The sequence below is a fragment of the Lagenorhynchus albirostris genome, chromosome 1 (genome assembly GCF_949774975.1).
Source record: "Lagenorhynchus albirostris chromosome 1, mLagAlb1.1, whole genome shotgun sequence".
Taxonomy (NCBI): domain Eukaryota; kingdom Metazoa; phylum Chordata; class Mammalia; order Artiodactyla; family Delphinidae; genus Lagenorhynchus; species Lagenorhynchus albirostris.
This window is the reverse complement of record NC_083095.1, coordinates 54,886,007-55,030,185: the sequence shown is the minus strand read 5'-3', so window position 1 is coordinate 55,030,185 and position 144,179 is coordinate 54,886,007. Positions and strand designations below refer to the sequence as shown.

At 38.0% G+C, this 144,179-nt stretch overlaps 1 long non-coding RNA gene and 1 other non-coding gene across 2 annotated transcripts; one reads left to right on the top strand and one right to left on the bottom strand.

Moving 5' to 3' along the window:
- Positions 1 to 16,776: 16,776 nt before the first annotated feature.
- On the top strand, positions 16,777 to 16,848 carry TRNAD-GUC (transfer RNA aspartic acid (anticodon GUC)). Its single transcript has one exon. It is a non-coding gene; the product is annotated as a tRNA-Asp (tRNA).
- Positions 16,849 to 43,803: 26,955 nt separating this feature from the next.
- On the bottom strand, positions 43,804 to 139,248 carry LOC132516854 (uncharacterized). The gene is made up of 3 exons (XR_009539488.1): positions 138,603 to 139,248; positions 135,769 to 135,819; positions 43,804 to 44,299 (listed from the first exon to the last, which is right to left on the bottom strand). It is a non-coding gene; the product is annotated as an uncharacterized LOC132516854 (long non-coding RNA).
- Positions 139,249 to 144,179: the final 4,931 nt, after the last annotated feature.

Genomic DNA, 144,179 nt, shown 5'->3' with positions numbered 1-144,179 from the left:
CTAACATACCATTGTAAAGCAATTATACTCCAATAAAGATGTAAAAAAAATGTAAAAAAAAATTCTCTAGAAGGAATCAATAGCAGAATAACTGAGGCAGAAGAACTGATAAGTGACTGGGAAACTAAAATAGTGGAAATAACTATCGCAGAGCACATTAAAGGGAAAAGAATGAAAAGAATTGAGGACAGTCTCAGAGACCTCTGGGACAAAATTAAACCCACCAACATTCAAATTATACAGATTCCAGAAGAAGGAGAGAAAAAGAATGGGACTGAGAAAAATATTTGAAGAGATTACATTTGAAAACTTCCCTAATATGGGAAAGGAAATTGTCAACCAAGTCCAGAAAGCCCAGAGAGTCCCATACAAGATTAATCCAAGGGGAAATATGCCAAGACACATATTAGTCAAACTATCAAAAATTAAATACAAAGAAAAAATATTAAAAGCAACAAGGGAAAAGCAACAAATAACATACTAGGGAACCCCCTTAAGGTTAACAGCTGATCTTTCAGCAGAAGCTCTGTAAGCCAGAAGGGACTGGCAGGACATATTTAAAGTGATGAAAGGGAAAAACCTACAACCAAGATTACTCTACCCAGCAAGGATCTCATTCAGATTTCACAGAGAATCAAAAGCTTTGCAGACAAGCAAAAGTTAAGAGAATTCAGCACCACCGAACCAGCTTTACAACAAATGCTAAAGGAACGTCTCTAGGCAAGACACAAGCGAAGGAAAAGACCTACAATAACAAACCCAAAACAATTAGGAAAATGGTAATAGGAAAATACATATTGATAATTACCTTAAATGTAAATGGGTTAAATGCTCCAACCAAAAGAGCTAGACTGGCTGAATGGATACAAAACAAGACCCATATATATGCTGTCTACAAGAGACCCACTTCAGACCTAGAGACACATACAGACTGAAAGTGTGGGGATGGAAAAAGATATTCCATGCAAATGGAAATCAAAAGAAAGCTGGAGTATCAATCCTTATATCAGACAAAATAGACTTTAAATTAAAGACTATTACAAGAGACAAAAAGGACACTACATAATGACCAAGGGATCAATCTAAGAAGATATAACAACTGTAAATATTCATGCACCCAACATAGGAGCACCTCAATACGTAAGGCAAATGCTAACAACCATAAAAGGTGAAATCAACAGTAACAAAATAATAGTAGGGGACTTTAACACCCCAATCTCACCAATGGACAGATCATCCAAAAGGAAATAAATAAGGAAACACAAGCTTTAAAGTATACATTAAACAAGATGGACTTAATTGATATTTATAGGATGTTCCATCCAAAAACAACAGAATACACTGTCTTCTCAAGTGCTTATGGAAAATTCTCCAAGATAGATCATATCTTGGGTCACAAAGCTTGGTAAATTTAAGAATATTGAAATCGTTTCAAGTATCTTTTCCAACCACAATGCTATGAGACTGGATATAAATTACAGAAAAAAAACTGTTAAAAAATACAAACACATGGAGGTTAAACAATATACTACTAAATTACCAAGAGATCACTGAAGAAATCAAAGAGGAAATCAAAAAGTACCTAGAAAAAAAATGATAATGAAAACACAACAGCCAAAAACTTATGGGATGCAGCAAAAGCAGTTCTAAGAGGGAAGTTTATAGCAATAAAATCCTAACTCAAGAAACAAGAAACATCTCATAAAAACAACCTAACCTTACACCTAAAGCAGTTAGAGAAACAAGCACAAAAAAAACCCCAAAATTAGCAGGAATGAAATCATAAAGATCAGATCAGAAATAAAGGAAATGAAGGAAATGATAGCAAAAATCAGTAAAACTAAAAGCTGGTTCTTTGAGAAGACAAAATTGATAAACCATTAGCCAGACTCATCAAGAAAAAAAGGGAGAAAACTCAAATCAATAGAATTAGAAATGAAAAAGGAGAAGCAACAACTGACACTGTAGAAATACAAAGGATCATAAGACATTACTACAAGCAACTCTATGCCAACAAAATCGGCAACCTAGAAGAAATGTACAAATTCTTAGAAAAGCACAACCCTCCGAGGCTGAACCAGGAAGAAATAGAAAATATAAACAGACCAATCACAAGCACAGATATTGAAACTGTGATTAAAAATCTTCCAACAGGGCTTCCCTGGTGGTGCAGTGGTTGAGAGTCCGCCTGCCGATGCAGGGGACACGGGTTTGTGCCCCGGTTCGGGAGGATCCCACATGCCGCGAAGCGGCTGGGCCCGTGAGCCATGGCCGCTGCGCCTGCGCGTCCGGAGCCTGTGCTCCGCAACGGGAGAGGCCACAGCAGTGAGAGGCCCGCGTACCACAAAAAAAAAAAAAAAAAAAAAAAATCTTCCAACAAACACAAACTGAGGAGCAGATGGTTTCACAGGCGAATTCTATCAAACATTTAGAGAAGACCGAATACCTATCTTTCTAAAACTCTTCCAAAATACAGCAGAGGAAGGAACACTCCCAAACTCATTCTACAAGGCCACCATCACCCTGATACAAAAACCAGACAAAGATGTCACAAAAAAAGAAATCTACAGTCCAATATCACAGATGAACATAGATGCAAAAAATCTCAACAAAATAGTAGCAAACAGAATCCAATAGCACATTAAAAGGATCATACACCATATTCAAGTAGGGTTTATCCCAGGAATGCAAGGATTCTTCAATATATGAAAATTAATCAACGTGATACACCATATTAACAAACTGAAGGAGAAAAACCACATGATCATTTCAATAGATGCAGAAAAAGCTTTTGAAAAAATTCAACACCCACTTAAGATAAAAATCATCCAGAAAGTAGGCATAGAGGGAACTTACCTCAACATAATAAAGGCCATATATGACAAACCCACAGCCAACATCATTCTCAATGGTGAAAAACTGAAACCATCTCCTCTAAGATCAGGAACAAGACAAGGTTGCCCACTTTCACCATTATTATTCAACATAGTTTTGGAAGTTTTAACCACGGCAATCAGAGAAGAAAAAGAAATAAAAGGAATCCAAATCAGGGTTTCCCTGGTGGCGCAGTGGTTGAGAGTCCGCCTGCCGATGCAGGGGATATAGGTTCGTACCCTGGTCTGGGAGGATCCCACATGCCATGGAGCGGCTGGGCCCATGAGCCATGGCCACCGGGCCTGTGTGTCTGGAGCAACAGGAGAGGCTGCAACAGTGATACTATACATAGAGAATCCTAAAGACTCTACCAGAAAACTACTAGAACTAATTAATGAATTTGTTAAAGTAGCAGGATACAAAATTAATGTACAGAAATCTCTTGCTTCATATACACTAATGATGAAATATATGAAAGAGAAATTAAGGAAACACTCCCATTTACCATTACAACAAAAAGAATAAAATACCTAGGAACAAAGCTACCTAAGGAGACAAAAGACCTGTATACAGAAAACTATAAGACATTGATGAAAGAAATTAAAGATGATACAAACAGATGGAGAGATTACCATGTTCTTGGATTGGAAGAATCAACATTGTGAAAATGACTCTACTACCCAAAGCAATCTACAAATTCAATGCAATCCCTATCAAACTGCCAATGGCATTTTTCACAGAACTAGAACAAAAAATTTCACAATTTGTATGGAAACACCTTGTCTTTGATAAAGGAGGCAAGAATATACAATGGAGAAAAGACAGCCTCTTCAATAAGTGTTGCTGGGAAAACTAGACAGCAAAATGCAAAAGCATGAAATTGGAACACTCCCTAACACCATACACAAAAATAACTCCAAATGGATTAAAGACCTAAATATAAGGCCAGACACTATAAAACTCTTACAGGAAAACATAGGCAGAACACTCTATGACGTAAATCACAGCAAGATCCTTTTTGACCCACCTCCTAGAGAAATGGAAATAAAAACAAAAATAAACAAATGGGACCTAATGAAACTTAAAAGCTTTTTCACAACACAGGAAACCATAAACAAGATAAAGAGACAACCCTCAGAATGGGAGAAAATATTTGCAAATGAAGCAACTGACAAAGGATTAATCTCCAAAATATACAAGCAGCACATGCAGCTCAGTATCAAAAAAACAAACAACCCAATCCAAAACTGGGCAGAAGATCTAAGTAGATATTTCTCCAAAAAAGATACACAGGTTACCAACAAACACATTAAAGGGTGCTCAACATCATTAATCATTAGAGAAATGCAAATCAAAACTATAATGAGTTATCACCTCACACCAGTCAAAATGGCCATCATCAAAAAATCTACGAACAATAAATTCTGGAAAAGGTGTGGAGAAAACGGAACCCTCTTGCACTGTTAGTGGGAATGTAAATTGATACAGCCACTATGGAGAACAGTATGGAGGTTCCTTAAAAAACTACAAATAGAACTACCATATGACTCAGCAATCCCACTCCTGGGCATATACCCTGAGAAAACCATAATTCAAGAAGAGTCACGTACCACAATGTTCACTGCAGCACTATTTATAATAGCCAGGGCATGGAAGCGACCTAAGTATCTATCAATAGATGAATGGATAAAGAAGATGTGGCACATACATACAATGGAATATTACTCAGCCATGAAAAGAAACGAAATTGAGTTATTTGTAGTAAGGTGGATGGACATAGAGACTGTCATACAGAGTGAAGTAAGTGAGAAGGAGAAAAACAAATACCATATGGTAACACATATATATACAGTCTATTTTTAAAAAGTGCTTCTGAACAACTTAGGGGCAGGACAGGAATAAAGACGCAGACGTAAAGAATGGACCTGAGGACACGGGAATGGGGAAGGGTAAGCTGGGACAAAGTGAGAGAGTAACATTGACATATATACACTACCAAACATAAAATAGATAGCTAGTGGGATGTGGCCGCATAACACAGGGAGATCAGCTCGGTGCTTTGTGACCACCAGAGGGGTGGGGTAGGGAGGGTTGGAGGGAGACACAAGAGGGAGGGAATATGGGGATATATGTATATGTATAGCTGATTCACTTTGTTATACAGCAGAAACTAACACAACATTGTAAAGCAATTATACTCCAATAAAGATGTTAAAAAAAAGATATAATTTGTAAAACCTTACATTATCTACACAATTGTCCCTTTTCAGCATCTGAACTCTAACTGATACATATAAAAAATGAAAATGGAAATCAGCCCAACTGTCTACCCTGCTTTGAGAACAAAAATGATGTACTGATATAACATGGATGTTATATGGAGTGTATGATATAAGATCGATGAACCTCAAAAACACTGTTCTAAGGAAAGAAGCCAGACTCAAAAGATTATATTTTATATGGCTTAATTTAAACCTAATGTCCAGGATAAGCAAATCTATAGTGACAGGAAGTAGATTCATGGTTGCCTTGGGCCGGGGGTGGAAATAGAGGGTCACTGAAAATGGACAGAAGGTTTCTTCTGGCGATGATGGAAATGTTCTAAAATTAGATTGTGATGATGGTTTCACAACTGTAAATTTACTATATTTCATTGAATAGTACACTTAAAAGAAGGGATTTTTGTGGTAGGTAAATTATACCTCAATAAAGCTATTACCAAAATTGTTTTTAACTATTGTCGTACCAAATATCAATTTAAGTTCTGAAAGAGTCCCTTTACCCTTTGCTAATGTAAAATAAAAATAGTTCTCCAAAAGAAGAATTCTCTCCTATCATTTCTCATGAGTATGGAGGGTCCAATAGAGCAGTATTTTTCTCATTTTCCTTGAAATTTTCCCTATTCAAATGAAGACAAAAATCTCAGCTGAAACCATGAGACTCTGAAACCATCAGCTCTTAGTCTCTTCTATACTACTCATAAAAGCTTACAAAAGGGTTACATTTAGGGATGTGTCAGATTCTGGACTATAGCTTAGTACTATACATGTCTGAGCACACCCATAATAAATTTATTTAAACATAACTTAATTGTTCTCTCTTAAAGTACATTATATTTTGGAATATAGATACTCTAGAAAATAAGCTTTTTGAGGCTGTGACTCATAAACTTAACTTCCTTAGGTTTTCAAAATTAGTGCTAATGCTTTCTTGAACCTGAAAAGGGCTTTTTTTGTCTCACTTTTATATTATGGGCCACATCAGGTTGAGTTAGTCATGCTCGTTAATGAGAGATCTCCTGATTTAATGGAGCAGTCACAAAACCAATTTGAGCAGAAATAAGTATGATAGCAAGAGAAATGACTTTTCTTACCTCTATTGTTTTAAAGGAGATGTAAAGACATGACTCCTAACAGCCAAACTAGTTAGGTTACATTTTACTTTTTACAACAAACAATCCCCAAAAGAAGTAAATATCTTCATGTCTTAAGGGAAGAATAAATTTCTTTGAATTAATACAATTGCTCTGTAACTATAAGCACACACTACTAAATAATAGATGTAACAGTGGTGGTTAAACTCACCATTTAGTTCACAGGCAGAAGCAAAGCAGGAAATGACACAAAAATAGGAGTAAGCCAGAACTAGAGGTGAGGTAGACAACCAAGAGATAATGACCTCTGGGCCGGAGAAGAGGTTTTGAATATCACCAGGAACTTGCTTCAGGTGAAGCAGCTGAATACTACTCAGGTTTTACCATCATACCCTTTATTTTAAAATATTTACCTATTTTTTAAATACAAACAGCTTCCTAACCTCCAGCTCCAATTGGAGCAATTGCTTTCCAAGACTACCAGACAACTGACTCCCTAAGATTTCTTTCCATTGACCTCCTGGAATAGGTACAGTGTTTCTTAGACATCATAATGTTCTCTTCCTTGTACTCTTGTTTCTCTTTAGATAAAACTCATTCTCACATAATTTTTTGAATAACAAGTACATAAAAGTTAAACTTTCTAAGCCCATCTTTTCCTAGAAATATCTCTAGAATGCCTCATACTTGATAATTTGGCATTAAAGCTTCCAATCATTTCCTCTCAGAACCATATATGACTGCTTTGTTGTCATCCATTATCCAGAAGCTGGAGGAGCAGTCTGATTGCCATTCCTTTGTAAGTAACTTGTTCTCTCTTAGAGCCTTCTTATTTTCTTTGATGTCTTACAATTTTACCAAGATACAGCTCATCAGATCTCAGTGAACCCTACTTCTTCAATCTGAAAGTTTGTGTCGTCTTTCAGAAGCCCCAAGACCTTTTATTTTCACTTAATTTCTCCTGTTCTCTTTCTCTGAAAATCCTATTAGATGGATATAATGGACCATTCATGTGATCCTCCATGTCTTATAATTTTTTTGGTCTCCTATTTTACTTCTGTTTGGCTTTTAGCTCATATTTTAGAATGTTCATTAGATTCTTTTCCTCCAGCCTTTCTGTTGAACAATTGTTTTTACTTCAACAATCATGTTTTAAAATTTTTATTTCCTCTTTGTTTTCTAATTACTCCTTTTTCATAGCAACATCCTCAGTATTTAGAATGTCATATCAATTCAGATCCCTCTGAAAAGTGAATTACAACTTTTTAAATTATCCTGTTTCCTGAATTATTATCCTGTTAGTTACATTTTTTGATCCCTCTTCATTGTGTCATTGGCTTGCTGAACATGTTGGAAAGATTCTTGATCACATATTAATATTTATGAATGATGACTAGATTAATTACTACCAGTTACTGAAAGGAAATTCCTCTGCCATTATATAGGTCAATTTCCTGCCACAAGTCTTTCCCTGCATGGAAGAGCTGACTGCAAGTTCTGTAATTGTAGTCAGGGTTATATCCACCGGTGAGCTCACTATAGAATGAATAAATGGGAATCCAGCACACTAACTGGATACACTCTATAAGGAGAACTCTATCCTGCAGCACAAATACTCAAAGTAGGAAATGTAGGCCTCCCTGGACAGATAGTTTAATTGTTGTAGTAGAAAGCAGACCCATGCTATGGTTGTCAGTTTGGGTGGGGCAAGGGGGATTATATGCTCCAGCAGGAAGTACTCTGTGGGAGAAAGAGGGACCAGGGTGGTAAAAAAGGGATCTGGCCCACCTTTCCGCATATAGCCCTTTTAATTAACTGCCTTGCCAAGTGCCCCACAGCAGTCTTTCTCTTGTATTTACTGACTTGAAGCCCATCCAGGACTCCTGAGAAGAAAAATCTACCATCTTAGCTTTAGCTTTTTCCTGGGCATGTAAAGGTAGTTCTGGACAGCTCTTTTCCCCCTTGTGTTTTATCCATCCCTTCTAGTTCCAATCCACCAGAAATTCAAGTCTGTAGTCCACTGGTCCCAGCCCCACTCCATTCTCATACTACACATCATTCTCTGCATTTATTTTTCAAGTTACCCCTTTTCTTTCTTTGTTTTCCTTCCTTCCTTCTTCCTTTCTTTTTTTTGAGGAAGTATATCATACCTCAGAAAAGATTTTCAAGAGGGAATAAATTTAAGAAGTGCTTACATCAGGAACTTAATCCTTTATACTTTTGTTATTTGCTATATTCCAAAGATGTTTGTTATTCACTACAAGATAAAATAAAATTTTAAAGAGAAGAAAGTAAGAAAATTGGTATAGGGTGGGGACCACTGATAAGTAGATAGAAGAAAAACAGAAAAGTCAAAATGAAGTCAGAAATCTATTTATAACACAAAATGCACTCCGTAAGGTAGAAACTAAATTTAACAAAAAAATTTCTGGTAACCAATACAAAGAAAACAAAAACTATTACATATATCACTATTTTCACAAGATAACAATAGACCAGCTAAGAAAAGAAATATATATAATAAATTTTTATTATAAGCAATATAGTGAATACCTTCAACAATAAATATAACAATTTGCATAGAGAAAAGACTCAGAGGGTTAGAATAACCATGAAAAGAAGCAGTTAACCATGTGCTTGGGAGAGTAATAAAGGTTGCCTTATTGGAAGTGAAATGGTAGTTCTAAAGAAACTCTAATACTGTCTTCTACTTATCACCGTCCTGTGTTTTCACTATAAAGAATTATATAATACTGGAATCTGTGTATTTTAGAGGTCCTCTAATCCTATTCTCTATTTGTTGCATATTTGAACAAGTGATTAATCAGCTTTTAATCAACCCTTCTAGTATTGAGAAATGTATTATTTTCCAAGGCAATTTGTTCTACTTTTTGACAATTTTATTTATTAAACACTTATCCCTAATATTGAATCAATATATGCTCCTACCCACTGGTCCTATACCTGGTTTCTGGAGTTGCATAAGTAAGCCTCACTGCTTGCCATGTGATAGATAGCGTGCTGAATGTTTGTAAACAGCCAGCATGGTACCCTGCCTCTCTGAGCTATATAGTCTCAGATCTCCTGTTTATAAAGAAACTAAAAAAATTTATTATGTGCAGATGCTCATCTTCTCTAAGTCGGCTAATACAATGAAAGAAAATTGTTTTCGAAAGAAGAAAGATGATATTGGCAAATAAGAGAGAGAGAGCCAACGCACATTTTATAAAATAGCTTTTAAATATCAGATTCCTGAAAAATTAAATTCTTGGGTCTTCATTTATAAGAGGATATTTTTAGTAAATAAAACATAAAATGCCCAAATATCCTTATTTATATAAGCAAGAGTCAATTTGAATTATTTTTAAAGTGAATTATTAAAAGATCTATTTTTTTCTATATTTTCTAAAAAGGTTAGTAGGAGTAATTTAGTACTAAATGTTTTTAAAAGAAAAGAGCAAAGCATTTATTTAAAGGCTTTTCTAAATTAGGATCAACTTTTGATTGGATGAGGAATAACTAAACTAGTGTTGAACTCTATTTTTTAAGATGTATCTGTTCCTATATAGGAAGAGTATTCTTTGAATCCAAAATGAGTTTTTCTCATTTGAAGAGGAAAAACATTAATTCAACCACTCTTACATTTTACTTACCAAAAAACATGATTTTTAGCTATACATACCACCACCACAACAAATCCAAGCAATTAAATTTACTTCTATTTTTTCAATCATATTTCCTAATAACATATTGTGTACAAGAAAAAATAAAAAGAATGGACCATCAAAATATTTCAAAATGTACATGGGGAGCCTCATTCACCCTCCAGTCTCCGGCTTTTGTGCTGCACAAAGCAGGACAGTGGGACTCTCAAATAGCTCTGGGTATCCTCCCTTCAGGCTTTGAGCACATAACCTAGGGATCACAGGATAAAAGGGCATCCTTTGGTGCTCACACTCTCCCTCCATTTACCTTGTCTCTTGGTGAGTCAGTGAGGTGTATATCCTTATTTAGTTCACTCTGGAATATGAAATAAGAGTATTATAAGAGAATCCAAAAGAGAAATTAATTTGAATGCTACCATGGAGAAAATTGGAAACTATTTAAAGTGTCAAGGTGCAGAGCCAAATCTAAGTGTCTATGATCCTTGACATTTAGAAAAGCAATCAGAGATCCATGTCTCTCTTTTCAAATATAAAACTCTTTTCCTTAATAGTAATACTCAACTAGACACTGATAAACAGAAGCACTTAGGGAAAATAAATTAAATTATCCCTTTCTTTAATAGTGAATAGATAATAGCGTCTGTCCAATTTGGAGTCACCCAGTTTCACAATTCCTTAAGACTAAAGGTACTTTATTCTTGTACTTTCCACAAAAAGCATGCCTTGTTATTTCTAATGAAGAGATGTGAAGAGACTAAACCAGCTAAGAGTATTTATTCTAAAATGAAACTTAGTGTGTCACTAACACATTTTTGAAAAAAAGAAAAATAGAGTGAGTTTTGCTTCTTACCCATTTTATTTAAGTAGTAACTTTCCTTTTGACAATTCCCTATAATATTTATCCTATTGAAATCTAACTTGTCCCCTCACTAATGACTTAGAAGATACAAAAAATACTTAAATTGGTCATATAATGCTTTAAAAGGCAAAAATGTTGAAGTCAGGAAAGAAGAAAGATTTCAACATACTACTCTTAAGTGTACTGTCAATTTTTATTCTCCATTTCTCATCTCCTGCTCTAGCTGTTCACTTACAGTTCCCAAATCAATGAAATTATAATGAAATTGATTTCCATTTGCAATTCTGTGGTTGGTCTGTAAAAAAAATCCTCCTATTTTTTTAAAAAATTAAGTATTCTTAAGGGTATAACTAAAGAAAACAGACTATTTCACAAACAGTATTTATACATAAAATACTCAATAGCTCATAAAGCCTGGGGAAAGAATAATTTTTAATCTCATAGCATTAAACTTTTCTGGGGGACCCCATTCATCTTCTGCTTTCTTCCTTGTTTTCGTTATCATGTACCATCTAATTATTTAAATACTCTTTTCCTCCACAAGCCCTGAAGGCATTGGTTGTCACCCCGACCTATTTACTGTGCCTACTGAACATTGTAGAGAAAAGGTACAGGAAAAGAGAAAATAAATTTACACCATCTCTTTGGATCACAACAAAAGAACTCTGAAGAAGGGAAGGAGAGAGGGGCAGCATTATGATCATGCCCATTTCACATGGAGAAGAAAATCCAGAGATCAAGAGACGAGTCCAGAGCTAGAAAGTTGCAGTCAGAGCCAGGGCTAGAGTCCCTATGCTCTGAGTTCTAGTTAGCAGTCTTCCCACTTCACCATGAGTCTTCTCTATACATTTCCAAGATGGCTAATACCCATTACTAAGTTTCACATCCTTCTCATCACAAAGGAAAGGGAAAATCTGATTTGAATCAAAGTATGCATAATCTGAAATATTTCACATAATTTGAGGGCACATTCTTTCCTTAAGTTTCAAAACTCAGCTATGTTAGGATGCAAGAGAAATAAATCTACTTTCATTGTTTTTACTTAAATTTTTGCCAAATCCTTTTTTCTTCTGTTCAGATATCATTTAAAATACTGGATTCCATGATATTTTAGCAGTTATGTTTCTGTTCTCCACCCAAAACTGGTTGTTTCTAACACACCACCACTGAAGTATTGTTTATCTTATGATTTATCTCATGATTGCGAATATGAACCATGAACTAAACCTGGATATAAAGTTGTCTTCCATGTTCCTCCTAAAGCAACAGCCACATTTGTAAAGCATGCTTCACCTAAGCCACGTCATTCAACAATACCAAAGAGAAACATGGTTTATGTGTACATACATACGTATCTTCATTTTGGTGTATATCAAGTGTTTGAGGTACGCTTGACATTCCCTGTGTTTAAAAAAAACAAAACAAAACACCATTGATCAACATGAATGACCTTAAACTATGAAATACTTGAAAATGTTAATCTGCAGCATCCACGTGCTGCCAGAGCTGGCACTACCAACAAGCAGAGTCTCAAACCCACGACATCAAATCTTTCTCCTTTTTATTGTAATTCACAGTTTGATCAACCAGAGAAATGTCGCTTGCGCATTATTATTCAGCACAATCTCATCAACTTTATCCTTTAGCAATGACCTTACAATAAGAAATTAAGCCCTTTGAAATAGCATTTGTAATTAATCCACTTCCATAAGATTAACATGTTGACTATCACAAGAATACATGTAACAGCCCTCTGAAGCTTCAAACCCCCGGTCATATTTCACTTAAAACCATACTAAGTATTATCACAGTGTAATCAGCAGAATACAAATTGCTAGGTAACCCCTGTGTTTTATGTTCATTGATTTATTCATTCATTGAACAAATATTTATTAATATGTCAACGTTCTAAGCATCACACTGCTGGAGCCTAGAGAAACAGAGAAATAAGGCTAAGCCCTGATTCTGAAAGCATTCACAATTTAGAGAGTAATACAGGCTTGTTTAAAAAAAAATGTTACTCCAATGAGCTGTAAGAGATATGAATAGAGTCAGAGGTCTTGGAAGCATAGAGTCAGGTATACCTCTACACACATAACAGGAAATACTCCAAGTAGAAGAAACAAAGTGCTACACACAGAGGCATGAAAATTATGGTATATTCTGAGAATAGCAAGCAATTCAGGTGAAACATATGACACACTATCAAAACTTTATCCCTCTTTCTTCTAAAGTAATGGCAAAGGTAAGACTGTACAAGAGAGTGGAAGAGAGTGGCAGAAAACAAAGTTAGAAATATAGATCTGACACAGATTTTGTATGGACTTGTACACTCTGCTAAGAAGTTTGGAGAGGATTTAGGCTTTATCCAGGTGATGGAAAGCCACTTGAAGTTTCTAGCAGAGAAGCCACATGATAAGAGACATGCTTTAGAAAAATATGTAGTGTTACTGATGTAGAGAATGGATTGTATGAGAAGAAAACGGAGATAGAGAGACTGATTAGAAGACCACTGAATTAACCCCAGCAAAGACTTGAATAAAAATAGCAGCTGTTGCTAAGGCAGAGAGAAGGAGAGGTAGGGACAAATTCAAAATATTCCAATTAAAAATAATTAAGTAACATTGAGTTAGTGAGTAACTGGGATAGATGGTGAAGGGGAGAATGATACCAAGTTTTCTGATTTAATTTTTTTTTTTTTTGCAGGCTGAAAGCTTTATTTATTTATTTAATTTTTAAGCCTATTTATTTATTTTAACATCTTTATTGGAGTATAATTGCTTTACAATGGTGTGTTAGTTTCTGCTTTATAACAAAGTGAATCAGTTACACATATACATATGTCCCCATATCTCTTCCCTCTTGCATCTCCCTCCCTCCCACCCTCCCTATCCCACCCCTCTAGGTGGTCACAAAGCACTGAGCTGATCTCCCTGTGCTATGCGGCTGCTTCCTACTAGCTAGCTATTTTATGTTTGGTAGTGTATATATGTCCATGCCACTCTCTCACTTTGTCACAGCTTACCCTTCCCCCTCCCCGTATCCTCCAGTCCATTCTCTAGTAGGTCTGTGTCTTTATTCCCATCTTGCCCCTGATTTAAGAAGCTAAGTGAATTAATTACCTCTGAGGTAAGGATGCCATAACCAAGATTGGAAAAGAAGTACATTTTGAGCGAAGAAGGAATGTAGTGGCATTAGTTGAGGAAATGTCAGGGTATTCATGAGGGAATAGGCTGAGGAGAAAGAAGTGGATGGCTGGTATAGGTTAGGAATGAAAATTGTAGAGCCCTTGGAAAATAGGTGGCACTTAAAATCATGTTGCTAAATCAAATTGCCTAGCAAGAGCATGTAATGTATAAATAAAATATTAAACAGTCTTCTTTAGCTCCTCTTAAACTAAAATCTCTGCAATACGAAAGGTTCAAACAGGAAAATGTTTAATATTTAATGTCCTCCTTCTAAAGCAAGAGCAAAATTACATAGAAATATATACAATGCTGCCAGCACCAACCACTTTACTATTTAATTCATTTGTTGCTTCAACAGGGAGTGGGGAATAGGTGATCAAAAAAAGAAGAATATAGGGCTTCCCTGGTGGCGCAGTGGTTGAGAGTCCGCCTGCCGATGCAGGGGACGCGGGTTCGTGCCCCGGTCCAGGAAGATCCCACATGCCGCAGAGCGGCTGGGCCAGTGAGCCATGGCCGCTGAGCCTGCGCGCCATGGCCGCTGAGCCTGCGCGTCTGGAGCCTGTGCTCCGCAACGGGAGAGGCCACAACAGTGAGAGGCCCGCATACTGCAAAAAAAAAAAAAAAAAAAGAAGAAGAATATTAATAATGATCTAGATAAGTAACCAGAAGTCCCCAGGATAGGGGTAAAAAAAAGATAATCAAGGAAAATATAGAAAGATATATTCTTAATAATATCCTGATTGTTTTAAGGAGTTATATTGTTATATAATAATGATCATAATGGCTTACATTTGTCTAATGTTGCTAGAGTAACATTAAGCATTTTGCTAAACTCTTCATATGCATAGTTTACTTAACCCTCATAACAAAAATATGAGTTAGATATTATTATAATTCCCATATTATAATATGACAACTGAAGTTTATAGAGATTAAGTATCTTACACAAAGTCACAAAGAATATAAGTGAAAGAATTGAGATTTGAATACAGGACTCTAACTCCAAGGTACTTTCTCTTAACCACTGCCCTATGCTTCCTGGTGCTGTCCATACTAAATACTTCCAGATTGTTAGGTTCAGTTTTCCTCACTGAGCAAAAGAAGCTAAGTCTACTATCATTACTTCTATTCAACATCATACTGGAACTTCAAGTCAGAGCAATTAGGTAAGTAAAAGAACAAAAGGCATCTATTTTGGAAAGAAAGACATAAAACTCTCTTCATTCAAAGACAACATGATCTTGCATAGAGAAAATCCTAATAAATCCACTAAAAAAAATACTATTAGAACTAATAAATGAGTTCAGCAAGGTCACAGGATACAAGAGAAACATACAAAAATCAATTGTATGTATTTCTATGCATTGTCAATGAATAATCTGAAAATGAAATTAAGAGAACAAGTCTATTCTAAATAGCATCAGAAAGAACAAAATGCTTAATAGTAAATGTAACCAAAGAAGTACAAGACTTGTACACTGAAAACCATAAAATATCATTGAAATAAATAAAAGAAAGTCTAGACAAATTGAAAGACAGCCCATGTCCAGGGCTCAAGAGAAGCATATTTTTAAAATTGCAATACTCCTCAAATTGATCTACAGATTCAATACAATCCCTATTGAAACCCACGCAGGCTTATATGCACAAATTGACAAGCTGATCCAAAAATTTATGTGGAAATACAAAGGACCCAATGTAAACAATCTTGAAAAAGAAGAACAAAGTTTGAGCACTCACGCTTTCTGATTTCAAAAGTTACTACAAAGCTAGAGTAGCCAAGAAAGTATAGTACTGGCATAAGGACAGACATATAGGTCAATGAAGTAGAATTGAGAGTTCAGAAATAAACCCATACTTTTATGGTCAATTGATTCTTAACAAAAGTGCCAAGAAAATTCCATGGGAAAAGGATGGTCTTTACAATACATTTTGTTGGAACAATCAGATGAATGCACATGCGAACGAATGAATAAATAAATAAACAAAAAAAAAAACCCTAACTCAAAATGGATTACAGACCTAAATGTCAGAAATAAAACTATAAAACTGTTAGAAGAAAACATTGGAACAGAACTTTGTGACCTCGGTTTTCTTAAATATGACAAGTGACAAAAGAAAAATAGACAAATTGAACTTCATCAAATTAAAAACTTTTTTACATCAAAAGATACCATCTAAAAAGTGAAAAGACAACCCACAGAATGGGATAAAATATTTGCAAGTCACATATTAATAAAAGTCTTATTGCAGATATATGAAGAACCCTTACCACTCAGTAAGAAAAAGACAAATAATCCTAAAATGGGCAAAGGATTTGAATAACATTTCTCCAAAAAAGGATACACAAGTGGTCAATAAGCACATGAAAGTTATACAATGTCATTAGTTATTGGTGAAATGCAAATCAAACCCAGTGAGTTACCATTTCACACACACTAGGATGGCCATAATGGAAATGACAGGCTACAACAAGTGTCAGTGAGGGTGTGGAGAAACTGAAACACTCATATACTGCTGGTGGGAATGTTAAATGGTGCAGTCACTTTGGAAAACAGTTTGATGATTCCTTGAAATGTTAAATATAGAATTACCATATGACCCAACAATTCAATTCCTTGGTGTTAACCCGGAAGAGATGAAAACACATGTCCACACAAAGACTTGTACACAGATATTCGCAGCAGTATTATTCACAATAACAAAAAAGTGGAAACAACCCAAATATCCAGCAACTAATGAATGGATAAACAAAATATAGTATATTCATATACTAGAATATCATTCGGTCATAAAAAATGAAAGACTGACGGGAGTTCCCTGGTGGTCTAGTGGTTAGGATTTGGCACTGTCACTGCTGTGGCCCGGGTTCAATCCCTGGTCGGGGAACTACTACAAGCTGCGTGGCATGGCTAAAAAAAAAAAGTACAATTCAGGAAAAATGAAAGACTGATTCACATGACAACATGAATATTAAAAGCTAATTCTCAGTGAAAGAAGCAAAACACAAAAGACCACATATTGTATGATTCCATTTATATTAAATGTCCTGAACAGGCAAACCTATAGAGACAGAAGGTAGATTAGTGGCTGTCAGGGCCTGGAAGAAAGAAGAGTAGAGAGTGACAGTTAATGGGTACAGACAGAATTTCTTTCTTTTCTTTAATTGTGGTAAAATACACATTAAAAATGTATCACCTTCAGAACTTCCCTAGTGGTACAGTGGGTTAAGACTCTGCGCTCCCAATGCAAGGGGCCCGAGTTCGATCCCTAACTGGGCAACTAGATCCCGCACTCATGCCACAACTAAGAGTTCTCATGCCACAACTAAAAGATCCTGCATGCCGCGATGAAGCTCCTGCATGCTGCAACTAAGACCAGGCTCAACCATAATTAATTAATTAATTAATTTTTAAAAAAATTTTTAATGTGTCACCATTTTTAAATGTACAGTTCAATGGCATTAAATGCATTCATACTGTTGTGCAACCATCACCACCAACGATCTCCAGAGCTCTTTTCATCTTGCAAAACTGAAACTCTGCACCCATTAAACACTAACTCAACTTTCCCCCTCCCCTCAGCCCCTGGCAACGACCCTTCTACTTTTCGTCTTTATGAATTTAACTATTCCAGGTACCTCATATAAATGGAATCTGTATTTGTCTTTTTGTGAGTAACATTTCATTTAGCATAACATCCTCAAGGTTCATCCATGTTGCAGCATGTGTCAGAATTTCTTTCGCTTTTAAAGCTGAATACTATTTCATAGTATGTATGTACCACATTTTGTTTATCCATTCATCCACTGATGGATACTCAGCTTGCTTCCACCGTTTGACAGTTGTGAATAATGTTGTTATGAACATGAATGCACAAATCTCTCTTCAAGACTCAGATTTCAATTCTTTGTGTTTGCATCCATAAGTGAAATTGTTGGATCGTATTAGGTGGGGTTTTTTAATGGTGATGAAAATGTTCTTGAATTATAGTGGTAATGGCTACACAACTCTTTGAATATATAAAAACCACTGAACTGTACACTCTTTTGAAAAGGGAGATTATATTTGTCTTTTGAAAGAAAGAAATACAGATGCTCATGCATTTGCTGTTTAATTATAATTCAAGTGAGGCAGTTTATCCACTAAATTCAACAAACAAAAAATGCTTTAGTCTTACAAATAGTAGACTAAAGAGGGAAGGGGGGAAATGGAGAAGGAAGAACAGAGAGAGAAAGAACATGAAAAAACTTTCAATAAAAGAAAGAAAAATAAAAATGGATATAAGCCCACACATAAATTTGGGTTAAAGTGTAGGCATCCAAAATCCTCTCAAACCTGCCTGATTCTTATTTCCCCACTACACCACCCTGCCATAACTCCCTCAGCCCTCTTTCTCATCTCAGATTTCCCTCTCACATAAGCCTGTGAATCTGAAGTACAGTGCTCATGTTATGATCTCCAACTCACTTAACTTGTGGGGATCAAAGTAAATTACCATCTATTAAGCAAACTACTTAGCTGGAAAGAAACTTGACTTAGGAATCAGAAAACTTGTGTTCAATTCAATTCATCTATTTTCCAATCTCGTATGCTGTCAAGTTGAAGTACTGAGAACAGTGCCTGTAGGTGAAAACACTGAATTTCTCATTACATTAGTAGTAATTGATTTAAAGATCTAATAAAAGGCATTGAGAATTCAAAATAACACCTATGGTTCATGTCAAGATGTGCCAACTACAAAATGCTATGAAATCAATACAACCTTGGAAGGGAAACTGCAGTTGGCTAAGAAAACTTTAAGAGGTTTTCATGACAGGTGTGCATAGGTGACAAAAATGAAAGAGGTCACAAATTTAGTGACCTGTTGCAAACAAAATAAAAGATATAAACCACTTCTCCTTAATACCCAGTGACTTTTAACTCATTTCCTGTGAAATATAATCGACACTACATCTGTGCTATTTTTACTGAACTAACATGGGACTTTACCAGTTTCATTGTTTACATTATAAGCATAATCTTAAAGACTGGAAGGTAATGTGAAGGATGTGTCAACTAAAAAAATATTTTTTAACATTTCACTAAATATTCTAATAATGAAGATCTTAATGCCATTGTTATTGATTCTACAGAATCTATGTTGTTCTTCATACATACCAAAAAATGGGGAGTGGGGGAGTCAAAAACTAGGAGAAGATGAAAATAAATAACTGGCCGGAGACTCCAGCTCTTACTTTCTCTCATAAATTTTCATTCTTATTATCCTTATCACTCACTACTCATGTTCCCAGAGCACCAGTTCTACAAGAGTCTGGCTGGGCTTTAGGATTCAAACAAAAGAATTAGACCCTCTGACAACATTGGGTTCCCATTCCAGCATGGCAAGAACTGGCTGGAGATGGGCTGCAGATACCCTCTAAATGGATCATGAGCTCTCTAGCGTGATACATTTCCACCTGACCCATTTCCTTCATTTATGTTCCCTGCTTGATCACTGTAGTACTTCTCTACAGGACTGAGCCTTAAGAAACCCCCAACAGGTAAGGGCCTGAAAGAAAAAGACAAATCTGCCAAGGAAGTTGAGAAGAAGGAGTCACAGAGATAGGAAGACAACTTGGAAGTGATGTGAAAGGAGTGTTTTTAGAAGAGGAGAGTGACCAACTGTTTCAAATGTGGCCAAGAGAGCACATGAGACAAGAACTGAGATAAACCCATAGGATTTAGGGCTTAGAAGTTGGCAATTTTACCTTTTTTGTGGGTTTTTTTTGTTTTGTTTTTGGTGGGGTTTTTTTTTTGGTTTTCTTTTTTGTTGTTGTTGTTTTGGGGTGTTTTGTTGTTGTTGTTCTTATTTGTTGTTTGTTTAAGTTAGACCCTGAAGCTATATAGAAGTGGGTTTAGGAGTTTCAGAAATTACTGAATTGATAACACTCCCTAACCCCCACACCCCAATTCATGTCCACCTGGAACATGTGAATGTGAGCTTGTTTGGAAGTCAAACATTTGCAGATGCAATCGAGTTAAGATGAGGTCATACAAGATTAGGTAAACCCTAATCCAATGACTTTTGTCCTTACAGAAGAAAATTCGGCCACAAAGAGACATCAGAGAGGAGAACACCATGTGAACACACAGACAGAAATTGCATCTACAAGCCAAGAAATGCCAAGGATTGCTGGCAACACCAAGGGCTAAGTAGAGACAAGGCAGGATTCTTCCTTACAGCTTTCAGAAGGAACACAGCTATGCTGACATCTTGATTTTGGACACCTAACCTCCAGAACTGTGAGAGAATAATGTCTTGTTTTAAACTACCAAGATTATGGTGTTTTGTTACAACAGTGCTAGGAAGCTAATATAGGGAGTGAGGAAATTGAAACCATGAGTATAGAGTTATTAAAAGAAGTTTGGCTACATGTGGAAGAAAAAGATAGGGTGCTACCAAGACAGAGAGAATCAAAAATTGATCATAGTGGTTGGGAGTCTGCCTGCTGACGCAGGGGATGCGGGTTCGTGTCCTGGTCCGGGAGGATCCCGCGTGCCGTGGAGCAGCTGGGCCCGTGGGCCGTGGCCGCTGGGCCTGCGTGTCCGGAGCCTATGCTCCACGGCAGGAGAGGCCACAGCAGTGAGAGGCCCGTGTACGGAAAAAAAAAAAAATGATCATAGTATTTGGACATTGTGTGATTTTTTCCAGAACTTCTTGGCTGCTGCAGTGCAGGTATAGAGAAATGAATACTAGGGTCCACTTAAGACTGGAATTTCATCAAATGGTTATGATGGAAATACAAAGGGAGGAAGGAATTTATAGATTCATAGCAGTGTTACTGAAATGAAGAACAGTGGACTCCAAACTGGCTGAGAAGGGAAATAAAGAAAAAATGTAACTGATGGACTGGGAGAAAGTAAAGGGGTCAAAGAACCTGAAATTCCCATTAAGGCCATGTTATGGACTGAATTCTATCCTCCTAAAATTCATATGTTGGGGCTCTAACCCCCAATGTGTCTGTATTTGGAAATAGGGCTTTCAAGGGATACTTAAGATTAAATGAGCTCATAAGGGTGGGGACCTAATCCAATAGGACTGGTGTCCTTGTAAGAAGTAGAATAGATACCAGAATTCCTAATCCTACTCTTACCTAGCTGCTGTGAAATATTGTGATTTTTACTTGTTTGCTCAATTTTTATTTTTAATGCCACGTTAAACTGACAAACTATGTGGTTCAGTTTTGGCCTATGGACTATCATCTACAGTGTCTGCCCCAGATTCTCTCCACGTCCACAATTTCAGTTGCTAACTCAATACAAATGTTTGACAAATTTTCTTCTCCTCTAACTCATATAGCCAATACCGCAATCAATATTTCTATTTGGAGACCTCAGTATACCTCAAACTCAACATATCCTATAGTTTTCATCATTTCACTCTTTAGACCTACTCCTTCCTCTTCCAGTGTTCCTAACCTCAGCGAGTAGCACCCTCGTTCATTTGCTTGTGAAAGCCAGAAATCTAGAAGTCTCTCTCAACAACTGCCTGTCCCTCAACCTTCATATCCAAACCCCATGATCTTATCTCTTACGCCTCTTGGTCTTACCTTATTGGTCTTATCTCCTAAGCATCTCGCAAATCTGCCCTCTCCCAGCTACTATTTTATTCCCAGAAACCATCACCTCTTCACCATCACAATGGAATACCTTATTAGCTGATCTTTCAAATTCACTCAGTTTGAATTCAATTCAATCATTTCTCAACTGCATACAGTGTGATCTTTCCAAAACACAAAACTGATCATGCGCCCACGCTTCCCTTCTCCCTCCAGCCATCTCAATAGCTTTCCACATTCCCAAAATCCATAACATATCCTATAAGTCCCCATGCGTTCGAGTCCCTACACATCTCTCTACCCACACCTCTTCACAGTCCCCACCTCTCTCTATATATATATCCCAGTCACATTCAACACTGACCTTCTTTCAGCTTTTTGAATATACCATATTAGCTTCTGTTGTGGGATCTTTGCACATGCTGAAAATGTCTTTCTTTCATCCACAAGCCACTCTCCCTACCCTTTTCCCTAATAAACTCTACCCATTTTTGGATCTTATCTCAAGCACCACTTACTCAGTAAGCCTTTAAGACCCAGTGTAAGCCTTTGCTGTTCCCCTCATAAAAATGTGTGTCTTCGCTTAAGAGCCTTATCTCAGTTTGTAATTAAATATTCTTCAGGGTGATTATGTGATTAATGCCTGTCTCCCTTACTAAGTGAAAGTTCCATTTATTCATCACTATTAATAACTAGGCATATTTTTTTATCATCCTTGATTTCTATTGCCTAGCATAGTACATGGCACATTATAGGCAGTTAATAAATATTTGTTGAATTACTGAAAGGCTACATTCTTTCTAAATAAAACTGCCTTGCCCATAGCCACTGAGAAAGAGGCAAGCAGTCACGTTTTTTGCCATAATGCCAGTACACTACTTACCATGGCTGGTTAGACCAAAAGGAGTACAGTCCTCCCTCAGTGTCCACGGGGGATTGGTTCCAGGACCCCATCAGATGCCAAAATCCAAGTTGCTCAAGTCCCTTATATAAAATGGCATAATATTTGCATATAACCTATGTACGTCCTCCCATATACTTTAAATCATCTTTAGATTGCTTATAGTCCCTAATACAATGTAAATTCTATGTAAATAGCTGTAACTACAATGTAAATGTTATATAAATGGTGCCCACAAATGGCAAATTCAAGTTTTGCTTTTTGAAACTTTCTGGAATTTTTTCCCTCAAATATTTTCTTTCTTTTTTTTTTTTTTTGCGGTACGTGGGCCTCTCACTGTTGTGGCCTCTCCCGTTGCGGAGCACAGGCTCCGGACGCGCAGGCTCAGCTGCCACGGCTCACGAGCCCAGCCGCTCCGCGGCATGGGGGATCTTCCCGAACCGGGGCACGAACCCGTGTCCCCTGCATCGGCAGGCGGACTCTCAACCACTGCGCCACCAGGAAACCCCCCCCAAATATTTTCTATCCATGGTTGGTTGGATCCATAGATGTGGAACCAGCAGATATGGAGAAGGAACTGTACCTCTTTATTCGTTACTTTTTGCTGCATAGCAAACTATGCTAAAACTTAGTGGCTTAAAACAACAGCCATTTATTTAGCTCACGATTAAATAGGGCAGCAATTTGTGCTGGAATAGATTGGTCGATCTGGCTGATCTCAGCCAGGCTTGGTTAGGCTCACTCATGAATTTGCAGTAAGCTACCAAGTGGCTCGAGGCAGGGTAGTCTAGGATGGCTTATCTCTGTTCACTTGGTCTCTCAACTTCCATAAGCCTAGCCAAGGCATATGAAAGAGTTCCAAGGGAAATAGAGGAAGGGCTTAAAGCTTCCAAAGGACCAAGTGTACAACCTCACTTCTGTTTTCTCCTACCAGCTAAGGCAGGTCACAAAGCCAGCCCAGATTCAAGGATAGACTCCATCTCTTGAAAGAAGCTACAGAATCACATTGCAAGTATGTGGTTACAGGGAACTGTGGCTCTTTTTGCAAGTCACCATACCATCTATTGGCTAGCCAATGACTTATGTGATACGGAAGATGAGCTAGGAAAATAAGAGCCTGACTCTCAGGAATCAGAAACACAAGACTGAGCAATGTGGAGCAAAAAGCTGAAGCTGAAAGGAGTTTTTCAGCTGGAGATGATAGAGCGACTACAACAGGCCTCATACCAGCCAAAATTATAAAGGAACTAAAGCAGAGGAAGTTGGTAGAGAAAGAATGGCTCAGACACCAGAGTGATACAGTGATGCCATGGAATGGACCTTGAAAAAGATCGAGAAAGAAGCTGGAAACTGGAGCTGTTTTAGTTCCACTAAAACACTAACACTGTTTTAGTTCCAGCCTTTCACTCCCAGTTCTAATTCATACATAGACCTACAATAAGCCCCAGTTTTATTCAGGCTGAGTTCTTTGCAACCAAAAGTCTAACCAGATCAGTTTATGAAAAACGTATGTGTAATCCTTTTTCTTTTTCTGTCTTTCTAAATAGAATCAGGCCACCGACTCACCTACCCTTTTAAAAAAGAAAAAAAATGCTCCTTTGGACGCATGAATAAATTTTGTGATTGGGAGAAGCAAGAATTTGATAACACAAGCTTTGAAACAGTACAGTACACCAAAGAGATGCAAGTGAAAAAAAACAGTTAATTTTCATGAATGAAAATTCCATGAATTTTCTTTTATTCATATTCAACTTTCACTCTGTAAAGGGTCAATGTTCATACAGAGGTGTGCAGGAGACACCTGTTTTAGGTCCATGTTGCTATTCTCCAGTGTTTTCCATATAAGAACCACTGATACAAAGAAACATAGGCTTCATTACAAGATGTAAACATTGCAATCTGCATGAAGGAAATCATATTATGAGCTAAATATTACCCATTTGGATTTGTAGTCAAGTTACAGCCCACTAAATCCTAAGCACTTTTTTTTTTTCGGCCAAAGCTATATTGCATTTCAACTCTCTTGTTAGAAACTGATGCTAGGAATTGACAAGATAATAGGATGGAGAAAGTTTTCAGATCTCATTTACAGCAGATGGGAGAAGGGTCAGTTTCCTGAGTAATGAAGCATTGTCTGGTTGCCCCTAAATCACTCCAAACTCTACCTGGTCCCCAGAGGCTTAGAAAACATCTGCTTTATCACTATCCTTCAGAAAATTATTCTAACACCTCGAAAATGAAAAGTTGTAATAAATGATCTGAGAATTAGGAGACACAAATGACAAACTTCAAATTTTGGTTTAAAAAAATAATCTGTGATTCTCCTTTTAGGAGCGAGAGACTTGCAATGCACAGAAACAGCTTTTAATTTATATCTAACACTAGATCTTTTGTCTATTTTGTTCTTTCTCAAACTAATGTGCCTTGAAATCTCCCATTGACAACTTGTTTCTACCAAAACACAGAGGAAAATTAAGGGGTACTGCTTCTGCCCCTCACTCCAATTCTACTCTCATGGCTTCATTCTTCCATCTGTAGATACTTGCCCTCCACTCTTATCTTACAGAAGACTGCCCGATCTTGTGAGTCATGTGTTTGGCTTCCCTGGGAATGCAGGGAACATGATGCTGAGGATTAATAAAGGAAAACATAGTCCCTAATATTTATCATTTAATTTCAGGATCAAACAGCTGTCTTTGACCTTCATACTTGGTTCAGTTAAGCCCCCACAGTCTCCTGCCATTTTGAAGGACAGGAGGCTTTTACAGAGTTCCCAGGATTTGTGAAATGACAATTTATATACTATTATGAGCACCTAGATAAGAGACTTACTTGTCAAGCTCACCAGCATCCACAAATATAAGGAGAAATAGGATCTATCTGCAAACATCATTGTATTCCAGATAGAAGGTCATAATGAAAACCATATGAATTGGTCCAGAAACTTCTACCCTGTAAAAATTCATACAGGCCTAAAACCCTTTTACCCAGCTCTTTCAAAGCTTTATATCTTAGAGCAGTAAATATCAGAAGCCTGAATAAATACTGTATGAACTACCATTTTGAGCCAGATTTTATATGTTATTAAATTTCTGACTTACATCAGCTTGATTTATTTGAGTCCTGATCTGTGATCCTAGGCTAATTCATAGTGATTAATTCATCATTCATGTCCCCATTGATTCTGAAAAGCTATCCCCACCTCCTTGATAGTTTACTCCACTCCAACTTGCATGAACTTCTCTATTTGCACAAACATTCTTTCGGCTTCTTTACAGATTTGTGTGCATGACCAGAGGAAAGAAAAATGATTTCAAGAGATACCAAAGTAACATCTGCCCAGCCATGGCTGGGTGGGGGAAAAGATTCCCACATTTGCATGCATACGCGTGAAGTTTCTCATACTAAGGTATGCGGCATACGAGAGAGTATTCACTTTCTCTCTCTTTCTTAAAAGACTTTAGTGAACCTGTCTCAAATTTAACCCTTTAGTTCCGTTCCTAATGTAAAATATAATGGAAATGGTGGCATTACTATTAGAAGTGGAACTACTAATACTGTTATAAACTTTGTAACATTACCATATTTGCTGTTTCTCATTTTTAATATCTCCTGTTTATTACCACATATTTATCAGCAGAAAATTTCTTAAACGAAAAAGGCTTGTTGCCTGTGTTCTGGTAAAGGAAGAAAGTAAGGAGTTAGGGACTGAGACACAACTCCCTACTCCCAGGATTCAAAGTGCTGGGTTGGGTGTGATATCTCCGAAGAAGAGAAAGAGAAAAGAGGGGCTCCTGGACTGCCCGGGTCAAGAGGAGCCATGCTGGGCCAGAGAAGGGGCTCTGGGACTAAAATAAGATGTTCTGTGTGATGTTCTCCAGTAGCTGTGTTCACTCTATATTCACAACACTCTTTTCATAATTATCCCAGAACCAGAAGCACTGCCCAGCAGGTTCTCCTGAGAAGCTATAATGACTGTATTCTTAAGATGGAGAGAAGCAGCTAGCGTGCTCTGTGCAGCAGCAAGCTGAGTGTTGTGTTTTTTTTTTTTTACCTTGTTTTGTTTATATGTTTTGCTTTGGTTTTAATTGGGGATTTAGATTTGGTTTGATTTGCTTTGGGTAGCAGTTTTAATCCTGTTCTTTCCCTTCTAATAATGTGCAAACGTCTCCATGGGTTTGTTCCCAACTTTCCTGCTGTCTTCTCTATTTTTTTCTTTTACTTACCCATTTTCTCTGCCAGCTCTCAAAATCTATTATGATTATCAATATACATCCCATTTATACGGCATTTAGTACACAAAGTGCCCACACGTGTCACATGCACTTAAATAACTTTATGTGATGTATATTATTGTCACCATTTTACAAATAAAGGCAATAGAGTTAAAACCACGTGCTTTCTTTTCAGATCTGGTAACATTTAACATTATTAGATATTTGAAATCATCAGCAAGGGTTTGTGCTAGGCTCTGTACCTGCATTCTTAATTCTCTTAATTCTCACATCAGCCCAGTGAGGTAGACATTATTAATTCTCCTTATGTTACAGAAGAGAAAACAAGTAACTTGCCCACCATCACACAACTAGTAACTGGCATAGTCTAGGTTTTCCTGAGATTGCATACCACTAACACCAGAGTCAGACTAAAACCCCTGTCTTTTGATTCTGAATCAGAAATCTATTACAAATCTATTACAGTTCTTTTGTTTCCCCTTCAAGCCCTGTGTTATGGCAAAACACATTTGGTTGTTAGATTAAACATCTGAAATAAAAAGCATTGAAAGGCATCATAATAAAAGGAAGTGTTTTCTCTAGAGGTTATGCTTTACACTCCAGAAGGCAGAGCAAAAAGAGTTAAAAGATCCCACTGAAGCTGACTCATCCTATAATTTATCTACTGCTATAAAAATGAGAGACTTCTTCAGTTTCTTGGCCGCTTTGCTGTCTTAAAGGTGAAATGCCCTCAGGGTCCATAAATAGGTTTTGTTCTTTTGGAGTGCTCAATGTTCCAAAATGTTTTTTAACTTTAAAATATTAAGTAAACACTGCAAAGTATTTAAATGGGCTCTGGGGGTATTTCTGGTTCACTTCTGGCCCTTCGGCAAAGCTACTGAAGTATAAACCTGGAGAGCTAATCAAAAGAAAACTAAACGCACAGCTTTCTTTAAATATTTTATGGCATAACGTGTTAGTGTTTCACCTGCCAGCTGCCTCTGCTGGATTATAAGCAGCTGTCCTAAGCTCATGGGTTGTGCTGCCCACATGGTCATCGCATCCACAAAAGCAAGACCCAGCAGCTGGGGACCAACCAAAGAGAGGAAGGCATCAGCACCTGCCTGCTGCAGCCTCCTTTTCTTTTTCAATTTCCCCTCAGTAGGAAAGCACATTAGGAGCTGCTTGAGATGAACAGTAATTTGTCAGGGTTTCGTCATCTCTCTGGCAGCAGTGTCTACAAGGAGCACTTAACATTGCATAGAGAAAATGGTTCCCAGCCATCAACTTCCTCCCCAGAAGCGGCCAACCATTTCGCAAATGGGGACCTTGAGAGTAGCAAGGATGCCTCAGCTCAGACTCATCCCTGTTGCTGGGAATAACAAAAGTTGCCACTAAACACTTATTTTGTCAACAGTATGTGTCAGTAGCGTCATCATCTATACACAAAGGCTTTTTAATAGCAATTCTAAATGAAACTCCAACACATTCCCCACCCATCTGAACTCTCGAAGTTCCAGGAGCAAAATCATTCAGGGGATTTATTTTCGAGCTATGTCCTATACTCAATAAAGGAAAAAGCAAATAAAACACTTTTCCACACTAGCAGGCAGACTAGCAGATGCACACACACACACACACACACACACACTCACACACACAAATATTGCAATTTTTTTCTAGATATCAGCAATACTTACCATCAATTTAAGCCCCAAAAAAGGTTTCAGTGGTAGTTCAGAGAATCTGAACTCCATTTCTCCTTCTGCCTCTCCAAAGATCTAAGTTACTATTAGTTAGCATAGTAAGGGGGGCAAAAACACAGAGACCTCATGCTCACAGCATTTCTTCCCTTCTCTGAAACCCATATGTTACTCTAAATGGTTTCCAGTTGCCTGGAAATACATGAGACTTGGATCCATCTGGCATGTAGTGTTGGGTCACACACAGCTCCTGGTATCTCGTTACATCCACCGATTTACATGAGAGATGAGGAACTTCCAAGACAAACAACTCAAATATTGTCCAAGATTAGAGTTCAGACATAGACGGCATGTCTGGCCAACAAAGGTGAGAAGGAGGAGAAGGTAAACTGCCTCCGAGCCCTACAGAGTCCCTAGAAAAGAAATCACACCAAGTGAAGATGTTGGTATCTGGCATGATGACTCAGAGCCTAAAGTTTAGAGGAAAGTGTCAATTACTGCTATCTTGAAATGAGTATTTGAACCTGCCCAGAAGAAAAGTGAAATAAAAGCAAACTGGAGTTACAGCAAAGTACTGTAGCCAGCCAGGCCAGAGTAGATGGTGTGGTACCCAGTGGAGCAGTGACAGCAGTGACTGACCCCTGATCACTTGTGAAACACCTAGAGACCCACTGAGAAGACTAGAGTCTGAAGAAACTCAAGGGATTGGGGTTGTCATCCTGCCTTGAGGTCAGTGTTGGGGGTTATCCAGCCAGAAAAAAATCTGGAAATGTATAATAACAGGACCATATTTAATACCTTCTGGATATTGCAAGTTACAGAAGAACAATTAATCAATCCTCAAATACTTATTTCTAAAAGGTAATAGCTATCTGCTCTAGAAGTACAACAGCTACTTGAAGTCCCAGCATGAATTCCACGTGGGAGCCTCCCTATGATTTTAGCTGTTCTGAGTTCTTGTTGAATCCCCAGTCATTCTTTCAGACAGGTAGTGTCTGAAGTATCAATCCATCCAGTAGTATCTGAAGCCCAAGCTAGTATCTGCCTAGGCACCTATTAACACAAATATCTGCATATAGACTAATGTGGGGATTTCTAAAAATATAAGATGACTGATTCTTTTGGACCCTGTATTTGCAAATCTTGTCCTTTTATCTTCTATGCTATCCTGAATTTGCAAAAAGCAATGTAAATTATAAACAACACATGGTTTTGCTTTGAATGGAAATTATATTTGAGCTTATTTCATTTCCTGACCAAGTCCTTTGAGATATGACATCAAAGAAATAATGTACCCTGCAGCCCAAACATTTTGTTGCTATGCCTTCTAACAGAATGATATCACAAGTAACTGGAGAAGGTTTCAAACTTACGTGAAAAAGTAGTAATTACACCATTTTCTGGCCCACTTTACAAGAAAACCCCTTTGAAAGAATTGCCTCCACTTCTTTTCCTCTCATTCTTTCCTGAATTCACTCCAATCTGTTCTGTCTCACAAACTCTATGTTGACAAATCCAATGTCAATTCCTAATCCTTATCCTACTCACTCTATGAGCAGCAATTGGCACCTTTGTTCACTCTTTTTCTTGACTCCCAAATTTATTTCTCTGGTCTGGGCCTCTCCCCTGAAGTCCAGATTCATGTATCCAACTGCCTATCTCACTTCTCCACTTGACAGCTAAGGCATTTCAAACTGAACATGTACAAAACCAAGGTCTTAACTTCTTCTTCCTTAACCCTGTTCCTCCTCCCTCAATTTGAGATTTTTCTCCAATCTCAATAAATGTCAACTCTATTCCTTCGTGGGCCAAAAACCTTGAAGTCATCTTTGACTCCCCTCTTTTTCTCATACCTCATTATCAAATCCATCAGAAAATTCTATAAGCTTGACCTTCAAATATATATCTAGAATCTGACCACTGCTCACCACCTCCATCACTGCTCCACTGGTCTAAGCTTCCATCATCACTTATATGGATAGGCTGCAATAGTTTCCTAAATGACCTTCCTGTTTCCACTCCCTTATTCCTCAACAGTCTTTCTCCACATAGAAGTCACAATGTTTCTGTTAAAACACAATCAAATCGTGTCACTTCTGCACTCAAAATCCTTGCACAGCTTGCTATCTATCATAAAGTCCAGAGTCCTTCTTACCATGTCTACAAGGCCTGACCTAATCTGGAGCTCCTTGTCTCTTTAATGTCATCTCCCACTACTCTCTCCCTCCTTTCTTCCACTGCAGCCATGCTGGCCTACTTTCTGCTGCTCCAGCACCCCAAACATGTTTCCATCTCAGAGGCTTTGCACTCACTTTTCTCACTACCTGTAGTTATCTTCTCCCACTTCCTGGCTCACTCCTTCCCTTCCTTCTGGTCTCTTCTCAAATATCCCTGATCAGACTTTCTCTGACTTTCTGACTCTTTGCTTTCTCTGACTCTCTGACTATTCTATATGAAAAGAACACCCACACTTCCACTCTCCTTCCCCTTGCCTACCTTTGTTTCTCCTTCAGAGAACTAATGATCACCCAACATAATTATTTGCTCCCTCCACATTAGAATGTAAACTCCATTAGAGTAGGGATATTAACTGCTTTGATCACAGATATACTCCCATCACCCAGAACATTATTTCACTCATGTATCACATTTCATTCCCTCCAAGACTTATATTTTTACACATTTTAACATCTCTAAATTTGAGATGCATCTTATAATATGCAACATTTTTTTCTTTCTTAGTAGTCCATATAATAGTGGTCTGTATTATAATTGACATCTTACATTCAATGCAATATTGTATTTGCATTCAAAACATATTTCAAATAAACAAGTAAGTTACATTTATCATATTTTCAGAAGAAGTGTGGGGCTCAGGCTCTTGAGCAAAAAGCTACTGAATTATAACTTAATATACAACTTAATCTACTGATTCTGAATGCTTATCTGATTTGTACTGAAATAAGGGTTACAGAAAAAAATAGGTTAAAAGTATCAAGGAAAGGGAATTGTCAAATTGAAATGGCCTAGAGTAAAAAGAGACAATACAGGCAAAAGAATCACCAGAACTTATTACAAAATCTAAGGTAATTAATCAAACAGACCTACATAATTCACTAGCCCCTGAGGGAAACACTGTATTAACATATAAAACAAAAATTATTCATAATGGTAACCTGAGACCTAGTCATCTCAAAATGAATAAAATATTTAGTATGCTCAGTTCAAGAAGCAGAAAAATAAATGGCATATTTGTGTTAGGTTTCCTTCAAAAAATGGTTAAAATAAAAATAATTAATTCGGATTTTAAAGTGATAAAATTTATTAATCTGGAACATTCATTTCAGTGGCACACTTAAGGCTCTCTTAATGATATCATCATCGTTGGGGTAACTCTCAGAGAACTTCTATTTGTATTCACTGTGCATTTGAACTAAATTTCACCAAGACCCAATACAATCCCACACAAGAAGAAAATCTGGGAAACTGCAGTTACAAAACCTTTTTACATTAGTCTAATCTTACTTCTTATTTTGATAGATGCTCTGAGTTGAAATGTGTTAGAATACTACTGATCATTTTCTTGTGCTTACTTATTACATGCTTCTGCAAATGAATAAAACTTACCTTTACCCTTTACACTTTGTATGCCTCCTGCAAGATCATGGAGGAAAAGGTTTTCATAATTTTCTAACTGTAATTCTCTCTTTCTGCTATGTTGTTTATACAACCTGTTAAGTTCTGTATATCATCATAAAGTTAGAAAAATTTTTATCAACATGAGAAAATAAAAGTAAATTCAATAGGTAAATCATGTAGTTGAGAGAAGGAGGTGGGTTGTAGTTTGGGGCAGAGCTAAGAGTATCTTACTTATTTCAGCTCTATATAAATGCAGTCTATTAATACAGTCTCATGTTGTTCATACAAAGTCAGTATTACCAATAAAGCTAATTTCCTACATCTCAGTTATTAAAATATTCATCCCTTGGTATATCTGCTCTCAAAATATAGAATAAAAGAGTTCATTCATCAAAATGTCAAAAGGTTACATAGGGATAGCAATTCCTAAAAGAGTCGTTATGAGGACTAAATAATGCCATAATGCCAGTAAAGAAATCTGAATGATGTCTGTTACATAGAAAGATTTAATCATTATTATTACTATTATTAGATTTATTGTTGTCATTATTATTAAGGAATCAGAAAGTTGAGTTAAAACATCAACCTAAGAATAAAGGCAAAAGATTTAACAGAATCTCCCCTTGTGCTGTTTCCATGAGACTCTTGAGTATTAGCAGGGGGAGAAGGTCAACCCCTCAATTAAGTAATGGAGGGAATGAGAAAAAAGAATGTGGAGGGTTGACTGCATTAGTTACTCTCCCCCTCCCACCCATTCTTGCACACCTGCCTTTGCCCTGTAACTTTGTAGTGCTCTTCCACTCTGGGCAGGGTACTCTGTCTCACCTTTGGTTTCTGGGCTTGACCAAGTGACTTGTTTTAGCCATTGGGATGTCAGCAAGCAGAAGCTTGAAAAAGCACTTACACATATCCACTTGATTTTTACTCCTCTGCCTTTGCCACAAGAACATGCCCAAGCTAGCCTGCGAAACTATGAGACATGAAACAGAGCCTCAATTGTCCCAGCAAAGGGTTTTCTAGACTAGATAATGAGCTGTCCAACACTCAAATATGTGAGAGATCCCAATCATGATCAGTCAATACATGAATTACCAAAAGAACCACCCAGCTCACCTGAAAATGCATGAGTTAAATAAATGTATTGTTTTACTCAGTGAGTTCTGGATGTTTGTCCCACAGCATTACAGTGGCACTAGATAGCTGATATGGAAGTTGATACTGGGCTGAGTGGAAACAGTGAAAAGAATGATGTCCTAGGTCCTTGTTGGTAAAAAAGACTACACAAAGTGATATGCAATAAAATATTAAAAGTATCCAGTTGGGTGCTTGCTTTCCAATGCAGTAAGGAACAAAGGACTGTGTCTCACTCCAAAATCAGTCTTGGAAAATCCAAGGAATGAGTTGAGCAGTGGCAGCTTGAAAACAGAAGGAAAACCAAGCAGAAGGCCTGAATGTGCAACAAGCAGGAAAAGGAGAACGGAGGAAATTAGCCTGGCCCTGAAAAGGACCTTTGGATTCAACAGAAGAGAGCCCCAAATTGTTCCCCAATATTTATACTGACAGATTTTCCTTGGATCATTCTAATATCTTAGTCAAGCAAATACCACAAATACAATATGACAGCTGTCATATCAGCATGCATATAAAAAAGACATCAAAATTGGTGAATTTTTGTATAGCCATTTTAATATTGAAGATGGAAGAAAAAAAGCAACATTTTTGGCATATTATGCTTTATCATTTCAAGAAAAGTAAAAACGCAACTGAAACGCGCAAAAAGATTTGTGCAATGTATGGAGAAGGTGCTGGGACTGATCAACGTGTCAAAAGTGGTTCATGAAGTTTCGTGCTGGAGATTTCTTGCTGAACGATGCTCCACGGTTGGGTAGACCACTTGAAGTTGACAGCGATCAAATCAAAACAATAATTGAGAACAGTCAACGTTATACCAGGCGGGTGATAGCCGACATACTCAAAATCAAGCATTGAAAATCATTTGCACCAGCTTGGTTATGTGAATCGCTTTGATGTTTGGGTTCCACATGTTAAGTGAAAACAACCTTCTTGACCGTATTTCCCCATGCGATTCTCTACTGAAACATAATGAAAACATTCCGTTTTTAAAACAAATTGTGACAGGCGATGAAAAATGGATACTGTACAATAATGTGGAATGGAAGAGATCGAGGGGCAAGCAAAATGAACCACCACCAACCACACCAAAGGCCGGTCTTCATCCAAAGAAAGTGATGTTGTGTGTATTGATGTTGGGATTAGAAGGGAGTCCTCTATTATGAGCTCCTTCTGGAAAACCAAACGATTAATTCCAGCAAGTACTGCTCCCAATGAGACCAACTGAAAGCAGCACTCGACGAAAAGCGTCCAGAATTAGTCAACAGAAAGCACATAATCTTCCATCAGGATAAGGTAAGACCACATGTTTCTTTGATGACCAGGCAAAAACTGTTACAGCTTGGCTGGGAAGTTCAGATTCATCCACCATATTCACCAGACATTACACCTTTGGATTTCCATTTATTTCAGTCTTTACAAAATTCTCTTAATGGAAAAAAATTCAATTTGCTGGAAGGCTGTAAAAGGCACCTGGAAAAGTTCTTTGCTCAAAAAGCTAAAACATTTTGGGAAGATGGAATTATGAAGTTGCCTGAAAAATGACAGATGGTAGTGGAACAAAAGGGTGAATACGTTGTTCAATAAAGTTCTTGGTGAAAATGAAAAATGTCTTTTATTTTTACTTAAGAAACTGAAGGCACTTTTTGGCCCACCCAGTAGATAGATAGATAGATAGATAGGGAGATTGTAAATAGACTATTGTAAATAGACTCAGACTAAGCTATTAGTCACAAAGACAAGTTGTACATATTTCTGAGCTCCATATTTGCAGTTCGGAGGAGCTGCAAATAAGAGACTGTAATTCAATAATCTTAACTTTGACTTCACATTGAAATCACCTAGAGGGTTTTAATAAATACTGACTCTTGGATTCTGAATTAATTGTTATGGATAATCAGAATTATTTTCAAAGCTCCACTGCTATAACTGAACTATGCTGGAGTGTTTTTTTTTCCTTTCTAGTATCAACAAAGGTGACTTGCCTTCACATTTTATTGTATAATGCTGTGGGAAGTACAGAATATTTTTTTATATTGAAGTATAGTCGATTTACAATGTTGTGTTAGTTTCTGGTGTACAGAAAAGTGATTCAGTTATTTATATATTTCATATCCTTTTCCATTATGGTTTATTATAGGATATTGAATATAGTTCCCTGCGCTATATAGGACTTTATGGTTTATCTATTTTATATATAGTAGTGTGTATCTGCTAATCCCAAACTCCTAATTTACCCCTCTCCCACACTCTTTCCCCTTTGGTAACCATAAGTTTGTTTTCTATGCCTGTGAGCCTGTTTCTGTTTTGTAAATAAGTTCATTTGTGTCATATTTTAGATTCCACATATAAATTATATCGTATGGTATTTGTCTTTCTCTTTCTGACTTAAGTACCGAATCTTAACTTATAAGCACATTTCAGTGTGTTGGTATCTGTAGAACAGAAATGTAGACTGTGCACTCTACCTTCTCTCTACTCTTTCTCTAGAATTCTTTTGTAATAATGTCAAGAGAAAGAATGAGAATTTTGCTTTCACTGGATACAAATTGACAGAGCCCATGTGTCATGCATCAAGAGGAAACTTAAAAGAGGCTAACTGATTGGGTGGTGAGTGCCAGCCTGCCCCAGTCATGTAAAAGTGGGTGACTTAGCACATCCAACGCTGCTTGCTCTGCACAGGCCGTGTTTTGGCTGCCCCTATTATTGCTTCATACCAATATTGCAAACTTGGACATCAACATGGCATTAAAATTCCATTTGCTGACACATCTTAAAACAGGGTATCTTAGTGGTTTGAATGAGAATCTATTATTTCTGATAAGGAAAAGAACAGTTTTCCACAGGGGAAGCTTAACTCTTTTTTCTCCAGACTATGTCAGTCCCCAGGGGGACAAGTTCAAGGGATTGGATGACTGTTGGATTAGAGTGTGTATTTCCAGTTTTTTGGGGTGTGTGTGTGTGTGTGTGTGTTTTGTTGGTTTCTGTTTTTTTTTAATTTAACTCACCCATTCATCCTTCCCTCTGGCCCCAGCTTTTTGGAAAAGAATTGGATCACACCACCATAATCAGTAAGAAGGATGTGTGTAGCTAATTAGCCCCTTCTCTCATCCCCTTCATGTGATCCTATGCTCAGGTCGCTGCTGTCTTGACCAACTCTTTTGAAGCCGCTAATGGCACCTGCCTTGTCAGGAATTTACTGTACCTTCTGCCTCAGATGAATAGCAGAAAAGATGGCTTTCTTTCAACTAGTCATTGATGATCTTTGATCTACATGATTACAGCTCCTTTGGTCCTAAAATATAGTCTTACTCTTTAGGTTTTATAAAACCCTCTGTGCCAAAACTTTAACCAAGTTCCCCAGGAAGCTGGGCCAACAGTTGATTCAGGTGGTGCCTCCCACCTCAGAGTGACTCCTTTGTCCCCCAGGACACTCCCAATATTTAAAGCAGCCTCTTTTTTCTCCTTCAGCATTAAACAGTCATAAATCTAGTGTCTGGGAGCCAAATTCTCAGGTCCAAGATCCCCACAGCCACCTCAAAAGATTCCTAGGAGCCCTTAAGGAACTAGGACTACTGGTGCCTGATCCAACGTCCCAGAGATCATGAGGCAGATATGCAAATTCACCTGTACGTGAATCTCACTGTATAAGCTTCAGTGTCAAAATCACAGAAATAACTAGCTAGTCAATTATAGGTGAATATTATCTAACACATATTCATATTCAGAACCATTTTTATACCATGATACATTTGTTGTAAACATTTTACTCAAATCTTCTCTCACCTTAACTTTTCTGATGCTAAAACATATACATGGGTGGGTTTCTTCTTTTTTAGGGTGCAATTTACAATCTCCTCAAGAACATTCAAATCACTGTGCTATGTAGAGTAACACTAATCAAATAGAAAAGGGGAAAAGGCTTTCAACAAGACAGTCCTTTATTACTGTAATACAATTCTGAGTTCAACCTACTCTATAAGAAAAAATCACTGCAGTTTGCAACTAGAAGGCACCAATGAAATATAAAATGTTAACTGTAACTCCTGGTGCCCCTAAGCATACATAATAGTCTTCCTTCCCCATCACACTGGTATGAGCCAATTCCTTCCTAACAGACTTCTGAATCATTCCTGACGAATGAGGACATCTCCCTGAAGGAGTCCCTCAATGTGCTCACTAGACAGCTCCAGTTATCACCTGTGATGTTACACTTTGAGAAAAGTATGGTCAGCTCAACTACCTTAGTGAAAATATTGAGGAAATGGCTTTACTAATTACTGCTGAGTTGCAACTAGCATTAACTTCCATTTAGTATGTATAACTATTTAAAAGTATCAGTTTCTTTATTTTTTTTTTTTAGGGAGGGTGGGAGGGAGGCTCAAGAGGGAGGAGATATGGGGATATATGTATGCACATGGCTGATTCACTTTGTTATACAGCAGAAACTAACACACCATTGTAAATCAATTATACTCCAATAAAGATCTATTTAAAAAATAAAAGTATCACTGTTAATACCATCCTATGGCACTTTGACTGAATATGTTACAGCCCCTGGATTCACTGTTGTGAATAACCCAGCTCAGTTTGCCAGATACAAAACAGCTTGGGGGAACATTTTCCAAAGCAACAATTCTAAAAAGGCCCATCATTCCCTCTCTACTGTCTTTATAAGAACATAACTCACCAACAACCTGGAAAAGGCAGCTCTACATACTTAATGCTTCGCCACTTCTGGGTAAAGGAAGTAGAACCAGGATGGGACCTCTGACCCAAGCTGGAAGAATGAGATTCTCTCTCCAAAAATTTAAAATTGGAACCCAGAGATTGATCTAGTCAATTATGGTCAGGAAGCAGAACAACCCTGTGTGAAAGCAATGAGTCATCAGAGAAGCCAAAAAGAGAAAGCAGACTGTCTTAGTTATCTATTGCTGCATAACAAATTACTCCAAAGCTCAGTGCCTTCAAACAACAAACATTTATCACCTTACAGTTTCTGAGAGTCAGGAATCTGGGACCAGTTTAGCTGGGTGGTTCTGGTTCAGGGTCTCTCATAGCACTATAGTCAAGCTGCCAGCTGGGACTGCAGGGGTCTTAAGACCAGACTGGGGCCAAAGGATCTGCTTCTAAACATACTCACATGGCTGTTGGCAGACTTCAGTTCCTCCTGGGGTGAGCCCTTAAGTGGGTTGGTTCCTTGCAACATCACATGAACCTCTTTATGGGTCTGCTCACTCACTACATGACAGCTTGCTTCCCCTGATACCAGTGATCCAAGAAAAAGAGAGAGAACACACATCCAAGATGGAAGCCAAAGTCTTTCTGAAATCTAATCTCAGAAGTGACAGCCCATCCCTTTGGCTACATTATAATCATTGGAAGTGAGTCACTAGGTCCAGCCCCTACTGGCAGGAGATTACCCAAGAGCATGAATACCAACAGGAAACATCATTGGGAGCCATCTTAGAAGGTGCCTACTGCAGTCTACACCTTTGGCTCCCAATGATTCACATCTCTCTTACATGCAAAATTCCCGCATCCCCTCCCAAAGCATCGAAAGTTTCATCCTATTATAGTATGAGTTCAAAGTCTAGAATCCTGTCATCTAAATTAGATCCAGGTGCTGATGAAGCTTGTCAGCTGTAGTTCCTTAAATACAACTTCTGAATACCTCTTGATCAACAGACTTATAAAATTAAAGAGACAAGTTATCTTAACACACAACATACAATGAGGACAGGTATTGAAAAACTGCTATATACACATTCCTGTCAAAAAGGGAAGAAAAGGAATATACAAAGTATTCACTGGTCCATGGTAGTTCTGAAATCCAGCTGGGTGAAGTTTGGATATTCCTTGATTTTCAGTTGTTTATTCTGCCCTCTAAGTCTTCCTTCCTTTTTTTGTGACATGTACCACGTTTTTACAGCCAAGCATCTATCACAGTTTTCTTCCTTCCAGTATAGTCCTGGGGTCCAAAAGCCTCTCCTTTTTCCATACTGTCTCTATCCCCCTGAGTTCAAGCTGGCAATGTTTTTGCATATATAACTCTCTTAAAAACTTTGTGGGTCTCCTGTGAATCACCTTGGGATTCACTCCATTAGACAAAAGCCATACTCAGAAATCTTGAAATAAGCTCTTCTCTCCCTTGAGCCTTGGCTGAGATTGATCTCCGGTGACCTCGGCCTGCAACAGTTTGAAGCAGGATTTCGGTTCCCCAGCCGAATTGAAGTCAGGCTATGGCAGTGAGAGAACTGAATCCTAGCCATTAGACCAGTGACCAGTGACAAGGCCCTGGCCTCTCAGCTTTGTAGAAATGAATTTCCACAAAGAGACAGAAGTTAGTGGAACAAGTAAAGTGTTTATTAGGAGGAAAAAAGGTACATGTGAATAGACTCACAAGGGCAGACTCAGAGAGAAAGTCACACCCTTGTGGTAGTTTGAATCACTTATATGGGGCATTTCTTCTGGGTTTCCTCTGGCCAATTGTCTTTCTTTGCCTGGCTCTGAGTCTGTATTTGGTTTATCTCAGGGTCCTCCTGCTGTGCGCGCACACATTTCTTAGCCAAGATGGATTCTAGCAAAGAGGCCTATGCATAGGCTGACATCACTTACTATGGGGTGACGCCCCCTCCATTTGACCTCCGAGGAGCCCTTTCTGCGATGTATAATCGGGAAGGTCCTTGACTTCGAGAATGAGAAATATGTGGTCTCTTATCTTGGCAGGGCTCAGCTCCTCTTTCTCCTCCTCTTGAGGCCCAACTCCTGCCTCAAGATAGCTGAAACACAATGACCTTAGCTTCCTAGAAGCACTGTTGTTTCATTGAGAGGATCTGTGAGACACACCATTAATCTCTTTAAAGGGTCCTTTTTATGACTGAATATTACCCTGGGGCATGACCTTCGGTTTTAACAGAAGTTTTGACAGTCCTTTGCTTCCTCTTTAGACCTCTGTTCTCCTGGCAGTGCCCTAGATTTGATCTTTGATCAAAAGCCATTTCTTAATTTTGGTACCAGTTGCCATCTGGAAAAACAGAATTTTCAAAACTATGAAGCCTTGGCTCTTTCATACTTAACATCCCTACTTCAATTTAATTCATTCCTCTCCTATTTTACTATAATCAGCAAGAAGAAACCATATACCACCTTCCAAGCACCTTTGCTTGGAAATCTCATGAGCTAGATCACCCAGTTCACAAAGTACATTTTCTACATTTCATGTTACTACAAGAAATGAGGTTTCTAAGCTTTCTGCCACTAAATAACAAGGATTCCCCTTCTCTTCAGTTTTTGCCACCACTCACCCTCAGTCTTATAAAAGACCAAGAAGCCCTCTATTAACAGTTTCTTTGGGAACTTTAGAATTTCACTAACATTTTGCTCAAATCCTAGTTCCAAAACCATGTCTCCATTTTAGGCTCTCATCATGGCAGCACTCTACTTCTAGACACCAAAATCTGTATTCCTTATAGCTGCATAACAAATTACACCAAAAATCATCAGCTTAAAACAACAAATATTTATTAGCTCACTGTTTCAGGAGTCAGAAGCAGTTTGCCTACATAATTTTGACTCAGAGTGTCTTATGAGGTTACAGTCAAACTGTCAGCTAAGGCTGCAACTATCTTAAGATTCAACAATTAATTCAAGAATTCATCTGGGGATAAGATATCCACTTGCAAGTTCTTGTGGCTATTGACAGGCTTTAGTTACTCAAGGGCTTTCAGATTGAGGGCTTCAGTTTCTCATAGGCTGTTGGACTGAGGACCTCAGTTCTGCTCCATACCGTCTGAGCCTCTCTATATGGCTACTCAAACCATGGCACCTTACTTCCCCCAGCATAAGAGTTCTGAGAGAGAAAAAGACACACCCAAGGTTGAAGTCACCATCTTTTTTTTCTTTTTTTTGCGGTACGCTGGCCTCTCACTGCTGTGGCCTCTCCTGCTGCGGAGCGCAGCCTGCAGACACGCAGGCCCAGCGGCCATGGCTCACGGGCCCAGCAGCTCCGCGGCATATGGGAATCTTCCCGGACCGGAGCACGAACCCGCGTCCCCCGCATCAGCAGGCAGACTCCCAACCACTGCACCACCAGGGAAACCCGAGTCACCATCTTTTTTAACCTAATCTCAAAAGTAACATCTCCCTACTTCCACCTTTAGAAGTGGGTCAATAAATTTAGCCCACACTCAAGGAAAGAAGATACATAAGGGCATGAATACCAGAAATTGCCTTTCACACAGACCCCAAAATGAGAGACAGAGACCATGTGACAAGAGAGAAGGAAAGATCACCTGATGAATTTCCAGTCTCATGGGAGATGGCTATTTCCAATAGTTGCATTCTGTGAGATTTTTCTGAACATTTAAAATAAATGCACCTACTCTTCAGCAAGCTTGATTGAATTGCTGCTCTTCACAACCAAATTATTCCTAAGACTAAATCCCATTTTCCTGCAGAATCTGTACTCCAGCTTTGTGAGACTGAAAGCAAATATAATACACCTCTTTACAATCTAAACAAGATTCACAATGTCTGAACTGACCTGCAGATATTGTAGATCAAGCACGTTCTGCATTCTGCTGATTCTGTCAGCAAAAAGCTCTCTGGCAGCACATTAAGGACAGCACACTTATATTAGAAGCTACGCTTTTAATTTCTGTGACATGTAATGAGGCAGTCTCACTAGCCAGAATATTTTATTAGGTCATAATGTGTTAAATGTGGTTTAATCAAGAGCTGCCATTAGATAGCTTCCCAATGAACTTCAGATGCATGATGATCATATAACAAATCATCTGTGGAATCCCTCTGAAACTGTGCTAAGAAAGATGGGTCAGCTATGCAATATAAGTAATAATACCCTGATAACTAGTAATAATAATGATGAAAATAGCTAACACTTATCACACATTATATATGTGTGATGACAGTTATAAGGTTCTCTTATAACTGAAGATGGCTGTACTAGAAATGCCCATCATTTTCTACTTACACACACACACCCTCTTTAGAAAACCTACTAAACTAAACTAGACTGAGAAAGAGAATTTGCATGTAGTGGTTACTAAGTGCTTATATCTGAAATATCACACTTAATCTTCACAACCCTAAAACTCAGCTACCATTATATCCTCATTTCAAAGCCAAGGAAACTAAAGTTTAGCAACATTGAGCAACCAGTCCAAGGTCTAATAGCTTGCTTCCTGATAGTCATACTCCTAGGTGGTCCCCGATACAATGTGAGAGGGGTCAATCATTTTGGCCAAAACATAATGGTGTGTGACTTTTGATGCTGGGTTGTAAAAACAATTTCACCTTCCACTTTGCTCTCTTGGATCACTCTTTCTCGGGGAAGCCAGTTGCCATACCATGAGAACACACAGAGGTCATAAGAAGAGAACCATGTGGCAAAGAACTGAGGCCTCCTAACCACGATCAACTTGCCAGCTCCAGTCAATCCCTGAGGTGAAAGTAACCCCAAGTAGCATCTTTCTGTAAACTCATGAGAAACCCCAGGCCAGAACCACCCAGGTGAACTGCTCCCAAATTCCAGACCCACAAAAACTGTAAGATAATAAATGTTGTTTATTCAAAATACTAAGTTTTGAGGTTGCTTGCTAGACCAAAATAGATAACTGTGGACCAAAAGGTTCATTCGGTTTTTTCTGTAAGATGGCTCTAGTAGCACTTAGTTGTCTTTAACGTTGTTCGAAACAATTTTGTTAGATTTTATGTGACAGCTGTCATATCAGCATACATTTAAAAACGACATCAAAATTGGTGAATTTTTGTGTAGCCATTTTAATATTGAAGATGGAAGAAAAAAAGCAACATTTTTGGCATATTATGCTTTATTATTTCAAGAAAAGTAAAAACGCAACTGAAACGTACAAAAAGATTTGTGCAGCGTATGGAGAAGGTGCTGGGACTGATCAACGTGTCAAAAGTGGTTCATGAAGTTTCGTGCTGGAGATTTCTTGCTGAACGATGCTCCACGGTTGGGTAGACCACTTGAAGTTGACAGCGATCAAATCAAAACAATAATTGAGAACAGTCAACATTATACCAGGCGGGTGAGAGCCGACATACTCAAAATCAAGCATTGAAAATCATTTGCACCAGCTTGGTTATGTGAATCGCTTTGATGTTTGGGTTCCACATAAGTGAAAAAAACCTTCTTGACCGTACTTCCCCATGCGATTCTCTACTGAAACATAATGAAAACATTCCGTTTTTAAAACAAATTGTGACAGGCGATGAAAAATGGATACTGTACAATAATGTGGAATGGAAGAGATCGAGGGGCAAGCAAAATGAACCACCACCAACCACACCAAAGGCCGGTCTTCATCCAAAGAAGGTGATGTTGTGTATATTGATGTTGGGATTAGAAGGGAGTCCTTTATTATGAGCTCCTTCTGGAAAACCAAACGATTAATTCCAGCAAGTACTGCTCCCAATGAGACCAACTGAAAGCAGCACTCGACGAAAAGCGTCCAGAATTAGTCAACAGAAAGCACATAATCTTCCATCAGGATAATGCAAGACCACATGTTTCTTTGATGACCAGGCAAAAACTGTTACAGCTTGGCTGGGAAGTTCTGATTCATCCGTCATATTCACCAGACATTACACCTTTGGATTTCCATTTATTTCAGTCTTTACAAAATTCTCTTAATGGAAGAAATTTCAATTCGCTGGAAGACTGTAAAAGACACCTGGAAAAGTTATTTGCTCAAAAAGCTAAAACATTTTGGGAAGATGGAATTATGAAGTTGCCTGAAAAATGACAGATGGTAGTGGAACAAAAGGGTAAATAAATATGTTGTTCAATAAAGTTCTTGGTGAAAATGAAAAATGTGTCTTTTATTTTTACTTAAGAAACCAAAGGCACTTTTTGGCCCACCCAATAGAAGTGAAGCTGGGTGCTGGTGTCTCAAGTTCTCTTATGGACTGAAGTCAGGATGTTTACCAAGACCAAGGTTTCATCTGAAGGGTTGACGGGGAAAGGATACGTTTCTAATCTCATTCATGCGGCTGTTGGCAGGATTCAGTTCTTTGCTGCTTATTGGCCAGAGAACTTCCTCAGTTTCTTGTCACGTGGGCCTCTCCATAAAGCAGCTTACACCATGGCAGCTAGCTGTCTTCCCTTAGAGCAAGTAAGAGAAAATATAAAGCGAGTACCCAAGATGGAAGCCAAGTCTTTTTGTAACATACTCTCAGAAGTGACATCACATCCAATTTGCCATATTCTATTTCCTATTAGTTAGTAATCAAATCCAGCCCATGCTTTAGGAGAGGAGATTGCACAAGGGTGTGAATACCAGGAAGTGGGGCTCATTGGGAGTCATCCTCTGCACTGGGCATACCACAGTGAGTTACGGCTCCAGTGAGCTGAGTTGATGCTCTTCAGCATTATACTCTGCCTCCCTTGATCTAGTTGTGGATTCCACTCATAGCAATAGAATCCAAGCATTGGCCATCCCCTGTAATCAAAGCACACCTCTCCAGGATATTCATGAAAGGGTGGTTAGGCTGAAGACTGCTCCTTAGTCATCCCCATATTATAGCTGTTTCTACTCTCCAATCATATTTCTACCTTGGGTCACTGTTTAATCAACTGAATTCAGCCTTTATCCCTTTACTCTTCAAAGTACCACCAACTCAAGACTTTATTAATAGACAGCTTTACTGATAGCTCCAGGGTAACTGAAATTATATACTGACTCTCAGCAGATGTCTTCAAAATTGAACATTAGCCAATCCTGTCCTTAAAATTATTCCAGCTGCCTAAGCATTGGCAACTTCTCACAGGTCACCTTTCATAGAGATTCCACTTGCTACTTTGTTCTTCCCTCTCCAGAGACAGCACATCTAGTTGTGCAGGTTGTTCCCTGCCCAAGAGTGCTTGTCTAAAGGTGTGAGTAGACTACAATTCAGCTCATATTCTGCTCCACAATCTGAAGCACATGTCTTGCAACAGGGCCACATCTGCCTGATGCTACACAAAGTGCCATCTGGGCTAGTTGAAGTTCTTTGCACTTTTACACCGCTTTCCAGGCCACCTTCTCTTATGTCTAAGCTATTCCTGGAAACTCCTATGACAAGAAAGAAAAAATGATGAAAAGCCTACTACTATTCACAATTTACAAATTCTAAGGAGAGTGAGTGAATCCTAGAAGTTAAAGAACATTTTTTCTGCTGAGCACATTATTTTTAATATAATGGTCTTTCGCATACTTGATGAAAGAGTTTTGTGAAGAGTATGAAGACACAAAATTAGAAAAACTTGGGCAAAGCTAAATTGCTTTGCTTAAGAAAATGGATATAATGAATATTGGGAGGTGGGAAGAGTCTGGAACCAGGAGCTAGAGGCTGCATGGAGGCTGGGAAGAACAACTTTGCAGATAAAAGAGATATCTGATGGGCTTTTTGTTTTTTTTTTGGAATGAAATGCTGTTCACAATTCCATCTTCCTAAAATTTACATTACTCACCATTACCTAGTGGCATATATTTGCTGGAGTAGGACATAGGGATAGAAGTGACACTAAAGTCATGTTTGAGTTAAACTCTAAATTTCTTACTCTATTACACAGAACACTTTAGTTCTCCTCCTCACATTTCTTCAAATTCTTGTGCATACCCTGAGGCCTATATTCCCATAGCCCCATTGAAAAGATTTGTGGTAAACCAAAAGCAATATATATTACTCCTATAAGAAAAGGCTGTTGTCAGTGGCTATTTAAATAAGTTTTTCCTCTCCATCAAATAAACTTAAAACTCCCCACCAAATTACTAATGGTCATCAAAGCAAGTAACTTTGGTTGAATGTGTGGAATTTTCACACACATCATATCATCAAATAACCCAAGAAAGTTAGTATTATTCTCCCATTTTACAAATGAGGAATTACAGCTTAGGAATGTTAAGTAACTTCTACAAGGTAATAAAGTAGAAAAAACAGAAATCAGATCCAGATCTCTCTGACATTAGAACTCCACTTTTTTCCCTATAGCATATTATTTCCACACAAATAGTTTGGTCTTAGGTGAAGCATTAGCAATGTATATAGAAAATGCTTGAATTCCTCAGACCAGCATATAATGAGCTTGCTTTTCATCAGTGTCCCTATATTATGAGCTTCAAGACAGATTGAAAGCTTAGTGGCATATTGTCCTCAGGAAGAAGATTCACTGGCATTCAAAATGACTGCAAAGAAACTCAAAATGACCAAACATTTAACATACCCAAACCTGTGCCCATGGCATGCTTTGTACCCAGTATGATAATTTACATGGAACAGAACGTTTAATTTGGGAGTTTCAGCTGAGGCACTGAGTTAGGATAGACAACAGATACCAAAGTGATTTTTGAGAAAAAAAACCATAAGCAGATTTTCAAAACATTATTCAAAAAATGAGATCAAAGTCTGGTTTGTACCCATCGGGAGATATAAAATACTTGAAAAAGTAGAGTTGGGGAGAAGATTTTGTGAGAAAGATGAGGATGCTGTATTATGAGCTCTAACCTATGGGATTACTACGAAGAAAGTAATCTAGGCTGAGGCTTCACCTCAAGTCTAGAGGGAAGGGTGTTTCTATGAGACCACCTAGAGAGATGGAGATCTGACTTCTAGCAGCTTAGGACACAAAGGTTGGCTGTCTCCCTAGGAAAACTTGGAGAGCTGCTTTGGTAGCAGCTCTTTGGGTATTGCTACATATGAGAGGTTATCTGCATTTGCAGTCAAATCATATGTGAGTATTGAATGTAGACCAGATGTGGGCCTCACAGGAGTCAGCTGATAGCCTGCCTAAGTCAACTACCTGTGAGGGTCAATGGGACTCCCACAGCAAGAGACTATGTGTGAAGGACAACTGTACTCAGGGTCAGTTTCATGGAGCATGACCTGTGCAGTTACATAGGACCCTGCACTCAGAAGGACTCCATGCTTGATTTAATGCTCTGGATATTCAGATTCTTAATAACTGTGTCTTTGAGCTAGTGTTTTATAAGTCCAAGGAGCCAACATGTCATTTCTTGCTGCCTCATTTGCACAGAGCATTTATGATGTCCCATGAGCACTGAATTCCAGTGAACCCATGATGTGTGGGAGCTCAGTGAGACTCAAAGTGAGTATACAATGAATGTGTTATGTCTATAACTGAGGAAGCTGAGGTTGCTGACAGGGCCCAGAGGCGATGCCTTGCCTGTGAATGAGAACTTGCTTCGAACACAAAGAGCAGGCAATGGCATTCTGAGAAATACAAATGACCAAAGAACCCTAATCAAATTTTCTTACTCGGGCTTCCCTGGTGGCGCAGTGGTTGAGAGTCCGCCTGCCGATGCAGGGGACACGGGTTCGTGCCTCGGTTTGGGAAGATCCCACATGCCGCGACATGCCGCGGAGCGGCTGGGCCCGTGAGCCATGGCCTCTGAGCCTGCGCGTCCGGAGCCTGTGCTCCACAATGGGAGAGGCCACAACAGTGAGAGGCCCGCGTACTGAAAAAAAAAAAAAAAAAAAATTTCTTACTCATTTTATTTCTCTGAATAAACTAACCTCTTATGCTAAAGTGATGACATAGAAGGAAAGGGAAGGCCAGTGCAACTCACAGTTCCTTTTCCTTTCATTTCTCCCTTGCTTATTAGTAAGCCCAAAGTTGAAGGTGTTAGTAAAATGTACATGGATCAAGATGTGGAATAAAAACACTTGAGTTAGTCATGTGTAGCATTTCTACTGTTCTGTACATGTATGTTCCAGCTACAAAATACAACGTATGTAATTTCAGGGATTTTGCATACAAGTTAAATGCTCTTATATTTGCTTTGAAAACTGGCATTGCAAAATATAAAGATGGACAATAAAATCATGCTATTTTTAACTTTTTTTCTTAGAATGACATTAAATAGTAAATAAAAACACCATGACAAGTCAAAAGAGAGGTTATGGAAGAAAGGAAAAAGCTTTATCTCTTAGAACTTTTAAAGACATTTTTCTCCTGCTTTTTGAACAAGGGACCCTATACTTCATTTTGTACCAGGCCCTGAAAATTATAGCTGGTACTGACTGCACCAACCACTTAAAATTGTACTCTTTCCCCTTAACTCCCTCTCCTCCTGGGCCTAACACTGGAGGGTCAAAACACAATTAGCAAGCTGGGAAAAGAGAAGAAATATTAATGGGGTGAGGAGGAAAATGCCCTCCCCATTCCAATCTGATGGGCCCTGTTGGGAAAGAGAAAATTTATCATTAATGTTTTGATCATTGTTGGGAAGTAAACATTCTAGTGTTTGAATTGAGACTGGTTTTGACCTAAAGTGACTTTAGTATAGTCTATTACCTAGATATGAGCAAAAAAGTCACAGAACCAGTCCTCCATCCAGAGAAAAGGAGAGATTATTCCACTAAATAAATCTTAAAGGAGCAGCAGGGAGCAAAAGTAGAGTTGCATTTTTATCATATCTCATGAGTCATGCTTGTTCAATACCCCAGTTACAAATGAAACAAAGTTTGAAGAGGTCTGATCAGAATTTTGTCTTCAAAAAAAGGAAAACTTTTCTTGGTTTAGAACACTTCAGCCACATAAATTACATTGAAAATGATTAGACTCCACAGCTGACTTTTCCTCACAAATTACCCATATGTTCCAGCCCATGTTACATTTCTTTGGGGAGCATTAAAATGATTTTTCAATTTTCTCACTCAATTTCTTCTATCTCTGCTGAAAATAAGAGATGACATCGTATGATAAGAGCAAGTCACTTTAAATTCGACCAACTTGACTTTTGTCTTGCAGTCAGTCAGATGCAGATCAAATGTGGGTTTTTTTCCCATTGAAAAACAAACTATGGAAAATTAATAAAGAAGCACTTCTTACATTTTTCAAAATATAAAGGTTTGTTTTAAAATTCCCCTATTTTAAATCTTCTGTCAAACTGATAAGCTGTGAATTTTAATTTATCTTCAAGTTAAAGAAAAAATCTTCACAAGAAAAAAATCCAAGAAATTTATTTATGAAGGATAAACACAATAAGGTTTCTGTTGCAATACATTTCTTTAAAATGTACAACTGTAATTATTTCAAATATCTATGAAAATTAGCCCCTACTGACTAGCAGATTTTTTTCTGTGACTTTTTGCCAGTAGAATAGAATTTTATGCAGAACTTCCAAATCCATGTATCAGAGCATAAAATGCTTTAAAAATATTTTGAGAGAACTATACAAGAAATTTTATTTTGAGCAGAAATTCCAAAAATATAAGTATATGTTGCAAAGTTAAATGTTAAATTTAGAGCAAATAATGAATACAATATATTATGGACTCAGCATGTATTAAAGAATTTGCTGATGAAGTAAATGTCTGTGAATAAACAAATGTGAACATTATGAGATATGTCTGTCACATGCTCTCTGAAATTATGCAGAAGCAGGAAGAAAATTGGAAAATTCACAAATATATGGAAATTAAACAACAAATTCCTGAACAATCAATGGGTCAAAAAATAAATCAAAAGAGAAATCAAAAAATATCTTGATACAAATGAAAATGGAAACACGACACACCAAAACATATGGATGCAGCAAAAACAATTCTAAGAGGGGAGTTTATAATAATAAATGCCTACATTAAGAAAAAAGAAAAATCACAAATAAACAATGTAAACTTACAATAGAAGGAACTGTAAAAAACAACAAACTAAGCCCAAAGTTAGTAGATGGAAGGAAATAACGTTAAGATTGGAGCAGAAATAAATGAAATTGAGACTAGAAAGACAATAGAAATGATAAATGAAACTGAGCTGGCAGCAGGAGAATATCTCGACTGTGCACCCCACAGGTTTCAGCAATGCAGCAGGAGAGTGCCTTGCCTGTGTGCACACACCAGCTATAGGCTGGGAGTGGGAGAACTAGGCAACCACTCACACTTGCCTGCCCCAGCCAGGGAGTAGGGTAGTGCTGCAAGGCAGTGGGATACTACCTTGACCACTCAGCCCTGCCTGTCTTAGCAAGGCAGTAGGAGGGTGCCACCTCCAAGCCCATGCACCTGTGCTACCGGAGAACGTGGAGAGTGCAATAATGGCATCCACCAGCACCTCCGTCTCCAAGGACAGTTTCAACTGACCCTCCATAGATGATTTTAGGTTAGCAAATGAATACCCTTTACATAGAGTAGGCACTTTTCAAACTTCTCTTTCTTTGCTTGGTCCCAGAGCAAGTGAGACTGCATGCAAGCCCTTTAGAAGGGGAAGCTCAGTTTCCTATAGTACTTTGAGTCCCTTGGACATTAACCCCATTGGTTTTCTAACAGATGTTTTAGGGTTCACCTCTCCAATGCAGATCCCAGGGTGCCTGATGTGGGGCACAAATGCCTCAGTCCTCTGGGAGAAGCACAGGACTAGTGAAATCCCTCTCTATTGTTTGTTGCCATGCCAGGGGTAGGGTTTTGCTGAGACTGTGTTTCTGCCTTTCCTTCCCAACCTGATGCAGTCCTTTTATCCTCTGTTGTGGAGAAGCCGTTCATCTAGTTTTCAGATCTTCTCCAGAAGGAAATGATGCATACATAGCTATAGATTTGGTGTGTCCGTGGGAGGAGGTAAGTTCAGAATCTTCCTACACTGTCATCTTGGAACACCCTCAGGTGATTCTGATATAAACTAAAATTTGAGAACCAGTGGGTTAGCCCAAGAGAACACAAGCATTTGTGTGCATATGTACAACACCTCATAGCCTTATAGATCTTGTGGGAGAGGGAGGGCAGGGAGAAAGAGATGTCCTAGAATGACATGATGAGCTAAGTTGTCTTATATAACTTAAAGAACTGAAATTTAGATAGTTATGACCCTCTAAGAAACAGAAATATATTAAAAATAATAAAGGAGGGTTCAATTTATTTTATGCTCATCATATGATATCTCTTAATTACTCGTCACAGACTTCTTTTTCCATTCTCCTTTCTCCTTTGGTTTAGGGAAGACACTATGGTTAAGCTCACAGGTTCTGGAGCCAGACACTTCTGACTTCAAATCTCAGCTCCCTCACTTTATTAGCTATGCAACTTGGGCACGTAAACCTTCTTCCATTTCCTCATCTGCAAAAGTGGGCATATAATAATTGAGCCTCTTTCACAGGGTTGCTGTAAGGGTTAAATAAATTCATACATGTAAAGCACTTAGTCCCCTATACACAGTAAGTCCTATATAAGTGTTAGCTACTTAATATGCATTCACTTTTTCACTTCTATCGTGTTTTAAGTTATTTGCATCTTAACTCTTTATGTTATAATAAAAGAAGAATTTTGCTTAAAATCTATATATTTAGTACATGGCATTGATTTAGTGATTTCAGTTTAGGACAAAAGAACAATGTGACAATATCTTGTTGAAGTACTGGAAAATCCTTAACAATCTTTATTTTATTTTATTTTAGTTGTTGTTGAATTATGTATTTGAAGGTAATTTATAGCAGTAAGCATTTGGGGGGTTATATATAGGTTTGATACTGTTAAGAGGTAACTAAAGCTCTCATCAAAGGGAAAGACTAGCTGAATAGAAACTAGCTTAATTTTGTTTAAGAAGAGTGATGTGGTTGCAGAAGTATGTTTTGCATGTACCAATATGAGTCACAGCAGTGAAAGTATAAAAAAAAAACGAAAAATGTTGATTGTTTTGAATGTTTCCAAAGGGCATACTGAGCCTACAAACATTTTTCTTTCTTCTCATTTGACTTTCTTCTTGGATGTTTTCCTAGGACTTCTGTTAGCAGACTCATTCCGCTTCAGCAAAATGTGGCAACTTCTTCCAAAGCAGCTTTCTCAACTAGAGGGGCCATCAGATCACAAGGAGAGCTAATTCATAATACACATCCCTGCCGCAGCCCATCCTCCAGAGTTTATCAAACTTTCTCAGACGGGGTTCCAGGCATATGTACTTAGAAAAGCCTCCTCAAGGGACCAAGGTATTCTGCTCCCTGTCTCACATTAAGCCCTCACCTCTCACAAACCATACACACACATAACTGCAAACTACTATTCTGGACGGCAGCTGGTTCCCCAACAGAAACATTCAAACCATGTGTTCCACACGAAACAGCACAGCATGGTCGTTAAAACCTCAGGCTCTGGAGCCAAGTTGGGTTTGAACTCAGGCTCTTGTATGTGTGACCTTGGCCAATTCACATCTCTAATGCTACTGTTAATAGTATCAGCTATAAGTAACATTGAGTGTTTTCTATGTTCCAGGCACTGCAATAAACACTAAACATGGATTAACTCGCTTATTTCTACAACAAACCTATGAAGTAGGTGCTATCATTATCCCAACTTTATAGATAAGGAAATTGAGGCTTAGAGAAAGGGAAAGTAATTGTTAATTTGTTTAAAATTATACACCCAATCAGTAATGGAGCTGGGATAACACCCAGGTTATCTCACTCTAGGGATCATGCACTTGGCCAATTCATTATATTGACCCTCAGAGATACAAAGAGAGTAAAAGAGAAAAACCTACAAAGAAAAACAGGAGTTTATGAATCTAGAATAGAAAGAATCAAAATGAGAATCTATGAATTGTATTAGCCTGGCACTGTACCAGAAAATAGAACTGATCAGAAAAATAGGAATGGTGGGTAAGGTTCAAAGGAATTCATGGGGTGGTTGCCCATAAAAGCATTTTACAGACCCAAAAGGGATTCCCATACCAGCTCCTTCCCCACAACTAACTTGTTAAATGAAGAATGGCAGATGTCATTTTCACACTTGGCCTTATTAATAGATTTTCCTGAAAGCACTGAATGGCAGGCTAGTATGACAGATGTTCAGCATGTCTAGAAATCATCAAGTCCAAAGCTGGGACAGGAAGATACAGGGCTCCAGGAGGGAGGTCTCTAGTAGGAATGAAAGAAAGGGAGACTAAACAAAACAGATGCTATTTTGGAAAAGTTGCGGGTAAGATTGGGCAAAAAAATACAGGCTAATTTTGCAGATATGCACCAAAAAAAGAACTTCTTGATTTTGTATTGAACAATATTTACCCAATTATAATTATGTGAATACTATTTATGGCTCTCAACTTTTCAAATCAACCTATGGACTAATCACAGAAGACCTAATTTTGGTTACAAAACAGAGTATAACTATTACAGTGTTCTGGGTTCAGCTGTGAGAAAAACTCAAAATACTGGTGCCTTCAACATGACAGAAGTTTATTGTCCTTTCATATGAAGAGAGTCTGTAAATAAGCAGTCTAGGGCTGGTATGGTGCCATCGGGAGAAACCCATGCTTCTTCCACCAACATAGGGCTTCTACCTCAGGACCCACAATGGCTGCTCAAGCATCAGACAGAACATCCACATTCCAAACAGCAGGAAGGAGGAAAACATGGAGGAAAATGTGGCCTCTCCCTCTAGGGACATTTCCTGGAAGTCACATTGGACACTTCTACTTACATCCTATTGGCCAACCACACAGCCACACCTGATCACAGGGAGACTGGGGAAGGTAGTTTCTATTCTGGGCAGCTATGTGTCCAGCTAAAATAGAAGTTTTATTACTAATGCAGAGGGGAGGAATGGATATTGGGTGAGAATTATCAGCTTTTGCCACAGTTATCGTCCTTGATGATAAAAGAAGAGACAATAGAAATTAGAAGATGAAAGTAGGGAAGGGAGCTGAAGAGAAGGGTATAAATAGTTACAAAATAAGGAGTTAAGAAATGTTATTTATGTTTACAGAAAAATTAAAAGTACAAGTAAGAAATTTAAAATACTGTATGACGTAGCTATTGGGAAGAGAAAAAGAATGCAGGTGGGTAATTAGTGTAAGAAATTTGAATCATAAATCTTTTATGTTCTTTCTGGGAAACAGATCTAAGGAGAAAAGAGAAGGCATGGGAAAGTGGGCTGAAGATAAAGAGAGACAGTGAGAGTCAACCTCCTGGGAGAAGGGAGACCATGAATTTAATATATAACAAATTAAATAGAGAAATTTTGCTTTAAGAGTACGGTAAATGTTAGTCTCTAAATTAAAGGCTTGTGGATTTATTCCATTTATGAACCCCCTTCCTCCCACCAAAAACAAAAAAGTAACAGTTTTTAGTCTAGTCATGGTTCATATGCATGGAAGAAGTGATAATGATATAACTTTATGAAGGAAAAGTGAAAATTGAAGTTAAGCTATACACAGAAAAAATGAGGTGCCTTTTAGCTCCAAATTCCTTAAAAATGCCAAGTCTTTTTCAGAATTTCCTCAAACATCTCTGTTCACCCTGTTACCTTTCAGTCAAACCTGCTCTTCCACAGGCACTACCATTTGGAAAAAAGTTTAAACCACCTTATATTTTTTTATGCATCTCCTTAATTATTAATGTTGAAAATGTCAGAAAAGTATTCTCTAAATTCTTTTAACATATTCTATGTTTACGTATATTTTAAGATCCTGAAAAAAGTCACAATGTTTTCTTGTATTTCATTAATATTTTTAAGAATTTCAGTTGCATCATAGGTTGAATAGGCTTGGAATGTAAACTATCATTTACAGTATAGTTTTTCCATAGGAGAATATGCTCTGAGTGCCAAACAATAATAACTTGGAAACATAAACCCATCCTGGAAGGACTATTATACTCTGGTGCCTTAATTCATCTGACCCATGGATCTATGGCTACAACCTGAAAAGTTGATGTCATGATGATGAAGGTGTGAACTGAAAAATAAGATGAAAACTAACACTAGATGTGACTTTTTTATTGTATTACTTTGTGCTGTCTAAGAAAAATAGCATACATTTCTGGAGCAATGCCATATTTGAAATCCTGCAGTTTTGTGTAACATCTGCAGAATAGAGCCTAATGTCAGCAGTGGTTTCCTGAGCTGGTCATATGTCTTGAAGGAAAGATGTCAGCTTCCCAAAGAGAATATTATATGCCAAGCAATGCAGTATAAGGTACTGAATCCTATCGTTTGACTGTATGGGACAAGATTCAGTCATACACACCTACAATCATGGGAGGCAGTGATAAAAATATGCTATCAATTTTATTGGCCATTCAATGAAATTTATCTATTAATTATGAATGATTAGCCTTCTGTGAAAGTGATTTAGTAAATAGTTTTTGTCCATCCAACAGAACCCTAAACTTTAAGCATGAATATTAAAATGTGTGAAAATGGGCAAATACTCTGTAATACTGCATTTCACCAAAAATTCGTAGAAGAGATTTTTACCAATTAAAATTCGCCTTGTGTTGCAGATGCCTAAAACTGAGGAATTTTTGAAAGTCCAGGTGTAGCAACAGAGCTTTGAGTTGACTCTCACCTTACTAATAAGTATTATACTTCTTGGTTCATGTAAGGGTCAAATTTCCCTGCTAAGTATAGCCATTCAATTTTGTTTACTTACAAAAAATATTTTTAACAAATGGAAAAGGACTAAGGACAATTTTCACAAACAGCACTCGCGGAAAGAAAAACTTTGTTACCCTTGGTTTCTTTTCATTATACATTACTTTGTTCTGCTATAACTGACAGGAAGAAAATCTTCTTCAGAATTTCTGACTTCAGAATATTTCATGCCATCCTGTGACTGTTAGAATAAAATATTTAAGAAAGTGAATTTTTTCTGTAGAATTCTCTAAACTTTGGCTGTTTTTTGGTTTTGTTTTTTGGGGGTTTTTTTTGTTTGTTTGTTTTTCTCCCCCTCTCCATGAGGCATGCAGGATTTTAATTCCCCAACCAGGGATCGAACCATGCCCCCTACATTGGGAACATGAAGTCTTAACCACTGGACCACCAGGGAAGTCCCTGGCTGTTTCTTTTTCCATATTTATCTACAATTTAGCTGAAATTGCTCTGACTATTACTCACGGAATAAACATGATACTTGAAGAGACTATACATATTTATTATATCGTATTCATGACCTTTTTCTTGTGTTTTAATTCTACTTTGCGATTTATAAATCATATGTAAGCTCTGAGTAAGCACATCATTGTGGTTGTATACTCACTTCTACCAGGAAGACAAGACTGTCTTATGTTTTGGAAGGAAACTTCATTCCTTCCCTTGAAGGCAACATGTTTTAGATATTTGGAGTAGGGTTGATAAAGGATCTCTCTGGTTTAAATAAAAGAATCCACTTCCAAAAAGCCTCTCCCTCAACTCGCCCTCTTAAATTTCAGAGTTTCCTGTATCTCCTTCCTCCATCTTCCAAGTTACCTTAAGCAGTCTTCTGAGTTGATCTGAAGTACATTTTCAGTGAGATCCAATATGAAGATGACTCCCCTGTCTACACTTCCAGCCACATTTCTCCTGAGCCCTACTACAGGAAAACTGTCTTCACCCCTGGATGTCCCAAATACTCAGAACTATACTTACCTTCTTTCCCTCACATCTTATAAAGCCCCCTGTGAAGCTTATCTTAATAAATAACACCTCTGTTACCTGAACTGGACATGAGAATTATCCTAAAATTTTCCCGTTCTCTAATTCCCCAAGCATCCAATCAATCCGATAAATCCTATGGGTCTGTTATATAAGAATGGTCCCAGCAGAGCCCAGCAGAAATATGGCACGAGTTGCTAAAGACCTCAATTCCATGCCCACCTTCTCACCCATTATTCACATGGGAATCTACTTTCTTAAGCTTCAGGGGTTTGGCAGGCTGAAGCAAAGAGAAAGGAGATCAGTCCACAGGACTCAGATGAGATAGTGAAATAGTATGGAAATGGAGAGCAGTTTGGTAACTATTTCCCAACCAGTTCAAAGAGATTAATCTGACCCTGTATAGTGAATGGGACGCAGGCAGAAGACAAAGGCTTTTTTAATGAGGGTAATTATAGGACTGCGTAGTTCTGGCCCCTTCACTTCACCTCTGGACACCTGCATTTGACTATTGCCTGGCTCTCCTGTATCTTGTGACACTCCTTCCAGTGACCCTCCACAGAGCTACCAGAGCAGTCTTTAAAAACCATTAACTTAATGATTTCATTTCCCTGTTAATGAGACATCAAAAGCTTCCCATAGCTTCAAAGTGATACATACAATTTGCTGCCCTGTTCTCCCCATCAGTCCCATGCTCTGGCTCCTTCAAACCACTAGTAGTTACCTGCATATATCCTATTGTTTCATGCCACCATGATTTCACATATACTGTCCCCTCTTCTTGGGTTACCCTCCTTCTTCCTCAAACGGCCAATATACTAATATTTATTTATTCTTTAAAACTACTCAGGCATGGCCCTCCAAGGAAAGCCCTTCCTGGCCCCTAGAATGATTTATATACCCATTGTCTGTGTCCCCAAAGCACTCTACATTTACCTCTATCACACTCACCCACTGTTTTAAGGTCTTTGAGGAGGTATTAGTCATCTTTCTTTTATCCCTGTATGGCGTGGCACATAATAGATACACAATAAATTTTTCTGTATAAACAATATAACATTGTTTCCATAGAAACATATTTTCCTAGTTCCAAACAAATTGGTATACAAATATATTTTGTTGGGCTTCCCTGGTGGCGCAGTGGTTGAGAGTCCGCCTGCCGATGCAGGGGACACGGGTTCGTGCCCCGGTCCGGGAAGATCCCACATGCCGCGGAGCGGCTGGGCCCGTGAGCCATGGCCGCTGAGCGTGCGCGTCCGGAGCCTGTGCTCCGCAACGGGAGAGGCCACAGCAGTGAGAGGTCTGCGTACCGCAAAAAAAAAAAAAAAAAAAAAAATATATATATATATATATATATATATATATATATAGTGAACTCAGTATGTTCATAAGTTTTATAGACTCTATTCTGGGAAATTGAAAGTCACTTCATATACCACACATCACACATGAATAATCAATTGTCAAAGAGAATACAATCAAATACACTAACTCCAAAACTTCATCAAATATAATTTAACTTTTATTAATTCAGCACTTTCTTCATATCTTGGAATGCCTCATAGGTGTAATCATGAAGATCAATTTCCTTTGTATTATAAATAAAAGAAGCTTATATAATGATAAAGATTTTTAGCCTTGATACTGGGACATTTGGTATATTAATATTTATTATTATTTTGCCAGAATTAATTCTAAGTTGTATGGCATGCATTTTACAGGGGATGTTCTTAGCAATAGCTGTACTTCCAAACAACCCTTCCAAGAATTTTGAAATAGAAGGTATGGAGAGATCCCAGATCCAACCCAAATTCAGTTGGAATTGCAATGAAAGTCACCTTTCTTTTGTCAAATTGTAATTTAGCTAAATATATCCAAAGTCAGAGATCCCTATAGTACAAAACACATAGAAAATTCATTAAATGTCCTGCAGAGAAAAACCCTCTAAAGGTGCACAACATATTCACTTGTCAAAGATCATTTGTTCAACTTGCTGGTGAGCAACTATTTAAACAAAATTAATATGCAAGTCCAAAAGACAAAAACAGTCCTTTCTCTATCTTGTTAAGTATCTTCTATTTTCAGAAATACTGGATACATATTTTCCCAAATAAACATAAAAGGGCTCTTCCTGAACATTGTGCTAGAAACACAGCATCTAGTAATAAATATTATAATTATAGAAAAACTCTTTACTTGAATAAATCATGTATGCCCCATGCACCATTAGCTGACTCTCTGTATTACGATTTGAAATGCCTTTCACATTAAGACATGTGTTATTATTTTGTATATGAAAATGAAGATACTGAGCTGCCACCAGTGTGACTTGCATTTGAGCTGTTTTTTCAAACAGGAATCATAGGTTTTCTCTCAGCCACTCACTTTTGATCAGTGGCAAGTATGTGTGAGATGGCCACCTGGAATTCTAGCATTGTCTGTAGCCCCATAATAGAGATTTAGTCTGCATAATATAACAGGCATTTGAGAGGATGGAACTGATGACCTTGACTTCAGCTGCATGAGTAGTAGATTTCAACCAACCAAGATAGCTAACCTTAAAGATACACTAACTATAACTCTATAAAGCAAATTATGCATTCAGAAATAAAACTGGATGGATGCTTCCAGAGATATCAACATCATGAGCATGGCTGTTCTCACTTAAAAATTAGATTCCATAGCTCTATTCATTGCTGAATACTGACAGCTTCCAAAAGAGCTAAACTAAAAAATCCATTAAATCAGCACATACTTCAGTGTGAACACTAGTCCTTTGATACATACGAAATCTTGGATGATGGTGTTTGTAACCAACTAACATTATATCCTCCCTTTTCAGACCGTTTTTCCCAGATGATGTCTCTTTTTCACACTCTGAAATTTTTTTATTAGCACTTCTCCATGAAATGGACCTTTTTATTTTTAGCTTTGCCTAGATTAAATTCCCTTTGATGTATATTTCAAGCTTCCCTTTTGACTAGCTCAGTGTTATAGACCTCACTATATCCTTATTCAAATGGCAGGCACGACACTGTTCCCTTCTCTAATCACGGCAGCATCCCCTAACAGAAGCTATTCCGAGACTCTTGGGAAAAAAAATTCATGTTTAATCTATGAGGAGAAATTTAAGATGGCAGGATTTCGTTTTTCTAATGTATATATATGTGTATAAGATACAAGAAACACAAGAAAGTGCTGCTTAAAGCTTTTTGCTTTGTTTTGTTAATACAAAAGCAATATGTAGGATCTATTGTACTGACTTACAATTATTTTGGCTTAATTTGACTACTATGGGACTTGGAATGCAATGTTTAAGGAACACCAACAAAATGAAGTTCAAACGAAGGACTCAGATCTCAGACAAATACAAATTGAGAAGTAACAAAATAGCTAAATTGACAAGATTATCCCAGCTTTTCTTTTTCCTATCAATAGAGGGACATTTATTTACTTAAAATACTATTTTCAAAGAAAACATTATGACAGAAAATTAAAGAGCTATAAACCTCTACAGAAGGGATATTCACTCAGACAAGAGGAAACAGAAACACTTAAGTTCCAAAAGTTTGGATAAGTAATTTTTCAAACTTATATTTTCATGTATAGTTGACAATAAAATCTCATTGTTTTATGAATATGTGTATATATATATATATATATATATATGCCGCAAAAGTTTTAAAAATCTTCTTCACATTACATCTTATTTCCAAACGGAAAATCAGTATTTCCATTAGAGGTTCAGCTTTTACTCAACCATCTCTCTAATGGTTCAAAATTTTCTTTTCAATTAAACATTATAAATTGAGCACGTAAAAGAGTATGTATAAGATAGTAGTCGTTGACTTCTGTTTAGTGCCTATGAATAAGATAATAATCACTAATTTAGTTTACAGCTTAATGGGTGAACAGGACATATGCATCAATGTAAGTCAAGGCAGAGCAATAGGAGCTAAAATGGAGGTATAAGGTGTTACAAATCAAAGTTGAGAGAAATCCCAACTGATTTGAGAGTGTTATGACTCTCCTGAAGGAAAGAGTAATTGAGATGCATCTTAAAAGTTGACTATACATCGTAGAGGCAGACGTAAGGAATCCAAGATATAAGGGAGATGAAGGAAAAGGAAAAGTGTCGACGTGGCATAATGTACGGAGAGGAGAATAAGTAGCAGTCTAGTTGGGTTGAACTGTGGAGATTCAAGAGGAAAAGAATGGAAAATTAAGTTGGAAAAAGGTAGGCCGAGGTAATTTCATTTGAGGCAAAAGAAGGAATTTGTACTTTATTCTACAAGTATAGAATTTTATAGTTGAACTGAAGAGCCATCTAGAACAGCGTGCTGATTTTTCAGTTGAAAAAAAACTAGAGGCCCAGACAAATAACATGAATTTTCCAAGATTACATTGCTAGTTAGTTTCAAGGCCAGGATATGAATCAAAGTCTCCAGATCCCCAATCCTTCCACTCCTCTGCTTCTGAACAGAGGAGAGACACATTCAGAAATGTGTTGTGCAAAGATCACTCTGGCGGCATCTAAACAATAGATTGAAAATGAAAATGAAAAGAAGCAGAGATTCTATTTAGAAGACTAAGTAGACTAGTCTAGGTGGGAGATAATGAGGGCCTGAGCTAAAGTGAGAATAATGAGAATGGAAGGAGCAGACAGATTTGAGTAGCATTTCCCAAACTGCTAGCTGTGTGGGGTGGTAAGCGACGTGAGGAGGAAAAAATGGTTCTCGTTCATTTAATTTTGGAAATGCTAGCTTAAATCAAGATAAGCATCTTCACTATAGGATTTCTAAGAGATTTTACCATCTTAATGTGGAATAAGAATCTCCCAGAGGGAGGTAGAGAAAACGGCATTGCTCAAAGTGTTTTAAACAGAGAATTTTTTTTAATGAAACAACTATTAAAGTAAGTTTTCATAGAAAACCAACTGTGAAACACTAAGTCAAAGATATGATAAATATGAAGGATTTTGCCAGTGATTGTACCAATATGGAAAAAAATAAGAAAAAAAAAAGCCAAAATTGACTCCAGATTCACAAGTCTAAGTGTAGAAAAAGTTGGTTTGTTTCAATACCTCAATTATTGACTATAAATCAGTCATATATCCCACCAGTATCAATAACAAGAATGCACTTGGTGTCCTTGTTGTTATGCCATTTCAACCAGTTGAAAAGAAAGGCATCTCTCAAAGTGTTTGGGAAAACATAGTTGTGTCCTAAATGGGTAAACATTTTTCAATACCAAAAAGGTTTAAAATTAAGTATAGAAGTGTTTAAAAGAGTTAAACCTTAATTGTAAGATTTTTTTTGCACATTGGTATTTTACATACATGTATCATTAAAGAACATTTGGTCTATTCAAATAACAGTTCAGACTTATAATCCAATTTAAAATGTACAATTGAGTAACTGATTTATTTTACTTTTTCATCTTTATTAAGGTATGATTGACAAATAAAAATTGTGTACCTATAGATTGTACAACATGATTTTTTTAAGTAGTGCTTGAATAATTGGTTTAGACTGGTGATTTTAGTTGGCATCTTACTATTAAGAGAAATTAAATTTCACTATATTAACAAGCTTACTCATTTTTTTCAGATTTATAAGAATTAAGAGCCTTGGAAAGGTTTCGGTTATAAAAATAGATCATTATAGTGTTTATGAGACAAATCAAATGTATTAAATTCATAAATAAAGGTTGAAATGTTTAAGTGAGTTTAATTAAGTATGTTTGTAAATGTTCCTAAATAGTAATCCAAGGCCCCTTGAAAAGTGATAGCTAAAAATTGCTAAACTTATAAACAGAATAAGATTTGTAAGTTGAACCTGAGAGCTAAAGGATGAACTTTTGTTTTATTTGTTGTTTTTGTTGAGTTTTTTTTCACTTGTAACTTCAATAAATTGAATAATTTTAAATATCAAAGTTCAAAGTTATGCTGGATAATTTTTTCGGCAGGCAAAAGCTTACCCAATCTCAAAGAAGTCAGAAGTGATTGATGGGTAGATTATGGAAACCTTTGAGAGAGCCCGTTGGGTAGAGTGGTAGAAGATGAGTGCAGGATTTCTGGTGGTGAAGATATGGGCACAGAGTCATAGACTCTTGTATTATTTTCCTATTGCTGTTGTAAAAAATTAGTACAACTGAGTGGCTGTAAACAACACAAATGTATTCTCTTACAGCTCTGGAGGTCAGAAATCCAAAATGAATCTTCCTGGGCTAAAATCAAGGAGTAAGGAGGGATGCCTTCTTTCTGGAGACTCTAGGGAAGAATCGATTTCCTTGCCTTTCTTGGCTACTAGAGGCATTCTGTATCCTTAGTCCATGGCCCCTTCACCCATTTTCAAAACCAGCAGTTACCATCTTCAGATCTCTCTTATCTTCTGCCTCTCTCTTCCATCTTTTAAGAATCCTTGTGATTACACTGAGCCTAACCAGATAATCCAGGATTTCTCCATCTCAAGAGCCTTAATTCGATCACATATATAAAATACCTTTTCCCATGTAAGGTAACATATTCACAAGTTACAGGGAATTAGGAAATGGACACCTTTGGGGAGGTCATTATTCTGCCTACCATGATTATTATTCAAAACACTTAACAAAGAAGGGAAAGAGACAGTCTTTGGTATTTGAGTGACAAAAAGTTTAATGGAAGGGTTTTTGGTAGGCAGAAAAAGAAGCTAGTTAAGAAGGAGGAAAAAAATTAAGGAAGAAAATATTGACAAAGTTGGTCCCAGAGAGCCCAGATGGAGAGTCACTCTTGTAAAGGAAAGATGGAGACTCCTTCTTGGGTCAGGAGCAGAGAACAAGAGGAAGAGTAAAGATGCCAACAGATTTAGATGAAGAAAAAGGAGGTTGGGGGACTCCATCTCAATGATTTAAATCTTTTCAGTGCAAGTGAGCAGCCCTATAGATAAGGTGAATGAACTTAAAGCTCCAGTTAATGTTCCTGCTCCTGATCCCTCCCAAGCTCCCACACACTTCCTTCAAAATCACTGAATCACTATTAACCCCATGCCATGCCATTTTTATTGGACTTTTGTATATATTTAACTAAGGGCGAAGCAGTATAGTATAGTGTTGACAGACTCTGGATTCAGACTGCCTAGATTTCCATCCTCATTCCACCACTTAATAACATAACTTGAATTACATTTTAAGAAAACAGAGATAACCTCTCTGTGCCTCAGTGACTCATCTATAAAACTGAGATAATAATAGCATATATATCACAAGGTTATTATGAAGATTAAATGTTTCAGTAAATTTTAAATGCTTAGATCAGTGCCTGACACAATTGGTGAGGAATATAATAAACATTGGCTCTTATTATTTTCAATAATTTTTCATGGATTTTATATATTGAGATCAATATTGGTATTTATAGCTTTATCTGTAAAGTTCAAATTTAAGATGATTTACTCACATATTTCTTTATAATTTTTGAAAATCTATATATACAGCTGCAGTATGATGGACTTAGTACCTTGACCAACACTACTGAAAATATACAATGCTGGATAAAATATTTTAAAACCTTATTAATGGCATCTATAATATGGCAAGAAAATAAGGAATACTCAAGCAAAAAACTTAGTAAAGCTGAAACCCAGAGGGGAAAATAGAACACTGAAGCTGGTTTTAGCCTCCAGTCCATTTGCCAATCGAGGTGAACCTGAGTTTTTCATTTTTCACAACCTCAAGGGTCTGAGAAATAAAACCTAAGATGAGGCACCTAATAGGAGACCCTATGCCAATAAAGCTGGGACCCTAAAGAACAACACTCCCAATCTAAGGATAGATTAGTAATAATCCCTAATCTCCACTGAGACTTGCAAAGAAAACTACTTATCTCAAATTTACTTGTGAACACAGCTGGCCTTCATGCAGGTTTACAGCCTAAATTCATACTATCTGAATGGAGCAGAAAGCTTCATGCCTATATTCTTAAATTTTCAACAACTCTATGTACATATATGCACATTATATCTGCAGCTGTGGGATTAGGAATAATGATATATTTTAAGGACTTGGTTATATGAACGTTTTGCAATTGAAGTTGACATTTTTTATGGATTTAAAATTACCTTTTTTGGTGTATCTTTTTATTTGATGACATCACTTTCCCAAACATAAGCATAGCTCTCTTTCTACCCATGGCCTTATTATGTCAAGTTTTCACTCATGGCAAATAGCCACATATTGTCTAAGTACCATCATAGAGCCATCCAACAAGGAAGTTGAATGAGATAAACATAGTTATAGCTTCTCTTCTTTTTAAAATGTAAATTAAATACCATTTCTGTTTCTCTTCCCCCTATTTAGGAAAGTGTCAGAAACAATAATTTAAGAAAAACAGTTGAGGGAACTGACAGAATGGTCTCAAGGATACAGACTTCTACATGGAAGATTCATCTGAAAAATTCCTCATGTAAGGTTCACCTGGCCAACTCAAGAAGCTTGAGAATCAGGAGCATAGAGGTCGCATTCTGGGATAATGAGCATGAGGTTGGATGCCTTATCATGCGAAAAAGAGCCTAAATTATTTAGCATGGTTTTGTTCCTGCTTGACTTGTTTCTTAATACCTAAGTCCACATTGTCATCTGCAGCCTCTATAGAAAAATATGGAGAGTTCATCTTAAGCAGAAGGTAGATTCAAAGTGATGGCTTCTTCATGAGTGGGAGGTCCTGGCCAGCACTTCTTGCTCTGCCATGATTCTGCGGACTCCAATGTCTCTAAGGGATTGCATGTTAGACTAAAAGGGAGGCAATCTGGTTGGCATGACCCCCCCCAGGCTCATGGTTCCACGATCCAGCATGGTAGGGGTAGCATAGGGACTCTTCATCACTGGATACACCTACCTCTCCAAGAAGGATCCTGCGTTTTAGGAAAATCTGCATGCAGATATTAGAAGGAAAAGTGAGAAAGTTTCGGTTTGAAGAACCAGCTAGTAAACAGAATCAGTAAAGCAGACCTATTGGTACACCTTCCAGAACATGGGAAATCCCACCTAGTGCCAAACAACCTTCCAAGATGCTGGCCACCTGTGGTGGTTAATTTTATGTGTCAACTTGACTAGGTTATGGTGCTCAGTTGTTTGGTCAAGCACCAGGTGCTATGAAGGTACTTTTTAGATGTCATTAACATTTAAATCAGTAGACTTTGAGTAAAACAGATTACTTTTCATAATATGAGTGGGCATTACTTTTCATAATGAGTGGGCCTCATCTAATCAAGTTGAAGGTTTAAGAGCAAAGACTGAGATTTCCTGAATAAGAAGGAATTTTCCACAAGACTACAACATAGAAACCCTACATGAGTTTTCAGTCAATTGCCCTGTAGAATTCAGGCTCCAGATTGCAACATCAACTCTTACCTGAATCTCCAGCCTGCTGATTTCAGATCTGCCAGCACCCACAATCAATTGAGTCATTTCCTTAAAAGATCTCTCTCTCTTTTCTCTCTTGCTCTCTTTTGCTCTCTCCCTCTCTCTCTCAAATAAAATAAAAGTTTATTTTATTTTTGGATAAACTTTATTCTGAATAACTTTATACCTTAACAAAGCATATGTGGTTTTCTTTTTCTTCTTTAGATAAAGCTGTAAACAATTTCTATATAGAACACATTGTCATTTTTGCAGTTTTAATATTTGGAGTCAATTTCTAAATACATGTTTCTGTGAGATTTCAAAAATTAAGATTATTTTGTTAATATTATATACAAAATTAAAAGACATGTTTATCACAATTCTGTATAAAGAGCAAAACTACTACATAAAACTAAGAATAACTTACTTTCATCACTTTCACCAATTTGTAGGGGAAGAAAACTTAAGCAAAAAGCTTAATTTAAAGTAGTCTTGGACTGTTAGTGCAAACAGATATGCAAGCCAAAGAATTCCCAGGATTCCAAGAAAAATGAGTGACTTACATTCAAATATCACTGAACACTAAAGAAAACCAGTCACCAATACTGAGAATCAACAGACTTTCAATTATTTCAGATACTGGAACTAACAGATACAGAATATAAAATAGTCATTATTAATACATTAGATTTAAAGAATTAATATATAAGCTTGAAAATATGAGCAAGGAGCAAGATACTATAAAGAATAAGCAAGCAAGAACAAAATAAAATGTCTAGATGTGAAAACAATAATAACTGAAATTTAAAACTCAGAGGATAGGTTTAACAACAGATTAGACACAAGATGAAAAGATAACTAGTGAACTTTAAAATACACCTGAAAAAAGTTACTAGGATGCCAGGAGAGACACAGAACGAATATATAAAAAAAGATTTAGCGACCTGGAAGACACAGTGAAAAATTTTAACAGAAGTCTTTATAAGTTCTAAAAGGAGAGAGAGAGAATAGGGAAGAGTCCATTTTTGAAGAGATAATGGCAAAGAAATGATAAAAATGCATGAATCCACAAATTCAAGTCCAGTGAATCCCAACAGAACAAATAAAAGGAGATCTGCACTTAGATACATTAGATACATTAGATACATTAGATACATTAGATACTGAAACTAGAACACCAAAACATTTCCATGAGGGCAGTCTACTTTGTTCACCATTGCATCCCCTAGTGTTGGGCACTCAATATGTACTTGATGAATGAATAACAGAAGGTTATAGTCAATGGGAAGGTCATGTGTTTGAAATCATGGTGGTGGCATATTTCTGAATAGCAATGAGTCTACTAAGGCTCTACACTCATGGATGTCTGAAATGGAGTAGAATTTAACAGTAAAGTTGAGAAGGTAGAAACACTGTGATTATATTACTCTATATTGTTTAATGACTTAGAATACTCAAATAAGACCAAAAAAATCAAATATGCTATACAAGTATTTGTTCTTAAAACTAGTCATTGTACCTGAGCAGCCAAAAATATTTTGTTCTAAAATTCATTTCATGCTGTCCTGGAGAAAATATTATGAAAATATGATGAGAAATATTATGGGAACTGTTCACAAATATTCTGACTTTCTCTCATTCCAGGAATGTGCTTTGATCTCACTTTCCTGCCTACATGAAGTTAGATGCTTCCATATGACTTGCTTTGGCCAAGAAAACATGAAAAGTGACATGTGTTACTTGTATATGGGAGTTTTAAGAGCTAGTGCCTGCTTTGCCACTACATTTCTTTACCTTCCGCCATGGCAATGTTCCTGATAGTGGTTGCTCCTCAGGCTGGGTTCCAGATAAAGTAGTGCAAAGCCCCCCAAAGATGCCCCATGTTGGACATATACTCTGAGTGAGAAATAAACATTTGTGGTTTTAAGCCACTGAAACTAGGGGTTGTTTTTGCTGAATGAGCATGAACTAGCCTTTCTTAATTAATATAAAAGCTCTAAAGATTTTCTACACTTCTATAGAACATTTGGCCTAACCTGTAGTGCTTAAATTCCAAATCGGAAGATCTAGATTACGTATTCAGTAACATTTTCTCAGTGACACAAAATCTCAGAATATGGTGCCAAGTGAAGCTGTCGAACTGTCTTTTCAGGCAGCGTTTGAAAAGAGAATAGTGTCTAATCTGGTTTAGGTTTCAAGCTGCCTAATAAGGCAGTATATTATATAACCACTCAAATTTCCTCCAGCCTTATGTTTTACACTCTTTAGTATTATGCCATGGCTGGAAAGAAATAGGTTACAGAGAAGAAACAATACGGTTCATATTCTAGGTTAGTCAGCAAATTCTACACAATATGTTAATTATTTTAAGATTCACAGTGATTCTTCAATGCTATTAAAGTAAAACTGGTGAATTGTAACAGCCCTTTGTATAAATTAATTGAAAAACTTAAGCAGTGCCTATAACGTGTGCAGTGTAAACCGATCATTTTCTTTCATTCAAAAACAAATGTTTATTACTAATGAAGTTCCAGGCACTTAGGCTAGACCCTACAGATACAAAGATAAATAGGAAATGGTCCCTGTCTTCCAGGGTCTTATAGAAGCCCAGCAGTCACCTAAAGAAACTGATTATAGGACAATGTGTTAAGTGCTATAGTTGAGGGATAAATATAGCTTTAAGTGATCACAGGGAGGTAAGAAAATAAGGAACAAAATATGTCAAAGAAAGCTTCCAGGGAGGAAAAAAAAATCCATGTCATTAATTGTTGATGAAATGTTTTATATGTATATATATATATATATACACACATACACTTATATATAGTGAGAAAAAGTTAGAAAAAAACACATACATACATATACATATATTCCGATTTTAGCTAATTTGAATGCATAATTTATGCCTTTATCTAAAATGGATGTGAAAATGAATTGAATATTTTGGAACAGAAATAGTAAGGCATAGCAAATTTGGGTTTATCAATTTTCAAAAGCCACCTTAAACATGATAACCTCTGTCTTTGATAATTCAAAAGAATTTCAGGATACTCAAAGGCCTTGAGTTGTTACCTAAGGTAAGTAACATTTAACCTCTGAACCTCAATTTCTTTTTTTTTTTTTGCGGTACGCGGGCCTCTTACTGTTGTGGCCTCTCCCATTGCGGAGCACAGGCTCCGGACGCGCAGGCTCAGCAGCCATGGCTCACGGGCCTAGCCACTCCTCGGCATGTGGGATCTTCCTGGACCCGGGCACAAACCCACATCCCCTGCATTGGCAGGCGGACTCTCAACCACTGCGCCACCAGGGAAGTCCTGAACCTCAATTTCTGATCTGTGAATTGAATCTAACACTTACCCTGAAGGACTGTTCTGAGGATTAGGAATAACAAAGCACATGGCACGTAACTTGCAAATAATTTGCCTTCAGTAAATAGTAGTTGTTACAGTTATAGTTGTTGTATGTGTTATCATTAGAATTAGAAGATAAACTGAACCTGCACTGACCATGAAACATGCTGTGGAAGTTATGTTTTTGAAATAAGCCCTGTTAGGACTTTGTTATGTATTATCTTTCTATTTCTATTTTCTTCTTCTTATAAAAGTATACTATAAGCTTTACACCCCCAACACACACACACACACAAATTCAGCATCTGGGCTCTTTGATTATTTGAATTCAGAATCAACAGGAGTTTATAGGTTTTAAGGAAATGAAAGGAGGTGAAGCATGAAAAGCTCCCAAGAAACATGATAAAGTGGAAAATGTATAAGGAAATGAAGGATTCAAAGACATCTGGCAACCTTAGTCATTGAATCAAAATATTCATGGGGCAATGGTTACTGCTGGAGGCTTCTGCCAGGCATAAAATATCACAGTCACCTTTAACATTCCTTCTCCAATCTACAAGCAAGGCAAACTTCTCCATAGCTAATAAATGCCTGGGGTGGTTATTATTTTACCTCTTGGTTACATAAATTACTCAAAAATAGCACCCATGTTTTCTAGATATCTATGCAATACTTTAAACAGTAGGTACATAATAAAATAATAAGAAATGAGAGCAGATATAATCTCATCTAACAAGCTTTTAATATGCCCTCTTTTTTTTTTTTGTAAAATAAGACTGGAATACAGTCAAGAGATAAGAATAATTTCTCCTTAGTTTGTCACTGCAGCTGATTAGAAAGCAAAGATTTAGCAATTAGATGGCTAATGTTATACATAAAATAACATCTGTGCTTAGAAACCCAAATCTGTATTAAGATATGTTGGGAGAAAATTCTCCAAGGGTCTCTCATGTTTCTGCATGTCTTGCAAGCAGAGACACTGACAGCTTTTGTTCCAGACTGTCTTTTCAAGGACATTTGTATAGCAAACAACCTTGAAAAACGGATATAGTGTCTTCCTTGGGAACAGAGGACAGATTTATTTGCTGTCTGTATAATAAAGAGAATGTCTCTCTACAAAGTAAAGACTAGGCAATTTGCTTTGCAGCCCATTATGAAAGACTGGAGTTCTCACTATGCTGTACACCTGAAACCAACACAATATTGTAAAGCAACTATAGTTCAACTTAAAAAAAAAAAAGACATTGGAGTTCTATAAGTTCCTCAGTTGTGTTGTACACCCACAGTATGATCATCATCCACCTGGATGACTCCACATTGTACACGCAGGATTTAAGGAGTAATAGGAACCAACCTAAAGATGAAGATTATGCTGCCTGCTGTATCGTAAGCATTAGTTCTTTTCTCTGATCCAGGAGTCTCATGCCTTTGCTCACTGTATGGTCGGGCCACTCAGGATGGCTGTTCTCTTGCTCTCTGTACATCCCCTGCTTGACCAGTGCCTGCTTCACCTATACTCTACTCACATGACTGACCTTCCTACCTACTTGCCCCTGCCTCAGCTAGTGATTGTTCTTATCAAAGGGGTGGTGAGTGGTGTGCCCCTCTGCTGGTTTCCCTGGTAACTAATGAGCCAACCTGCGTAATTCCCCCTATAACTGGCAATCTCCCCTTCCCCTGGGGAGCAAAGCCTGCTGCCACATCCTGCCTGCTGTCTGCCGAACACTGTGGAGTGTCGCTCCAGGACTTTGCTTCACATGTGTAAGCTCCCCATCCATTAAACCATCGATTTCTCTGTCACTGACTCCAGGCTCTTTCTTCAGTCTTGAAGCTGGGCAAGCAGAGGCCTTGTAGGCCTGCAAGGTACAACCCAACAGTCAGCATCCATGAAACTGTGGCAGGCTGACTTATTCACTTGCATATAAGGTTAAGTCTCAGATTGTTCACAGTTCTTGAGAAGACATAGCTTAAAAATTAAATACTTTCTCAACCACAAGCTCACTTCAGAAGAATGGTGCCTTTCAACTAAATAAATATTTAATGAGAATCTGCATGTACAAAACACAGTGACTCAATTCCAAGTTTCAAACTCTATTCATATTAATACGGGAGTTACCCAGAGAAAACCATAATTCAAAAAGACACATGCACCCCAATGTTCATTGCAGCACTATCTACAATAGCCAGGTCATGGAAGCAACCTAAATGTCCATCAACAGACGAATGGATAAAGAAGATGTGTTACATATATACAATGGAATATTACTCAGCCATAGAAAGGAAAAAAATTGGGTCATTTGTAGAGACGCAGATGGACCTAGAGACTGTCATACAGAGTGAAGTTACTCAGAAAGAGAAAAACAAATATCATATATTAACACATATATGTGGAATCTAGAAAAATGGTACAGATGAACCAGTTTAAAAACATACTTTTTAAAAAAAGAAATGTCTTTAACTTCAAATTAACTATGGAGAGACTATATAATTTACCATTCAACCAGGGACAGTTTGGGGGAGTGAAAGATGGCACTATTAATTATTATACTGAGACAAAAGACATTTTGACCTATTTTACCAGCAAAATGAGTTTATTTGAGAACAGCAAAGAATCGCAATTCAGGACATGCAAGCTATGGTGAACCACAGGCAAGTCTGAAGAACAAAGGAGAGGACGGTTCTTTTATAGAGAAGCAAAGGGAGTTGAGAGGGGCTTCCATAAACAAAGTCCACTGGAGAAAACTGGGAGTTTGAAGTGTAATGGCTTTTCATTGGCTGCCTTGTGCCTGTCTCTCATTGACTGGGCTGTTGCTGAGCAAGGAGAAATTCTTCCTTCCTCCTACTGGGTGGTAAAGTATTGGCATACCTCAGAGCTATTGTGCGTTGGGATCCAGACCACCACAATAAAGTGAATACTACAATAAAGCAAGTCACATGAAGTTTTTGGTTTCCCAGTGCATATAAAAGTTATGTTTACACTATAGTCTATTAAGTGTGTAATAGCACTATGTCTAAAAAACAATGTATATAACTTAATGTTAAAATAATGCTATTGTAAAAATGGCTCCAGTAGACTTGCTCAATGCAAGGTTTCCAGAAATCTTCAATCTTAAAAAGAAAAAAAATAAAAAGCAATATCTGCAAAGCACAATAAAATGAGGTATGCCTGTAGTAATTTTTTTCTGTTGGAGATGCAATTATATGCTCTTCCTGTTGGGTCTGCAATTGGTGTGGAGTGGTAGGGCATGAGCGCTCTCCCTTCTGGCCTCCTGAGTCCATTTTAAATGAGGCTTCTGTTTATTAATTCTCACAGACATAAACCAAGACTGAGACATAACCAGGCTGAAGATACCAACTACATTCCCAGGAGTTCAAAGAACCAATCCTTTTCCCAAACTGTCCAGGGTTTGGGAAAAAATGTTTTTATATTCAGCTCTAGTTGTTAAGCTTTTCTCACTTTCAGGTTGGTTATAAACTTATAATTAGAGCAAAGCTACCCAAAATCTAACACATGCAAACAAGGGAGTTTTGCAAGCAATTTTTTAAAGTATTTTCTGGGACTGGCTCAGTGCACATTTACTTCTCACAGAGTTATTTATTTTGAGATGACTTGCAAGATTTCATTCAGTGTCATCCCTTCAGGGGACACAAACTACAACTAGCACCAAGAGGAACAGTAATGCTAATTCCATAAATACCACACTGTTAATTAATCTCAGTGAATAATAGGATTTCTAATGCAAATTGTTCTGATATCATACATTGCCTAAAGGTGTTTCTAATGATCTATGTGAAATGTCAGAAGCTATGTTTTAATCATGTGTGATAGAGAATTTGGACAAACAAGCAAAGAAATCTGGTTGATCTGAAGTCAGTGGTAGCTAGATCAACAGAAACCTGTTAGAGAACTTGAAGGAATTTTATTTTCCCAGGAGTGTTTTCTCTTCCTAAGGAGCAATTACAATGAAATCAGGACAGACATGAAATTTTATTAGGAAGTAACTATAATGAACAATGAGTAATGCAAAACAACTCTGGTCATTTTGAAACAGGAGGGAAGGGGGCAGGGCACAACCTTTAAAAGAATGATATAGCCATAGTACAAGACAAAGACTGGTTGGAACCAACTGGGTCCAAGATGGTGGAAGATTCGACTTCCAGTGGACCTTGAGCCTCGTTATATATTCATTGTAATACATTAGCATGCTAAATGACATACCCACCAGCACCATGACAGTTTTGAGGCCAACCATAAAAGGCCAAAAAGTGGGCAGTGACCCAATGCCTGGAAATCTCTACCTCTTCCCCAAAATTGGAATAATCCTCCCACTCATTAGCCTATGAAATTACTCAGCCCATAAAAACTAACCATGCCATATTTCGAGGCCTCTTGCCTCTTGCCTTCCGAGATGGCCCACACTGTGGAGTGTGCTTCTCCCAAGCCCTCTTTCACTTGCTGAGATGGCCCACACTCTGTCTGTGGAGTGCGTTTGTCTCTAAATATTTCCACTTCTTACCTATCACTTTGTCTCTGAATTCTTTTGTGACAAAGCAAGAACCTTAAATTCACCGGGAACAATTTATCTTCAAGGCACACTTCCAGAGAGGTTTGATTTCCTGTTTGTTTGTTTGTTTTGTTTTGTTTTGCTGTATGCGGGCCTCTCACTGTTGTGGCCTCTCCCGTTGCAGAGCAAAGGCTCCGGATGCGCAGGCTCAGTGGCCATGGCTCACGGGCCCAGCCGCTGCACGGCATCTGGGATCCTCCCGGACCGGGGCACGAACCCACGTCCCCTGCCATCGGCAGACGGACTCTCAACCACTGCGCCACCAGGGAAGCCCTGATTTCCTGTTTTTTAAGCATTGTGTGTAGTTGCTGAAGAATTCATCTTGGCATTGATGTTGCCATTTGAGCATTCTGAAGAAAAGGATTTGTACTGTGTAGAATCAAGATTTAACAATCCAAACATTGCTATTGTTGCTTCTCATTTTTTTTCCATGTTGTGCATCATTGAACTATATATGAACAATAGGCTGAGACATGCAATGGTGGATAAAAGGCATATATCCTCCTCATCTGACTGACTGCTGCCAGCAAGGAATTCCAGGTTTTTTGGAATTCTTCCTTGACTTCTTCAATTCTAAACATTGATTTTTCTCCAAGGAAGTATAGACTAGGCATTTATTTATCTACAGAAGATCTTTATGTCTTTGGGGTTGCATGTTTGTGATAAAGACTGTTCATTGCCTTTCACTATCCATTACCCCTTACTTTCTCTTAGTATTAAGTGGACATTTTGCTTCCAAGCTAGAGACTATATTCCCTAGCTATCTTGCAGCTAAATGTGGGTTCTATATTCCTCAGCACCCTTTGCAGCCAATAGGATGCCCTGAAGTGATGTGAGAGCCACTTAGGCCACTTCTGAGCACTGGAACTCAGATGTGTTGGTGGTAAGCCAACTTAAAACGTGCAGCCGAGTGAAATTGAGCAGGATCCTGCAGGTGACAGACCCCTGTGTGTCTCCCACTTCTTTGTAGAAAAAAACAAACAAACAAAAAAAAAGCTTTTGTCTCCTAGGCCTTCCCCAAGTTCCAAAAAGCTGACTCAAATTGTTAATGATTAGAGAAGTAAGAAAATGCAGAAACAAAGGAAAAGTAGTCAAGAAAGAAAAGTAATAGTAGCTTGAATAATAGTTGAGCAATAAAACAGAGTCAGTACTCCTAGTTCCTTCTCAAGGGATATAAATAACAATTGGAGGGCTTTCCTGGTGGCACAGTGGTTGAGAGTCTGCCTGCCAATGCAGGGGACACAGGTTCGTGCCCCGGTCCAGGAAGATTCCCACATGCCGTGGAGCGGCTGGGCCCGCGAGCTATGGCCACTGAGCCTGCGCGTCTGGAGACTGTGCTCCACAACAGGAGAGGCCACAACAGTGAGAGGCCCGCGCACCGCAAAAAAAAAACAAAAAAAAACAATTGGATGCATATCGTTGAGGTGTTTCACAGAAACCAGGAACCCACCAGATAGAAACTCCTGACCACAAGCACATAGACTCCAGACTGGTTGGAGCCAGAAGATTGATGATTAAGATTCCCAAAACATCACCGTTATCTTACCACCAACCAATCAGAAGAATGTCTACACACTGATCACACATCCTGTGACCCTCACCCTTAATGTTGCCTTAAAAAACCTTTGCCCATTGGGGAGTTCAAGTCTTTTGAGAATTAGCTGTCCATTCTCCTTGCTTGGCATCCTGCAAATAAATGTTGTACTTTCCTTCATCACACCCAGGTGTCAGTGGATTGGCTTTTCTGGGCATCTGGCAAACAAACCCAAGTTCTGTTTGGTAACACAAAGTTAATACCCTGTATCATAGAGCAGTGAGTTAGAAGGTGCCTACGTCCCTGAGAGGCCAAACTTGACACTTTGGACCACTTTGCAACTCAGCCTTTTTATAGAGATAGAGATAGAAAAAATTTCCTATCTTGCTTAATCCATATTTATTTTGATCTCTCTTAAAGTAGCCAACTAGTATTCAAATCAAAAAATATTACAAACTATTTTAGGATTGTCCTGCTTATTACTTATCTGAGATTACTTTAAAAGTTGGCATGTGGCTGATAAACATATCTGTTAAAGAACAAAATCCAGTCCAGGGCTTTATTAGAAAAAAATTTTTTTAACTCATATGCTAACTACATTTCATTGCTCATCAGTTAACCCACTTCTATTTTCATGCATTCTGAGAAATAGCTTAGTAAATTAAAACTTTAGAGTTGAAATGTAGTTACTTAAAAACAAGATGTGACATTTTTTCCAGGAAGAAACTTAAATTGGGATCTCCCAGTTTCGCTTTTTCTCTTTATATTTAATGTCCCATAATAAAAAATGAAATTCTATTACTAATACAATACTATAACAAACATACAAGATATTTGTCAACCATAAAAACCGGTGAAACAACAGTATGTCTGCTGAGAATTTTACTTCAATCACATCAAGAACTTACAGGGTATGCTATCATTGCTTTAATCTTCATCATTCAAAGAATGTTCACTACACCATTGTCAGTGAGGTATGAACAAAGCTTCTAACTCTAGACCGGTAAGATTTATTTTGTAATTATTGACTGCTTTCTGTTATTTATTTTTCTCATGTAAATTGGTCATTGGAATGAGATAAGTGAGAAATTTCATAAGAAGCTCTACAAAAAAAAAAAAAAGAAAAAACTCTAAATTTCAATTATTATGTAACATTGTTATATTATCTAAGGCTTTTCTTTCATTCCTTTATCCACATATCCGTTTATTGTTTCATTCAGCAAATCTTTGTTGAGCAATATACTGGGTAAAGGAAATTTAGCATGAATAAGATACAGCTTTTCCCTCAATGATGCAACAGACTCTAGGAGAAATAGGTAACGACAATAATTATATAAGAAGATGAAGAAAATTTCAATCACCAAAATTTCTTTGTGGAAGGCACTGCCTTCTAGGAGGAATTACATGGCTATGCTGCATTAGGTGATGGGTACTACCCCCAAGTTTCATGCTCTAATTTATTTTATTTATTTATTTTTGCTTTTTCAAGTTTAAAATTTTATATTTATTTTACAGTAAAAATAGCAGGAAATTTATTCCTTATAAGTACTGAGGGATCATTATTAAATAAAATTTACAGCAGTTGTGCTTTGTAAGGGTTCTTTTTCTTTATTTTTTTTTTGTGTGTGTGTTAGTTCCTGCTTTATAACAAAGTGAATCAGTTATACATATACATACGTCCCCATATCTCTTCCCTCTTGCGTCTCCCTCCCTCCCACCCTCCCTATCCCACCCCGCTAGGTGGTCACAAAGCACTGACGTGATCTTCCTCTGCTATGCAGCTGCCTCCCACTAGCGATCTATTTTACATTTGGTAGTGTATATATGTCCATGCCACTCTCTCACTTTGTCCCAGCTTACCCTTCCCCCTCTCCATAGCCTCAAGTCCATTCTCTAGCAGGTTTGCATCTTTATTCCCGTCTTGCCCCTAGGTTCTTCTGACCATTTTATTTCCTTTCTTTTTCTTCTTTTTTTTTTTGGATTCTTATATATGTGTTAGCATACGGTATTTGTTTTTCTCTTTCTGACATACTTCATTCTGTATGACAGTCTCTAGGTCCATCCACCTCACTACAAATAACTCAGTTTCGTTCCTTTTTATGGCTGAGTAATATTCCATTATATATATGTGCCATACCTTCTTTATCCAGTCATCTGTTGATGGACACTTAGGTTGCTACCATGTCCTGGCTATTGTAAATACAGCTGCAATGAACACTGTGGTACATGACTCTTTTCGAATTATCGTTTTCTCACGGTATATGCCCACTAGTGGAATTGCTGGGTCATATGGTAGTTCTATTTTTTGTTTTTTAAGGAAACTCCATAGTGTTCTCCATAGTGGCTGTATCAATTTACATTCCCACCAACAGTGCAAGAGGGTTCCCTTTTCTCCACACTCTCTCCAGCATTTATTGGTTGAAAATTTTTTGATGATGCCCATTCTGACCAGTGTGAGATGATATCTCATTGTAGCTTTGATTTGCATTTCTCTAGTGAATAATAATGTTGAGCATTCTTTCATGTGTTTGTTGGCAATCTGTATATCTTCTTTGGAGAAATGTCTATTTAGGTCTTCTGCCCATTTTTGGATTGGATTCTTTGTTTTTTTGATATTGAGCTGCATGAGTTGCTTGTATGTTTTGGAGATTAATCCTTTGTCAGTTGCTTCATTTGCAAATATTTTCTCCCATTTTGAGGGTTGTCTTTTCGTCTTGTTTATGGTTTCCTTTGCTGTGCAAAAGCTTTGAAGTTTCATTAGGTCCCATTTGTTTATTTTTGTTTTTATTTCCATTTCTCTAGGAGGTGGGTCAAAAAGAATCTTCCTCTGATTTATGTCATAGTGTTCTGCCTATGTTTTCCTCTAAGAGTTTGATGGTGTCTGGCCTTACATTTAGGACTTTAATCCATTTTGAGTTTATTTTTGTGTATGGTGTTAGGGAGTGTTCTAATTTCATTCTTTTACATGTAGCTGTCCAGTTTCCCAACACCACTTATTGAAGAGGCTGTCTTTTCTCCATTGTATATTCTTGCCTCCTTTATCAAAGATAAGGTGACCATATGTGCATGGGTTTATCTCTGGGCTTTCTATCCTCTTCCATTGATCTATATTTCTGTTTTTGTGCCAGTACCATACTGTCTTGATTATTGTAGCTTTGTAATAGAGTCTGAAGTCAGGGAGCCTGATTCCTCCAGCTCCATTCTTCTTTCTCCAGATTGCTTTGGCTATTTGGGGTCTTTTGTGTTTCCATATAAATTGTGAAAGTTTTTGTTCTAGTTCTGTGAAAAATGCCAGTGGTAGTTTGATAGGGATTGCATTGAATCTGTAGATTGCTTTGGGTAGTAGAGTCATTTTCACAATGTTGATTCTTCCAATCCAAGAACATGGTACATCTCTCCATCTATTTGTATCATCTTTAATTTCTTTCATCAGTGTCTTATAAATTTCTGCATACAGGTCTTTTGTCTCCTTAGGTAGGTTTATTCCTAGATATTTTATTCTTTTGGTTACAATGGTAAATGGGAGTGTTTTCTTAATTTCATTTTCAGATTTTTCATCATTACTGTATAGGAATTGAAGACATTTCTGTTCATTAATTTTGTATCCTGCTACTTTACCAAATTCATTGATTAGCTCTAGTAGTTTTCTGGTAGCATCTATAGGGATCTCTGTGTACAGTATCATGTCACCTGCAAACCGTGACAGCTTTACTTCTTCTTTTCCAATTTAGATTCCTTTTATTTCTTTTTCTTCTCTAATTGCTGTGGCTAAAACTTCCAAAACTATGTTGAATAACAGTGGTGAGAGTGGGCAACCTTGTCTTCTTCCTGATCTTAGTGGAAATTTTCAGTTTTTCAACATTGAGGACGATGTTGGCTGTGGGTTTGTCATATATGGCCTTTATTATGTTGAGGAAAGTTCCCTCTATGCCTACTTTCTGGAGGGTTTTTATCATAAATGGGTGTTGAATTTTGTCAAAAGCTTTCTCTGCATCTATTGAGATGATCATATGGGTTTCCTCTTTCAGTTTGTTTATATGGTGTACCATGTTGATTGACTTGCATATATTGAAGAATCCTTCCATTCCAGGGATAAACCCCACTTGATCATAGTGTATGATGCTTTTAATGTGCTGTTGGATTCTGTTTGCTAGCATTTTGTTGAGAATTTTTGCATCTATGTTCATCAGTGATATTAGCCTGTGGTTTTCTTTCTTTGTGACATCTTTGTCTGGTTTTGGTTTCAGAATGATGGTGGTCTCATAGAATGAGTTTGGGAGTGTTCCTCCCTCTGCTATATTTCGGAAGAGTTTGAGAAGGATAGGTGTTAGCTCTTCTCTAAATGTTTGATAGAATTCGCCTGTGAAGCCATCTGGTCCTGGGCTTTTGTTTGTTGGAAGATTTTTAATCACAGTTTCAATTTCTGTGCTTGTGATTGGTCTGTTCACATTTTCTGTTTCTTCCCAGTTCACTGTCAGAAGGTGGTGCATTTCTAACAATTTGTCCATTTCTTCCTGGTTGTCCATTTTATTGGCATATAGTTGCTTGTAGTAATCTCTCATGATCCTTTGTATTTTTGCAGTATCAGTTGTTACTTCTCCTTTTTTATTTCTATTTCTATTGATTTGAGTCTTCTGCCTTTTTTTCTTGATAAGTCTGGCTAATGGTTTATCAATTTTGTTCATCTTCTTAAAGAACCAGCTTTTAGTTTTATTGATCTTTGCTATTGTTTCCTTTATTTATTTCTGATCTGATCTTTATGATTTCTTTCCTTCTGCTAACTTTGCGGTTTTTTGTTCTTCTTTCTCTAATTGCTTTAGGTGTAAGGTTAGGTTGTTTATTTGAGATGTTTCTTGTTTCTTAAGGTAGGATTGTATTGCTATAAACTTCCCTCTTAGAACTGCTTTTGCTGCATCCCAGAGGTTTTGGGTAGTCGTGTTTTCATTGTCATTTGTTTCTAGGTATTTTTTGATTTCCTCTTTGATTTCTTCAGTGATCTCTTGGTTATTAAGTAGTGTGCTGTTTAGCCTCCATGTGTTTGTATTTCTTACAGATTTTTTCCTGTAATTGATATCTAGTCTCATAGTGTTGTTGTGAGAAAAGATACTTGATAGGATTTCAATTTTTTAAAATTTACCATGGCTTGATTTGTGACCCAAGATATGATCTATCCTGGAGAATGCTCCATGAGCACTTGACAAGAATATGTATTCTGCTGTTTTTGGATGGAATGTCCTATAAATATTAAGTCCATCTTGTTTAATGTATCATTTAAAGCTTGTGTTTCCTTATTTATTTTCATTTTGGATGATCTGTCCATTGGCGAAAGTGGGGTGTTAAAGGCCCCTATTATAAATGTGTTACTGTCGATTTCCCCTTTTATGGCTCTTAGTATTTTCCTTATGTATTGAGGTGCTCCTATGTTGGGTGCATAAATATTTACAATTGTTATATCTTCTTCTTTGATTGATCCTTTGATAATTAGGTAGTGTCCTTCTTTGTCTCTTGTAATAGTCTTTGTTTTTTTATGGGTTTTTTTGTGTTTTTTTTTTTTTTGCGGTATGCGGGCCTCTCACTGTTGTGGCCTCTCCCACTGCAGAGCACAGGCTCTGGACGCACAGGCTCAGTGGCCATGGCTCACGGGCCCAGCCGCTCCGCGGCATGTGGGATCTTCCCAGACCGAGGAATGAACCGACGTCCCCTGCATCGGCAGGTGGACTCTCAACCACTGCGCCACCAGGGAAGCCCTAGTCTTTGTTTTAAAGTCTATTTTGTCTGATATGAGAATTGTTACTCCAGCTTTCTTTTGATTTCCATTTGCATGGAATATCTTTTTCCATCCCCTCACTTTCAGTCTGTATGTGTCCCTAGGTCTGAAGTGGGTCTCTTGTAGACAGCATATATACAGGTCTTGTTTTTGTATCCATTCAGCCTGTCTGTATCTTTGGTTGGAGCATTTAATCCATTTACATTTAAGGTAATTATCAATATGTATATTCCTATTACCATTTTCTTAATTTTGGGGGGTTTATTATCGTAGGTCTTTTCCTTCTCTTGTGTTTCCTGCCTAGAGAAGTTCCTCTAGCATTTCTTGTAAAGCTGGTTTGGTGATGCTGAATTCTCTTAGCTTTTGATCGTCTGTAAAGCTTTTGATTTCTCCTTCAAATCTGAATGAGATCCTTGTTGGGTAGAGAATCTCGGTTGTAGGTTTTTCTCCTTCATCACTTTAAATATGTCCTTCCACTCCCTTCTGGCTTGCAGAGTTTCTGCTGAAAGATCAGCTGTTAACCTTATGGGGATTCCCCTATGTGTTATTTTTTGTTTTTCCCTTGCTGCTTTTAATATTTGTTCTTTGCATTTAATTTTTGATAGTTTGATGAATATGTGTCTTGCCATGTTTCTCCTTGGATTTATCCTGTATGGGACTCTCTGTGCTTCCTGGACTTGATTAACAATTTCCTTTCCCATATTAGGGAAGTTTTCAACTGTAATCTCTTCACATATTTTCTCAGTCCTTTTCTTTTTCTCTTCTTCTTCTGGAACCCCTATAATTCGAATGTTGGTGCGTTTGGTTGTCCCAGAGGTGTCTGAGATTGTCCTCAATTCTTTTCATTCTTTTTTCTTTATTCTGCTCTGCAGTAATTATTTCCACTATTTTATCTTCCAGGTCACCTATCCGTTCTTCTGCCTCAGTTATTCTGCTATTGATCCCTTCTAGAGTATTTTTAATTTCATTTATTGTGTTGTTCATCATTGCTTGTTTCCTCTTTAGTTCTTCTAGGTCCTTGTTAAACGTTTCTTGTATTTTCTCCATTCTGTTTCCAAGATTTTGGATCATCTTTATTATCGTTATTCTGAATTCTTTTTCAGGTAGACTGCCTGTATCCTCTTCATTTGTTAGGTCTGGTGGGATTTTGCCTTGCTCCTTCGTCTGCTGTGTGTTTCTCTGTCTTCTCATTTTGCTTAACTTACTGTGTTTTGGGTCTCCTTTTCACAGGCTGCACGTTCATAGTTCCCGTTGTTTTTGGTGTCTGCCTCCAGTGGGTAAGGTTGGTTCAGTGGTTGTGTAGGCTTCCTTGTGGAGGGGACTAGTGCTTGTGTTCTGGTGGATGAGGCTGGATCTTGTCTTTCTGGTGGGCAGGTCCACTTCTGGTGATGTGTTTTGGGGTGTCTGTCGCCTTATTATGATTTTAGGCAGCCTCTCTGCTCATGGACAGGGCTGTGTACCTGTCTTGCTAGTTGTTTGGCTAGTGTGTCCAGCACTGTATCTTGCTGGTTGTTGAGTGGATCTGGGTCTTCACGTTGAGATGGAGATCTCTGGGAGATTTTCGCCGTTTGATATTATGTGGAGCTGGGAGGTCTCTTGTGGACCAGTGTCCTGAACTTGGCTCTTCCACCTCAGTGGTACAGCCCTGACACCTGGCTGGACACCAAGAGCCTGTCCTCCACATGGAAAAAGAGAAAAAGGGGAAAATACATATATATCATTGCTTCCAAAGTCCACCTCCTCAATTTGGGATGATTCGTTGTCTATTCAGATACTCCACAGATGCAGGGTACATCAAGTTGGTTGTGGAGATTTAATCTGCTGCTCCTGAGGCTGCTGGGAGAAATTTCCCTTTCTCTTCTTTGTTCGCACACCTTCCAGGTTCAGCTTTGGATTTGGACCCGCCTCTGCGTGTAGGTCACCTGAGGGTGTCTGTTCTTTGCTCAGACAGGAAGGGGTTAAAGGAGCAGCTGATTCAGGGGCTCTGGCTCACTCAGGCCGGGGGAAGGGTGGGGTACGGATGTGGGATGAGCCTGTGGCGGCAGAGGCCAGCGTGATGTTGCACCAGCCTGAGGCGCGCCGTGCATTCTCCGGGGAAGTTGTCCCTGGATCATGGGACCCTGGCAGTGGCGCGCTGCACAGGCTCCCAGGAGGGGAGGTGTGGTGAGTGAACTGTGCTTGCACACAGGCTTCTTGGTGGCAGCAGCAGCAGCCTTAGCATATGTTGCCTGTCTCTGGGGTTCACGCTGATAGCTGCAGCTCACGCCCGTCTCTGGAGCTCCTTTAAGCAGCGCTCTTAATCCCCTCTCCTCGCGCACCAGGAAACAAAGAGGCAAGAAAAGTCTCGTCTCTTCAGCAGTTCCAGACCTTTTCCTGGACTCCCTCCTGGCTAGCCGTGTCACACTAGCCCCCTTCAGGCTGTGTTCCTAATTTTTTTTTAATGTTGATTATAAAGAATGTGTGGCCTGCTAACCGATTAAATTAGTAATGCAAACATGTGTGTAAAACTGAAGCAGAGCTGAATTTCTTATGCAAAACAGAACCAGCAAGAAGGAGGTTACTTTTGACGTATCAAATCTCCTTAACAGGCTTTTCTGGATATGGTAAGAGGTTCAATAGACTGCAGGGTAGAACTCAAAGACAATGAGGGGGAAGGAGTAGAAAGAGATCCAGAAGCTCTTCGTAGGTTAGACCCAAATTGTAAAGAGTTTTACACACAATATTTAACAGTTTGGGCCTTATCCTACAATGAGAGAATTGAAAGATTTTTAAGAAGAAAAATGAGAATCAGATACACATTTATAATGATCATTCTAGCAGTCCTGTCATGGAGACAATTGCCATAGCTAGGTAATATATAATGATGGCATGCCCAATGGCAGTGCCTTCCTGATGAGAAGAGGGGATGGACTGAAAGGATATTTCTAGACCTGATCAGTTGGATGCGGGAGATGATAAAGAATTTGGGATTTAGGATAACTCTCAGGATTCTTGCATAGAGAACTTGATGTTGAGTTGAAGGGTGCAGGATCAAGAAAGATGTGTTTGGTTTTCTTTACTTTTCCTTGTTTTCTAACAATGGGAGAGATCTGAACACTACTTCATAAGTGAAAAGGAAGGATGCAGTGGAGGTAAATGGTTTAAAAAATTAAGACAAGAAGGACGTTTGTGATGCTTAGCACCTGGCACACAGTAAGGACTCAATAAATGTTTGTTTGTGGAATCAAAATTATTTTCCTCTCAATTATTCAAATTTCCAAATTGTTAATCTTTTACTCTATTTTATTTTGCATATTACATTACTTTTAACAAGATAATTTTCAGTCCCATTTTGATGACCTGATTTTGAGATGCATAGTCATAATAAAAATAATAACTACCATTTAACAAGTACTTAGTATGTGCTTTACAGAGAATCTCACCCCTTACAAAACTCCATTGAAGTCAATGTTATTTACAAATAAGAAAACTGAGACTCATAAATATGAAAAAAATCTACCTGTGTCACACAGTTACTACGTGGTGGAGCCAGGTTTCAAAGCCAGGTCTGAGGTCTGTAAAAATCTGTGTTCTAAATCACTATGGTCTATTGCCTCCCATGTAATTTGTAAATACACGTCTTTCCTGAAACTCTTCTATGAAAATTTTAGAGTGAAATAATTTAGGTGTTAGTACAAGGAAAAAGATAATCCATAATTACAATTAAACCAAACAGATTCGTTTGTTCTTCAAAGTCAAGATGAGTTTCAATCTTGTTAGCCGAAGAACATAGTTTACTTTCTCATCTAAGAAAGTCATTTTCATTTGTCACAAGTCTAAAATACAAACAATACTGAGCATATAATTCGGTAATTCATTGCCAGCAATATTAATAAATTTTGTTTAAAATACCTTTTAGAGAATATTTCTATCGTAATTACAACTTAATTTTTTGTTTAAAAATATAAGAATAACATTTTATGAGCTTTCTGAATTTTGTGTGATGTTGGAAGTCCTTTATGTATTACATTTGGTAGGTGGCATGGATATAGTTCAGTAAGGAAAATACAATTGCAACTATAATGTATAAAATGGGAAATTTCAATGAATGAAAAAAAATGTTTTCATATTAAACTTCTCTGAAATGCAGTATGAATTGTTCTTAATTGCAGACCTTGGGAATGATTTATGACAACCTTGTAAAAATATAGGGAAAGATGATGGTTTTCCAAATCATCCCAACCTCAATTATTATTGGGTGTCAAAATCCTGAGATTTCAACCCCAAGGAAAAAATTCATCCAGATTGGAGTTACCAGATTAGCTATATGCACATCAAGCACCTGTGAGAATGGGATTCACAAACAGCTTCCAAGGCAATCACCCTTCATAAGCAGGAAAAAAGAAAAACAAACAAACAAAAAACCCTAATTCAAATCAATTAAGATCCCCTACCAAAAAAAAAAAAAATGCTTCATTTTGGTTTGAGAGGCCACTGCTTCAAAGAGATAATTCAAAGTCCTCTGGCCATATTGGTTTTCCTCCCCTTAATTATTTTTTTTTGAATTATATATTTTTTTATACAGCAGGTTCATATTAGTTATCTGTTTTATACATATTAGTGTACATATGTCAATCCCAATCTCCCAGTTAATCCCACCACCTCTATCACCATCCCTCCTCCTGCTTTCCCCCCTTAGTGTCCATATGTTTGTTCTCTACATCTGTGTTTCTATTTCTGCCTTGCAAACTGGTTCATCTCTACCATTTTTCTAGATTCCCCATATATGCATTAATATATATTTTTTTTCTCTTTCTGAGTTACTGCACTCTGTATGACAGTCTCTAGGTCCATTCACATCTCTACAAAGGAGCCAATTCCATTCTTTTTTATGGCTGAGTAATATTCCACTGTATGCACATACCACATCTTCTTTATCCATTCGTCTGTTGATGGGCATTTAGGTTGCTTCCATGACCTGTCTATTGTAAATAATGCTGCAATGAATATTGGGGTGCATGTGTCTTTTTGAGTTATGGTTTTCTCAGGGTATATGCCCAGTAGTGGGATTGCTGAGTCATATGGCAATTCTATTTTTAGTTTTTCAAGGAACCTCCATGTTGTTTTCCATAGTGGCTGTATCAATTTACATTCCTACCAACAGTGCAGGAGGGTTCCCTTTTCTCCACACCCTCTCCAGCATTTGTTGTTTGTATATTTTCTGATGATGCCCATTCTAACTGGTGTGAGGTGATATCTCACTGTAGTTTTGATTTGCATTTCTCTAATAGTTAGTGATGCTGAGCAGCCTTTCATGTGCCTCTTGGCCATCTGTATATCTTCTCTGGAGGAATGTCTATTTAGGTCTTCTGCCCATTTTTTGATTGGGTTGTTTTTTCTTTAATATTGAGCTGCATGAGATGTTTATATATTTTGGAGATTAATCCTTTGTCAGTTGCTTCATTTGCAAATATTTTCTCCCATTCTGAGGGTTGTTTTTTTTTTGTCTTGTTCATAGTTTCCTTTGCTGTGCAAAAGCTTTTAAGTTTCATTAGGTCCCATTTGTTTATTATTGTTTTTATTTCCATTACTCTAGGAGGTGCGTCAAAAAAGATCTCGCTGTAATTTATGTCAAACAGTGTTCTTCCTATGTTTTCCTCTAAGAGTTTTATAGTATCCAGTCTTACATTTAGGTCTTTAATCCATTTGGAGTTTATTTTTGTATATGGTGTTAGGGAGTGTTCTAATTTCATTCTTTCACATGTAGCTGTCCAGTTTCCCCAACATCACTTATTGAAGAGACTGTCTTTTCTCCATTGTATATCCTTGCCTCCTTGGTCATAGATTAGCTGACCATAGGTGCATGAGTTTATCTCTGGGCTTTCTGTTCAGTTCCATCGATCTATATTTCTGTTTTTGTGCCAGTACCATATTGTCTTGATTATTGTAGCTTTGTAGTATAGTCTGAAGTCAAGGAGTCTGATTCCTCCAGCTCCATTTTTTCCCCCCAAATTGCTTTGGCTCTTCGGGGTCTTTTGAGTCTCCATACAAACTATAAGATTTTTTGTTCTAGTTCTGTAAAAAATGTCACTGGTAATTTGATAGGAATTGCATTGAATCAGTAGATTGCTTTGGGTAGTATAGTCATTTTCACAATATTGATTCTTCCAATCCAAGAACATGGTATATCTCTCCATCTGTTTGTGTCACCTTTGATTTCTTTCATCAGTGCCTTATAGTTTTCTGAGTACAGGTCTTTTACCTCCTTAGGTAGGTTTATTCTTAGGTATTTTATTCATTCTGTTGCAATGGTGAATGGGATTGTTTCTTTAATTTGTCTTTCTGCTCTTTCATTGTTAGTGTATAGGAATGCAAGAGATTTCTGTGCATTAATTTTGTATCCTGCAACTTTACCAAATTCATTGATAAGCTCTAGTAGTTTTCTGGTGACATCTTTAAGATTATCTATGTATATTATCATGTCATCTGCAAAAAGTGACAGTTTTACTTCTTCTTTTCCAATTTGCATTTCTTTTATTTCTTTTCTTTTCTGATTGCCGTGGCTAAAGCTTCCAAAACTATGTTGAATAATAGTGGTGAGAGTGGACATCCTTGTCTTGTTCCTGATGTTAGAGGAAATGCTTTCAGGTTTTCATGATTGAGAATGTTTTGCTGTGAGCTTGTCATATATGGCCTTTAGTATGTTGAGGTAGGTTCCCTCTATGCCCACTCTCTGGAGAGTTTTTATCATAAATGGTGTTGAATTTTGTCAAAAGCTTTTTCTGCATCTATTGAGATGATCATGTGGTCTTTATTCTTCAATTTGTTAATATGGTGTATCACATTGATTGATTTGCGCATATTGAAGAATCCTTGCATCCCTGGGATAAATCCTATTGATCATAGTGTATGAGGCTTTTAATGTGTTGTTGGATTCTGTGTGCTAGTATTTTGTTGATGATTTTTGCATCTATAATCATCAGTGATATTTGTCTATAATCTTTTTTTTGTAGTATCTTTGTCTGGTTTTGGTATCTGAGGGATGGTGGCCTCGTAGAATGAATTTGGGAGTGTTCCTTCCTCTGCAATTTTTTGGAAGAGTTTGAGAAGGATGTGTGTTCGCTCTTCTCTAAATGTTTGATAGAATTCACCTGTGAAGCCATCTGGTCTGGACTTTTGTTTGTTGGAAGACTTTTTTTTTTGTGGTATGCGGGCCTCTCACTGTTGTGGCCTCTCCCGTTGTGGAGCACAGGCTCCGGACACGCAGGCTCAGCAGCCATGGCTCACGGGCCCAGCCACTCTGCGGCATGTGGGATCTTCCCGGACTGGGACACAAACCCACGTCCCCTGCATCAGCAGGCGGACTCTCAACCACTGCGCCACCAGGGAAGCCCTGTTGGAAGATTTTTAATCACAGTTTCAGTTTCATTACTTGTGATTGGTTTGTTCATATTTTCTATTTCTTCCTGGTTCATTCTTGGAAGGTTATACCCTTCTAAGAATTTCTCCATTTCTTCCAGGTTGTCCATTTTATTGGCATAGAGTTGTTTGTGGTAGTCTCTTATGATGCTTTGTATTCTGTGGTGTCCATTGTAGCCTCTCCATTTTCATTTCTAACTTTATTGATCTGAGTCCTCTCCCTCTTTTTCTCGATGAGTCTGGCTAAAGGTTTATCAATTTTGTTTATCTTCTCAAAGAACCACCTTTAGTTTTATTGATCTTTGCTATTATTTTCTTTGTTTCTATTTCATTTATTTCTGCCCTGATCTTTATGATTTCTTTCCTTCTACTAACTTTGGGTTTTGTATGTTCTCCTTTCTTTAGTTCCTTTAGGTATAAGGTTAGATTGTTTATTTGAGATTTTTCTTGTCTCTTGAGGTAGGATTGTACTGCTATAAACTTCCCACTTAGAACTGCTTTTGCTGTGTCCCATAGGTTTTGGACCATTGTGTTTTCACTGTCATTTGTCTCTAGGTATTTTTTTATTTCCTCTTTGATTTCTTCAGTGAACTCTTGGTTATTTAGTAATGTATTGTTTAGCCTCCATGTGTTTGTGTTTTTTATGGGTTTTTCCCCTGTAATTTATTTAGAATCTCATAGCATTGTGGTCAGAAAAGATGCTTGATATGACTACAATTTTCTTAAATTTACTGAGGCTTGATTTGTGACCAAAGATGTGATCTATCCTGGAGAATGTTCCAAGTGCACTTGAGAAGAAAATGTAATCTGCTGTTTTCGGATGAAATGTCCTACAAATATCAATTAAATCTATCTGGTCTATTGTGTCATTTAAAGCTGTGTTTCCTTATTAATTTTCTGTCTGGATTATCTGTCCATTGGTGTAACTGAGGTGTTAAACTCCCCCACTATTATTGTGCTATTGTCGATTTCCTCTTTTATAGCTGTTAGCATTTGCCTTATGTATTGAGGTTCTCCTAAGTTGGGTGCATATATATTTATAATTGTTATATCTTCTTCTTGGATTGATCCCTTGATCATTATGTAGGGTCCTTCCTTGTGTAACATTCTCTATTTTAAAGTCTACTTTAGGGTCTTCCCTCATGGCACAGTGCTTAAGAATCCACCTGCCAATGCAGGGGACACAGGTTCGAGCCCTGGTCCAGGAAGATCCCACATGCCGTGGAGCAAATAAGCCCATGTGCCACAGCTACTGAGCCTGCACTCTAGAGTCTGTGAGCCACAACTACTGAAGCCCCCATACCTAGAATCCATGTTCCACAGCAAGAGAAGCCACTGCAGTGAGAAGCCTGTGCACCGCAACTGGAGTAGCCCCTGTTCACCATAGCAAGAGAAGGCCTGCACGCAACAACAAAAACCCAACTCAGCCAAAAATAAATTTATTTTAAAAATATAATAAAATAAAGTCTATTTTATCTGATATGAGTATTGCTACTCCTGCTTTCTTTTGATTCCCATTTCCATGGAATATCTTTTTCCATCCCCTCACTTTCAGTCTGTATGTGTCCCTAGTTCTGAAGTGGATCTCTTGTAGACAGCATATATATGTGTCTTGTTTTTGTATCCATTCAGCAAGCCTGTGTCTTTTGGTTGGAACATTTAATGGTAATTATCTATATGTATGTTCCTACTATCATTTTCTTAATTGTTTTGGGTTTGTTTTTGTAAGTCCTTTTCTTCTCGTGTTTCCCACTTAGAGAAGTTCCTTTAGCATTTGTTGTAGAGCTGGTTTGGTGGTGCTGAATTCTCTTAGCTTTTGCTTCTCTGCAAAGCTTTTGATTTCTCTGTCGAATATGAATGAGATCCTTGCTGGGTAGAGTAATCTTGGTTGTAGTTTCTTCCCTTTCATCACTTTAAATATATCATGCCACTCCCTTCTGGCTTGTAGAGTTTCTGCTGAGAAATCAGCTGTTAACCTTATGGGAGTTCCCTTGTATGTTATTTATTGTTTTTCCCGTGTCGCTTTTTATAATTTTTCTTTGTCTTTAACTTTTGTCAGTTTGATTACTGTGTGTTTTGGCATGTTTCTCCTGCCTGGGACTCTCTGTGCTTCCTGCACTTGGGTGGCTATTTCCTATACCATGTTAGGGAAGTTTTCAACTATAATATCTTCAAATATCTTTGCAGGTCCTTTCTCTCTCTCTTCTCCTTCTGGGGCCTCTATAATGTGAATGTTGATGCATTTAATGTTGTCCCAGAGGTCTCTTAGGCTGTCTTTATTTCTTTTCATTCTTTTTTCTTTGTTCTGTTCCACAGCTGTGAATTCCACCATTCTGTCTTCCAGGTCACTTATCCATTCTTCTGCCTCAGTTATTCTGCTATTGATTCCTTCTAGAGTATTTTTCATTTCAATGATTGTATTGTTCATCTCTGTTTGTTTGTTCTTTAATTCTTCTAGGTCTTTGTTAAACATTTCTTGCAACTTCTCCATCTTTGCCTCCATTCTTTTTCTGAGGTCCTGGATCTCTTCACTGTCACTATTCTGAATTCTTTTTCTGCAAGGTTGCCTATCTCCACTTCATTTAATTGTTTTTCTGGGGATTTATCTTGTTCCTTCATGTGGCACATAGTCCTCTGCCTTTTCATTTTGTTTATCTTACTGTGAATGTGGTTTTTGTTATACAGGCTGCAGGATTGTAGTTCTTCTTGCTTCTGCTGTCTGCCCTCTGGTGGATGAGGCTATCTCCCCTTAATTTCTTGGTTTTTCCTTTTCCCCAACTGATCAGCTCCTCTCTCTGCAGTGGCAGAGGTAGCAGAAGAAGTGCTGTCAATGATGTCCGCTAATAGCATGATCTTCCAGGTACACTGTGCCCCTCATTGCAGAGACCCTGAGACCAGGTCAGTCCCTTTCCCTGACACTCACCTCTTTGAGAGCTGCTGCACAGTGGGTTTTGTCCTATCTATCTCCTGGCAGAGGTCTACTCTTGGAAAACAGAGAAACCAAAGTGAGTTGAAAATAAGGGAAAGAAAAGGCCTTCAAAGTGAGTGAGGGTTTACATTTTACCGAGTCTCTTTTTGCCTCAAGGTGGAGCCCAGATGCTGTTGAAGCCATCAATATCCAACTTTTCTTCTCCCATGCTCCATGTCCCTCCTGGCATATATTTTCTTTGACTGTATTTCCCCAAGAGCTTTATCTTACAGTTGGGGCAGAAAGAAGAATTTCCTTTACCAGGGGTGTTGAGTCAGGGGGAGGTGTGGTAAGAAAGGGCAGTTGGGGAAGAGGAAAGAATAAAGACCAGAAACAGGTGGAGCTTTTTTTTTCATCTGAGACTTAAGATCATAGCCAAGGGACTCACATTGGGAACTGTTCAAGAGAGAACTGCTAGCCCTGATAACAAAGTGTGACACCTCAGCAGAAAATCCAGAGATTCTCTGGCTTGCCAAGGACAGGAAACTCTTAGAGATACCAACCTGGACATAGATGTTGGCATTCAAATAACAGGCACTGTCAATGGGAAGACCTCCCCAAATGGCAAATTGGATTGTAGGCCTCTGAGGGTCTCACCATAGGCATTAGGAGGGCCTAATATCGGTCAACTCATCATTTAGAGTTCTAACTACCATAATGTCGTTATTAAGAGTAAATCTGTAACCATATTTTGTGGTCACAGCCCGGTGAAGTCTGAGATATCATGTTATACCTACTACATGTACATTCATTTTACAACCAAAGCATCATTTGACATCTTGATGTCATTGTGTAATAACAAAAGCTATTTTTTCCTGACTTCATTCTGGGTTTCATCTTTAAAATCTTCACAATTTAATTAAAATTTCTGTCTTTGAAGGTGGCTGAATTCCAGGGTTTTCTAAGGCAAGTGATGGTGAGGCCAAAATAATAGGCATGGTAAGGTCATTTCTGAAAAATTTTCAGCAGATATCAAACTTAATTTAGGAGGCAAGAGTGGATGTGAGGAGTAAAACCACAATCATTATCTAGGAATCAGAACAGAAGCCTTCAGATGCCTGGTAAAGAGTCAGGAATAAATAGCCAGGGGCAGTAACTGGCAGAGACAAAAGAGCAGAGGAAACAGGATTTGAGAAGACTCTAGCCAGTCCAATCTAACTCCAAGGTACAGTACCTTATAACCAAGATGGTTGTTGAGAACACATTTTATCAAGCACCGCTTGAGGTGGCTTAAAGCCATCATCTTTTACCTGAGACTTTGTGTCTCCTGACCCTTGTGACTAGGGCTGTATATACTCATGCCCAGTTTAATGAAGATGTGCTTTACTACATAATATAATTTAAAGGCTTGTTGAACCTGGCTCACTGACCCAAAATGTCATCCCCATCAAAGAAATGTAACTAGTTAGTTATTATCAGCCAAGATGCTGGGTCCCCAAGATGATCAGCCACTGTTGCTATCTGAGACAAAACTTAACATTTACTGACACTAGAGAACAGACCATAACACTACCTTAGTTTTGTGGGCATTAAGCTGTGTCTCTGAACCAGGAGCCAACAGCTCCTGATTCCACTTATTACTAGCAGATGCTCTCTGCAAAATGCACAAGGCCATTCTTAGGGTAAAACCAAATCAGAAATGAGACATACAACCAAATATTGAAGGTAAGAGCAGGAGATCAAGCCAAAGACAGAAAAAGCAGCTGGAACAACTGGTTTTGTTGACCCAGCTCTGGAAGAAGGACCTCTCATCCCCACGGGAGTTCACTGTTATCTGGCAATCAGAGAGAAACATGCTGAAAGGAGAGGAGTATACTATACAATTATGCCTAGAGTTGCCCTTGGCAGCATTATATATATATATACACACATACACATATGTAGATAGATAGATAGATATAGGGACTTAACTCTTAAATGACATTTATGGCTTTTTAAAATGATCTAATAATGACAGAGTCAAAACTAGGTAAACTGAATGAACAAATTTGTTATTCTTAAAATATACCCAGGGCTTCCCTGGTGGCGCAGTGGTTGAGAGTCTTCCTGCTAATGCAGGGGACACGGGTTCATGCCCCGGTCCGGGAAGATCCCACATACCGCGGAGCGGCTGGGCCCGTGAGCCATGGCCGCTGAGCCTGCATGTCCGGAGCCTATGCTCCGCAACGGGAGAGGCCACAACAGTGAGAGGCCCGCGTACCGCAAATAAATAAATAAATAAATAAATAAATAAATAAAATATACCCAAACAGATTTATAGAGGTTGAAAATAAAGTCAGAAAAATTATCTGGGATCTATTGTAAAAGAAAAATTGCACCAGACCAAGTCAAGGAAGACGTTTATTCAAGGCTGTTGCAATAGGGAGAGAGAATGAACTCACTGAATAAAATACAGGAGGATTTTCAAGTGTGGGAATGAGCTATAGGAAAAGTCCTGGAGGACATCAGTGTGGAGATTGGTCAACGTGATTAGGCATTTATATTGATATTTGCTAATTGATGTTTATTGAAGTTAGGTTTCTACCCTCTCAGAGAGAATGGGACACAGGGGCCCTATCTTTCTTGCTGATCATATTTCAAAAGACTGGCTCTCAGGTTGTTGAGAAAAACATTCTAGAGTAGTAGAAGATTTACATCTCAAAGGGGCAAAGAAAGAATTTACAACAGCAAGTTTTCTAAAGTAAATGCTCTAAGAAAAGGGAGGTCAGGGGTCTATTGTCAAGAAAAAGATTTCTAAAGTTTAGTCAAGCTGAGAGGAATGTTAAGGCCACCTTGGTCACTCTTTTTAGCCTTGGAAAGAACATCCTAAAAACTATTTGCATCTGGTTCAGTAAAGATTCCCCTTTTCTCTGGTTTAGCCCCATGAGCCCCAGGTTAATTGCTTCAAAGAATGATTATTCTTAAGGCAAACAGCAATCACACTAAAATCCTCTTTGCAAATGCTGTCTTCCGCTTTCAACTTAAATCCTCCTTGGGGACTTGCTACAATCCAAAACACATTCCATTTGGTATTTAAACTGAGAGTACTCTCCCACCTAGGTTAATCTTTCAAAAAGAGGAGATGCTAAGTTTAATCGTCCACAAATGGCTCTGGGAAAATCTTTTCTGCAGAGGATACTATACATAGGAAGATTTAGACTCAGCTGGCATCTCAACTTAAAACTCTTAATAAATGCTTCACTTCTTTCATGTGTGTATCAATCGCCTATCACTCAATGGGACTAGAGAGCAGGAATGAAAGATTTCTGACAACTGTTCTAACAAAAACATAATGAAATTCTTCTGATGAATCCCATTTTAACAGGTCGTGGCATCAGATTGACAGGTCCAGCAATTCATTTGATTACTGGAGCTTTACAGGGGAAAATGAGGTCTGAGAAAACCAACTGATAAAAAAGCACAGCAAAGGTTGAACAAATCAGAGAAACGATCAGCCTAATGAGCCGCAAAATTATTTATTTGCTTGTAAAAGAAGAAATTAGCCATAGTTCATCATACATAACCAATACCTGTCTTAGTTGATGGAACTCAGGCAGAAAGAAGCAGGGTGGGGGTATTCAGGTATGCAGTCTTCAGAGGGGATTACTGGATTTTTAACAATTTGAAAACCCTCAAGACGTACTCAGAGCCAAAATAATTAGGAAACCACTGTTGATTGAATCTAATATCTTGTCTGATGGGGGTTCCAGTTTGTTAAGGCGGTTACTACACAAACAGGGAAGGGAAGCACTGAATCTTTGTTTATTTTGTTATTTGGCTTCTATTTGTTCATGCCTATCAGAATGTGCCTAAGCTTACTTTGCTATTTCGTCCTTCTTCATCAGAATAATCCACTTTTTTTCTCCCTAAAATAAACTACTTTGACAATGGTAATTAAGGACCTGCTTGTTTCTCTGGGCTAGCTTTAATTTTACAGTATTTATTGCACATTTCTTGACCCGATTGTGGGTTGGCAATGAGGCTCTTGTTCTGTTTTTTATGCACAGACCATCAATGTTCTGCACATTAAGAAAGCAACATTCCATGTCCCATGTCTTCCCTTAGAACAAGAGAGTACATGTACCTACTACTTTGTTCACTGATCAAATGTGGTACAGATGCGAGATCCAGTTTTATAGAGCCCACTGAAGAGAGTTGCTTCAGTGTGATGATCAGCCTGTATTTCAGTTCAAAACACTTTTAATATCTCAATCCGGCATTGCAAGCCAGTGTCTTTTCTCATATAATTACTGAATGTAATCCTCCAAAACAGTACAAGATGCATTATAAATGACCAGCACAGTAAGTATTTACACTATAGAGGCAGGGAGACATTTGATGTACATCATTAAAACAAAAACGGAGTGGTTTTGGAGGGTTTTTTTTTTTAATTTTTATTTTGAAATAATTATAAGCTCTCAAGAAGATGTAAAATTAGTATAGAGAGTCTCTTGTACCCTTAACCTAGTTTTCCTCAATAGTGACATCTTATACAACTGCAGTATAATATCAAAACCAGGAAACTGATATTGGTAAAAATATTGTTAACTAGACTACTGACTATAGACTACAGAATTTATTCCATTTTTACAAGTTTTAACATTCATATGTTTATATGTGTGTGTGTTTTGTAGTTCTATGAAATTTTATCCCACATATAGATTTGTAAAACTACCACCACAATCAAGATACACATCTGTTCCATCACCACTAAAGAACTCCTTCGTGCTACCCATTTATGTTCACACCACACATGTACCCCATCCATATCCTGTCCCTGTTCCCTGCCAACCACTAGTCTGTTTTCCATATCTACAGTTTTATTGTTTAACAAAGGTTATATAAATGTAATCATACAGTATATAACCTTTTGAGATATTTTTCATTAAGAATAATACTCAGCATGGACCTAGAGACTATCATACAGAGTGAAGTAAGTCAGAAAGAGAAAAATAAATACCATATGCTAACACATATATATGGAATCTAAAAATTAAAAAAAAATGGTTCTGAAGAACCTAGGGGCAGGACAGGAATAAAGACGCAGAAATAGAGAATGGACTTGAGGACACGGGGAGGGGGAAGGGTAAGCTGGAACGAAGTGAGAGAGTGGCATGGACATATATACACTACCAAATATAAAATAGATAGCTAGTGGGAAGCAGCCACATAGCACAGGGAGATCAGCTCAGTGCTTTGTGTCCACCTAGAGGGAGGTGGGAGCGAGACGCAAGAGGGAGGAGATATGGGGATGTATGTATATGTATAGCTGATTCACCTTGTTGTACAGCAGAAACTAACACACCATTGTAAGGAAATTACACTCCAATAAAGATGTTAAAAAAAAAGAATAATACTCATGAGATCCACCCAGGTTGTTGCATGTATCAATAGCTTGTTCCTTTTACTGCTGAGTAGTATACCATTGTACGGATGTTCCAGAGTTTGTTTAATTATTCAAGCATTGAAGGACAGTTGGGTGGTTTCTAGTTTTTGCTATTACAAAGAAAACTGCTATGAACACCCATCCATATGTTTTTGTGTGAACATAGGTTTTCATTTCCTTGGGGAAAATGCCCAAAAGACCAATTTCTGGATCATATAATAATGCACATTTACTTTATAAGAAAATTGTCACATTATTTTCCAGAGTGGGTGTGCCATTTTACATTTCTACCAGCAATATATGAGAGATCCACTTTCTCCATATTATTGCCAGCATTTGGTACTACCATTTTTTATTTAGCTGTTCTCATGGTGTATAGGGATATCTCGTGGTCAGATGGATTTCTATGCATTATGTTCCCATTGATAAATTACAGCCTTCTACATATTTCCCAGAGTATATGAGATCCAGCTGTGGTAAAATCAAAGCAGAAACAAAGATTTCATTCTCATGGCTCCTGAGTAGCCCAGGAAATCAATCACCTGCTGTGTTATCAGAGGGGCCTTTCTGCTACAGCAATTCCACTGTGTGTACTTGAGCTCATGCCACATGTCTTAAATGAAAAGGCTTCATTACAATCTACCCATTTGTTTATACTGTCTTCATAATGTGTCACCATGGCATCAGTGAGGTCGCGAAACAAATTTTAATTATAAAAATAATTTAAAATACAGAAGAGCTGACATCCATTTTCTACCTCATATATACATTTATAATGTTCAACACACTGCTCAAAACTCCAGACAAATCCATACAGTAAAAATATTCTTTATAAATCTGTGCTGAAATTCCTCAAAGTTTGATTGTTCAGGGAAGCAGCGTAGGGAATATGAGTTCATCAGCAGTGGTTTTAAATCAGAGAAATAATTAATCTTATTATGGTGAACTCCACTACAGCAGAATGAAAAAGAAAAAAAGACTATGTCATGAAGATAAGGTGATAATGGTATATACCATTTCAAATTGGAAACAACTAAAAAGATATATAGATTTCAAAAAAACATAATAATCAAAATGTCTACCCAGAAGAAAAATCTTCAGTCTGTGAGCTAATATCTGCTTTTCTAACAATGGAGCTTAAAATTTGGCAATATGGATTCCAATATACAGTTTGTTATATAATACATAACAACATCTCATTTGAAACTTGATACCCAAAATCAGTTCAGATTGGGAACAACTTTGTTATTTTTAAAATTATGTGTGTGTATGTGCATCTGTGGATATACAGTCATTACTGATCACATAACTAATCTCAAGTCTCATTTGACACATCACAACTGGCAATTAGGAATTTGATGAAGTTGTATCACCCTGTATCGGCACATCATAAGCAAACAAGGGAAAATTTCAGAAGAACTCCAGGAACATAATGGTTAGAGAATGAGAAATGTGGGGCAGGGTAGAAGGGTGGGAGATAGTTTCAAAGAAGAAGCAAGGAAGAATATGTCTTCAAGGAAGATATGTTCTTTTCTCCAAAGTTGGAAAATATACCCATCCCAAGATGATAGACTCCAAAGGTGTCATATGATGCCATCGTAAGAGCAACCAATGTCAGCCACCTTGCTGTTGTTAGAACCATCAGGCCCACGCTGGGATCTTTTGAATAGTATATAACAGTCTTAAAGAGACAGAATTAAAAATTAAAGCTCAGTCTGCCTCATATATATTTTAATACAAATTCTAAATAGGCACTTTCAGTACATATTCTAAGACACTTGGTTGTTAATTACAAAAGGTGATTTGAGAAGGAACATTTTCCCCTAAAAGAAAAACTAACATACAAGTTTTCATTCTGGATTTTGAAGTAAAAAGAAAATTTCCATCAATGGCTTGGTAGAATTCTACTAATAATGCATCTATGGCAGCATAACACTGTTTCCATCATTTTTCTTCAAGTAGTTGAGTTGACTAGAAGTTTGAGGTTAAGGAGGAGATCTGTATAGATACTAGACCCAAATGTTTCACATTGCTCATTGACAGTGAACTTGAGAGATATACAATATCACTAGGAAGCTGCTTTGTGCACATTTAATCATATCTCCTGATAACTGTGAGAACAAAGTACTCTCTATTTTGGTTTGTTTGGGGGTTTTGTGGAGTGTGCAGAGGGATTCAGTGTGATCATGTGCTCAGACATATTCACATGAGAATTCATGCTTCCCATTTCTGTATTTTTTGCTAATTTGAAGTGATGAGTTTCTATATTTACTTAGTTTTTTCACATAATTATCCTAAACCATAAGTGACACTTTAACCTTTAAAATCAAAATGGTAAGAGATAGATACTGGAAACTTGTATTTAAAGATAGTGGCCAATGTGGCACATAAAAAAGTCTGCAATTAATGTAATTTTTCACTCCACTCAGATAAGATATTAAAAGAACCATAAAACTTTTACGATGATGACTTTATTGGAAAAGAAAAATGGCATTATAGTGATATTTAAAGCATTATCATAGAAGACTACTTTATTACAGATATACATACACATTTAGGCATTGTTCTTTTAGCTGTCCTAGGCTATTGCTCAGCCAAACTAATAAGTCTGAACTGTTTTCTAATTCCTGTGTAAAGATGAAGGTATTGGAAACTTAGCATGAATACTAAAGAAGAAACACACACACTAGGGAAAATGCACCTGTGCATTGCTATTCTCTGTCTGACTCTCTGAGTGCCACCATTAATATTTTTTGTGTCTTTCACAGCTGTCAGAACGTGCTGGCTTCTGCTTTATTCTCAGAGCCTAAACACATCTTTTCAAGCTACATGGTTTGCATGCTAATGCTCAACCAAGGCATATTATTCACTCTAATTTTGATCTTATCAAAGGCAGGACAAGGATTTTAAATACTAGAATCATTCATACTAATTAGGAGAACTATTAAACAGCCAACCTTAGCTTTCTCAAAGACTAAGGCATAAATAAGAAATAGGCCTCAGAATTAAAATGATAGTAATAGCATAGAAAATTTTTAGATGTTCGCATTTATTTATTTTGTGTTTTAAATCCAATTGGGTACTATTTTCAAGTAATCAGAAATCAGAGGATACACCATTTACACAAGGTATGATCATATGGGCTTCAAGCCAATGTTACCTTGGAGATCATTTAGCAAAACTCCCCAATTTCATGAATGAGGAAGCTTAGAAGAAGATAAATTCTACCCAAAGTCATACTGTGAGTTAATGGCAGAGTCAGGGCTTAAAACCATGCTCTTCTGTCTCTCAGCCACATAATATAAGCTAAAATCAAATAGCAGAAAAATGTAAATCACTTTAAAAATTAGAGCACTTAAAAGATATTTTTAAATTGACTTATTCTATATAGAATCTCTATGCCAGCCACAATGATCAAATTTTCTTCCTTATAAGCTTTTTACTCGTGCTTTTATATCATAAGTGATCACATCACCTCTGCCATATCTTACAGTAAGAGTTTTAACCCTTACACCATCAGAAGACCTGTAATTGATCAATGTGCCACTTCTCAAAATATCATGCTATCCTGGTGGGGCCTTTTGCCACTTTATTTACAATAATGATAATCTCAATACTTACAGAGGAATTGCTTTCCACACCAAACACTCCTCAGGAGATATAACTTTACTCACTCAAACAAATATACAGAACATGAATTAGCTCACCATTATTTACATTATTTGGCCCACTTGGAGGCTTACAGCCTGCCCATAGGCCATCTAGGTAAAATACACAGTTGGATTTCTAAGCGCATGGACCTCTACAATCTTGAAACACAAATTAGATAAGGATCAAACCTGAAGGACATGCTGAGCTTGCTGGCTGCTTTAATCATGTATAAGGGTCTACATGTAAAAGAGAAGGAAACATATGAGGTAAAGGATTCCTAAAGAATGTTCAAATTAGTGATTTTATAAGTAGAATATGCTAAATCAATTGTTAATAAGATAGACTGATAAGAGTTTGTGAGTTTTCTACAAAATATGAGAAAAAGTGTATAAGTATTATTAACTGGAGATTTTTTGCAGCTATGAAGACAAATAGGGTAAGCCTTTTAGATTCAAGGTTATTAATTTCTCTTATCTTGTGTTAACTGGAAATTCAGAAGGGCCAGTAAAACATTGCCAGACTGTTAGAAGTAAAAAAAAATAGATGCCTTACATTAGTTAATCGGCAAATAACATGATTTCTGAGGATATGTCACTAATTCATTAGATTGAACTACTTAGAGTTCCATACAAAAAATACAATTGTAGTAGGGAAAAAGAAAACTTAAGAAAGAAGAAAAGAGGAAGGACCTCAAGAAGTAAAATACACACTGGGCCATGATACACTTAAAAGATGTGAGAATTGGGCTTCCCTGGTGGCACAGTGGTTGAGAGTCTGCCTGCCGATGCAGGGAACACCGGTTCGTGCCCCGGTCTGGGAGGATCCCACATGCCGTGGAGCGGCTGGGCCCGTGAGCCATGGCCGCTGGGCCTGCGCGTCCGGAACCTGTGCTCCGCGGCGGCAGACGCCGCGGCGGTGAGAGGCCCGCGTACCACAAAAAAATAAATAAATAAAAATCTTTAAAAAGATGTGAGAATCAAAAAATATCTATTAAGCTTTTGCATCACACATTCACTCATATAATCACTGGTTTTTCACAGTCAATACACTAGGAAAATCAACAGTCTCCTCTCTGTTTCGACCAGGGAAAGAGGGCAATGAGTAGATATCTCCAGTTGGAAGAGAACCATGGCCTAACAATTCAAAGTGCTCTTGTACATTAATCTCTCCCTTCTTAATCATCAAACTAATCTTGTAAAGAATCTCAGAGATACAGAAATGTCAAATGACATAAATACTGTATTATGTAAGTGTCAAGGAGTATACCCTGAACACAAAGACAGATGGGAAAAGGCTTCTGGCCCCAGTTCTATCATATACTTGGGGAACAATCATAAGGATATACTAAGCCGGTTTCCAAGACAGAGTAACAGAGAATAACACACCCTTTGAATGAAATAGTTATTTAAGGATATGGCATTTCCTTTAAGTGATCTAGAAATCAATTAGTTTCAATCTATTTCATTGTAACTGACTACTAAAATGAGGACAGAAGACTCAGTGGTGTCCTCCCTCAAAAAAAAAAAAAATTGACTTGGAGAAACTTAAGATTCTATAAGTGACGTTTTACAAAAACACTTTTTCCCCACATACTGGAACGAGTTTGTTGTGTTACGCAGTGCTATTCATGTATTCCCAGGCACATACCGATGGTTCTGCTCTATAGCACCCACATCCTCCTGGCAAGCAATGAAGTGTTTCTGTTATGACTGTCACCATTGTTTTGACTGTCTTTAACCTGCTTGGCAACTTGAGAATCCTTTTGTCAGGATCTGCACCCATAAAGTGGTCACAGCATGGCCTTTGTTGATAAACTGTTCTCACTTCACTGACAGATATTTTCTGGTGTCTTGAATATAGTGACAGTGATCCCACAGTGACAGCTAACACTGGAAATTTTCTACAGTCCAATTTTAACTATAAGATATAGAAGAAGACCCAGGTGAATTGAATTGACGGGCCATAGGGTACAAATGCAAACTCCTTCCAGGAATGTTTGAGAATATCTAGTTATGTACATCCTTGCCAACATTAGGTACTATGCTATTTTAAAATCTTTGTCAATTGGATTAATTAAAAATAATATCTTTTTATAATTTATCTTTTTTATTATTTAATATTTTCATATCTTAATTTGCCATTTTTGTTTTTCACTTGGTGACTCTCTTCACCTGTTTTTCTATTGAGGACATCGTCTTTTATTCAATTGGAAGAGCACTTTATGTACAGAATATCAACTCTAAAGTTGAGAATATATTAAGGGGTAAATGACCAATATGTCTTTGATCTAAAATACCTGCAATAGGATGGAGAAAATGTTATTCATTAAAATTCCAGAGGAGTTAGTAGTGGAGAAGTATATTTCTCTGCAGTCGTATATTTCTCTGCAGTCTGTACTTGAAGAAAGGTTGCTTTGGAGCTTGAATTTTTGGAAGTTTGAGACATAGAATAGGCATGAGAGAAAGTGGAAAGTTGTGGATATGTGACCTGATTGGAAGCAATCTAAACGTCCAGCAATATAAGGTTGGTTAAGTAAATTATAATATAATCCACGTCGTGAGATGCTATGCAATTGTGGTAGGCAGCTTCTAAAATAGCCCCCAGTGATACCTGGCCCTTTGTATCATCTTTTGTGTCATCCTTGCCCCTTGAGGGCTGTCTGGACCTAATGACTTGTTCTAACCAACAGAATATGGCAAAACTGAGGGGATATTACCTCTGAGACTGGGTTACAAAAAGACTGGCTTCTCTCTTGGTCACCTCTCTTGCTCTCTCACTTCCTCTGATAGAAGCCAGCTGCCATGAGCTGCTCTGTGGAGAAGCCCACATGGCAAGGAACTAAGGGCAGCCTCCAGCCAACAAGTGAGGAACTGAGGTCTCAGACCAATGGCCTACAAGGAACACAATCCCACCAACAAGCATGTGTGTGAGTTTGCAAGCAAATCCTGCCCCAGTTGAGGCTTGTGATTTCTGTAGGCCTAACCCACTTAAATATTCGTTGCTTTAAACACTAAGTGTTGGGGTAATTGGCTAATGCAGCAGCCATTAAAAATGATAATGTGGATGTGTGGCGTCTCCTGATGGTGTGGATATGGGTGTGTGTATATATAGTCTGTCCTGCTGCAACACATGCAAAGCTAAGATCCTAAGGACCTTATAAAAGCTCCCTTTCTCTATCCTTTCTAGTACTTTTCATTTTCCATACTTGTGAATTACCATTTTTCAGGTATTATATAACCCTCTGAACCTTGGGAAGCTCCAATGAGTACACACTAATTTGTTGTAGCTGCTGAACTACCTTATCTTCTTTTGATTCTGCCCCCACACATTCCTTCCCCTTATGTTTGACTCTTGCAATTCTCTTTACTGCCCACTCTGCCTTTTCCTTAAGTCAGTCTTAAGCGCTCATTACAGTTAAGGGGCATTGGAAACACTAGGACTCTATCCATCAGCCCCTTAACACACCTATAGCACAAAGATTATTGACATCCTTAAAGGAAGCTTTGAAGTCCTCCCATCAGCTAATGCCTTCTAAATTATCTCCCCCAAAATCAACTATGGTAAAGATGATTTTAATATTGAGTAATGTTATTTCTTTCTGGTATTCAAAATATTAATAACAATGGTATAAGTGATAACTCTTAGCTCTTTATAATTACAAAATCGCATTTTCCTAGCAGGCCATCTAGGACAATGGTCTTCATTGTGTTGATTTGAAAGCATGTATATGAAACAACAAAGTTGACCTCCATCTCCCACAGAGTCTATTGTGCATCAGATGCCAAAGTAGCCAAAGAGGCTTCACACAAGATCCAAAGAACATTCAACTTCTCAAAAGCATCCCTGGGTAAGAAAAAAATTCTCCTCCAGTAGAATTATCTCACTTCAGCACCTGCTTCTCATATTCTTATTTCCCATGATCTTGGCTGTTTCCCCAGTTTCTGGGTTCATCCTGCAACCACAACTCTGGCTCAGCTGTTCAGCTCTCCACATCTTCTGATGACTCCTATTTTCAATCTTGACCATCCCCGTGATCCTATCTCTCTTGGCTCCCAGCCTCAACCTGATGCCCACTTGGTGCTTTCTGTTTCTGAACACCTTTGAACAACCAGTCCCAGGTAGTAAGGGCATCACACTGGACACATAGGAAGTTAATTAATGGACCTCTAGGAATATTATTAGGTGTAGTCATATTTAGGTCCTGTTAAAGAAAAAAAAAATATTTGACACTTGTTAATTGGTAGGGAAGACTTTAATCAGAACTATTGTGATAGGTGTCAAGCCAATCACAGCAGGGAAGAGATATCTGGCTCCATGCCAAATACAGCAAAGACAGCTGAGGGTCTGTATCCAAGGAGCAGAGTTGGGGGAGATCATGGATAGAGAACTACTAAGAGGAGACTTCAATGGTAGGGGGATTTTTGCTAAACCAACTTAACAGAATTCTTGCTGATGGCAGATCAAGGTAATGAAATATTGAGGGTGGGGGGGATGAGGAATTTGATTAGACAACAAGGATGGGAGACTCCCTCTAAACTGTTGCAGGATACTTGCGAAAACTGGACTCAGCAGGCTGAAAACAGGACCCAAGGACAAGGACTAATCAGAAAGAGTGTTCAGAGAAGCCTGTTTACAGTTTGGTCAAAGAGAGTCTTTGTCAGCCCAAATCAGCATTTGTAAACAGAAGAAGGCAAGAGGGAAGTTAACAGATATTTAATGACTGTCTGATTGTGACACTGTGTTATTATGTGGTACTTTGTTTATATTATCTTATTTAATCCTAATTAATATAAGGAAGGTATTATTAACCTCACCTTACATATGAAGAAACTAAGGCTCAAAGAAATTTGATAATAGACCCTGGGATCAGAAGACCTAGATTAGATGTTGGCTTTTTCTTGTAAACTTTCACTATCTCTAGTGACCTTAAACAAGTCACTTAACCTCTCTCAGTCTCAGCTGATGTTCAAAATGAAGACAATATACATTCCTCTCTGGTCTTTTATCAACTGTTATCTATGTGGGAATTACTACATAACTTGTCTCTCTTAAATTTTGTCTCTAGATTCATATATCCAAATGCCTACTAGATAGATGCTCTTGAAAATAAACGTCCCAAATTGAACTCATTGTCTTACTTCAAAATACCTCTCTGCTTCCTAAATTCTTGACCTCATTAAATGACAGCTGTATCATTTTCCAAGCTAGAAACACAGAGTTATACTCAACTCCAGGCACTCAAGACTCCCATACTAAAACACACACACTTCCATAAGCAGATACGTAATCCTAAGAGAAATATTTCCCAAAGCCATCTTCTCGAGTATGTCTTCATGGTCACTCTGTTCATGCTCTCATGTCCCCTGGGCTGCAAATGACAGTCTCCGGTGACTTCCTAAACCAATAATTACTATCTGCCCCAGTCTGTCCTCTTAAGAGTCATAACTGTCATATCTATTAAAACTGAATCTGATCATGTCACTGTGTTGCTTAAAAACCCTATTAATACTTCACTGCCTACCAGTGCAATCTAAAGTCCTTAGCTAGGCATTCTAGGCCCTTCTCAGTCAGCCTCAACTTCTTGCCTAGCAGCACCCCTAACTGCCCCTCCCCACTGAGCATCCATTCAGAAAACTCTCCCTCTGTATCACCTGTTCCCTCTCTGAAATGCCCATCCCCTAATTTTGTACCTGGTCAAATGCCTTCAAGATCCAGGTAAAATGTTATCTTCCTCCCTGAATTCCTCTGGCATCATCTCCTCATCCTCCTGACATCCACAGCACATTTATCCATGCCTCTAGCATAATGCTTAATCACAAAGGAAGTTAATATCCCATACATCTATTTCTCCCATCAAACTAGATGCTTCATGAATGTAAAGACCATGTATGAGTCACACTTATGTCTCCTGAGCCTTACTTAATCTAAAATATCATTACACCTGCAATACATTTCTTAAGCCACAAAATTACAGAAAATAAAATAGTTCTCTTTGTCCATCATTTAAAATCAAGAAAAACAAAGACAGCTACAATTCAACATGCAATGTTAATTCAAACACGGCAAAGTTCCCATTCATTTAAAATTAAGGAAAAATAAGATCCAAAAACACATGTTCCCTAAGATTAAAATACATTATTGTATAATTATAGGCTACATTTAAAAATTGAAGTGTGTTGGTTCTTTGGGTATTTGATTTCTTTCATTCCATTTACAACTTTTATACCATAAGCCTCCTAAAGTCATTTCCTAAGTAGTTACTAGAATAAAAGAAATTTAATTAAATACTTTAAAGTTTTTTCTTAGGAATATTAAATCATCACTGCCAATGACTGCTCAATATATATTCTGCATTGCTATGATTCTTAGTTAAAAAAATAAATTCTATAATAGAAAAACATTAAACAGTCCTCTGCAATAAAGTAATTCTAAATGATGTAATAGCAACTTATAGATATATAAGCTCATTATTTGCAATATTCTTCATTGTTTTAGTTATCAGAGAGGAGTTACAAATATTATAAACAGTTTGTTTGCAAAATATAATTGCTTTAGGGACTTCCCTGGTGGCGCAGTGGTTAAGAATCTGCCTGCCAATGCAGGGGACACAGATTCGAGCCCTGGTCCAGGAAGATCCCACATGCCATGCAGCAACTAAGCCCATGTGCCACAACTACTGAGCCTGCGCTCTAGAGCCCGCAAGCCTCAACTACTGAGCCCACATGCCACAACTACTGAGCCCACATGCCACAACTACTGAAGCCCACGTGCCTAGAGCCTGTGCTCCGCAACAAGAGAAGCCACTGCAATGAGAAGCCCGTGCACCGCAACGAGGAGTAGCCCCTGCTCACCACAACTAGAGAAAGACCACGTACAGCAACAAAGACCCAACTCAGCTAAAAATAAAATAAATAAATTTTTTAAAATATATATGTAATTGCTTTATTATTATACAATCTGCCCTGTTAAATATTAAATTTTAATTATTAAATAATGTACCTTAAATTATTACATAACCTAAATATTTATACAATCTGTCACTAAATTCTATGATCTTTATGATCCACACTGACTCATCAGAATTACTAAGAACTACAATTCAAACCTGTGCTAATATTTAGAACTTTTTCTGAACAATGTCTTTCAACAGACAGAAACATGTAAATGTTATGCTCACTGTTCTTCACTGTAGAACTCAACATATCTTCTTGTCTCTAAATTACATTTATCAACTACACTATATTGTAAAGAGTAGTTTATTTACATGCTTCCCCAAAAAAACTGAAATGCCATTTTCTCTAGGTAATTTTCCTAATACTGTTCCTCTGGATAATGTGGCCTGGTCAATTTCATTTCTGTGAAAAAAACAAATGGACATTTTATCTACCTTTCAGGTATATTTTGCTTTGTCAGAGACTGCTAGTTACCTACTCAATATCCATTCTCCCCTTCTTCCCCATTAATGGGATTCCAATTTTGTTGGCAGCATCCATGTGCTCAAGAAAAAAAAATAGCACCTATATTTCCCACGACCCTTGCAGATGGGATGGTCATGGGACATAGAACAGGCCAATGCTATGGAAATGGAATTTGTTGTTGAGCCTTCTGGAGAAGCTCCAGAAAAAGGAAATCTAACTCAGCTGATACGGTCATTTTTGTCCTTTGCTCTTGTCCCTTCTTCCTTCTTTAGACCTTGAGAAAAAGTCCAAAAGAATTGCAGACATTTTAGCCCTGACACCAGAGCCACCAAGGCAATACCAGCAACCACACTTCTCATTACGTAAGAAAAAAACAAGCTCCTATCTTGTTTAAGCCACTGTTTTGAGTTTTCTGTTTCACAGTCAAACTGAATCCCCGAGAAATCTGTACTAATACAGTTACTAGAATCACACTGCATACCTATCTACACAAAAGAATGGCACTGCTTGCACACATGGATTTTATTAAATTTTAAGTTTCAGCACTTTAGTAAAAGTCATTAGACAGATCCAATTTTGTCTATAAATGAAAAGCTTTTGAGAGAATAGGTCCCAAAAGAAGAGGACAGTATATAGTAAAGAGGCAAGACAATGAAAGAAAAGGTCAGCATCCTCAAAGACAGATTCCTCCACAATAGAGCACTAGAAAAGGATTAGGCAGAGTCCAACAGAGCTGCTTCTGAAAATAATAGCTATGTTAAAAAAAAAAAAAAGGAAGAAAAGACTATGAACATCATAGCCTTTGAAATGTGTAGGATGTTACAAAAGTAATGATGTGTTCTATATATCTGTTCTTTACATTGTGAATTCATTATTTTGTTTGAAATTCTCAGAACATCAGACATACTCATAAATACCAAGTCATATATAAAAGATTTTGAATTCATTGTCTCTTTCATTGAATATTTTAAATGACTACTCTATGCCAGACACCAACTATTCTAGGCCCTGGAGATAGGGCTGTAAAGGAGACAGTCAAAGCTTTTATTGCTAAGGAGCTTACAGTATGAAGCAGGGGAGGGGAGACAGATGTACACAAGTTAGTGATAAGTGCTGAAGAAGAAAAGAAAAAGGGAAGAGGTGAGAGATGTCAGGAGTTGGTATGATTTGAGATGGGGTAGTGAGGAAACCTCACTGAGATGACATGTAGTAAAGACCTAAAAGGAGAAAGAAGGGACTTCTCTGGTGGTACAGTGGTTAAGAATCCGCCTGCCAATACAGGGGACATGGGTTCGAGCCCTGGTCTGGAAAGATCCCACATGCCACAGAGCAAGTAAGCCCGTGTGCCATAACTACTGAGCCCGCATGCCACAACTACTGAAGCCCGCACCCCTAGAGCCCATGCTCTGCAACGAGAGAAGCCACCACAATGAGAAGCCCACGCACCCAACAAAGAGTAGCCCCTGCTCTCCACAACTAGAGAAAGCCCACGTGCAGCAACAAAGACCCAACACAGCCATAAATAAATAAATTTTAAATTAATAAATAAAATAAAAGGAGTAAGGAAACAACTTATGTTGCTTATTTCCCCTCCCCCACTGGCCTGGAAAGAACATTCCAGGCCAGTGGGGGAGGGGAAATAAGCAAAAGCAAAAGTAGGGAGGTTGGAGTGCTTACTTCACGTGCTGCTCAGAGTAGAGTTGGAGGCCAGTGGGACTAGAGGGGAATAAAGCATTAATTTGAAAACAACGTGATTGTGTAACATCTCAGACAGCACATCCATTTGCTCACATTCATCCACAACATAAAAAACTTACATTTGTGCCTCATAGTTTACAATGATATGGGGGATGGGAGTTCTCGAATGGAACATTTTAGAAAACAATAACAACAACAGAACTCTTGAGATACCACAAGAAAACTGGCTTTCAAATGACTGGTCAGAAGGAACCATATTTTCATATTGTTACCACTTTTTAAAAGGGAATGGCACTCAAGCATTTCTTGCACTTTTTAAATCTCAGGTTTTCAAAAATGTGCTGCCCATATTAAGTACTAGTTTCAAACTTTAGAAGATTTTTATCCTATAATAACACGTAATTTTCTGAAAGAGTATTGCACTTGCGTGAAGAAAATTAAGCACCTGTCTCAATTTAGGAGTATGTCTGAAAGAGTATCCCTTAAAAGGGTTATATTCTTAGGGGTCAGAAATAGTAGATTGAGGTTTGTAATGTGTATCAAAATGGAAATTTTATTTTGATAGATTTTATATCATTCCAATTGCCCCACTGAAATGTGGATATAAGAATGCCAAAATCTGCTGCATTAAAATTTTAAACTCGTTGCTCTAAAATGAATGTATCTTGACTGCCTATGTGCTTGGGGTGAGTCATTTATCCTCTTATTCTCCCACAGAGAATTTGGTATATAACTGATTCACTATGCTGTACAGCAGAAACTAACACAACATTATAAATCAGCTATACTCCAATAAAATTTGTTTTAAAGTATAGAAAATGTTGCTATAAAAAAGTAAAAAAAAATCCACAGTGAAATATATATATATATTAAAAATAATAATAACATAGAGATTGCATATAATACAAGGCATAGGAAACAGAATGGCAAGCCTCAACAGTAATGCTGAAATGTGGAATATAAGAAAACAATGTTTTCAATATTCTGAGGGAAATACATTTTTAATCCACAATGCTATATCAAACAAAACTATTAATCATAGGAAGATGAGATAAAGATATTTTCAGACTTGCAAAAAAGCATAAAAATGTATTTCTCAAACATCCTTTCTGAAGCAGCTGTTGAAGAATTTCTTTATATAAAACAGAAATAAAAAAACAACAAAGGAAGACATGGGACCCAGAAACACAGTCCATCATCAGGATGGCAGCAAAAGAAAGTAATTTCCAATCCACAATTCAGAAATTTTAATTTGAAAAGAGAAAAATACAAAGTTTAAAATGATTCATTCCAAAAAAATAAAAAGCAGTGTTTTGACACAGTTGGAGAAATAAAATCAAATTACCTACTCCTGACATTATATTTCCTCCACTAAAATCACCTATTTCTTGTTTCAACACTTCAACCTTCCTTGAAGGTAACACTACACTGAATTATAGAGGATGCAAGATGTTTCTTCAAATATGAAAAGAATCTTGGTATTTCTGAACCAGGAAATATTAATAGCTTATTGTTCTCACAAATTATTTGAATTTTTTAAACTTATCTTCCCTATATTTTTCTGGCCTCCAAAATTGGTATGTGAGACCAGGGATTATAATGCATCCTTTATTGTAATGCCAAAAGTTACCAACATAAGTATTCAATAAACAACTATGTAGCCTACATGATATTGAGTTTATAGTAGTTGAAGCGTAATTAATTCATGTGAGTTGAGTTGCTACTTCAGGTGTGATGACTCTTAATGATGCTACATAAGAAGCTATCAAAGAACTGCATAACAAAGACCCAACAGGTGTAAGCAAGTGGGGCTCCAGTATTTTGAAGAACATATTAGAAGAAAGCAGACCTTCCCTAAATATCTAGTGACAGAGGCTCATTACATAAAGACTATACTTTGAGCAAATACTAGACAAAGACTAGGAAATTTCTGTGATTCTAATTAGGGTCCTAAAACAAGAAGTTGACAGTCCAGAACAGATGGCATGAGAAAAGTAGGAGTATATCCCTGGGATGAAAGAAAGAAGGAAGAAAGGTAAGAAAGAACTGAGGGAGGGAGGGTATTCAGGAGAGAGAAAAGGAAGGAGAATTGAAGACAGAAAGAAGGAAGGGAAAGAAAAAGGAAGGGAAATACAAAAGGAACAGAATATTCGGAACTATTCTCTTAGTGGCACTAAGTAAAGGTTATCATTAGTACCCTCACAGAAGTTATTGTCAGAATTCACTATTTCTTTCATTTATTTAACAAACATACATTGTGACCGTGGTGTCAGGCACTGTGCCCGGAATTAAGGATTCAACAATGAACCCTATACCAGTGATAACTCTCCTCATGGAATTTAAGATTTGTGTATAGATGCATGTATATCTCATAAAAATGTGTATTTTCCCGTGTTATTATTTTATAATTCTCAACATACCCTTTTGTGTTTTCCTCGAAATCCAGAATAAAGAAACAATTCCGGGCTGTAACTGGGTTAGTCTTACTGACCATAGCCAAGACTCTGGGGCAAAGAGGATGCCAAGGGTATAGGGCCAAATAAGCACCACTCTACAGAATCATGTTTGACTAAGTTGTTTTTTTTTTCTGTGTATACCACTTATTACAGCTACTGGTTTGTTTTTATTACTGCTGTTGATGCTAAAAGGGACATCTGGAAACCAGGGATTAAAAGTTTTCAGCTCCATATGAGCTCAGGGTTACAGCCCCAGATAGGCAAGTAACTCTAATCAATTTTGCCAAGATTGTCACTAATAGAATCTGTAAGATCAAGACTGGTGTGTCAAGGGTCTCTTGTACCAAGAAATATTTTTAAAGCTGCAGTCTTTTGGAATTCTGCTTTCCCCTGTAGCCCACTATGCCTCTGGGATATACTGAAGTAGGATTTCAATAAAGACTAAGCTTACATTTTATATATGGAATTGGAGCCATCAGAGAAGACCTGAGACTCAGTCATAAGCAAGGGTTCAGGCAAGTTATTTTATGTATCTCTCCTACACACAGACTAGAAACTATAGCTCTAAAATTGATCCCACTGTGAGCTGAGGCAAAACATTCTCCAGAACAAATGTGTGCACTAATTGCCCTCCTTTATCCATTTGTTCCCCATCATTTCCTGGTTTTCCCTTTTCTCTTTACCTTTGCCCCATGGTGATCTCTCATGAGAAGGAATCTGTTTCCTTTTTTCCATTACAGAATCGAAAGAAATACGAGAAACGGGTTGTCTGAAATAAAAATTAAGAGGACAAAGGACACATTCAAGAAAAGAACCCCTTAAAAACTACTCCACATTTGGATGTGTTTTCATTCACCAACTTGTGCAATTGAATCCTTAAGAGATCAGGAAAAGAAGCGCCCCAATTCTTTTATAGAAGACCAATAAGATTAGTAATCCCTTTGCTTCTTCCTCTCCCTTGTGTAAGCCACCCTAATAAAGAAACGAATTCCCCTCTCCTCTTTTTATTTTCATTGTGTGTGTCAAAGCCTTGGACGGACATTTTGTTATTCTGGAGTCCTGTGGACAAAGATATTTGAGATGTGAGGGGCATGTTAAGAAACCATTTATAGCTTATACAACAGAGCTTTAAAAAGCCCAGGGTCAGCACGGCAGTGTCTATTTCACCTAAAGCAAAGTTTTTCAGCCAAGGGAAAAAGAGAAATGGTGTTTTGAGTTTTATTTACCACATACTGATAGTTCAAAGAAAAACAAAAATAGCAGAGACTAAATGCACTATTACTGACCTAGACACAGAGAAAAAGGGATTTTTGAATGTGCAAAATAAAAATTTTTTTAATTACAATGCTTCGAAATTGTTATTTAACAACGTTTCTGTGTCCTGGCTTCAATTTAGAAAAATCTCTGGAGCCAGAATTTCCCTTTTCTAAAGCAGTATAAATCCTGAAAAACTTGGTTTCTAAACATCTTAATGATGATGATTACAAGAATTGGCTTTCAAAGACTTCTATTGTTACCAAAAGAGATCAGAATGAGAAAATAGTATTTGGTTGCCAGTAATATGAATTCTAATAGTGAAATTTGCATACACAGTTTTGCTTTTTGCAGCTTTTTAAGAGACTGAAACAGCAGTTTAAGGGCTCACAGACATTCTCTTACCTTCCATTAATCTTTCCCTTTAAAGGACTCTGGCTACTAACTACCTTTGGGCAAACTACCAACACAAGAGGTACCCAACTGTGAAAGTTTCCGTGAAGTCTCTCAGAGTCACATTCAGAAATAGGCGGCTAAATAAAGGGTGTGCCCGTGTGTGGAATGTGAGTTGGAAAGAGTGCCTAAATGGGTTAGCTTCTCTGAAAAGGGAATGGAAGCTGCATTTACAGGTGACAGAGATGGCTCTGTCAGTCAGGCACCTCCTACCAATCTAACTCACTCTGATCTTTCTTTTTCTTTTCCTACTTACCAATCAGCTCTCCTCCCCTGCTCAGAATCTTTCTCCTTGATATACAGATTGCCAACAAACACATGAAAGGATGCTCAACAACACTAATCATTAGAGAAATGCAAGTCAAAACTACAATGAGGTATCACCTCACACCAGTCAGAATGGCCATCATCCAAAAAATCTACAAACAATAAATGCTGGAGAGGGTGTGGAGAAAAGGGAACCCTCTTTCACTGTTGGCGGGAGTATAAATTAATACAGCCACTATGGAGAACAGTATGGAGGTTCCTTAAGAAACTAAAAATAGAACTACCATATGACCCAGCAATCCTACTACTGGACGTATACCCTGAGAAAACCATAATTCACAAAGAGACATGTACCACAATGTTCATTGCAGGACTATTTACAATAACCAGGACATGGAAGCAACCTAAGTGTCCATTGACAGATGAATGGACAAAGAAGATGTGGCACATATATACAATGGAATATTACTCAGCCATAAAAGGAAACAAAATTGAGTTATTTGTAGTGAGGTGGATGGACTTCAAGTCTGTCATACAGAGTGAAGTAAGTCAGAAAGAGAAAAACAAATACTGTATGGTAACACATATATATATGTAATCTTAAAAAAAAGGTTCTGATGAACCTAGGGGCAGGACAGGAAAAAAGATGCAGATGTAGAGAATGGACTTGAGGATGTGGGGAGGGGGAAGGGTAAGCTGGGATGAAGTGAAAGAGTATCATTGACATATATACACTACTAAATGTAAAATAGCTAGTGGGAAGCAGCTGCATAGCACAGGGAGATCATCTCAGTGCTTTGTGACCACCTAGAGGGGTGGGATAAGGAGGGTGGGAGGGAGTTGCAGGAGGGAGGGGATACGGGGATATATGTGTACATATAGCTGATTTACTTTGTTATACAGCAGAAACTAACACAACATTGTAAAGCAATTATACTCCAATAAAGATGTTAAAAAAAAAAAGAATCTTCTTCCCTCTGCTAAGTCCTCTTCAAAGGAAACTGAGGTCAGGAAACAATAGAATACACACTACATGTGAGAGATTACCACCACTTAAGTTGACTTCTTTAACTTCCCCCCTCCCTCCATTTTAAAGGAAATTCTCACTTGCTGCTCCCCAAGAACAAAATAGTTATTTTGTTGAATTAACACAAAAGGAACTTCTTGGGAGGGCTTGTGATCACAGTGGGCATTAGGCTTGGAGATGCAGTCACCCTGTGTTGTGACCCTTGGTCAAGTCTAGTGAGTAATACAACTCCAGGCTCCTCCCCTCCAACCAGGGAATTCAACAACAGTCACCGGCACTGGAGAGCAGTGGGGTGGCCTGCAGACTCGAGTTGGCCTGCTGGGCTTGTACCCCAGCTACGCTAACTCCAAGCTGTATCAACATGAGCAAGTACCCATCTAGAAAATGGGATTGCTAAAGATAGTGTTGTTACGAGGTTTAAGTAAATAAATACTCATTAAGTGTCAAAGTGCTTAGAATAGTACCTGGCTCATAGGTTACATTAAATAGCTTGTCAAAATAAATTTTAGGCTTGTTAAAATAAAGTAATTTTAAAATGTAGATTGTAATCTATGTACCAATCCCATTTGTGATTTGTTCCCTTACTTTTAAAAAGTTTACATGCTTGGCATTAGAACTCCTTGGCCCCCATTCTTCTACCTTATACAACATAAAATAAAACTCAAAATTGTATTGTTTCAGATAAGCATCTTTGGTTTTTTTTCCCTAAACACTACAGTATCTAGCACAAGAGCTTACACTTGAGTGGATTTTTGCAAGAATCGACTCTTTCTTAATAACATACTCTCTCATTCTAAATGACATAGGGAAAACTATATAGTCTAGGTTATTTCCCTATGGTTTTTTCATTTGCAGGCTGTGCTTTCAAGCATGAACACAACTAAGTAGAAAAAAAAAAAGGCTTCAGTTACTAAACCCTATAAGCCAGTACAAAAAGATGCAGCTAAAGGTGCTATTTTCCATCAAAATAGCTATCTTGAATGCATTTCATTGTGTTACTTCCAATTTTGGATGGTATTTTAATGGAAGTAAATGGAAGCTAAGGCCAGTTTGAGCAGTACTGTATTACAGGCTACAGCCATGACCCAGAGCAATTTGATTTAACCAGGTTCAATACTAGTTACACAATCCATTGCATCAGGAACTTCAGATTTTTCTCTGCAGTAAAACCGTTTAGAATCCTGATTTCCAGCCAATATTGACATCACCTGTTGTAATTCCTAATTAGAGTAGTGTGGACCAAAACAAGCCAATGGCCAAAATCTCATACGTATTCAGAAGAAAGTTGGTCAGTTGACCTTGCTCAGTAAGGAAGCAAAGAGTAATAAGCACTCAAGGAAGAAAAACATGTGGATTATTTATATAGATATGGAGAGAGAGAGAGATTCCTGGAAACAAGGCATTTAATGTTTTCAATTCAATATGTGCTTAGAGCCAGAGTTCCAAACCTCAGGACAGTAACTAATCAATTTAGCCACTTTTCACCAATAGCCTTTGTAAGGTTGAGACCAGAAGGTTAAGGTCTGCCACACCAAGATTACCATCTATTAAGTCATGGTTCTGTTCATCCTCTGCTCAGATTCAAGTTGTGATCCATGAAGGGATGTCCATCTAAAGGGCTGACATTCGGTATGGATGCTTCATAAAATTCAGCATGTTAAAGACACATATAATTCCAATTTAAAAAAAGAATTTGATGGTAAAAGTCTTCACTTTACAAAACTTGAAAGATATTTTAAAGGCAAATGAACTTTACTCAGTGTTTGTGAAGAAATTGCTAAGTGACATCCCCAAAAGAAAATCTGAGAACATTTGGAATTGTTTAATTGAGCATTCACTGTCTGATTAGAATTATGATTTCAATAATGTTCAACATTCATAAAATAAACCAGAATCCTTGTACTGTGCAACCTCACATTAAAAGAAGAAACAACAGGGCTTCCCTGGTGGCGCAGTGGTTGAGAGTCTGCCTGCCGATGCAGGGGACACGGGTTCGTGCCCTGGTCAGGGAAGATCCCACGTGCCGCGGAGCGGCTGGGCCCGTGAGCCATAGCCGCTGGGCCTGTGCGTCCGGAGCCTGTGCTCCGCAATGGGAGAGGCCACAACAGTGAGAGGCCTGCGTACCACAAAAAAAAAAAAGAAACAACAAATTTAAAGGATCAATCAAGATGGTAAAGAAGCAGAATTAAAAGCAGCAACATATTCTAGAGTATCCCATACACTACTTTGCTTTCATATTAATAAGAAAACAGACTAAATAGGAACTAAAGAGGACAAGCACTTTTCAGCCACAAAAGACAGTGCCTACTTTGCGTGTTGGCCTACAAAAAACTCAATGGCCCTTTTTATTTATTTATTTATTTTTTATGACTGTCACTAAACACAGACTTCTCGAGTGGGAGGTGAGAGTACACACTGATGACTTCAGAAGGGCTTACTTTGTGAATGTCGTTGGGCCTGTCAATGGCCCTTTTTAGAAATACTAAATTGGAACTTTTCCAAGAAACACTTATTCAAAACCTCAGTAATAATCCTCGAGTTTCATAAGACAGTACCGAAGATTTTTTTTTTAATCGTCTGACCATTCCTTTGGACATAGATAAAATTGAGTAAGCCTTTTGAGCTATCTCATGCCTCCTGCCCACACACACACCATGAATTATTAACAACACTGAAGATATCAGAAAACATATGGCAATAATCAGCTTTTCTAAATAACAAAACTAAGTTTTGAACACAGTTTTTTTTAATTGTGTGAAGTTTTTAAAAATATAAATAGCTTGAGATTTTTTTCTAATTCATAAGTAACACACAATACTTATGTGTAATTTAAAAAGGAAAAATAAAAGTACAAAGAAAGATATAATAGATAACTGAGAACATACTGTATAGCACAGGAAATTCTACTCAGTGCTCTGTGGTGACCTAAATGGGAAGGAAATCCCAAAAAGTGGGGATGTATGTACATGTATAGCTGATTCTCTTTGCTGTACGGCAGAAACTAACACAACATTGTAAATCAACTATACTCCAATAAAAATTAATTTTAAAAAAGTACAAAGAAAGAAAACAAAAGTCACCTATTATCTCATCACCTAAAAAAGTAACTACTAACATTCTGTTGTGTACTTCAAACTTCTTTCCATGCCTGTATATATATATATATATATATATATATATATATATATATAAATGTTTTTAGTTTGTATAAAATTGAGATCCCCCAGAATGTAGTTTTGGAAACAATAATATACTACAAACATTTTTTCACATCATTAAATATTCTTCTACTAATTATTTTAATTAAAATGGTATTTAACCAGTCTCTGAGATTACAGGTTAATTCTTTATTGCTATAAATAATGCTTTGGTAAATATTCTAGTAGATTAATCAAAAACTGTTTTCCTGGGAAACATTCCTAGAAGGGAATTGGGAATTTTTACGTTAAATTATATGTATGTTTTAATGTTTTGGAATATATTGCCCAATATCTAGATGGCTCCTTTTTAAGTGTTCCATGTTTTACTTAGTTCACTGTGCTGCTAGCCAGGTTAGTAAAAATGATAGTCACCTAGAATCTTCCCATGGTTCATTCAAAAGGCTTTCACAATGCTGGCCTCCAGTATAACAAATAGGTATCAATTAGAGCTCAGGGGTCATTGTTCCCCCATCACTGCCTATGGCCCAGAGATGCCACCAAGAACAGACATCAGGACACCCTTACCTCAAGGGATCATTTAGCAAACATTATCAATTTGCAGTTGGGTGAGTATTCTAAAAACACTCAGAAATGAGGATTTCATATTCCAGGGGATTCTAAACTAAGTCACAATACACAATTTGTACTTACAGTAATTCCTAAATGAGTTTCTTTCAAAATAACTATATTGCACGTTGTTTTTAACAAAGATTTTTCCCGATTGTGATTAATTTAAATGTGAGTCCACGTGGTTTAGTAGTTAAGGGCAAAGGTAAGTTTAGCAACTGGTCTCCCTGTGTTTGAATTCTTTCCCTGCTACTTCCTGGTTCTGTGGCACTGAGCAAATTATTCAGCCTCTTTGTGCCTCAATTTCTTCACATGTGAAATTTGAGTATAAGAGTGAAATTTCTCCTGTAGTTGTTATATTAAGAGCATCAAATAAGAGAATTTGTGTAAAATGCTTAACACCATGCCTGGCACATAATAAGCATTCAATATCTGTTGGTAGTTATTATTAAGCAAAACTTGCCTTTGGCACTTTGAAACTTGTTGCCCTTCATCCTTCATCTGCCTAATAAAAGAAAGTACATTCTGTGCAGCGTGTGCGAATATAAGGTCTTTTGCGTCTCTGTGATACCAAAAGAACTTTGGTGACCCTTAGAAGCCAGTGTTGATTAAAGCAGTTAGGTAAAATCCTCTCTGGCTCTTCAACCTCTGTGTTTATAGTGAAACAACACTGACATCTAGTGATCAGAGAAATGAATTACATATTCTGGTAAACTGGCAAATTTAAAAGCCTGTGGTCTTGGCCCAAGCAAGGAGTTTTCCTACTGTCTTCCAGGAAACAAGTTACATAAATCCTAGGTAGATTTGTGCATAAGCTCTTTGGCTATAGCTCATCCTTTGTTATATAGAAAGTGTTTTGAACAACTAAAGTCCACATTATCCATCACATCAACCTTCACTCTTTGGTTTTAATCAATTTGTTTACCTTAAAATTCTGAAAAAGAGGAATATATTTAAGAGAAATATTAGTATATGTTCATTTTACTTTCAAAGCATATATAAAAGTCTAGCAAAGTAATGCAAATTAATCCAACATAATACAGCTTTGAATATTAAATATTAATTTATGAATCCATTTTATACAATTTTATAATGGGGATTAAAGAATTGAAACCATTGTGTTAAATAAAACATAACCAATCAAGGATTTTTCAGTTTCATCTACACTCTTCTATAACAAAGAGGAGTTGGAAAATTAATATTTCAGGAAAGGGTTTATACATCAATCATGAAACAAGCTTTAAGAGAGTTTCTTACAAGAAAGATTAGTCACAGGAAATCCATCATTATAGGTCTATATTACTGAAGCTGTGCGGGAACTGTTTTGCCTGGTGTTACAGTCACTGGTTAAACTCTTGCAAGGAAGCCTAAAGATTTAACTCAGCAGCAAGACCTCAGAAATGTTAATTAGAAATGCTAATAGGTGCGACTAGATCATGAGAACAAAACTAACAGTGATCCCCTGAGTCAGCTGAGCCATGGGTTCATCCCCATCACTGTTAACAGCACCTACTGCTTGTAGAGCATTTATTACATCTCACACACTCTGCTAGGCTCTTCTAATTCATAACTATTCATTTATTCAACAAACAGACTATCTCAGTGCTGCCAAACCATGTAATGACAATGGCGGGTCACAACAGGCATAATCCTTGTCCTAACTGAGCTTATAAGCCACTGGAGAAGATAACAATAATCACCAAACTGAAATAAACATAACTGTATTATGAGCTGAACTGTGTCCCCCTAAAAGTCATTCGTCAAAGCCCTAACCCCAGTACCTCAGAATGTGACTGTGTTTGGTGATAGGGCCTTTGAAGAGGTAATTAAGTTAAAATGAGGCTGTTAGGATGGGCCCTGATCCAATCTGACTGGTGTCCTTACAGGAAGAGGAAATGTGGACACAGGGACCACAGGGGTGAATACACACACAGAGAAAAGACCATGTGAGGATTCAGTGAGAAGGCAGCCCTCTGCAAGCCAAGGAGAGAGGCTTCAGGAGAAACCAAACCTGCTGACACTTTGATCTTGGACTTCTGGTCTCCAGAACTGTGAGAAATAAGTTTCTGCTTTTAAGTCCACCGGCCTGTGTTATTTTGTTGTGACAGCCTTAGCAAACTAATACACTGTGATAAAATGCCATTTAAGGAAGGTTCAAAGAACTATGAGCACATGTAACAGAGCATTTGACGTAGTCAAAGAGTCAGAGAAAAATGAACCCTGAAGAATGAGTAGAGGTTAATAAGTCTGAAAGGGAGAAGCAGCATGCTCCATGCTGAAGGGAGAGCTTGTACAGGGCCCTGGGGTGGGAAGAAGAAGGGCATATTTCCGGAAGTAAGGGAAAATTGATATGTCCAGAATGCAGGCAGTAAACGGCTGCATGCTTTGAAATGAAGCTGGAGAGGGAAACAGAGACCAGATCATGCAGATACTTGCAGGCCAAGAGTTAAAGGTTTTGGTCTTTATCCTGCAAAAATTGGAAATCATTAATGTGCTTTCAGCAGGGGATAATATAATTTTGAATTTAAAGATCACTCCAGCTGGAGAAGGGAGCAAGACAAGAAAGGAATGAGGAGACCAGTTAGGAAGTTATTTCAGTGTCTAGTGTAGAGAAGCGATATAGTGAAGGAGGGTGAGAGCAGTGAAAGATGGAAAGATATAGACAGATTCAAGAGATATTTAAGAGATACTGCCACAAGGACATGTCAATTACTTAGTTTTGAGGGGTGATGGAGAAAGGTCCTTCCAGGTTTCTGGCTTGTAAAATGGATAAATAAAAGTGGTACCATCCTTTAAGAAAGGGAGGTGAATAAGAACAAGATTTGGAAAGAAAAAAATTTAACTCTATTTTTGGCTCTATTTAGTTGAGTCTGAGGTTGAGACTGAATTCCTCTACTTTGACATCCAAGCAGAAATTTCAACAAGTTGGTTAGAATGACAAGTTTGGAGCCCAGAGAAGAGATCTGGGCTACAGATATGAATTTGGGAGTCATTCACCTGTAAGTAGTAAGTAAAGCCAAAGGTGTAAGTGGAAATACCTAGGAAAACAATATAAAGTAAGAAGAGAAGGGCCTAGGACTGAGCTTAAGGAACTCCAAAGATAAAAGAGTAAACAGACAGGTAGGAGGAAACCCAGGGAAGTGCAATGTCATGGAATCTAAGAAGAGAATGATCACCAATGTAGGATGCTGCTGACCTATTAGGATTGATTTACGAATATGTGAGAGCTGTTTCAGGGCTTAGCTGAGGGGTGAATGCAAGAAGAAGTATGGAAGAAATGAAAATGGAGAAGTATTTCGAGATATTTTCCTAGTAGAGGAAGGAAATAGCTATGAGGTTGACAAAATGTTTGAGGTATAGTTTCTCGGGTTTTAGGAGTATTATGGACTGAATGTGTCCTCTCAGAATTCATATATTGAGACTCAACTCCCCAATGTGATGGTATTAGGAGGTGGGGCCCTTGAGAGGTGCTACAGACTGAAAGTTTGTCTCCCCAAAATCATATGTTGAAATCCGAATCCCCAACGTGATGGTATTAGGAGACGGGGCCTTTGGAATGTGATTGGGTCATAAAGGCAAAGCCCTCATGAATGGGATTAGGGCCCTTATAAAAGAGACCCCAGAGAGCTCCCTTGTCCTTCCACCATGTGAGGATACAGACAGAAGTTGGCAGTCTGCAACCCAGAAGAGGGCTTTGCCAGAACTCAACCATGCTGGCACCCTGATTTCAGACTTCCAACCTGCAGAGCTGTGAGAAACAAACTTCTGTTGTTTATAAGCCACCCAGTCTATGGCACTTTGTTATAGCAGCCGAACTAAGATAGGGTGTAATCAGGTACAGAAGAGGTCATGATGGTGGATCCTACATAATAGGATTAGTACTCATACAGTGAGAAGGCAGCCATCTGTAAGCCAGGAAGAGCCCCATCTGCCTGCACCTTGATCTTGGACTTCTCAGCCTCCAGAACTCTGAGAAATAAATGTCTGCTGTGTAAGCCACCCAGTCTATACCATACCAGGACTAGGACAGTGGGGATGCCAGTGGGGCGGGGGTAGGATTTTGCTTGGTTTGGCTATGGTTTAGTGGGAGGTACAGGAATATGCTTTAACCTGATGAGAATCGCAGTATCTCTGAAAGGAAGACATTTTGGTTCACATACTATAGATCAGGAACCCAGTGGTCATAAAGATTAATTAGTCTTAAATAATACAGCTAATAAGTGATTGAACCAGGTCCTAAAGCCAGGACTGTCTGACTCCACTTTGCCATACTGCCTCCCAACAAATATCTATTGTGTACCAACTACATGCAAGACCAGATAATATAATTCATATCTAATCAGGACTGGGGACACATTCAGTACAAAATATGATGATGACACTCTGTACAAACAGAATCTGTTCTCAAGTTTAGTACATACCAGAAAGATCCTTTCTGGCCCTTAGAACTGCCAGCTTTGTATTTTAGCAACATGAAAATTTAGAGCTGCCTAGAAATTTTGAGCTGCCTTGAGCAACGAGGAATTGGGGGAAGGGATGAAGAAATGGCAGATTGGAGAGTAGGAAAGAGGGGAAAAGGCATTCTTAGAGATCCATGGAGAAAAATTGGAATCACTAATTTATGTAATATCCTTAATACTGCTATAGTTCTGATGGTATCATCTCATCTTATTTCTCACCCACATGTCCCTCCCTTATGGAGATTGTTTAATAAGCATGATCAGAAGATGTTTTCAATGGAAGATACCATCTTTGTTGGGGTTGTAATCCCTAACTACTGCTCGAATTCCAGTAAGAAAGAGCCCTCAAGAATTCCAAGCACAGACCTCCCTTAAGACCTAACACCACTGGATATTTGTTTGGTGTGTTTAGTACTTCTCCAGGGAATATTTTTAAAAAGGAAAGAACTGAAAGGTTCTCTTTCAGTGACTTTCAACTTTGGCTACACACTGGAATCATCTGAAAAGCTTTAAAAATACTGCTGTTTACTCTCTAACACCATACACAAAAATAAACTCAAAATGGATTAAAGACCTAAATATAAGGCCAGACACCATCAAATTCTTAGAGGAAAACATAGGCAGAACACTCTATGACATGAATCACAGCAAGATCCTTTTTGACCCACCTCCTAGAGAAATGGAAATAAAAACAAAAATAAACAAATGGGACCTAATGAAACTTCAAAGCTTTTGCACAGCGAAGGAAACCATAAACAAGACGAAAAGACAACCCTCAGAATGAGAGAAAATATTTGCAAATGAAGCAACTGACAAAGGATTAATCTCCAAAACATACAAGCAACTCATGCAGCTCAATATCAAAAAAACAAACAACTCAATCCAAAAATGGGCAGAAGACCTAAATAGACATTTCTCCAAAGAAGATATACAGATGGCCAAGAGGCACATGAAAAGCTGCTCAACATCACTAATTATTAGAGAAATGCAAATCAAAACTACAGTGATGTATCACCTCACACCCGTTAGAATGGGCATCATCAGAAAATCTACAAACAGCAAATGCTAGAGAGGGTGTGGAGAAAAGGGAACCCTCTTGCACTGTTGGTGGGAATGTAAATTGATACAGCCACTATGGAGAACAGTATGGAGGTTCCTTAAAAAACTACAAATAGAACTACCATATGACCCAGCAATCCCACTACTGGGCATATACCCTGAGAAAACCATAATTCAAAAAGAGTCATGTACCAAAATGTTCATTGCAGCTCTATTTACAATAGCCAGGACATGGAAGCAACCTAAGTGTCCATCAACAGATGAATGGATAAAGAAGATGTGGTACATATATACAATGGAATATTACTCAGCCTAAAAAGGAACGAAACTGAGTTATTTGTAGTGAGGTGGATGGACCTAGAGATTGTCATACAGAGTGAAATATGTCAGAAGGAGAAAAACAAATACCGTATGCTAACACATATATATGGAATCTAAAAAAAAAGAAAAAAAAATGGTCAGAAGAACCTAGGGGCAAGACGGGAATAAAGATGCAGACCTGCTAGAGAATGGACTTTAGGCTATGAGGAGGGGGAAGGGTAAACTGGGACAAAGTAAGAGAGTGGCATGGACATATATACACTACCAAACGTAAAATAGATAGCTAGTGGGAAGTAGCCGCATAGCAGAGGTTGATCATCTCAGTGCTTTGTGACCACCTAGAGGGGTGGGATAGGGAGGGTGGGAGGGAGGGAGATGCAAGAGGGAAGAGACATGGGGACATATGTATATGTATAACTGATTCACTTTGTTATAAAGCAGAAACTAACACACCATTGTAAAGCAATTATACTCTAATAAAGATGTTAAAAAAAAGAAATACTGCTGTTAAAAACACTGATGCTGAGAATCCAAGAGGCAGAGTCAAGATGGAGGTGTGGGAAGATGTGAGTTAGCATCTCCCCACAACTAGAGCACCCACCTACCCCTGGTGGGGTACTCTGACACCCAAGGAGATGGGAGGAACCCCAAAGTGAACCAGTAGGATGTAGGGAGACTGAGGGGGGAGGAGAAGTGGAGGCCAGACAGGATCAGCACCCCTGAAGCGGGCGCTGATAGTCACCCTAGTCCAGGAAGCATAGAGAGTCCCATACATGATAAACCCTAGGAAAAATACAACAACACACATATTAATCAAACTAACAAAAATTAAATTCAAAGAAAAAATATTAAAAGCAGCAAGGGAAAAGCAAAAAATAGCATACAAAGGAATCCCCATAAGGTTATCAGCTGATTTTTCAGCGGAAAGTCTGCAGGCCAGAAGGGAGTGGCAGGATATACTTAAAGTGATGAAAGAGAAAAACCTACAACCAAGATTACTCTACCCAGCAAGGATCTCATTCAGATTTGATGGAGAAGTCAAAAGCTTTTCAGACAAGCCAAAGCTAAGAGAATTCAGCACCACCAAACCAGCTTTACAGCAAATGCTAAACAAACTTCTCTAAGCAGGAAACACAAGAGAAGGAAAAGACCCACAAAAACAAACCCAAAACAATTAAGAAAATGGTAATAGGAACATACATATCCATAATAACCTTGAATGTAAATGGATTAAATGCCCCAAACAAAAGACACAGGCTGAATGAATACAAAAACAAGAGCCGTATATATGCTGTCTACAAGAGACCCACTTCAGACCTACGGACACATACAGAACGAAAGTAAAGGGATGGAAAAAGATATTCCATGCAAACGGAAATGAAAAGAAAGCTGGAGTAGCAAGACTCGTATCAAATAAAATAGACTCTAAAATAAAGATGGTTACAAGAGATAAGGAGGAACACTACATAATGATCAAAGGATCAATCCAAGAAGAGATATAACAATTATAAATGTTTATGTCCCCAACATATGAGCACATCAGTACATAAGGCAAATGCTAACAACCATGAAAGAAGAAATGGACAGTAACACAATAATAGTAGGGGACTTTAACACCCCACTTACACCAATGGACAGATCATCCAAACAGAAAATAAATAAGGAAACACTAGCTTTAAATGACACAACAGACCAGATAGATCTAATTGATATTTATAGAACATTCCACTGGAAAGTTGCAGAATACATTTTCTTCTCAATTGCACATGGGACATTCTCCAAGATAGATCACATCTTGGGTCACAAATCAAGCCTTGGAAAATTTAAGAAAATTGAAATCATATAAAGCATCTTTTCTAACCACAACGCTATGAGATTAGAAATCAATTACAGGAAAAAAACTGTAAGAAACACAAATACATGGAGGTTAAACATTGTGCTACTAAATACCAAGAGATCACTGAAGAAACCAAAGAAGAAATTTTAAAATACATAGAAACAAACGACAATGAAAACATGATGACCCAAAACCTATGGGACACAGCAAAAGCAGTTCTAAGAGGGAAGTTTACAGCAATTCAATCTCACCTCAATTAATAAGAAAAATCTCAAATAAACAATCTAACCCTACACTTAAAACAACTAAAGATCAATAAAACTAAAAGCTGGTCCTTTGAGAAGATAAACAAAATTGATAAGCCCTTAGCCAGACTCATCAAGAAAAAAAGGAGAGGATGCAAATCAATAAAATTAGAAATGAAAAAGGAGAAATCACAACAGACACTGCAGAAATACAAAAGATTATAAGAGACTACTACAAACAACTATATGCCAGTAAAATGGACAAGCACAAAGAAATGGATAAATTCTTGGAAATGTACAATTTTCCAAGACTGAACCAGGAAATGTTAGGAAATATAAACAGACCTATCACAAGTAGTGAAATTGAAACTGTAATTAAAAATCTTCCAACAAACAAAAGTCCAGGACCAGATGGCTTCACGGGCGAATTCTATCAAACATTTAGAGAAGAGCTAACACTGATCCTTTTCAAACTCTTCCAAAAAATTTCAGAGGGAGAAACACTCCCAAATTCATTCTACAAAGCCACCATCACCCTGGTACCAAAACCAGAAAAAGATATCACAAAAAAAGAAAATTATAGACCAATATCACTGATGAACATAGATGCAAAAATCCTCAACAAAATACTAGCAAACAGAATCCAACAACACATTAAGAGGATCATACACCAAGACCAAGGGGGATTTATCCTAGGGATGCAAGGATTCTTCAATATACACAAAGTAATCAATGTGATACTCTACATTAACAAATTAAGAAATAGGGCTTCCCAGGTAGCGCAGTGGTTGAGTCCACCTGTCGATGCAGGGGACACGGGTTTGTGCCCCGGTCCAGGAGGATCCCGCATGCTGTGGAGCAGCTAGGCCTGTGAGCCATGGCTGCTGAGCCTGCGCATCCGGAGCCTGTGTTCTGCAGCAGAAGAGGCCACAACAGTGAGAGGCCCACATACCGCAGGAAAAAAAAAAAAAAGAAATAAAAGCCATATGATCATCTCAAAAGATGCAGAAAAAGCTTTTGACAAAATTCAACACCAATTTATGATAAAAACTCTCCAGAAAGTGGGCATAGAGGGAACCTACCTCAACATAATAAAGGCTATATATGACAAACCCACAGCAAGCATCATACTCAATGGTGAAAAACTGAAAGCATTTCCACTAAGATTAGGAACAAGACAAGGATGTCCACTCTCACCACTCTTATTCAACATAGTTTTGAAAGTCCTAGCCACAGCAATCAGAGAAGAAAAATAAAAGGAATACAAATTGGAAAAGAAGAAGTATAACTGTCACTGTTTGCCAATAACATGATACTATACATGTTAAAATCCTAAAGATGCCACCAGAAAACTATTAGAACTAATCAATGAATTTGGTAAGGCTGCAGGATACAAAATTAATGCACAGAAATCTCTGGCATTCCCATACACCAACAATGAAAAATCAGAAAGAGGCATGAAGGAAACACTCCCATTTACCACTGCAACTAAAAGAATAAAATACCTAGGAATAAACCTGCTTAAGGAGTCAGAAAACTATAAAACACTGATGAAAGAAATCAAAGATGACATAAACAGATGGAGAAATATACCATGTCCTTGGATTGGAAGAATCAATATTGTGAAAATGACTATACTACCCATAGCAATCTACAGATTCAAACTACCAATGGCATTCTTTACAGAATTAGAACAAAACATTTTACAGTTCGTATGGAAACATAAAAGACCCCAAATAGCCAAAGCAATCTAGAGAAAGAAAAACGGAGTTGGAGGAATCAGGCTCCTTGACTTCAGACTGTACTACAAAGCTACAGTAATCAAGACAGTATGGTACTGACACAAAAACAGAAATATAGATCAATGGTACAGGATAGAATGCCAAGAGAAACCCAAGCACATATGGGCACTTAATTTACAACAAAGGAGGCAAGAACATACAATGAAGAAAAGACAGCCTCTTCAATACGTGGTGCTGGGAAAACTTGACAGCTGCATGTAAAAGAATGAAATTAGAACACTACCCAACAGCATACACAAGAATAAACTCCAAATGGATTAAAGACTTAAATGTAAGACCAGACACTATAAAACTCTTAGAGGAAAACATAGGAAAAACACTCTTTGACGTAAACCACAGCAAGATCTTTTTTGACCCACCTCCTAGAGTAACGGAAATAAAAACAAAAATAAACAAATGGGACTTAATTAAACTTAAAAGCTTTTGCACAGCAAAGGAAACCATAAACAAGACCAAAAGACAACCCTCAGAATGGGAGAAAATATTTGCAAATGAAACACAAACAAAGGATTAATCTCCAAAATATACAAACAGCTCATGCAGCTCAATATCAAAAAAACAAACAGTCCAATTAAAAAATGGACAGGGGCTTCCCTGGTGGCGCAGTGGTTGAGAGTCCGCCTGCTGATTCAGGGGACATGGGTTCGTGCCCCGGTCCGGGAGGATCCCACATGCCCCAGAGCGGCTGGGCCCGTGAACCATGGCCGCTGAGCCTGCGTGTCCGGAGCCTGTGCTCCGCAACGGGAGAGGCCACAACAGTGAGAGGCCCGTGTACCGCAAAACAAAACAACAAAAAGAAAATGGGCAGAAGACCTAAAGGGACATTTCACCAAGACAAACAGATGGCCAAGAGGTACCTGAAAAGATGCTCAACATCACTAATTATTAGAGAAATGCAAATCAAAACTACAATAAGGTATCACCTCACGCCACTCAGAATGGCCATTATCAGAAAAGCTAGAAACAATAAATGCTGGAAAGGGTGTGGTGAAAAGGGAACCCTCCTGCACTGTTGGTGGGAATGTAAACTGATACAACCACTATGGAAAACAGTATGGAGTTTCCTTAAAAAACAAAAAATAGAACTACCATATGACCCAGCAATCCCACTCCTGAGCATATACCCTGAGAAAACCATAATTCACAGAGACATGTACCATAATGTTCATTGCAGCACTATTTATAATAGCCAGGACATGGAACCAACCTAAATGTCCATCGACAGATGAATGGATAAGGAAGATGTGGCACATATATACAATGGAATATTAGCCATAAAAAAAAAGGAATTGAGTCATTTGTAGTGAGGTGGATGGACTTAGAGTCTGTCATACAGAGTACAATAAGTCAGAAAGAGAAAAACAAACACCATTTGCTAATGTATATTTATGGAATCTAAAAAAAAAAATGGTACTGATGAACCTACTTGCAGGGCAGGAATAAAAAGGTAGACATAGAGAATGGATTGACATAGAGTGGGAGAGCGAAGCTGGGGCTAAGTGAGAGTAGCATCAACATATATACACTACCAAATGTAAAATAGTTGGCTGGTGGGACGCAGCATAGCACAGGGAGATTGGTGCGGTGCTTTGCAATGACCGAGAGGGGTGGGATAGGGAGGACAGGAGGGAGGCTCAAGAGGAAGGGGATATGGGGACATGTGTATGCATATTGTTGATTTGCTTTGTTGTGCAACAGAAACTAACACAGTATTGTGAAGCAATTATACTCCAATAAAGATCTATTAAAAAAAATCCAGAAGCCATGAAAGTAGATGATATATACGATTACATTAAAAGATAAGCATTGTGCCTGGCTAAAGCAACTAAGTACAAAGTCAAAGGGCCACTGACCAACTAGGAAAAATATTTGCAACTCATATTACAAACAAAGGGCCAATGTCTCAAATATATCAATATAAACAGCTTCCAAAAGTTGATAAGGATAAAGAACAACTTAAAAGAAAAATCAACAGGGCTTCCCTGTGGCGCAGTGGTTAAGAATCCGCCTGCCAGTGCAAGGGACAGGGGCTCGATCCCCGGCCCTGGAAGATCCCACATGCCGCGGAGCAACAAAACCTGTGCGCCACAATTACTGAGCCTGAGCTCTATAGTCCATGGGCCACAACTACTGAAGCCCAAGTGCCTAGAGCCCAAGCTCCGCAACAAGTGAAGCCACCACAATGAGACGCCTGCGCACCACAATAAAGAGTAGCCCTCGCTCACCGCAACTAGAGAAAGCCCACGCACAGCAACGAAGACCCAACGCAGCCAAAAATAAAAACAAATAAATTAATTAATTTAAAAAAAGAAAAATCAACAAAGATAGTTCAGAGCAAATAAAATTCAAATGGCTTTCAAACATTTGAAAATATGCTTAATATTAATCAAAATAAGAGACATGCAAATTAAAACAAGCTATCATTTTTATCTATTGGATTGTAAAAAATCTGACATATTTTATACGCTACACTATGGGGAAACAAGCCTTCTTGTACATTACTGGCAGGAGTGCATATTGTCCTCCACTAGAGGACAATTTGGTAATATCTATCAGAATTACAAATGAATTTTCAGTAATCCCACTGCTGGGACTTTATTCTTTATATATAACTGCATGCATACAAAATATACAAGGTTACTCATTGTAATGTTCTTGTAATAGCAAAAGGTTGGGGGAAACACTCAAGAACTCATCAACAGGGACATATGTCACATCCATAAGATGGCATGTTAGACAACTGTGGGGAAAAAATTAGGAAGTTCTTTGTGTACTGATAGGGAAAGATCTCTAACACATATTGCTGAGTGAAAAACATAAGGGCTGAACAGTTGGCTACCTATTGTGTAAGAAAGGGGGAAATATTTGCTTGTATTTGCACAAAGAAGTTTTGGAAGACTAGGTGAGAAACTGAAAAAAAAAGCATCTGTGTTAGAGGAGTAGGATGGGCTTGAGAAGGGAGGAAATGGAGTGAATAGGAATAGCAGTGTTTTGGTATTTGGACTATGGGACTGTATTACCTAATTAAAACTATTTTTTGAAGAGAAAAAACAAAAACGAAAACACTGATGCCTGGTGTCCTAACCCAGAGAATCTAATTCAATATGTCTCAGGTATGGCCTGTGTATGGAAATTTAAAATTTTCACCCCATTATTCAAATGTATAGCCACAGGCCCCTGAAATCCATACAAAGGGTTGTATCACTATATCACTGAATGATCTGGGAAAGATCATTCTTTCAACAGTCAGTATTCACTCTGAGGCAGATACCGTGCTGGATGCTGGGACACAGATAAATAAGACAAGGTCTCTATCCTCAAGGAGCTTACTTCTTCATGGAAGTGTCAGACATAAAACAGACAATCACAATATCTTTAATAAGTCTTGTGATAGTGATATAACCCAGATGCCAACCACACTACCACCCCTTCCAGTTTAAAGGATGCCATTTGTTAATGGTCACAGTATTCAGAATAGTTGGTCCTATTTTCTCCACAGCAGGGGAATTTGTCTCCAGGACCTCAGAGCTGTGGTTCTGTAGACTCTGCTGCCACTAAGAGCCAAGAGGGTTTCTCCATCACAGTCCACTCTGTAGGTAGATGCTCCCTTCCCTCTTGAGATCCAGGATGAAATGAGAAACAACAAAACACCCTCAAGTAGACACTGTTCTTTGGCTACTACAGACATCCTCCCCACCCACCACTACCATTTCTTCCCTCTGTGTAACCAGAACATCAATTTTGTGTTTAGGTAAATATCAGGGAATTCAGGCTTCCCTCTGTGGGTCCAGGAGTTGAATCATGATCAATTTGTAGCAGTCATGGTAATACTTTCCCTTGACAGATAAGGTCTTTCCCAGCCACCTTTGTAACTAGTGGTGACAACGTGACACAGTTCTGGCCAATAGGATAGAAGGGGAAGTCTGAGAGTGGGTGCCTAGAAAGATGTATCCATGACAGGAGAAAGAAAGGTTTTAGCCCTTTTCTCCTTTTTCCTGTCTTAAAAGAAAATGTAACGTCTGGAACTAAGGCAGACATCTTGAGACCATGAGGCAACAAGCACAAGCACAAAAAACAACATGCTGAGAAGAAAGAGTGAAAGAACCTGAGTCCTGAAACCTTACTGAGCCTCTGCTCCAGCCCAGGACAGACATCATCCTGACCTCTTACCTTATGCAAAAAATAAAACCCTGTTTGTTTAAGTTACTCTTCATTGGGTTTTCTGCTACCATCAAAATCATGATTAACTAATACACAGTCCTTCCTTCCTTGTCACTTTGTCCTCTGAGCCTCCAGAAGACTAACATATTAGAGAGCAATGTAATTACGAAGCTCTTTACTGAAGGGAAGTTCAAAAGAGAAATACCACGCAGGATGGACAAAATTAGCATCCCGGTTAATCTGGACTTTTACATGCACCATATAAGTGAGGCATCTCAAGATGTTTGCCTTCATCCCTCACAAGGAAGGTGACCACCTTGTAGTTCCCTCTGATTCTGATCAGGCCCACTGCCCTGAGGTTCACAGACCTGCTGTGGGTAGGGAGAGTGTTGCAACTGTTAAACTAAAAAACTACATTTCCCAGGATCCCCTTCCCTGTATGGTTCTGAGGTAGGTTGTACAAAAGAAGAACTTGCATGAGATTTGAAAGGCAGGAGTAAAGCAGTGACCACTACTCTCTGAAGGTCATTGTTGATAGATACAGAGACGGGCAGATGTAGAAGGAACCAGCAGATTCTATTTTATCTTCACTCTGCTCTGATCCGTGTCCAACTTTTCTTCCCAAATGCTGACATTTTTGACTGCAGGCCCACCACTGGACATTTGGCTGCAGGGTCACCAGAGGCAGTAGCTACACAGAGGCAAGAGCCCACCATAGACCGTCCTTTTCACTGTCCCACTCTGCTTGCTAGACATGCTTAGCTTCTCAGAGGGACCAGTGAGTCATTTCTTTTCTGATCCAGCAACTCCCTTTCCAGATCTTCACTTGCCCAGCTCTTCAATTGTATAGGTCTAATTCCTATAATAATTCCCTTATCCCATACGCTCTGCTCCCCTAACTGATATGCCTGGCCACCCACTCCCTACTTCACACGTATAAAAGCCATTCTCAATTTCTTCCTCACATCAGGTGGTGATATTACCCCCATCCTACTGCAGTTCTTTAACCAAAGCGAACATGTGTCCCCCAATTCTAGCTCCAGTTTTCCTCCTGCGAGAGTGGCAAGCCTGCTGATTCTCTTACTAGGGTACCAATTAAATAAGCACTTTTCTCAGTGACAAACATTAGCTTTCCCTGGAGACAAATAAGTCTCCAACGTAGAAAAAAGAACATTTCTCTGGTAGTAGCACTCTGGCTTGCCATGAAGAAACAACGGGCAACCCATTTTCACTCAGAACACTGGGGTTCTGTTCAGCTGGGCTGCGACAAGGCAGAGAGAGTCACACAGCTGCATCCTGCCTCCCAGGTAATGGCCCCAGCTCAGGTTGTATCCTTTTGAGCTAGAGTCTCTCTCTCATGAAAAGGTTGGGGGAGGGAGTTATTTGGCAATCCTCCCACCACAGAGTGGGAAATGAGGAAACTCCAAAGATAGAGTGACAAATGTAGCTGAAGAGGTCTAGAGAAGGTTTCACATGCATAGGTGGTTACGCTTTAGCTAGGGCCTAAGGCAGGGAGAATTATTTTCAAGGACAGTATCCCCCGCTATCTGACTCAAATCATTCCTGAGTCCACATATTAAGGAAGAGTGAGAATAAGAAGGGGATACAGCAGTATCTGAGCCTACCCCAATTCCTGTTTCAGACAAATTGAAATGAAGAAGGAGAAAAGTTTTCACAGCAGTTCAGTAAAATATCAACCTTGTTTTCTTCCATAAAATTTCTAGCCACAGATTTTTAAACGCTAGAATCCAATGACTCATAACCCACAATCATTTTGTAAAATAATAAATGTTAGCACGGAAACCTCTTCACAACCATTTTTCTGAGGGGGAGACAAGAACTGTCATTTAGACCTTTCTTTCTCAAATTCCAAAGCTGCCCCAAAATGGGTATACCTTGACCTCCAGAATAAAAAAGTGACATCAAAAGCAAACTATTTCTCCACCGTCTTTTCAAAGGAAACAGCAATTGTTTAAAAATTAAGACTTAAATTTAGGTTTCCTTAAAGACAGATAGCACTTTAACATGTAAAAGAGATCATAAAGTTCTGCCGTAAAATTAACTTTTATCCCAGTGAACTTTTCTTAAGCTGCTGAAATATTGCCATAAAAGGTCAAATCGTTAGTAAACTCTAGAGAGCAAGATTGTTCAAATAACGTTCAGATTGAAATCGGCAAATAATGTACTTTCCATTTGAGTAGGATGAGACTGGAGTGGGCAGAAGAGGATAAAATGCAGCTGGGGAAAGTCATTTAAATGTAACCAATATGGATCTCATTCAACAAACTCACATGTGAAAGAAAAATCACTTCTATTTACTATGGGTCAATATAATTTTTGGCCAGGAGAAAACCTGAGGCGCTCTCAATGCTCCCACACACACTACCGGGGCTGAGCCAAGGCTCCACGGTCTTACCTAACACCAATGCAGAAGGAAGGTCACTCTAGACATTGGGCATCTGCCTGAACAGTTCACGTCCATGAGCTGATCTTCACAGTTTCCTTCAAATCCAACAGCCCTCTCCAGCTTTCTTGTCACAAATGGGACATGAGAGTCTGCTGAGGCTGGAAACCCAGCACTGGGTGCTGTCTCCCTGCTCACACAAACTCCCCTCTTTAGCCTGGCTACACCTTTGGAAAAGAGGCCAGAGCAGTGCACCCTACAAACCATACCCCATGGATCCCCTTCTCCTTTCAGTCTCAAATGGTATCCCCATGCTCCCTCCAGCTTCTCTGGGACACCCTGACTCTTCCTTCAAACCCTGTCATCCCTCTTTTTTAACAAAACACTTTGGTGGCTGCTACAGTCTGACTGTTTGTATCCTCCCCACCCCCCAGCCAAAACACATATGCTGAAACTTAATACCCAATGTGATGGCATTAGGAAGTGGGGGCCTTTGAGACATGATTAAGTCGTGAGAGTGGAGCCCTCGTGAATGGGATTGAGCTCTTAAGAACAGAAGCCCCACAGAGCTCCCTGGCCACTTCTACTGTGTGGGTTACAGCAAAAAGAGAGTCATCTAGAAACAGGTTCTTACCAGACACCAAATCTGTCAGTACCATGATCTTGGACTTCCAAGCCTCCAGAACTGTGAAAAATAATAGTTATTGTTTATAAGCCACTCAGTTTATGGTATTTTAGTTACAGCAGCCTGAATAAACTAAGACAGTGACTGATTAAACCCAGAATCTAAGTCATTACCTAAACTAATTTCCTCCCCCCAGAAGCCTCAATCCCTCAACTTTCACTCCTTTACTTGCTTTGTTTTCTTTATAGCACTTTTTTGAAAATCAGATATTTGTATTTCTAATTGTATAGCTCTTCCTATACATTTCTCCCTAGATATCTTTCTATTCATTTATATAAAATGTAAACTAATATCTAGAATAATGCCTGATCTGTGATAGACACTTGATAAATAGCCATTGAGTAAGTGTTGAACACACAATTTAGCCACCAAACAACTAGTTTTCTTGTCTTCATGAGCAGAGAGTGTTTAATCACCAAACCCTCCCTGGAGGCAAAGGAAGATATTTGTTTCACATCCGTCTAGCACACTGAGTTGAAGGGGAAAAAAATACGTTTCCATGTTTAAAATAGTCTGAATGTTCTCCTCTTGCCACATGTGTTTTCAGGATAAACAACTATTATGTGGCCTCAGGTCTCCAGGAAGCTCTCATATTGTCCTGCAGCTAATTTGTTGCAGGCCTGAGGACCTCATTTTCTCCCCATGACATGCAGTGGGAGAAACATGTGAAACCTGGGAGGAAGGGAAGAGGAGGAGGACAGAGGGAACTCCTGATCTTGCTGTTTATCCTCTACTTCTGTTATATTTCAATCATTAAAATATATCATGGGGTTCCGGGAAATTATATGAAAACCTTTTTGTTCAGAACAGTTAAACTAATCAGTTAAAGGAAGAAAATACATAAGAATTAAATTAAAAAATTGTAATTGACAGATGGGAAAGAAATCGTCAAGAGGAAAAGGTCTGTTAAAAAATATATTCTCATTAGTTGACTTTTATCTAGTCTATAGAAGAGAAAAGTAGGACTCTATTTCACAAAAAAGTGAGATGTCATGTCTCTTTATCACTGTGTGATTGCAGTTATAATGCATTCATCATGCTTGTTGACTCAAGTCATTACATCCTAATATGGATTAGCTAAATTGTTGGAACACAGATGCACACTCCAAGAGAGCATGAATTTTAAAATTCAATTTTATATTACATTTCTTGAGAAGTTTTTACTGTGATTTGAAATCCACCCTGGAAGAGCATAGTAGAATATTCTGCCCATTTGTATTTTATGTGACAAAACCAACAGGTTCACCATTTATTCCTAACTAAAATTGAATTGTCTGAGAATTGCAATAACTGTCAGCCTCTAAAGAGCTTATCTCATGTCTCACAGTTTAATTGGATTGTTTTCTGAAACAGTCTTTCCTTTTCAATTTCATAAAGACCATAAATGCTTATGTTATTGTTCTTTTGTTCTCTTTCCTCAGAACTTTGTTCATTTTAATTTTTAGTCATAGTGGCCTAAGATGACCCTGCTTTTCCTTCTAATCCAAAATTCAAGTAAACTGCAACTGTGGAACCATTTGACATCTTTCCATCTATGACTGCGTGAATAAGATAAGAAGGACCTTAATAAGGAAAGCAATTAGTGAATCATTTACATTTGCAAGTGATCAAAATCATAAAGTGGCAAAGCAAATTTCATTTGACAAATAAATGATTCTTAAGCTATGAACCTGAAGCTGGACCAGTTATCAAAAAATCAAAGCAGAAAATGACAGGAGGCATTATTTAGTCGTGCCAAACTCCCAACTGTAAGTGCTCTGACCTGAGATAGCCCTGGGGTAGCAAATGAACTACTCAACAAAATTTACTCTAAAGGAAGTGTATATAGTGATGAATACTTCTTGGGCATTAAAAACTAAAATAAGATTATACTGGAAAAACTGTCATCCATAAATACATCATAATTTGTTGAAGCCCTAATCATGCTTAGCACTATATTAGGCGCTATGGTAATACAAAATTTTTTAAACTTGGTTTAAAATATCGTTATAGCACAAATGTAAAAAAGAAAGCAGAAAAAAGGTTTTAAATATTCTTTTATCATCAAAACATATGTCATAAAGAGTGGAATCCAAGCAGCACATCTAGATACACATATAGCTACAAATATGATTTCAATTATACACACACACACACACACACACAAATATTAATTAACAGCAACCATCTCTGGGTGGTGGAATGAGAAATTTTCATTTTATTCTTTATACCTTTACAAGTTTACAAAATACTACAATAACTGCATATTACCTTGGTAATCACAGACATAAAAGCATATTTAAGTCATCTTAACTCTCTAAATGATATCTACCTAATCTAGGATTCTTATATCCCAACTATCAAAAAGATGCTTCATATACTATATATTAAATACATACTAAACCTAGGGTATTAAGACTATAACCTCGTCACAGCCTCCGGGAAAATGTAATTCATCCCCTGCCCTATTTATTATTCTCATGAGAATCCGAAGCTCCCCACCCCTCCCCCACCAACACACACACCAGAATGCAGGCAAGCAAATTCTCCACTTCTTTACACTTGGAAGGCAATGTTTAAATCGCAAAATCTTCATTAGATAATTTTAGGTAAGACACCCTTGAGATACCTCCAAATTTCACTATAGAGGACTACCATCTGCCAATCAAGGGCCAGGTTAGGCTCTTTAGGGGCCTAAATAAACATTGAAGATATTAGATCCTTCATATGTAATTTTTCAAAGTGATACAAAAATCACATATACACTAAAATTAAAGTCGCCTCTGTCTAAATGTTCTACTTACAAAGTTCGGGTTCAGAATTCTCTTTTCAGTAGTGGAGGCAGATGGTTTTTTGCTGATGCCCTAAGCAAGTCCATTCTCTATCCTTTGCCTAATCCATCCGTGCACTTAAACACTGATCAGCTCTGCTCCCCTACTCGATTCTGTAGTAAAAGACTGCAGGTTAGGGAATTGAATTACCAGCCCATTCTCTATTCGTATAAATATCCCACCTCAAAAGTCAAGGTTTTCAAATCAACAATAAAAACACATTTTGTAAATTCTTTTTCTTCCTGTCTGAAGCACATCACACAAAGCCCTTTCTACAAGGTCAGATGCCAACTCATACGTCACTCCCCTTGTTTCCATCCCTTACAAAAAAGCATTCATTTACTCACAAAACAAACTAAATGAAAGACTTGAATAATTTGGAATAACTTATCCCAATCTAGCTATAGAAACACCTAAGTAATGATAATTAAAATATATAAGTATGTATGTTTGTTTATATATGTTTTAGACATTTTAAGACTTGATTTTGAATTAAGAAAGATGCTACCAACAGAGAGCTCGTGTTTCAGGAAGCAGAGACTTCAGAACGAAAACCAAGACTGAATCCAGCTGTCTGAAATCACTGATTGTCAGCAGCTTGAGACGGGTTTGTGTTGTACTCCGTGTTTGTTAGCAGCTATAAATTTTCAAGTGCAGCTAACACCTAAAGAGAAGGAGAGAGCTTTCAATGCTACTATTTAAGCTTAATTGACAATAAAGAAAAAGGGAAATGTAGCTTTATTTGTAATCTGAGAGACCATACACACAAAAGAGAATATGTTCCTACCATTATGCACTCATAGTAGCAGTAACTAAAGAATTCAGAACCAAGGGGTTCAGGAATTCAAGAGTCCATTAGGTAGAGGGAAGTATTACATCTACAGACACTGGCCTCCCTTTCATTTGAGGTGGATGTTTGTTACGTGTCCTATTTAATATGGAATAAATAAGACACACTGTGGGCCCCAGGTCAGCCAGAGAGGGTCTGCAGCTGTCACCTTCATTGCCACCTTAGCTATGAGGCAGAACTGCCAGACGATTTTTTCTATGTGGCTCTAAGAGATCTTCAAGTCATACCTTCAAAAGGAACTGACAGGTAATTGCCTCTAACCCAATTCTCTTTCATCACCAAATGGATTTTGAAATATAATTCAGACTTTTCTTTATGTTTTAATCCAACAAAACTGCTTTCAGAAATGCATTAGCACACATAAACGTTGTTTTATTAACGTACTTATATTAATGTACTTTTATTAATGTACTTAATACTTATACTAGTTCAGCCTCCACGTATGTGTTTATATTGTTATTATCAGACTGAGTCCATAAAGAGGGCTGACTTTATACTTAGGCAAAATCCAGGTTGCCACCTGGTATAATGTGAGGTGTGTGCTAAATGGCTCAATTTTTCAAAATTACTCCTCTTTGCCATGAGGGCTAGAAAGTTCCACCATTTAAAATTTGCTGAATACCGGAGCTTCCTTAGAATACCCTTGGAGACAATTATAATTCCCAAGAACTAGTCGTTAAACAATATAAAGCCAGTTATTTATAAAAATAATTTTTCATGTACAATAAAATTTTCTATTTGATTAGAGACTATAAGTTATTGGACTTCCTTATCAATGAACAGTTTAAAAACCAAAAACGAAAAAAAATAACCAATCACTTATATTGAAGTATCAATACCAGAGCTGCCAAATATTGGACTTCCTTATCAATGAACAGTTTAAAAACCAAAAACAAAAAAAATAACCAATCACTTATATTGAAGTATCAACACCAGAGCTGCCAAATTCAATGGGCTTTTCTCTGTTCTTATCTTATTCTACTTTCCAGTACTATTTTCCAACATCAATCCCTCTCTTCTCTGTTTCCATGACTCCAATCCCTCCAGGTTTTCTCACTGGTCATTTCTCCTCCATCTACTTCCTGGCTATTCCTCTAAATTTTGAAGTGCCCAAGGGTTACTCCTGGGCACCCTTCTCTGTCTTCATTCTCTAAGTGATCTCATCAATTTTCATAGATTTATAGACTATTCGAGTGTTAGTGATTCCCAAATTTACATCTCTAGCTCAGACCTTTTTCTCTGAGCTCCAGACTCAGACAAAAACAGGCCATTTGAAACCTTTAGTCACAGGTCTTACAAACCTCCCAAACTTAACATATTCAAAATGGGAGTTTTCGCCATTTTATCTATCAGTTGAACAGGGTAGCACCAGCATCCCATCCAGTTACTAAAGCCAGAAACCAAAGAGTCATCCCTGAATTCCCCACTTTCTCTCATGCCTTTCAACCAAAAATAGATCTTGACTCTACCCACACGTCTTTTGTTGCTCTGTGCCCGTAGCATACCAGGTGACCATTACCTCTTAGCTAGATTCCTGCAACTGCCTCCTCCTTGCTCTCCCTTCTACCACTGCCCCACGCAGAAACAAAAGCAACCCTGACACATATTTTGAACCAGCCATTTCCTTTCTTAAAACCTTTCCATGGCTTCCTGGTTCACGTGGAATAAACCTTCCCACAATGTCTTATAAAATCAAACCCTCACCTATGTCTTCACTACTCTCCACCTTTGCTCTGAGACCTCCAGCCACTCCCACTGTAGCTCATAAAGCTCTTTTCCACCTCAGAACCTTTGCATATGCTAGTGGTATGGGTGGATTCCAGATATATTTTGGAGATGAGTTTAAGGACATGAGAAAAAGGGGAGATTCAAGGACAACTCCTGACTGGTCTTCCACTCTTCACGTGACTCTCCAGGTGGCTAGCTCCTTCTCATCCTTTATAGCTCAGCCAGCCCTGAACACCATTCAGCTCAATCCTATTGACGCTCTGAATCTGTCCCCTGTCACTCCGTATCCCTTCCAACAGGATTGGTGGAACTTCCAGCATAGGAGCAGGTACAGACTGAGGAAAGGCTCTGCCAGGTGATGTGGGACAGTGAGCCCCAGGTCACTGTTGTAGCAGGTATGAATTGAAGAATCATCAAGATAGGAACCCCAAAAATGAGACTATACTTATTATACAACTGTATATACTTTTTTGGCTCTGAATTCCCAATCTGCCCACAATAGATCATTTAATCTATTCTGATAAACACAGTCAAACATAAGAACTTTTTTAGTCACTTTTAGTTTAAAACTTGGTCCTCCTCTTTCAATGAAATTCAAGTACTATCTCAGTCACTATTCACAGCTCAAAGTTTCCTCTTTGAGTTTTCTTCCCCCACTAAACTCCTAGACGAACCAGCCCGTGGTGCATCCTGGCAGCAAGTCAGTAAAGACAGAGAGCCTGTGTATAAGAGACATGACGCACAGCTTGTTCACAGTCCATTTTCTTCTGGTCCTGGCTGCTGGCATCCCCACTGATATGGCTTCTGGTGCTGGTGGTGTCCGGTCGCTGGCTCTATTTTATGGCTGGTTTGAAGGCTGTTGAGCATCCATCTGGGCAGTCTCTCCATAACCTCTTGGTGTCAGAAGAAAGGTTGTGGTTTGCCAGCTCAGCTCCCAGTTAGCTGTCCACACAGCCTCTGTATTGGGTCTCTTCATTCTACTGGAAAGCCTTGGAGGTAGTAAGCCAGTCTACAGCCTCAGGTTATTTTCTTTAGCCTGCTCTAGACCTCAAGGAAACCTATTAATATCAACTCTGACAAGCTCAGCTCCAAAGGAATCTAGGGACTATCTTTGCCTCCTCTGACAGGCTGCACCCTGCCAATTTTCTACTATCCCTCTCCCAGTTCCGGGGCGGGTTATGCCTATATGTTCTGCCTCTCAGAGAGCTCCGGACAAGAAGATAGCACCAGTGCCTATAGTAAATACCTCAAATTCCAAAAGAGAATTTTGGGGGTCCCTAACTTTAAGACAGGATGGACAGGTAGAACATTCTCCTCTCCTCGCATGAGACGGTGGGAAGGCACAAAACATCTAACATTCATGTTCCGTAAACTCTTCCCGACCACATTGAGTTATCATTACAATCACTTTTATATCCCAAAAATATCTGTAGCCTCCTTTTCCAGTACAAGGACAGTTTCCTTTTTTTATATATTGTCTAAGAAGGATGATCATAATGTGTAGGGTTAATATAACACATCTTTATATCATTCTTTAAATTGGCTGCACTAGCAATAGCTTGGGAGAACTGAATTATAGAGTTATGGTAATAATCATCCCTAGATTCATGCATGTTACTATTGTAGTAACAGAACTATGATAAACTAAGTCATAAATGTATAACCTTAAACCAGTAAAGAAGAAAATTATGACAGAACTTGTTATTAGATGAATGTAACAATAGAGATACAAATGTCCTTTTGTAGCAGCCCCAACCTCTGGCAATTTGGGCCCCACCCAGCAAGTAAGTGGGAACAATTTGGAATGTTGAAGTTGATAAGTCCCCAAGGGTAAGGCAGTATGACTGACATCCTGAGACTAGTACCCCCCTGAGCTGTATCCTCAGGAGCCATGAAGTGTATAAACCTAAAGTGCTCACTCTTGCCTCAGAGGTGAGTGGAGGAAAGCACATTGAAAATATTCAGCCCTGTTGGTTGAGAGACTACAGCTTTCATCAATGGTATTTGGGTTTGGCTCCAGAAACAGCAAAACTTATCATGAACGAATGGAATGAGCCATTAAATATTTTGAATACATGGAGGCATTTGATCCTGCCTCAGAAACATCACCCATTTATCCATGATTCCTGTCTCTCCCCTACTCTTCTCTACCCATGACAACATATAACTAGGAATTAAAAAAAAAAAAAATCTCTGCAAGTATGCTTCCAAACAATTCCTCCTTAAGCCATCAACTTTTTTTAGCCTAACAATAGAGTGTTTACATCCTGTGTTTCTGGGTGACCCATGTCTATCTGAATGCACCAGGGGATGGGAAAGATCTTTAGGTTATAAGTGAAAGAATCTGATGAGGTGACCCCTAGATGCATAGATTCATACTTTGAAATACTTTCCTATCACACACAAGTTGTCAATAAGAATGAAGCCACCAGCTTTGCTTTCCATTTCCTGATATCATACTCAATGACCTCTGTTTTAGGGAAAGTGACAAAGGGCCAGAAGAGTTCAGTCTCACCCAAGCAGCTTATGTGACAGCTATTGGGATTGTTCAATGTAAATATGAGGAGAAAATGGCACTTAGGAGCAGGGCCTGGATCCACAGACAAGAGCTTGAGTCTTGCCACAGGGTTAGAGAAAATGGTGAGGTTATTGAATGAGGACCTGACATTTGGAGATTCATCAGTTCGAATCCCTTTTTCAGTTTCCAAAGCAGAGCCAAAGAAGTGGGCAGCGCTATCAGGGTGATGCTTTCCAATACTCTTCCAACCTTTGTGGAGCTGATGTAAAGGGCTCTATTCTGCGGGACTGGGTTCTTAGTTTACTTAGCAAAGGATACTGAAACTAAGCTAAGGCAAGGTGATAAAGCAGAAACACAACTACAACTTCCCAGGCCTGACCCAGGTTCCAAATTGGGGCACAGGGTTCACTTCCCCACAATACCCAGTATGATACTAATCAGTCAAACTCTTAAG